Source organism: Bos grunniens, chromosome 2 (assembly GCF_055505025.1).
Source record: "Bos grunniens cultivar Pamir isolate PY7600 chromosome 2, Bosgru_T2T1.0, whole genome shotgun sequence".
Taxonomy (NCBI): Eukaryota; Metazoa; Chordata; class Mammalia; order Artiodactyla; family Bovidae; genus Bos; species Bos grunniens.
Genome location: NC_141166.1, coordinates 51,464,887 through 51,605,165, shown reverse-complemented (window position 1 = coordinate 51,605,165; position 140,279 = coordinate 51,464,887). Strand labels below are relative to the sequence as shown.

General features: G+C 38.8%; 1 protein-coding gene across 50 annotated transcripts; it reads left to right on the top strand.

Annotated features, from left to right (window-relative positions):
• Window positions 1-26,653: 26,653 nt before the first annotated feature.
• CCDC150 (coiled-coil domain containing 150) lies at window positions 26,654-118,591 on the top strand. 50 transcript variants are annotated; one of them, XM_086348148.1, is made up of 28 exons: window positions 27,417-27,559; window positions 36,702-36,865; window positions 37,249-37,401; window positions 39,283-39,503; window positions 39,620-39,798; window positions 42,161-42,229; window positions 46,947-47,063; window positions 48,391-48,520; window positions 51,307-51,350; window positions 53,046-53,138; window positions 55,312-55,419; window positions 59,378-59,502; window positions 59,750-59,927; window positions 60,491-60,559; window positions 71,174-71,287; window positions 78,731-78,814; window positions 92,441-92,548; window positions 101,170-101,298; window positions 102,334-102,503; window positions 104,022-104,115; window positions 104,905-105,074; window positions 106,415-106,541; window positions 110,626-110,820; window positions 111,260-111,328; window positions 111,419-111,580; window positions 112,314-112,400; window positions 117,817-117,936; window positions 118,221-118,591. In XM_086348148.1, the coding sequence occupies exons 3-28, from the start codon at window positions 37,307-37,309 to the stop codon at window positions 118,332-118,334; spliced, it is 3,171 nt and encodes a 1,056-aa protein (XP_086204274.1). In that variant the 5' UTR covers window positions 27,417-27,559; window positions 36,702-36,865; window positions 37,249-37,306; the 3' UTR covers window positions 118,335-118,591. The 50 variants fall into 50 exon arrangements, 40 of the variants coding, with proteins under 40 accessions (XP_086204186.1, XP_086204178.1, XP_086204320.1 ...); XM_086348159.1 differs by having other exon boundaries at window positions 27,532-27,643; XM_086348121.1 differs by lacking the exon at window positions 37,249-37,401 and adding an exon at window positions 33,056-33,121 and having other exon boundaries at window positions 27,543-27,643.
• The last annotated feature ends 21,688 nt before the right edge of the window (window positions 118,592-140,279 follow it).

The window sequence follows — 140,279 nt, the reverse complement described above, 5'->3', positions numbered from 1 at the left end:
AAATGGACTGGAATGGGTGAATTTAACTCAGATGACCATTATATCTACTACTGCGGGCAGGAATCCCTCAGAAGAAATGGAGTAGCCATCATGGTCAACAAAAGAGTCTGAAATGCAGTACTTGGATGCAATCTCAAAAACGACAGAATGATCTCTGTTCGTTTCCAAGGCAAACCATTCAATATCACAGTAATCCAAGTCTATGCCCCAACCAGTAATGCTGAAGAAGCTGAAGTTGAATGGTTCTATGAAGACCTACAAGACCTTTTAGAACTAACACCCAAAAAAGATGTCCTTTTCATTATAGGGGCAGGAATGCAAAAGTAGGAAGGCAAGAAACACCTGGAGTAACAGGCAAATTTGGCCTTGGAATACAGAATGAAGCAGGGCAAAGACTAATAGAGTTTTGCCAAGAAAATGCACTGGTCATAGCAAACACCCTCTTCCAACAACACAAGAGAAGACTCTACACATGGACATCACCAGATGGTCAACACTGAAATCAGATTAATTATATTCTTTGCAGCCAAAGATGGAGAAGCTCTATACAGTCAGCAAAAACAAGACCAGGAGCTGACTGTGGCTCAGATCATGAAATCCTTATTGCCAAATTCAGACTTAAATTGAAGAAAGTAGGGAAAACCACTAGACCATTCAGGTATGACCTAAATCAAATCCCTTATGATTATACAGTGGAAGTGAGAAATAGATTTAAGGGCCTAGATCTGATAGATAGAGTGCCTGATGAACTATGGAATGAGGTTCGTGACATTGTACAGGAGACAGGGATCAAGACCATCCCCATGGAAAAGAAATGCAAAAAAGCAAAATGGCTGTCTGAGGAGGCCTAACAAATAGCTGTGAAAAGAAGAGAAGTGAAAAGCAAAGGAGAAAAGGAAAGATATAGGCATCTGAATGCAGAGTTCCAAAGAATAGCAAAAAGAGATAAGAAAGCCTTCCTCAGTGATCAATGCAAAGAAATAGAGGAAAACAACAGAATGGGAAACACTAGAGATCTCTTCAAGAAAATCAGAGATACCAAGGGAACATTTCATGCAAAGATGGGCTCAATAAAGGACAGAAATGGTATGGACCTAACAGAAGCAGAAGATATTAAGAAGAGGTGGCAAGAATACACAGAAGAACTATACAAAAAAGATCTTCACGACCCAGATAATCACGAAGGTGTGATCACTCGCCTAGAGCCAGACATCCTGGAATGTGAAGTCAAGTGGGCCTTAGAAAGCATCACTACGAACAAAGCTAGTGGAGGTGATGGAATTCCAGTTGAGCTATTTCAAATCCTGAAAGATGATGCTGTGAAAGTGCTGCACTCAATATGCCAGCAAATGTGGAAAACTCAGCAGTGGCCACAGGACTGGAAAAGGTGAGTTTTCATTCAAATCCCAAAGAAAGGCAATGCCAAAGAATGCTCAAACTACTGCACAATTGCACTCATCTCACACGCTAGTAAAGTAATGCTCAAAATTCTCCAAGCCAGGCTTCAGCAATATGTGAACCGTGAACTTCCTGATGTTCAAGCTGGATTTAGAAAAGGCAGAGGAACCAGAGATCAAATTGCCAACATCCGCTGGATCATGGAAAAAGCAAGAGAGTTCCAGAAAAACATCTGTTTCTGCTTTATTGACTATGCCAAAGCCTTTGACTGTGTGGATCACAATAAACTGTGGAAAATTCTTCAAGAGATGGGAATACCAGACCACCTGATCTGCCTCTTGAGAAATCTGTATGCAGGTCAGGAAGCAACAGTTAGAACTGGACATGGAACAACAGACTGGTTCCAAATAGGAAAAGGAGTACGTCAAGGCTGTATATTGTCACCCTGCTTATTTAACTTATATGCAGAGTACATCATGAGAAACGCTGGACTGGAAGAAGCACAAGCTGGAATCAAGATTGCCAGGAGAAATATCAATAACCTCAGATATGCAGATGACGCCACCCTTATGGCAGAAAGTGAAGAGGAACTCAAAAGCCTCTTGATGAAAGTGAAAGAGGAGAGTGAAAAAGTTGGCTTAAAGCTCAACATTCAGAAAACAAAGATCATGGCATCTGGTCCCATCACTTCATGGGAAATATATGGGGAAACAGTGGAAACAGTGTCAGACTTTATTTTTCTGGGCTCCAAAATCACTGCAGATGGTGACTGCAGCCATGAAATTAAAAGACGCTTACTCCTTGGAAGGAAAGTTATGACCAACCTAGATAGCATATTCAAAAGCAGAGACATTACTTTGCCAACAAAGGTTCGTCTAGTCAAGGCTATGGTTTTTCCTGTGGTCATGTATGGATGTGAGAGTTGGACTGTGAAGAAGGCTGAGTGCCGAAGAATTGATGCTTTTGAACTGTGGTGTTGGAGAAGACTCTTGAGAGTCCCTTGAACTGCAAGGAGATCCAACCAGTCCATTCTGAAGGAGATCAGCCCTGGGTCTTCTTTGGAAAGAATGATGTTAAAGCTGAAACTCCAATACTTTGGCCACCTCATGCCAAGAGTTGACTCATTGGAAAAGACTCTGATGTTGGGAGGGATTGGGGGCAGGAGGAGAAGGGGCTGGCAGAGGATGAAATGACTGGATGGCATCACTGGCTCGATGGACATGAGTCTGAGTGAACTCCGGGAGTTGGTGATGGACAGGGAGGCCTGGTGTGCTGCAATTCATGGGGTCGCAAAGAGTCCGACACGACTGAGCGACTGAACTGAACTGAACTGAATATTAACTGAGCATCTGGTAATGTCGGTAAGTGAGTGTAGCCATGCTGATAGAAAAGAAGATGGATTGTGGTTTAGTTGGTAATCTCCATGGAAATTCAGATTTACGTATTGACATAATACATGCTGTAGCTGTGCTTGGTCTAGCTGGTACAATAACTAATTTTCATGGCCATTTGTTCCATTTGTCTGAACAGTATCACTTTCCCCTTTGGAGAATGTTACTTTTTTCATGTCTTCTAGTGAGACAGCCATTTCAGTAACCCTCCACATAGTTGGGGGGGGGGGGCGGTCTGCAGGTGACTCAGGCAGCACTCTTATCATTATGCCCTCTTCCATGTATAATTGGTTCAATAGTTGGACACTTGACCCAAGCCAGGCCAATTAAAATTCTTCTCTGAGATTGTTCTAAGGGGTAGTGGGAGAGAAAGAGAAAAAGGGAGGGAGGGAGTAGGGTTGTAGCCTTGATGACATAATTTAAGTCAGTGGATCCATTTTGTGGCTGAGATAACCGTATTCGTTTCCTATTGCTGCTGTAAAAAACTGCCACAAATTTAGTGGCTTAAAACAATATAATTTATTACCTTACAGTTCTGAAGTTCGGAAATCCAAAAATCAGTCTCACTGGACTAAAATCAATCTCACTGGAATAAGTCAGGACTTACTTCTTCTGGACACTTTAGAGGATAATCTGGTTTATTGCTTTTTCCAAATTCCAGAGGCCACCTGAATTCTTTGGCTCAAGGCCTTTTCCTCCATCTTCAAAGCTCTCTCCTTCTCTGGCCCCTGCTTCCATTATGTCATCTTCTTCTATAATTGTGACATTCCTGCCTTCTTCTTTCCCTTATAGAGAGCCCTGTGACTATACTGGGCCCAGATAATCCAGGAGAATCTCTCCATGACAAGATCTTCATCTTAATTTCTAAAGTTCCTATTTCCATGTAGGGTAACACATCCCCAAGTGCTGGGGATGAGGATGTGGACATCTTTGGGGAGTCATTAATCTTTCTACCATACTAGCTCCACCTCATGTGAAATGTCAGGCTGGATGAAGCACAAGCTAGAATCAAGATTGCCAGGAGAAATATCAATAACCTTCAGATATTCAGATGACACCACCTTTATGGCAGAAAGAGAAGAGGAACTAAAGAGGCTCTTAATGAAAGTAAAAGAGGAGCGTGAAAAAGCTGGTTTAAAACTCCACATTCAAAAAACAAAGATCATGACATCCAGTCCCATCACTTCATGGAAAATAGATGGGGAAACAATGGAAACAGTGACAGACTTTATTTTGGGGAGTTCCAAAATCACTGCAGATGGTGACCACAGCCATGGAATTAAAAGATGCTTGCTCCTTAGAAGAAAAGCTATGCCTAGCCTAGACAGCATATGAAAAATCAGAGGTATTACTTTGCCAACCAAAGTCTGTCTAATCAAAGCTATAGTTTTTCCAGTAGTCATATATGGATGTGAGAGTTGGAGTATAAAGAAAGCTGAGCACCAAAGAATTGATGCTTTTGAACTGTGGTGTTGGAGAAGACTCTTCAGAGTCCCTTGGACTGCAAGGAGATGCAACCAATCCATCCTAAAGGAAATCAGTCCTGAATATTCATTGGAAGGACTGATGCTGAAGCTGAAGTTCCAATACTTTGGCCGCCTGATACAAAGAACTGACTCATTGGAAAAGATCCTGATGCTAAGAAGGACTGAAGGTGGGAGGAGAAGGGGATGACAGAGGATAAGATGGTTGGATGGTATTACCGACTTGATGAACATGAGTTTGAGCAAGCTCTGGGAGTTGGTGATGGACAGGGAGGCCTGGCATGCTGCAGTCCATGGGGCTGCAAGGAGCTGGACACAACTGAGGGACTGAACTAAACTGAACTCCAACCCTGGACTTGTACAAAATTATTTTCCTCATCTCTTCCTTTTGTCAGTTGCAAATAAGACTCCTGGCCTCACTGACTGACCATACAACTCTCCATGTTAAATTTTACAGAATAGTTTGAGTCCACTTGGATTTCTCATTATCTGTAGACCTCTTTACTGAGGCCAATAATGACTCATCATAGGAATTCATTCAACTGATACATTCTAGTATAAATTCTCAAGATTTATGAGTATTGATGGTTTTGAGTAAATTAAACATGATATTGCCGCTTGTATATTCTGAATTCCAAGAAGTCTAAGATTTTAGAGCAAAATTATTATAAAATAGTGGTACTGTATATGGATTATTAAGTGCTAGGATGTGTTTATGCCCTAGAAATATCAATGCCCTAATTTTATGCAGAATCTAAAACTTTATATGTATAGAACAGTCTTTTGGACTCTGTGGGAGAAGGCGAGGGTGGGATGATTCGGGAAAATGGCATTGAAACATGTATAGTATCATACGTGAAATGAATCGCCAGACCAGGCTCGATGCATGATACAGGATGCTCAGGGCTGGTGCACTGGGACGACGCAGAGGGATGGTACGGGGAGGGAGGTAGGAGGGGAGTTCAGGATGGGGAACACGTGTACACCTGTGGCAGATTCATGTTGATGTATGGCAAAACCAATATAAATTGTAAAGTAATTAGCCTTCAATTAAAATAAATAAATTAAAAAAAACTTTATACAAATAAAAACCAGTATACGAACAGAAACTACTTGGGGACTTCAGGGAGAAGAATAACAGATAAACCATGGAGAGAACTAAAAACTTGAAGAATGGCCTGTACAGGGGTTAATTTTCCTTTTTTTCTTCTTTTTTATCTGCTGGAGTTGACCTAATGAAAACTCTAGTTGTGTGTAACTGTGCAGTGACATGGGCAACTATATCTGAGAGAAATACCATCTTTCTATCCAGAATATTGGGAAAAGAGGACCTCAAAAGTTGGAGAGAATGATGGAAATGTCCAAGAGGAGAGAGCTGAAGGAGAGCCTTTGTTCTGTGTATGAACCAACATAAATGACAGGCTTATTCTCAAGCTGTGCATACATGGAATAGATATAAAATACCACAGCAAAGCTTTCAAAAACTGAAATGACATTGGAACTGCTTCCCATTAAAACTGAGACAGAACTTAAAGTGTGAACCTAACTAGGTTGGTTTCTGTTAAAACAAAAAGTAATCAACATTCTCCAGAGGACTTTAAAAGGTACCAGAGTCTCACTAGGTATTATTCAAAGTGTCCAGAATATAATCCAAAATTACTCAATGTACAGAAAACTAGGAACATGTGACAATTTTTAAGGGAAAAGACAATCAACAGATGCAAAGCCTGAGCGAATCCAGATCAGGAGCAAACTTTTTTGTAAATAGGCAAATGGAAAGAATATTTTTGGTTGTATGGGCCATATGGTCTATGTCACAATGACTCGACTCTATCATTGTATTACAGAACATAAACAGTCACAGACAGTATGTAGATGAATAAGCATGGCTGTGTTCCAATAAATTTCCATTTTTGGAGAGTGAAATTTTAAATTCGTGAAATTTTCACATGACAAAATATTGGCCTTTTAAGTTCTTTTCCCAACCATTTAAAAGTTTAGTTTTGGCTAAAACCATAGCATGAAAAAAATTCTTTGCTCATGAGCCAAACAAACCCAGGCAGCTGGGTTAGGTTTACAGGTTTTAGCTTGCTAGCTCTTGATACAGATATTGAAATTATCAGACAAAGAGTCTAACATAGCTATTACACCAATACTCCATAAGGAAAAGGTAAATAATTGAAATGGATGAAAAGATAGAGATCCTCTCAACTGAGAAATACAAACAATAGTAATAATAAAAAAAATCAAATGGGATTTTTAAAACAGAAAATTACATATTTGAGATAAATGTTGAGAAACTCAGCAAATCCTCAAATATTATTAGCATATCTCTGCTCTACAAGAGACCTGGCAGGATAAAAATGTACTACATAATTATATGGGTGATTATGTGGAATAAAACACATCATTTCTGAAGCAGAATGAAGTTGTGTAGGGGCAGCAACTAAGACCTAAAACTTCTAGATGTTAGATACACTTTATTCTTATGTATACTGGGGAAGAGAATGGAAAATGAGTCATCAACTAAAAAATACCTGGAAGATAAAAACATTTTTGGCATTTTCTTTTAGTAATTTTTTCTTATCTTTCTTATCATTTTTTATTACAAAAGTAATACATATTTACAAAACATTTTTCTAACATTACAAAAGTACATAAAGTGTAATGTGCAAGGAATTTATCCCTTCTCTTGCAGTTTCAGTCCTGAAGTTTCAGTTTCTCTATCCATATTTCTATCTACTCAAGCTCTTTATTTCTTTCTGTATCTATTCAAGTTCTTTAATGTCCATATAAAATAAATACACGTATTCAAAGGTTTTTCTTTTAAGTAAAAATAACATTGTATGCATATCCTGCAATTTGTTCCTTTTATTTAAATGTATTGTATACATTTTCCATTTTCAGTTCAGTTCAGTTGCTCAGTCGTGTCTGACTCTTTGCGACCCCGTGAACTGCAGCATGCCAGGCTTCCCTGTCCATCACCAACTCCCAGAGTCCACCCAAACCTCTGTCCATTGAGTCGGTGATGCCATCCAACCATCTCATCCTCTGTCATCCCCTTCTCCTTCTGCCCTCAATCTTTCCCACCATCAGGGTCTTTTCAAATGAGTCTGCTCTTCGCATCAGGTGGTCAAAGTATTGGAGTTTCAGCACCAACATCAGTCCTTCCAGTGAACACCCATGACTGATCTCCTTTAGGATAGACTGGTTGGATCTCCTTGTAGTCCAAGGGACTCTCAAGAGTCTTCTCCAACACCGCAGTTCAAAAGCATCAATTCTTCAGCACTCAGCTTTCTTTATAGTCCAACTCTCACATACATACATGACCACCGGAAAAACCATAGCCTTGACTAGACGGACCTTTGTTGACAGAGTAATGTCTTGGCTTTTTAATATCAGGACATTCAAATTTACTCATTCTTATTGATGTCTGCTTAGCATGAATATACTGTACTTAGTTAACCACTGTCCTGTTAATGATTACTGTAGGGTAAATCGTGGATTTCAATTCTTCATTATCCTATAGTACGTCACACATCTTAACCATGGCTTCGTGGTGTGGTCTTGGTATGATTTCTTGTGTCTTGGCTTTAGGCTTGGCTTGGCTATGTTACTTGCTTTGACCATTAGGATATCATCAGGTATGACATAAGCAGAGACTTGAAATGTGCTTGTGTAATTGGGCTTCCCCTCTTGTTCTTCTGTCATGCCCAAGAAGAGCATGTCCCCAGCTAGTCACTCCTCGCCTTTTGCCTGGGACCCAGAAGGGGACACATGGAGCAGAGCTTTCCCAGACAATCTGTAAACATTGCAAGTGTGAAAATAAATGCTTGGCTTTATGACACTAAGGCTTCTCTGATGGCTTGGACAGTAAAGAATTCACCTGTAATGTAGGAGACACAAGTTTGATCCCTGGGTCATGAAGAGAATGGCTATCCACTCCAGTGTTCTTGCCTGGAGAATTCCATGGACAGAGAAGCCTGGTGGGGTACAGTCTATGGGGTTGCAAAGAGTCGGAAACAACCTAGTGACTAACACTTTCACTTTTGTGACACTGAGTTTCCGAATGGTTTTATTTGATGGTATTACTGTGGTGATAGCATTCTTATAGGATGGTTATTTAGGCTTATTCCAATTTTTATTATTTAAAAATTTACAATTAATATCTAGCACTTTACACATATCTCACAACTTTTAGCCAGATTCCCAGAAGTATAACTGCTAGGTCAAATAGTATTTTCGATGCTGAATAATTCTGATGGTGATAAATGTTAATAGTTGTTGAACATTTTCTACATTCCAGAATCCAAATTGGTCACATGTGTCAAAAACTGTAAAGGATCTTGGATTTTACCCTACTTTTAAGCTAGCAAGTTATCCTGCCACAATTTCATGGATGCTGGCAGACACACAAGACACCTGGGTAAGAGACAAAGGACTTTGTTACTCAGGACACAGTAAGCAGCATAAAGACCAGCAAATTTGCCTTAGTTCCCTTTTTCTCAAAGTACCAGAGGGGCCTTATTGCACCTGGGGTGGATTGTGTTACAGGAGGGGATCCCTGAGCTTAGGGAATCCAAGCCTTTTATAAAGGATGGTAAGCAAGCCTTCCCCTTGCTCTAGAGGCAGACCCTATGTCTTTTTTTACCCTAGAAAAATATTCTTGAAAAGATAGTTCAGAGAAAGGGCAGTCAGTGCTTTTCCTCACAAACCATATAGAAATGTGAGAGATCTATGGACAACTGTCTCCTGAAGGTATTATTAACTTACTTAACCCTCTCTACTTGACAAATATGGAAGCAAAAGCACAGAGAATCTAGTAACTTTCCCAAGATCATATAGCTAGAGAGTCAGGCATTAGAAAAAAAAAATCAGGTAAATTGGTTAATATTTCTAGGATAAAGATAGATTTATGGTTAAGAAAAACTTCAATATTGTAATTTAAGAATAAGGAATATATGAACTTAATTTCATTACCATATTAAATATCAGTCAGTTCAGTTGCTCAGTTGTGTCCAACTCTTTATGACCCCATGGACTGTAGCACGCCAAGCTTCCCTGTCCATCACCAACTCCAAGAGCTTGCTCAGACTCATGTTCATCGAGTCAGTGATGCCATCCAACCATCTTATCCTGTGTCATCCCCTTCTCCTCCTGCCTTCAATCTTTCCCAGTATCAGGGTCTTCTCCAGTGAGTCAGTTCTTCACATCAGGTGGTCAAAGTATTGGAGTTTCAGCTTCAGCATCAGTCCTTCCAATGAATATTCAGGACTGATTTCCTTCAGGATGGACTGGTTGGATCTCCTTGCAGTCCAAGGGACTCTCAAGAGTCTTCTCCAACATCACAGTTCAAAAGCATCAATTCTTCGGCTCTCAGCTTTCTTTATAGTCCAACTCTCACATCCATACATGACTACTGGAAAAACCGTAGCTTTGACTACATGGACCTTTGTTGGTAAAGTAATGTCTCTGCTTTTTAATATGCTGTCTAGGTTAGTCATAGCTTTTCTTCTAAGGAGCAAGCGTCTTTTAATTTCATGGCTGCAGTCACCATCTGTAGTGATTTTGGAGCCCCCCCACAAATGAAGTCTTTCACCATTTCAGTCTTTGACATATTAAGCTGTTGAGTTTATATAAGAAAAGCTATATCTTCATAGCACTCTATCTAGAGAGAGTGTTTCTCATGTACACTTATCTTAAGAAATCAGGATACTTTCCAGGAAGAGGGTAACAGGGTTAGAAAACGAAACCAGCCAAACTGTCAAAGGTTTCAAGAGATACTACAGACTTCAGAGCTAATACAGAAGCTTGATTTTATCATTAGAATGTTTGATCAAATTTATTACCTTTGTGGGTCTTCAGTATCAATCGTTATGGGAGAAACAAGGAAGAAAGGAGTGTGAATATGTATTTTTCTATTTGTTGAGTGGCAGAGGAGGAACTGTTTTGCTTTTTTATATAATCTTATTAAACATTTTATGAAGATTTAGCCTTTTACCATTTGATGATTGTTTTACCAAGATATCCAAGTAATACCTTTATATCTATTTGAATGTTTTTAGTAGAATGTATATATTTATATTTTGTAGGGATAATCATTATTGTAAGAAGGTACCATCTTTGTCCAAATAAAATTATGAGAGGTCTATAAAGAAATCACATAACTTTAGAAATAAAAGAAAAGATTCTGAGAAATAAGATCTGTAAGTTGGTTGTTTAGAATTCAATGTCTGGGTAAAACATTATTTTGATTTCCACTTTTTTCACCCACCTGAAATTTCCTATATTTTAGATGAGACACATTCCTGTTGTAATGTGATCTGTAACTTATTCCAGAGCTCTGTGTTTTGAAGGACTGAGTTAATTTTTGATTATTAAAAATAGAAGCATTCTTATTACTTACAGGAAACGTACCTGAATTCATTACTTACATTTAATTTATCAAATCAGATCTCTAAGAACCTTTTTTCATTCCATAAATACAAATATTATTCTATTCATATGATTTATTGATTCATGGAACTCAAGGATATACTGAATATACAATAACTCATCTAAATTTCAGAAACAACAGAACTAAGGTCCTGGTTGCAGTTGTAACATTTCACCCATGAAATTCTAAACAACAACTTTATAAATTTATTTTTCATCAGTTTTCCCATTATTATATAGTTTCTTTTGACCAAAAATTTTGTTGGAAAACTCCGTATACTGGAGATATACATCCAGAACTGTGTGTGAAGATGGAAATCCCCACAGTAATCATGGAGATGAGGCACAGGTTTTGAGGAAAAGGAACAGAGCTGAGGAAATTCCTCTGCAGGACCTCAATGATGTCCTCAAGATGTCTCTTTCTTTCCTCCTGCTTTTCCACAGCAAGTTGCAGTTCATTCTTTCTTCATATGTAAGATGCTTCAAATAAATAAAAAACACAGGCAAAGATAAATATAAATGATAAGATACAAATAATAAATAAGAACAATCCAACCAAGTCAAAGATGATTATATTTATATCACCAAACCTGGTGGCACAAGTGGTAAAGAAACCACCTGTCAATGAAGGAGACATAAGAGATATGGGTTCTATCCTCTGGTAGGGAAGATCTCCTGGAGGAGGGCATAGCAACCCACTCCAGTTTCCTTGCTTGGAGAATCCCATGCACAGAGGAGCCTGGAGGGCTACAGCCCACAGTGTCACAAAGTGTCGGACACAACTGAAGTGACTTAGCACACAGCCCACAAAGCTGCAGGTTAAGAATACAGAGCAAACTAATTAATCATTCATTTTTGATACATTTGCTGCAGACTTTTAGAGTTGGATGTATAATGATGACCCCATTTTCTCCAATGAAATTCAGGTAATTACCAATGCTTACTGATCAACTGATTCATTTATTTATTCAACAGCATATGTTGAGCTCTTATTATATGCCAGGAATTATGCCAGGTATTTAAAGAGATATATTTACTTTAGTTCTAATGGGTTATACACTTATGATCTAAAATAAAAATAAAACTAACAGGTATATACTGTAAAGTTTTATTCCCACAGAGGTTCTCAACTACCACTTTCCCCATATCTCATATCCTATAGGTAGGGTGATCATACACCCTGGTTTTTCTGCAACGTTTCCAGTTTGTGCATTCTGTCTTGATTTAGTTATTAATAGTGTCCCCCTTTACTCTTGAAAATGTTCTGGTTTAAATAATAAACATGAGAGGAAAAAATTGATAAATTTGAAAACAGAAAATCAATAGAGAAAATCAATGAAACCAAAAGCTAGCTCTTCATAAAAACAGTCAATAAAATTGATAAAACTCTAGCCATACTGACCAAGAAAACAAAGAGAGAAGATAAAAATGACCAATATTAGGAGTGAAAGAGGAACTATCATAACAGATCACCATAGAGAATAAAAGGATAATAAAGGAAGACTATAAAAACTCTGTGCCCATAAATCAACTACTTAGATAAAAGGGTTCAATCATTAAGAGACAAAAACTACTTAAACTCACTAAAAAAAAAAGAAAAGGAAAGAAAACCCACTGCAATACAAAAAAAAAAAAAAAAAAGTCCTCTAACTATCAAAGAAACTGAATTTGTAGTTAAAAACTTTTGAAAAGAAAACTCCAGGCCCAGATGTGCCACTGACAAGTTTCAAAAAACATTTAAGGAAGAAATAATATTAATATTCCAAACAATTGCTTTTAAAAAATGTATGAGAAAACACTTCTCATGCATTTTATGTGGCTAGGATTATCCTAATATCACAACCAAACACATTATAATACAATAAAAATAAGGCCAGTGTCCCCCCACAGACACAAAAATACTCAATAAATAAACTACTACCAAGAAGAAGTGGCACATATATACAATGGAATATTAGCCATAAAAAGAATAAAATAATGCCATTTGCAGCAACATGGGTGGATCTAGAGATTATCATACTAAGTAAAGAAAGTCAGACAAAGACAAATATCATATGCTATCATTTACATGTGAAAATTTTAAAAAATGATACAAATGAATTTATTTACAAAACAAAAGGAGACTCACAGACTTAGAAAATAACCTCATGAGTACCAAAGGTGAGAGGCACAAATTAGGAGGCTGGGATTAACATTTGTATGCTACTATATATAAAATATGTAATTAACAAGGACTTATTCTATAGCACAGAGAATTCTATTATTCTGCAACAACCTATATGGGAAAATAATCTGAGAAAGAACAGGTATATGTATATGCATAACTGAATCACTTTGCTATACACCTGAAACTGCTGCTGCTGCTGCTGCTAAGTCGCGTCAGTCGTGTCCGACTCTGAGCGACCCCATAGACAGCAGCCCACCAGGCTCCCTCGTCCCTGGGATTCTCCAGGCAAGAACACTGGAGTGGGTTGCCATTGCCTTCTCCAATGCAGGAAAGTGAAAAGTGAAAGTGAAGTCGCTCAGTCGTGCCCGACTCTTAGCGACCCCATGGACTGCAGCCTACCAGGCTCCTCCATCAATGGGATTTTCCAGGCAAGAGTACTGGAGTGGGGTGTCACTGCCTTCTCCCCTGAAACTAGCACAACATTATAAATCAATTATACTCCAAAATAAAATAAAAATTTAAAAATCTCTTAGCAAATCTAATCTGCTGCTGCTGCTAAGTCGTTTCAGTCGTGTCCGACTCTGTGCGACCCCATAGACGGCAGCCCATCAGGCTCCCCAGTCACTGGGATTCTCCAGGCAAGAACACTGGAGTGAGTTGCCATTTCCTTCTCCAGCAAATCTAATCTAGGCATACATAAAAAGGATAATACAGAATGACCAAGTTGGGCTTATCCTAGGAATTCAAGGTTGATTCAACTTTTGAAAAACCAATATAATTCACCAGAGTACCAGACTAAAGAAGGAAAAAATCATGATTATCTCAATAGCATTTGACATAATTAAACATCTCTTCAAAGTAAAAACCTCTCAACAAACTAGAAATGGAAGAAAAACTCCTTAACCTGATAAAGGACAACTACAAAGAAACCCAAAACTAATATTGAACATAATGGGAACAGGGCAAAGATAATCTCATTTTACTGCCCCTACTCAACATCACAGTGAATGTCCTAACCATTATAATAAGGTGAGAAAAATAATTTCAGATTATAAGGGGGGAAAGTACTCTATTTGCAGATGACAGGATTCTGTTTATGGAAAATTCCAAGAAATATGCTCCCAAAAGTCCCTAAAACTACTAAGTGAATTTAGCAAAGTCACAAGATAAGAGATCAAAATACAAAAATCAATTACATTTCTATAAATTGATTTATAATTTTAAAATACAATATTATTTATAATAGCACCAAAAATGAAAACATAGATATAAACATAACATACTATGTATAAGATCTACTTTCTGAAAATTATAAAATGCTGAGTAAGGAAATGGCAACCCACTCCAGTATTCCTACCCGGAGAATCCCCATGGACAGAAGTGCTTGGCAGGCTACAGTCCATGGGGTTGCAAAGAGTCGGACACAACTGAGCGACTAAGCACAAGCACAAATAAGACCTAAATAAGTAGAGAGATATATAATGTTCATGGATTGAACTCACTCAATCATTACATTCACTCACTCATTACACTCAATAATGTTAATACTAAATTCTCTCCAATTTGATATAAATATTCAGTGTATTCCCAGTCAAAATCTTAGCAGAACTTTCTATAGGTATCAACATGTTGATTTTTAAGTTTCTACAGAAAGGCAAAAGAATTAGAGTAGCCAAAATATTTGAAAAATTAGAACAAAGTTGGAGGACTACACTTCCTGATTTCAAGAAATACTATAAACCACACTGGTCAAAAACAGTGTAGCACTAGAAGAAAGGATGGATAATCTTTCCAAGCACAGTGTTAGAATAAGCAAAACAAAATACGTAAAACCCCAGAATCTATATCTCACACCTTGTTATTTTAAAGGTCTAAATAGATCATAGATCTAAAGGTAAAACATAGCATGACACAACTTCTAGAAGAAATAATAAGAAAAAAGTCTGCATGATCCAAAGTTAAGCAAGAAATTTTTCTGAATGACACTTAAAGCATAATCCATAACAGAAAAAAAAAAAAAAACCCTGATTAAGTTGAATTCTATTAAAAGTAAGAACTTTTGCTCTGCAAAACACCATTCAGAGAATGAAAAGAAAGCGGCAGACAAGGAGAAAATGTTGTCAAATCACATTTGATGTGTAGCTAAAAAAAAAATCATCAGAGAAAAAAATCCACTTCATTTTAATTTTTGTTTGTTTGTTTTATTTTGGGGGGGAAGCTTCCCAGGTGGCGCTAGTGGTAAAGAATCCACTTGCTAGTGCAAGAGACATAAGGAGACGTGAAAAACCCATTCCATTTTTTAAATGGGCAGTAGGTATAAACAGACTCATTATTATAAAAGATACATTCATGTCAAATAAGCATATGAAAATATGTTCAACATCCCTAGTCACTGAGGAGTTGTGAATTAAGCCCCAAAATATCACTAAACACCTACTAGAATGGTCAAAGGGGAGAAAAAAATTCTGATACTATCAAGCATGGATAAGGATGAGAAGCAACTGGGAATGCCATACACTGTGGATGCATATTTAAGATGGTGGAGCCACTATCAAAAGCAATTTGGCAGCTTCTCCCAAATGTAAACATATAGCTACTATATAATCCAGCAATCCCAATTTTATGTATTTATCCAAGAGAAATAAAACATTTATTTTTACACAAAAACTTCTATGCAAATATTTATAGCTGCTTTATTAACAACCCTCCTCCCGGCCAACTGGAAATAACTGAGATGGCCTTCAACCAGTGAATGAATCAGCAAACTGTAATATACACACTCAGTGGAACACTAGTCAGCTACAAAAATTAATTATTGATTCATGCAATAATATCCATGGATAAATCTTAAACGCATTTGCTAAATAAAATCCGTCAGATCCAAAAGGGTATGACTCCATTAATATGACATTTTGAAAAAGAAAATTTATGGATATGGAAAACATGTCAGTGGTTGCCAGAGGCTAGGAGGTGGGGGAAGGGATTCACTATAAAGGAGCAGCATGATAGAATTTTGAGGGTGAGGATATTTCTGTATACAACTGTGGTGAGAGAGAGAAGACTCTGTCAAAATTCTTTGAACTGTACACCACAAAGAGTACATTTTACCATATGTAAATTAAATAAAATAACATGGATTTGGATGGAACACAAGTTGGAATGCAGACTGGGACACATACATCTAACTATATTACAAATACATCAAATAGCCATCCTGAAGCAGGTGGAGAAGAAAGGGTTGACTCTGGAAAGTGGTATTTGGACTCGGTAGTATAAGGCTACCAAGGCTTTCCCTGGTGGCTTAGAGGTTAAAGTGTCTGCCCGCAATGCGGGAGACCCAAGTTCGATCCCTGGGTTGGGAAGATCCCCTGAAGAAGGAAATGGCAACCCACTCCAGTATTCTAACCTGGAGAATCCCATAGAGGGAAGAGCCTGGTAGGATACAGTCCACGGGGTTGCAAAGAGTCTGACACGACTGAGCTACTTCACTTTCACTTTCAGTATAAGGCTAAAGGCAAAAAGAACTGTGCCCAAGCAACATGCTCTAACTTTAAATATGTTTCTTATCTGGTTTGGATTTGCAATTTTAAAAACTGCTTTACATGTGTACTAGGGTTGAACAAACAAGTAGATAAATTGTAGAAAATGAGAGCCAGGTTTTTTACAGTCACAGAAAGAAGTTAAAACAAAGTGTCAAAAGTTATAATAAATTGTGGTGCTGGATTTGAGTGGCAATATCACTATGAACTCATGTTCTATTTATATATCCATGCAGTTATATACATGTAAAATATATATATGGGCTTCCCTGGTGGTTCAGTGGTAAAGAATGAAGGAGACTCAGGTTCGATCCCTGGGTTAGGAAGATGCCCTGGAGAAGGAAATGGCAATTCTTGCCTGGGAAATCCCATGGACAGAGGAGCCTGGAAGACTACAGTCCATGGGGTTGCAAAGAGTCAGACATGACTTAACAACTAAAGAATAACAACATATTACATACAGACACACACACACACATATATACACACAAGTAGACACAGAAATATAGATAGGTATGCAGATGACACCACCCTTATGGCAGAAAGTGAAGAGGAACTAGAAAGCCTCTTGATGAAAGTGAAAGAGGAGAATGAAAAAGCTGGCTTAAAGCTCAACATTCAAAAAATGAAGATCATGGCATCTGGTCCCATCACTTCATGGCAAATAGATGGGGAAACAGTGGAAACAATGTCAGACTTTATTTTTTTGGGCTCCAAAATCACTGCAGATGGTGATTGCTTCCATGAAATTAAAAGACGCTTACTCCTTGAAAGGAAAGTTATGACCAACCTAGATAGCATGTTCAAAAGCAGAGACATTACTTTGCCAACAAAGGTCCGTCTAGTCAAGGCTATGGTTTTTCCACTGGTCATGTATGGATGTGAGAGTTGGACTGTGAAGAAAGCTGAGTGCCGAAGAATTGATGCTTTTGAACTGTGGTGTTGGAGAAGACTCTTGAGAGTCCCTTGGACTGCAAGGAGATCCAACCAGTCCATTCTAAAGGAGATCAGTGTTCTTTGGAAGGAATGATGCTAAAGCTGAAACTCCAGTACTTTGGCCACCTCATGCCAAGAGTTGACTCATTGGAAAAGACTCTGATACTGGGAGGGATTGGGGGCGGGAGGAGAAGGGGACGACAGAGGATGAGATGGCTGGATGACATCACCGACTAGATGGACATGAGTTTGAGTGAACTCCAGGAGATGGTGATGGACAGGGAGGCCTGGTGTGCTGCAATTGATGGGGTCGCAAAGAGTCCGACATGACTGAGTGACTGAACTAACTGATTAATATATTCATGGGGTGGTATCTATACGTATATTATCTATTTCTACCTTTGGAGAGGAACTAGAGGCAGTGATAGCCAGCATTCAGATTTTAAATACAATTCTTTAATTTAAAAAAAGAAAGAAAGTAGGCTCCTTGCTGAAGTGATTGAATCCAGAGATGAGCCATGAAAATACAAGATGAGCCTGGAAATTTTGCAATGATAGACAGTAGAAAATTGCTTAGGAAGAAAAAAAGGAAAGACACAGAATCTCCTTAATGGTCTCTGAATGACCAAAGCTGGAACAATTTCAGCAATAAAAGAATGATTTAATTTAGTTTAGTTTAGTTTAGTTCAGTCGCTCAGTCGTGTCCAACTCTTTGCAACACCATGGACTGCAGCAGGCTTCCATGTCCATCACCAACTTCCGAAGCTTGCTCAAACTTGTGTCCATTGAGTCAGTGATGCCATCCAACCATCTCATCCTCTGTTGTTCCCTTCTCCTCCTGCCTTCAATCTTTCCCAGCATCAGGGTCTTTCCCAATGAGTCACTTCTTTGCATCAGGTGGCCAAAGTATTGGAGTTTCATCTTCAGCATCAGTCCTCAAATGAATATTCAGGATTGACTTCCTTTAGGACTGACGGGTGTGATCTCCTTGCCGTCCAAGGGACTCTCAAAAGTCTTCTTCCACATCACAGTCCAAAAGCACTCAGCTCACTCAACTCACAGTTCTTCAGCACTCAGCTTTCTTTATGGTCCAGCTCTCACATCCATGCATGACTACTGGAGAAACCAGAGCTTTGACTACATGGATTTTTGTCTGCAAAGTAATGTCTCTGCTTTTTCATATGCTGTCTAGGCTGGTCATAGCTTTTCTCCCAAGGAGCAAACATCTTTTAATTTCATGGCTGTGGTCACCATCTACAGTGATTTTGGAGCCCAAGAAAATAAAGTCTGTCATTGTTTCCCCTTCTACTTGCCCTGCAATGATGGGACTGGATGCCATGATCTTAGCTTTTTGAATGTTAAGTTTTAAGCCAGCTTTTTCACTCTCCTCTTTCACTTTCATCAAGAGGAGCTTTAGTTCCTCCTCACTTTCTACCATAAGCGTGGTGTCATCTGTGTATCTGAGGTTATTGATACTTCTCCCGGCAATCTTGATTCCCACTTATGCTTCATCCAGCCTGGGATTTTGCATGATGTACTCTGCATATAAGTTAAATAAGCAAGGTAACAATATTCAGCCTTGATGTACTCTGTTCCCATTTGGAGCCAGTCTGTTGTTCCATGTCCAGTTCTAACTGTTGCCTCTTGACTTGCATACAGATTTTTCAGGAGGCAGATAAGGTGTTCTGGTGTTCCCATCTCTTGAAGAATTTTCCACAGTTTGTTGTGATCCACACAGTCAAGGCTTTGGTGTAGTCAATTAAGGAGTATATGTTTTTCTTCAACTCTCTTGCTTTTTCGATGATTCAACGGATGTTGGCAATTTGATCTCTTGTTCCTCTGCCTTTTCTAAATCCATCTTGAACATCTGGAAGTTCATGGTACACATACTGTTGATGCCTGGCTTGGAGAATTTTGAGCATTACTTTGCTAGCGTGTGAAATGAGTGCAATTGTGCAGTAGCTTGAGCATTCTCTGGCATTGCCCTTCTTTGGGATTGGAATGAAAACTGACCTTTTCCAGTCCTGTGGCCACTGCTGAGTTTTCCAAATTTTCTGGCATATTGAGTGCAGCATTTTCACAGCATCATCTTTTAGGATTTGAAATAGCTCAACTGGAATCCCATCACCTTCACTAACTTTGTTTGTAATGATGCTTCCTAAGGCCCACTAGACTTTGCATTCCAGGATGTCTGGCTCTAGGTGAGTGATCACACCACTGTGGTTATCTGGATCATGAAGATCTTTTTTGTATAGTTCTTCTGTGTATTCTTGCCACCTCTTCTTAGTATTTTTTGCTTCTGTTTGGTCCATACCATTTCTGTCCTTTATTGTGCCTATGTTTGCATGAAATGTTCCCTTGGTATCTCTAATTTTTTTAAGAGATATCTAGTATTCCCATTCTATTGTTTTCCTCTATTTTTTTGCATTGATCACCTAGGAAGGCTTTCTTATCTCTCCTTGATATTCTTTGGAACTCTGCATTTAGATGCTTATATCTTTCCTGTTCTCCTTTACCTTTAACTTCTCGTCTTTTCTCAGCTATTGTAAGGCCTCCTCAGACAACCATTTTTCCTTTTTGCATTTTTTTTTTCCCTTTGGGATGGTCTTGATCAATGTCTCCTGTACAATGTCACTAACCTCCATCCATAGTTCTTCAGGCATTCTATCAGATCTAATCCCTTGAATCTATTTGTCACTTCCACTGTATAGTTGTAAGGGATTTGATTTAGGTCATACCTGAATGGTCTTGTGGTTTTCCCCACTTTTTTCAATTTAATTCTGAATTTGGCAATAAAGAGTTCATGATCTGACCCACAGTCAGCTCCTGGTCTTGTTTTTGCTGACTGCATAGAACTTCTCCATCTTTGACTGAAAAGAATAAAATCAGTCTGATTTTGGTATTGACTATCTAGTGATGTCCATGTGTAGAGTCTTCTCTTGTGTTGTTGGAAGAGGGTGTTTGCTATGACCAGTGAGTTCACTTGGCAAATCTCTGTTAGCCTTTTCCCTATGTGTAGAGTCTTCTCTTGTGTTGTTGGAAGAGGGTGTTTGCTATGACCAGTGAGTTCTCTTGGCAAAACTCTGTTAGCCTTTTCCCTGCTTCATTTTGTACTCCAAGCCCAAACTTGCCCGTTACTCCAGGTATCTTTTAACTTTCTACTTTTGCATTCCAGTCCCCTATGATGAAAAGGACATCTTATTTGGGTGCTAGTTCTAGAAGGTCTTGTAGGTCCTCATAGAAACATTTAACTTCAGCTTCTTCAGCATTACTGGTTGGGGCATAGACTTGGATTACTGTGATATTGAATGGTTTGCTTTGGGAACAAACAGAGATCACTCTGTCATTTTTGAGATTGTACCCAAATATTACATTTCAGATTCTCCTGTTGACTATGAGGGATACTTCATTTCTTCTAAGTGATTCTTGTCCACAGTAGTAGATATAATGGTCATCTGAATTAAATTTGGCCATTTGGGTCCATTTTAGTTCACTGATTCCTAAAATGTCGATGTTCACTCTTGCAATCTCCTGTTTGACCACTTCCAGTTTACCTTGATTCATGGATCTCACATTCCAGGTCCCTATGCAACATTGCTCTTTACAGCATTGGACTTTGTTTCCATAGCCAGTCACATCTGCAATTGGGCGTTGTTTTCGCTTTGGCTCTGCCTCTTCTTTCTGGAGTTATTTCTCCACTGATTTCCAGTAGCATATTGGGCACCTACTGACCTGGGGAGTTCATCTTTCAGTGTCCTATCTTTTTGCCTTTTCATAGTATTCATGGGGGAGAATATTGGATCCCACCAAAGAAAGATACTCCATGTCTGAGGACAAAGGAGAAACCCCAGCAAGACAGTAGGAGGGGCGAAATCATGTTTAGAATCAAATCCTATACGTATGAAAGATGCTTGGAGGGCTCAAACAAAACCTTGAGTGCACCAGGACCCAGAGACTGAGCCAGACCTGTGTTTGAGTCTCCTGCAGTGGCCTGCTACAGGGGCAGGGGCTCTGGGTGCAGCTGCCATTAACCTCACCATAGAGCCACCAAGCAGACGACCCATAAACTGCAGAACAATCATAGCAAAGAAATTCTTGCACTGTTAAGAAAGTTCTAGGACCCACAACAGATTTCCCAACCTGGGGATCTGGCAAAGGGACTGAGAATCCCTAGGGAATTTGACTTTGGAGGCCAGTGGCATTTGACTACAGAACTTACACAGGACTGGGGAAACAGACTCTTGGAAAACATGAACAAAACCTTGTGTGCACCAGGACCCAAGAGAAAGGAGCAGTGACCCCACAGGCCCAGACTTGCCTGTGAGTGTCCAAGAGTCTCCGGCAGAGGTGTAGGCTTGCAGTGGCCTGCTGCAGGGTCGGAGGCACTGAGTGTGGCCACTGTGTGCATGGGAACTTTTGAAGGAGGTAGCCATTATCTTCATTACCTCCACCATAGTTTGGTCTCAGGTCAAACAACAGGGAGGAACCAGAGCCCCGCCCATCAACAGAAAATTGGATTAAGGATTTACTGAGCATGGCCCCGCCCATCAGAACCATTTTCCCCCACAGGCAGTCCCTCCCATCAGGAAACTTCCACAAGCCTCTTATTCTTATCCATCAGAGGGCATACAGAATGAAAACCACAACCACAGAAAACTAATCAAACTGATCACATGGAACACAGCCTTGTCTAACTCAGTGAAACTATAAGCCATGCAGTATAGGGCCACCCAAGACGGATAGGTCACGGTGGAGAGTTCTGACAAAACGTGGTCCACTGGAGAAGGGAATGGCAAACCACTTCAGTATTCTTGCCTTGAGAACCCCATGAACAGTATGAAAAGGCAAAAAGTATGATAGTATTGAATTATAGGGTTTCCCAGGTGGCTCAGTGGTAAAGAATCTGCCTGCCAATATAGGAGATGCAAGAAATGTGGGTTCAATCCCTGAGTTGGGAAGATCACTGGAAGTAGGAAATGGCAACCCACTCCAGTATTCTTATTTGAAATATTCCATGGAGAGAGGAACCTGGCAAGCTGCAGTCAAAGGGGTCGTAAAGTGTCCAACATGACTGAGCATGGCATACATAAGCACCCCACCCCCACAGTACTGAATTATAACCCAAAGAATAAAATAAATATCCATAAGCTCATACTGATATAAATAACTGAATAAATAAATAAATGGCAGAAAACATAGAACTCTTCTCTACACAAGAATTCCAAATAAGAAATGAGGAAAGAGAAAGCTACCATTAAGACAGCATAAAAGCTAAATCAGTTCAATTCAGTGGGTGAAAGTTTGAGAAGAAACAGGACATTTGCATAGCCTCAAAGTATCTCTCCGCAAATCCTTATTAGTTACAGAGAGGAACACAGGAAGATTAGTGGAGAAATCTAACTGACTTCACCTTAAGAAAGTGATGAACAACAGTAATAAGACAGATGTATCATATATCTCCAAATATGAGGCATCAAGAAGTATACAGTATCACTTCTGTGGTATTCTTTCCAAACTGCATAACCTCAATCTAGCCATGAAAAATCATGACAAACCCAAACTGAGGGACATTTTACAAAATAACTGACCAAGTAGTCTTCAAGACCCCAAGGTCAGGAAAGGCAAAGATCAAGGAAAGAGACAGGACAAGTAAACACAGAATAGGATCCTGGATTATATCCTGACACAGAGAAAAAGACATTTGTGGGCAAACTCATGTTTGATGAAATCCAGATGAAGTTTGTTGTTTGGTTAATTGTATTGTACTGGTATTAATTTCTCAGTTTTGATCATTGTGCCATGATCACATAAGATATTAATAGTAGTGGAAGCTGGGTGAAGGGTATATAGGAGCTCTACATACTGTTTTTGCAACCCTTCTGTGAATCTAAAGTTACCTGATAATACAAATTTTGTAAAAATTATCTTGGTTGGGATGAAAAATTTTAGTCACTTTTATGGATTCCTTATGTATTCTCTCAGTACTTATTTACACATATATAAAATTTTTATCCCCTCTGTTATCCCATAACACCTTGTTTTTTTCACTGAATGTGTACCTTGGAGACTTTCCTTGTAAGTACATATATATTTTCTTTTCCAGTTTTTTTATTATCAATAAAATTTTAAACATAGAGAAAATGGGTAAACATATACCATCACCTCTATTTCCTCATTTTTTAATAAATGTGTGGTATCCCATTGTGTGGAGTTAACTCATGTATATCTCATCTCATAGTTAGATGTTGAAATCTCTGTCTTGATCTACTATTGTCAGAATGGAGTAGAAAATGAGTCAGAGATGGAATCAAATTGAAAAGCATGGGCTTTGAAACCAGATAGATCCAAGCCCAAATAACCATTCTGTCACTGTCTGTATGGCTCTAGGCAATCTTACTTCCTCAAATCTCAATTGCCTTATCAGTAAAATGGGAATATAACTACTACATCTTAAACTTACAGTTAGGATCATGTGAGGTAACATACATGTGAGCCTTACATATCCATGAGTTCCACATCAGCAGATTCAACCAACCTCAGATAAAAGGTTTTTTTGGGGAAAAAAAAATTCCTGTAAGTTACAAAAAGTAAAACTTGAATTTGCTGCAGAGAGCAACTATTTACATAACCTTTACACTATTTTAGGTATTACAAGTAATCTAGAGATGATTTAAAGTATAGGGAGGATGTGCATAGTTTATATGCAAATATTATTCTATTTAATATAAGGGACTTGAGCATCCTTGGATTTTGATATCCTGGGGGTGGGGGACTCCTGGGAACAATACCCTGCAGATGAGGAGGGATGACTGTATTTAAAACATCCAATTCAAAAGATATTCAATAGATCATACTGTTATTTTGATTCAATTGGAAAATTTCAGAAATAACTGGCAGCTGATTTAAGTCAACTTCAAAAACACCCATGTTTCTTCCGTCTGTTGATTATGTCATCCTATTAATACCAACGGAGAAGGCAATGGCACCCCACTCCAGTACTCTTGCCTGGAAAATCCCATGGATGGAGGAGCCTGGTAGGCTGCAGTCCATGGGGTCGCGAAGAGTCGGACATGACTGAGTGACTTCACTTTCACTTTTCACTTTCATGCATTGGAGAAGGAAATGGCAACCCACTCCAGTGTTCTTGCCTTGAGAATCCCAGGGACGGGGGAGCCTCGTGGGCTGTCATCTATGGGGTCGCACAGAGTCGGACACGACTAAAGTGACTTAGCAGCAGCATTAATACCAAGAGAACTCTTATTTTAGGAAATGTAAAACAGAGCTCCAGCAACATCCCCATAACCTTGACTTTATTCTTAAATTGGATCAACAACAATGTGAAAATCTACTTGACCCCACAATTTAGTTGCTAAAGCTAAGTGACAGAGACCTTGTAAGAAGCACTGCTACCCTAAATTAATTCAACTGCTACCCTAAATTAATTCAACTAACAGATTTATATATTCAACTCTGGGCTGATCCCCAGTTCATTAAAAAGTCAGAGAATCCTCCACATTTTAATCTCTATGGGTGAGTCATGTCTGACTCTTTGCAACCCTGTGGGCTGTAGCCCTCCAGGCTCCTCTATCCATGGGATTCTCCAGGCAAGAATACTGGAGTGGGTTGCCATATCCTCCTCCAGGGGATCTTACAGACCCAGAGAAAATCTTTTATGTCTCCTGCACTGGCAGGCGAGTTCTTCACCACTAGCGCCACCTGGGAAGCCCTTTAATCTTTAATAAACCTGAAGCCAATACTTCATCAGACTGACCACAGAAGGTGAAGAATCAGTTAGTGAATTTGCCATTCTCATCCCTCCATAGTACCACCAATATGTGAAAACTTTAATTTTGTGTATGTGTTTGCATTCTTTGTCCACAGAGTATATTTCCAACTCTAAGGGGAAGTGGTTGCAGATAACTTTGCTGCCTTTTGCATAATTGGAATGTGAAATCATTCCCAGGTGAGGAAAAAAGCAGATGCCTTTTCCTGGCCTACAAATAGAATATATAAACAGTCAGGAGAGTGTAGAAACATTCTGTCTGAAGTAGCATTAAAAATTTATTCATTAATTCATTCACTAAACAAGGATGTACCAAGCTTCTACTGTCTGTGAGGCACTGTGCTCACTGTTGAAAATTTAAAAATCAAAATGAGGAGAACAAAGGTCTTGCCCTTGAGTAACTTACAGCCCAATCCAGGGGAGGTAAGACACACGGACAATTATAACGCTGTGAAATAAATACTTTGGGAGGGAATAGAATGCTTTTACAAAAGAGGTAAATCTTTACATTTGCCTTGAGTTCACCAGAGTGAGGGCATGCCTGGCAGAGCAAGCAGACCCTGCAAGGGCAAAGACATGCCTGTAGGCTTGAATTCAAGGTTCCATTAGGGAATCAGGTGCATATGAGGCTTGTGGATGAGCCTGAAGCTTTTAGCAGTTTGGGCTTCATACTTTTCAATGGAAAACGACAAGTTTAAGTGGGAGCTATTAAATGCTTTTAAGCAAAAGACTAAGACAATCAGGTTACTTTCTCAAAAGATCATTTTTGTAATCATATGAAAGATGCTTTCGGAAGAATGATTGTAAACCCAGTTAGAACACTATTACAGTACTGTGATGAGAGAGAAAGTGGTCCTCATGGAATCCCTAGGATTTCCATGGCTGAAAAGACCTTACTTTTTGAATGAGGCCAACAAGTATGAAAATTATTGAGTTGGCCAAAAGATGTTACAAAATACCCAGATGAACCTTTTGGCTAACCCAGTATTTATCATTTGAAATCAAGAGGGAAATCAGGAAAAAAATCAATAGGTTTAGGCACTTGGAAAAAAAGTCTTTTAATATAATAAATTCTCAGGTGTCCAGAAACTGGTTCTCTTATCAGATGAACTAGTTTATTGAAGACTTCAGATTCTTTTCTCTAACTTTGTAATTGCTCAAGTTTTTATATGGTTTGCCAGATGGTAGTCAGAGGGAAATAAATTAAAAACACTAAATTTAAACAATTTGGCTCCCTCGCTACTGCTTAATATGGAGATTCAAGGAGAAGGTGAAAATTCTCATTACACTGAAATGTGCAGATTATCTGTGTTGTGCATACATATACCCCTTACCTCCACGCATAAATCAGAGGTCACTGCAAGAGAAAACGTAAGAGAAAATGACTCTGTATTGACGCTCTAAAATACTCTCCCGCTTTTCATATTAAAAGCTTTATATGGTCCCTTCACTTGAATAATACATGAGGTGCTCATCTCTTTCATCGGATGGGTTTACAGTTTGATGAATATGTCTTACAGCTGTGGTTTGATGGACATTCATCTCACGCGGGGCTCAGCTATCTAAGAACAGCGAGATCAGTTCAGCCAGCCACTCGCTAGGCAAATGAGGACTCATCTCGGATCCGACTGCATTCATTTGACGGCGAAAGTTATTCTCAGCTGTAACCCCAGGGAGACTAGAAGAATGGATTAATTGCCCTTGCGCTGGTAAAAGGTGTTCTGCCCAGCTACTTAAAGCAAAATCGCATTGTCTTTTCACTGTAGAAGACATTGTTAAGTTTGAATTCCCACTCTTAAAACTCAGAAACGACTGCAGTTTTATTCTCAACGCTCTCTCGTTGAGAAGTACCTACTAATCCGTACACAAGGCAAGAGATAAATTACGCTGAAGAGATCAAAGACAAGAGAGCGGATCCCCCCGGGGTTTTACTCTCGGTCTGGCCATCATGATCAAGGATGAAGAGAGACTTTGTTTTTTTCTTTATTAGGAAAAATGTTTGAGCTCGGTTTTACCATTTTTTTATACTCATTAAAAAAATCTTATTTTCCTATTCAGGAAAATTTGATACTTTCCGTCTTTCTAAAAACATTTTCTTTTCTTGGACTCTGGTCTGCTGTGGGGTGTCAAATGATCCAAAAGCACACGCTCACGGGAAGGAAAAGCTTAACTCTGAAAAGCTGGCGCCGTAGGACCTCCGGGAGCTGAGTGGGCGGAAACTACCTATCCCGGCGTGCCTGGCTCGCGAGCACAATGGAGCCCTGTCGTCATCCGGGTCACGGGGCTGTGCGTTCCGTGCGCGCCGCTGGATTCCGGCTTGGATCCCGCCCGGGGCGGAGGGCCCTGTAGGGCCGGGAAAACTGCGATTCCCGGCATGCCCTGCCATGGGTGCGCCTGCGTACGGGAGCTACCGCGCCGGGGAGCGGGTAGGTATAAAGTGGAGTCTTAGTTCCATGGAAACCAACCTGCCTGCTGCCGGACAGAGCCGCGGGCGGCAGAAGGACTGTTGGGTGAGGCTGCGGGGCCCTGGGAGGTGCGGGGTCCGCGGAGGCGAGTCGGTGGCTCAGATAAGGCCCCCGTCATCTCTCCTGCCGCCCTCTCTCCTCGCTGGCGGAGTTTAGTCTCGCCCTCTAGACCTCAGGACCCTGGGGTTTATGGCACTTCTGCACTGGATTCGGTTGAAAACCGTTTAGGAGCGAGGTTTGCATTGACCTGGCTCCAGCGAGGGAAGGATAGCCACCAGAGAGGGTCTGCCGATAAACCCCAGTACAACTTTTCTTTACATGTTAAGTTGGCGTTATAGGTTCCTGGGAAAACCATTTCGACGTTAATTATTTCTTAGTTTTGCCACCTGTTATCTTCCTTCGCTTGCTTGTTAGCTACTAATTATGTTGGAACAACTTAATTTTTTGCTGAACTATCCCCATTTGCTATCCTCTATATCCCATGTACTGTCCGGCTCTGGAGATAGAAGTGGTTAAGAATCTGACCTTAGGTGAAGCTCGAGTTAATCAGACTTGAAAGTCTCACTGTCATCTTGGAGCGCCCAGGGCTAGGTCTTTGAATCTTTTCTGTACTCTTGTTATCCATTCTCCACGGCTTTAAAAGCCATGTCTGTATTGACAACTTCAAAATGTATATTCCTATTCCACCTTTCTCTGCTGACTCCATATCTATAAGTTCAGTCATGTATTGGGCATCTTTCCTGTTTTAAATTTAACATTTCCAAAACAACTCTTGATCTTTACCCCGAAACTTGTTCTTCCTAATAGACTTTCATTGTCTCAATTAATGACAACACCCTCCTTTCAGTGCTTCCTTTCCCATCTAATCTATAAGCCAAACTTGTCTTGAAAATATGTCTGGACACTGACCTCTTCTTACTTCTTACTATTCCGTTGTTTAGCACCCTGGTCTAGCCCTTGGCATCTCCCCTGGATTATTGTAGTTGCTTTTCACTGGGTTTTCCTACTTCTGTTGTCTTTCTGCCATCTTTCTGTTGTCTTGGCTACCATCTAGGCAGAGTGATCCAGTTAAAAGTTAAGTTAGATCCCAGCACTTCTCCATTCTAAAACCTCCGAGTGCTCTGAGAATAAAGGCAGACTTTTACAATAGCCTCTAAGTCACTGTGTAACACAGTCCCTCTCACCTCATCTCCCAGTATTCTGTCCTTCACTTGGTCCTCCCCAGTCAAACTGACCTCCTGACTGTTGCAGACCCATCAGACATTCTGACTTAAGGTCTTTGCACTATATTCATTTTTTCTGGACTTTTCTGTCCCCAGATAGCCACATTCACTCCTGCACCTCCTTCACAGGTCTTTCCTTAAATAACATCTCAGCGAGGCTTTCTTTGACCACTTTGTTTAAAACGACAGTCTGTACCACAGCCTCCATCCCATCCTCTTTCCAACTTTTTCATCATCGTACTTACCACAAACAAACTAAACATTTTACTTACTTCTTCAAATGGAATATAAGTTCCAGGAGAGCAAGGAGTTTGTCTCTCTAGATCATTGCTGTATTCCTTGGTGTCAAAACAGTTTCTGGTTCGTGGTGGGCATTCAGGAAATGTTTGTTGAACATATGAGTTAATGAAGATAATATTACTGACCGAATTATTTTTTAGTGATTGTGATAAGCAACACTGCGTCCCTGGCCTGTTTTTGGAACCAACAGCATATAGTTGTAGTTATTGCCACGTATAAGAATGGAGCTCATGTCTGCAAAAGCAAATGTTGCCTTTTCAGAATCACCTGACTTACTAGATATTGCTTATGACGTTTGTCTTATTCAAGCCATGCTTTCAGTGAGGTAACCTGAGCTTTTTGAAAATACTTTCCCTAAACATAAGGACAGAACTGTATTAATTTGATAATGACATATTTATGAAAGTAATTGTGAATTAACTTTTTTTAAAAATAAAAGCTTATATCTTAGTATTTTTATTATTGTTGCTATCAGACTTTGCCGGGGTCCAGCCCTGGCTGATCCAGGGAGTTTGAAGCGGGGACGGCGTCGGCGAGGATCAGGATACAATAGCTTCAATTAGATATTAATTAGAGATGTAAAGAGTAATAGAATGAGGATAGCTCAGTAGGAAAATTCAGTGGAGAAAAGAGGCTGAATAGCTTGGTTTATGCGGGAAACCAATAAAACTTCAAGACAAGAAGCTTGCACTACTTACGTAGGCCGCAGGCGTCCTTCCGTTCTCCCGAAGGAGAGGAGACACTGAGGCCTCCCCGGTCGGATCTTAGAAGCCCAGGCATAATTAGTAAGCATGGCGGGTTCCGCGCTCCAGATGGAGACTCAGCCAGAGTGAGAGAGAGAGCGACATGGGGAGACCAGTATTTCGAGAATCTGATCCCAATTCTTTATTTTCCATGGTCTACTTTTATACACTGAGATGTTATGCAAAAGTCACGTGGGGTCAGCAGTCCTGACTTTTATCAAAGTCAAGTGCTTCATACAAATGTATACAGAGGTCTTAGGGGTGTTACATCATCTTCTGGCCAGGGGGCCTGCTGACAATTTATGACCCTCTCCTTGTGACAGCGGTCAGTCAACCAGGACACTTATTTCTCCAGGGGTGATTATTCTTAAAACAGACGCCACCCAAATAAAGTTACATTCCTATAGGGTGAGGGTGTAGTGAGTTTTAATTAAGGAAAGAATTTACTTAGCCTAAGGTCTAACGTGATTAATACCAAAGGTTAATACTTATTTCTTCTATATATTCATTAATGTGTGTAAGGGCAGGGAATGTGGAGCAACAAACATTGGCTCAACAAATGAAAAACCCTTCACCAATACAATTTCTAATCAGCCCACTATACTTATACTTATGGTTTTCTAACTTTTCTAAGGAACCTGTTTTTAGAAGGTTTAAAGCATCTCGTGCCTCTCAACGGTTGGGAGGCTGTGAGCAATCATATGTGGCCGGACAAGCCTGTCAGGCAGGCTAGAGAACCTTCAGAGGAGTTTGTAGGTTAAAACACTCTTATCATGCCCAGGAGTTTCTATTAACTGGAGCTCTAAGTTAACTCCTCCAAAAGAGGTGGTGGGGGACAGCCCCCCGTAAAGTCAGAGGTGTAGGTGAGAGCACAAAGTAGTAAAGTAGGCAGGCTCTGGTTATGGGGGTAGATGCTCGAGGATTTCCAGGGGGACTCCTGAGGCTCGATCCCACCTTTGCGTATGTCGAGCCTCCTTCCTCATGACCTTTGCCACGGGCGGAGTGCCTCCTGCCGGCTCCCCACAAGACTTCAGGACTTAGGATCAAGGCTGCATTCAATGATGTTTACTCCTTTTCAGAAATAGCATAGCACAGATATGTTCAAGCTATATAGTCTCTTTGTTAGAATATTAGCAATTAAAGCTCTTTTCTTGTAAGAGAAGTTATGGCTTCTATCCCCTTATGTTAAAGAGTTGAAAGTCTATTATAACTTAATAACTTATAGAATTGCAAGTCTACTGAATATAAGGTCATAAAGTTCTGGGCACTGGCCTCCAAGTAGCCTGTGGATTGTGTATGAGGGCATGGTATTTCTGTTGCCTTTGGTTGGACCCGCCCGATAAGGGAGGACAGGCAGGAGTAGGAGTATCTGCAGTGAAAGTGAGAGTCTCCCCTGACTCTAAACCTCAGCTCAGCAGATTCACTTGATCTCAAGTCCTTCCTTTACTCTTACTCTAATAGGCTCTCAGGGACTTCTTGGTGGATGTTAAGGCTGTCTTTGCTGTTACTACTGGGCCATCATTGCTGCTTTGTTTCTGAGGATTCTCCTGACTTTAACATTGTTTGTTTCTGCATGTGGAGAGGGGATGGGGAAGAAGAATTTTCAACTAACCCTGAAACCTGTTTGTAATAAATCCTCCAAGGGATAATTGGCTTGTTTAGTTTTTGAATCAACCTCTTAAATGACCTGAACCTCAGTGATAGAGAATATTTTGGGGACAATGCAGTATATTTCACAAAAAAACTAGATCCCCTGCACACCATCAGTTGGTGGCCCAGGCATCTTGATCTCTGCTTCATTAGGATGAGTTTTCTATAAACCTCCTGTCCCTCAGAGGCTGGGGGCCAAGTTTATTCTTCCTTTTTGTTTAAGAGTACTTTTTTCTCTCCAGAAGCCTGAGAAGCTCCAGGATAGTTCAGGTTCAGTTGGGTGTGAGCGATGATGCCAATCAAATTCTTACCTAAATGTATATAGACTTTTCTCTTTCCTAAGCAAATGAAGCAACTTGAGTTGTTTTTCATCTTGTTTTTTTGGCTGAATGCATGCACACCCTGTAAAGTAATGTAATGCATTACTTTAATGCGTTTTGTACATACTATGGCTACCTTGAGGAAATAGCAGCAAAACTATGACATTTCAATAATTACATGAAAAAATTTGAAGTAGAAATCTACATCCTACTAAAAATAGATGAGGAACTCGTAGTCTATTTTCTGTATTTTTTTTTTCCAAAAATGAACTTTTATATTTGTGTTAGTATTTCTGTCTGACTTCTTTTAATCAGACAATCCTTTTTATTATAACTAGCTCCCTTGGCATAACAAGTTGCCCCCAAAATTGCCCTTCCCTCCCACCTCAGGCACTGCTTGTCATTTCCTTTATCTCCTCCTCCTCCTCATTTCTCTACCAACTATTACCTGGGACTACTATGTATCCCAGGAATGCTATTGTTACAAGAAACAGGAAAGAATGACTAACGAAAGTTTATCTTTCTCACATAAGCAAAGTTCGGAGGTTACTAGTTTTAAATGTCCGGAGAAGGCAATGGCACCCCACTCCAGTACTCTTGCCTGGAAAATCCCATGGACGGAGGAGCCTGGTAGGCTGCAGTCCATGGGGTCGCTAAGAGTCAGACATGACTGAGCGACTTCACTTTCACTTTTTACTTTCATGCATTGGAGAAGGAAATGGCAACCCACTCCAGTATTCTTGCCTGGAGAATCCCAGGGACAGAGGAGCCTAATGGGCTGCCGTCTATGGGCCTGCACACAGTTGAACACGACTGAAGCGACTTAGCAGCAGCAGCAGTTTTAAATGTTAGGTTAATCTGAGCTACTGTGGCCTTTTCCATGTTCTAAGATGCAGGTGATCCCTGACTCTGTTTATATTTAACAGTGAGGCACTGCATGGCTGACTTTTCTAAGAGCCTTCAGAGCTCTGGGCATCACCCAGGAGGAGGAAAGGACTGGTGCCATCATTTCTGTTCTTTTTATCAGGAAAAAAACATCTTCCCAGAAGCTTCTTGAAAACTGCCTAAAGCCTCACTGGCCAGGATATGTCACATGGATGTGCCAGCTATAAGGGAGGGTGGAGATGTGAACTTTTCAACTTCTTTTGGAGAGAGAGGACAAAGGAGCCAGCTGTCTATCGCAAACCAGATTAAACACCCTTTTCTTACTTTTTCTCACAGCCCTTGGCCTGGTTTATTCTGTGTTGGCAGTAGCCAGACAGCAGGCGAAAGAACGTGGACTGAAGGGTAAATCCGTGTTGTGTTTTTCGTTGCTGCTCCTCCATTTTCTCCCCACCCACTACTATTGGTGGTTCCCCCAACCCTGGCCCTAGGTTCATGGCAGAAGAACCAGTCCTAGGGTTTGTCTTGTGGTTCTTCTATTACCTGAGGAACACTGTCCTTGCTCATGTGGTAACCTGAGCAGGAATCTCGAAATACGGCTTTTTCCCAGAAATGTAGATGAACTTCACTTCACATCCTTGTGTATCCAGAGACTCCACTGATACCTGCCTGTACTTTTGTCTTTCCCTTTAAGAATGCATTGAAAATATAAAAGCTTCTTTATGCCATATCCTTAAGCTGATTGTTAACAGAAAGTCTGTTAAAGAATTCAGAAAGGTTATGTGTGTAAGAAACGCATTATGTTTTATAGAGGAGCACAAAGGAGTGAAATCTTGATCAGAAGCATAAAATAAGACTAAAAAGAAAATTTGTACACTTTGACCTTCATCATTCCATTTCCCTTAGCCCCTGGCAACCACCATTCTATTCTGTTTCTATGAAATTGGATTTTTTTTTTTTTTTTTTTGGTTTGGTGTTTGGATTCCATATATGAGTGATATCACACACTTTTCTTTTCCTCTGTCCAGCTTAGTTCACTTAGCACATGCCCTCCAGATTCATCCTGCAAATGGCAGGATGGCCTCTCATGTAGCTGAATAACATTATAAATCACACCTTTATTCATCTACTGATGAATTGTTCCATATCTTGGCTGTTCTAAATACTGGTACAGTGAACATGGAAATGCAGATACCTCTTTAAGATACTAATTTTATTTCCTTCAGATATTTACCCAAGAGTAGGATTGCTGGATCTTCTGGTAGTTCATTTTTAATTTTTTGAGGAATCTCCATACCATTTTCCATTATGTCTGTACCAGTTTACATTCCCACCAACAGTGCATAAAATTCCCTTTTCTTCACATCTGTGCCAATGTTTGTTGTCTTTTGTTTTTTAAAAAATAGCCATTCTAACAGATGTGAGTTGACTCATTGGAAAAGACTCTGATGCTGGGAGGGATTGGGGGCAGGAGGAGAAGGGGACGACAGAGGATGAGTTGGCTGGATGGCATCACCGACTCGATGGATGTGAGTTTGAGTGAACTCCGGGAGATGGTGATGGACAGGGGGGCCTGGCGTGCTTTGATTCATGGGGTCGCAAGGAGTCAGACACGACTGAGCGACTGAACTGAACAGACGTGAGCTGCTATCTTGTGAGTTTGTTTCCCTGATGATTAGTGATGATGAGCATCATTTCATGTACCTGTTGGCCACCTGTAAACCTTCAATAGAAAAGTGTCTTTTCAGATCCTCTGCCCGTTTTTTAATTGGATTGTTTCTTGGCTACTCTGCTGTATGTGTTCTTTATATACTTTGGATATTAGCCTTTTAATATGGTTTGCAAATATTTTGTCCCATTCTGTAAGTTACCTTTTCAAATAAGAGGATCTAGTGTATAACATGGTGACTATAGTTAAAATGAGATTGTATACTTGACAGTTACTGTGAGAAGGTCTTTAAGCATTCTTGCCACAACAAAAAAGTTAGCTACATTAACTATACGAGGTTGTTAATTTTGTGGATGTAATTATTTTGATTTTGGTAAACATTCTGTAAAGTATATATCAAATCACATGTACACTTTATATATATTCAATTTCATATTTGTCAACTATGATTTGAGCAAATACCAGGAGATAATGAAGGACAGAGGAGCCTGGCATGCTGCAGTCCATGGGAGTCACAGAGTTGGATGTGAGTTAGCAACTAAACAATAACGTTCCTCAATAAAGTGTTTTCCTTTTATTTAAGTAAAAAGAAATAGAAAAGACTTTCTCTGAGACCTGTAGGGGAAAGATAGAAGGTAATTCCATGATGAAAAAATGTCTTCAATGGCTATAACAATATTACGTTGGCAAGAAGCTCAGCCTTTCCACAGTGCGCCCCCACCCCCGCCATGGTTCTTAAATCCTGCCATCAATTTTAAAACTTACTTAATTCCTTCATTGGTTCCGGGGGACCATCTTCAGTGACTTGAACCTGAGGTAGTCCCCACTTCCATTGCCTGGGAGGTAAGGAGAAGAGAGAGTATGTGATTACACACCAAGCTGGAGAGAAAGATGTGTTAATAATATCCCAAGTGGGGCCTTTGTGAGCACATTCTCATAGGTACAGTATTGCTAGTGATGGTTAAGGTTTACAGTTTGTTCAGTGTAGAAATGTCTGTACAGGATGGAGTTACAGGAAAATGTTCTTAAAGTTTCTACCACTGATCTTGTCATTGAACTTTGGAAATGTGATTCAGTGGTGAGAATGCTTTTAAGTTAATTCTGCTTCTGTAATTAATACCTGAACGAGTAGTGTCACTACTCCCAATTACTCTTGTGTGGTCTTGAGGGAGGAGTCTGGTAATTTGATGTCAGTAGCTTTAGAAGAGTCTTTGCTATGAAGTTAGTTTGCAAGTTATTTTTAAAAGTCACTGCTTCAAGGTATTTGATAAATCTATTTTATGGCAACTGCTCAGAGGTCCCGGAGAAGGCAATTACACCCCACTCCAGTGCTCATGCCTGGAAAATCCCATGGACGGAGGAGCCTGGTAGGCTGCAATCCATGGGGTCGCTAAGAGTCGGACACGACTGAGCGACTTCACTTTCACCTTTCACTTTCCTGCATTGGAGAAGGCAATGGCAACCCACTCCAGTGTTCTTGCCTGGAGAATCCCAGGGACGGGGGAGCCTGGTGGGCTGCCGTCTATGGGGTCGCACAGAGTTGGACACGACTGAAGCGACTTAGCAGCAGCAGCAGCTCAGAGGTCCAAGTACTGCAGAGTTGTTTTTATCAGAAAGTTTGGATGGCAACATGTTAAAATGAAAATGGCTGGTAATGAAAGAGGTAATAACTCCCTCAGCCAAGTTATAGATCCTAGTGTATGTCTAATAGTAGCACACAGGATAGATTGTGATCAGTAGCAAACTACCCAACAATCTGTGGCTTATAACAACGTAAGTTTATTGCTCACTCACACTATGCGTGGGCCACGGCTCTGCTCACGTCATCTTTACTCTGGGATCTAAGCCTATGGAGAAGGCCATATCTGGGATGTTGCTCATCTTACAGAGAAGGGAAAAGAAAGAGCTGATGACAAGTTGGCTCTTAAAGTTTCTGTGTGTGTCTGTTCAGTTGCTTTAGTCGTGTCTGACTCTTTGTAACTCCATGGACCATAGCTCGCCAGGCTCCTCTGTCTATGGGATTTTCTAGACAAGAGTACTAGAGTGGCTTGCCTGCCCTTCTCCAGGGATCTTCCTGACCCAGGGATCAAACCTTCATCTCCTGTGCATCTTCTGCATTGCAGGTGGATTCTTTATGGCTGAGCCACTTGGGGGAGCTCCTTAAAGCTTCTACCCACATTTCATTGACCAAAGCAGGATACATGGCCATTTCCAAGCTAAACAGGACAGGGATATACAATCCTCCACAGGAAGGGGCAGTTGCTATCTTGAACGATAATATAATCAACTACACTAATATTGTAACTTTATTCTCAGGTGCATATGGAAACTACAATGTCCAGACCAGTCCTCTCTCCAACCCGCATCAATGCTACAGCTTCTGAAACATTCACAGTACTTCAGCAAAGGATGAGAATAGTTGAAGAACAGACCAGTTCTCTGAGGGATGACCTAATAATGTTGGACTTTGGTGACAAAAGGTAGCAAATGAAAAATGAACCCTGTAGGTTGAGTTTTGCTTCACTGGTTATAATAAGGAGTCACAGTATGGATGGTTTGGCAGTTGAAATAAGCATTTAGAAAAGAATTGAGAAATAACCATTATGAATAGAATATTAATTAGAAAATATTTGCAAGATAAAGGGTTGTCCTCCTATAATAGAGCTACTACCACTTCTAAACAGGTATTCAAAGTGTGTTATATAAGTGTGTTATATTCAATACTTGATTAAAAACAAATGTAATTATTTACATAATTAGAAAAAAATTTGATACTTTTTGTAAAAATAGACTTTGAAATTAGTTAAGATGAACATCTCACTTGATTCATGCCATTGATATGATCTGTATTTTCTTTTTCCAGATTTATGATAAATTAAAAGAGAGGTTTTAAGTCTTAAAAAAGAAATTCACAGTTTAGAATGCTGCTGCTGCTAAGTCACTTCAGTCATGTCCGACTCTGTGCGACCCCACAGACGGCAGCCCACCAGGCTCCCCCGTCCCTGGGACTCTCCAGGCAAGAACACTGGAGTGGATTGCCCTTTCCTTTTCCAATGCATGAAAGTGAAAAGTGAAAGTGAAGTGGCTCAGTCGTGTCTGACTCTTTAGTGACCCCATGGACTGCAGCCTACCAGGCTCCTCCATCCATGGGATTTTCTAGGCAAGAGTACGAAGTACTCAAAAAAAGAACTGTGTTTTTCCTTTGTTCTATGGAAGAAGTTATTCCCATTAAAAGTTAGATTGTTAAAGGCCTGAAGAATATGGGTGCTTACACAGCCAATATTGAATTTACTGGTGTGATTTTCTTTAAAATTACATATATATATTTCCTGAATGTCTCTTATGAAGATCAAAAATTAGTATGATTGGTGTTACAGCACCTATAGAGTAAATAACTGTTGAGCAGTTAAAAGATTAAAATTGTACCAATGTTGAGTATGTTAGAACAAAATAGGAATTTTTATTATGTCTTTGTTTAAAAATTTTTCTAAGAAGGATGTGAGTATATTGCCTCCATGCTAACTAATTCTTAATTTTATGTTATAGAATTAGCATTTAGCATGTTTTATGTATCACTTGTTTTTACATACAAAGCAAGTTTATGAAAAATCCAGATTAAAACAACCATTAAAATGTCAGTAATTTTTACCTATCCCATACTGGTCTCATTCTCTTTACCTAGTTGTTGTCGTTTAGTTGCTAAGTCATGTCTGACTCTTTGTGACCCCATGAACTCTAGCCCACCAGGCTCCTCTGTCTATGGGATTTACCTAATAGTTCTCTCTGTAGTTAAGTTTGCAGAGGCTATCAGATACTTGTTAACTAAAGAACTTACTGTTTATTCTCAGTAGAAATGCAACATTGACTCAGTGGTTTCAGTTTCAATTCAGTCGCTCAGTCGTGTCCAACTCTTTATGACCCCGTGGACTGCAGCACACCAGGCCTCCCTGTCCATCAGTCCATCCATCACCAACTCCCAGAGCCTACTCAAACTCATGTCCACTGAGTCAGTGATGCCATCCAACCATCTCATCCTCTGTCGTCCCCTTCTCCTCCCACCTTCAATCTTTCCCAGCATCAGGGTCTTTTCAAATGAGTCAGCTCTTCGAATCAGGTGGCCAAAGTATTGGAGTTTCAGCTTCAACATGAGTCCTTCCAATGAACATTCAGGACTGATTTCCTTTAGGATGGACTGGTTGGATCTCCTTTCAGTCCAAGGGACTCTCAAGAGTCTTCTCCAACACCACAGTTCAAAAGCATCAATTCTTCCGTGCTCAGCTCTCTTTATAGTTTAACTCTCATGTCCGTATGTGACTACTGGGAAAACCATAGCCTTGACTAGATGGACCTTTGTTGGCAAAGTAATGTCTCTGCTTTTTAATATGCTGTCCAGGTTGGTCATAAGTTTTCTTCCAAGGAGCAAGCATCTTTTAATTTCATGGCTGCAGTTACCATCTGCAGTGATTTTGGAACACCAAAAAATAAAGTCTGTCACTGTTTCCATCATTTCCCCATCTATTTGCCATGAAGTGATGGGACCAGATGCTATGATCTTAGTTTTCTGAATGTTGAGTTTTAAGCCAACTTTTTCACTCTCCTCTTTCACTTTCATCAAGAGGCTCTTTAGTTCTCCTTCATTTTCTGCCATAAGGGTGGTGTCATTTGCACATCTGAGGTTATTGATACTTCTCCCGGCAATCTTGATTCCAGCTTGTGCTTCTTCCAGCCTAGTGTTTCTCATGATGTACTCTGCATATAAGTTAACTAAGCAGGGTGACAATATACAGCCTTGACATACTCCTTTTCCTATTTGGAACCAGTCTGTTGTGCCATGTCCAGTTCTAACTCAATGGTTGGGATTACTTTATAATATTGGTATATTGGCATCTTTGTCCAGGGGCCAGTTGGAAACTCCAGAATGTTTAGAACAACCTGTGAGCCAGAACACCACTAGACCTATCCAGAATGAGATAATTTGTTCAGGAAAAACAAATATTTTGTGGAAAAACTGTGAGTTCCTGGTCAATCGAATGTGCCGTCTGGAAAGTCTCATCCAGTCCTTGAAGATGAACATCTTCCGTCTGCAAACTGAAAAGGATTTGAACCCACAGAAAACAGGTACAGAGAGAAGAGAATCACCGGAAATTTGGTCCTTTGTGGGTGCTTGATGAGTTTGTGATTCTTTTCCTCACCTTCTTTAAGCTGCTTGATGACCCTTCTGTCCTGTCTGGTAGATTTTCTGAAGGAGAGACTGAATACAATACAGGAGGAGCATTCCAAGGACCTCAAGCTGTTGCAACTGGAAGTGATGAATTTGCGCCAGCAACTGCGAGATGTAAAAGAGGAGGAAGACAAAGCACAAGACGAGGTGCAGAGGTTGACTGCTACTCTGGAGATTGCCTCTGAGACAAAGGTTTGTGTCCAAAGTTCTGGATAACAAATTCACCATTATGTGTTAGCTGGAGGAGGCAACAGACCCAAAAAACTGACTTTTAAAAATAGGTGATGTTGATGTGAGGATTCTTGACATTTGAAATTTATCTCCATTGACAGTGTAAAGCATTGTGTGCTATTAGTAACTGAATATTTATAGAGCTTTTCTATGCGACTTTTGAAGACCCAGAGGTGTGAGGGAGTCTGAGTTCTTCAAAAGCTTATATGCTTCCTTGGAGAAGAAGGCACAGCAGGAAACTAAAGAGGAAAAATAAGGGTATAAGAAATACTAAAGGACAACATAGGACAAATGTAAGCCAGTATTGCCAGCTAAGTGTTTTATGTTCAGGTGGGTTTAAGAAGATGTACATGTCTTGTCTAGAACAGATTAGGCTAGGCTTCAAAGAAGAGACAGGACCTGAGCTGAACCTTTAGAAGGTAAAGCAGAGAGGTGTGGACATTTCAAAGAGCACTCACAGAGGCAGCAAAAAATAAAGACTAAGGAAAGAAATTTGTCTTCCCTCCATAGGCCAGGCAGTATAACAGAGATTGTTTTGTTTAAAACATGTTACTTTGCTTAATCTCTGCAAAACCTCCAGGTTAGGGTATTATTGTCCTTATGTTAGTGATAAGAGGACTGGGGCCCAGAGAGAGGTCACTTCTCTGAGATCACACTTCCCTGTATTATTCCTGTATCTCAGATTTGAACCTGCATCTTTCTGCTGGATGCAGTTAGGGGGAGAGGCATAGGCTAGCCTGACCAGAGTGTTTGTGTGCCTGACACACCAGTTTGTGTGAAGTAAGTTGGAAATCAGCTAGGGCTAACTTCATAAAGGATCTCAAAATCAAGAGTAATCAAGTAGTTGGGCTTGGTCTTTGGGGGAGTGACTAAGATTTTTGATAAGAAAGTGAAGTCATGTTCGACTCTTTGCGACCCCATGAACTGTAGCCTACCACACTCCTCTGTCCATGGGATTTTCCAGGCAAGAGTAATGGAGTGGGTTGCCATTTCCTTCTCCAGAGATAAGAAAGTGACATAATGAAAATAAGAAAACTAATCCAGAAATAGTATAGGACAGCAGTCCCCAACCTTTTTGGCACTAGGGAATGGTTTTCTGGAAGACAGTTTTTCCATGGGGATGGTTTCAGGATGATTCAAGCACATTGATTGTGCTACTGATCATCTGTATTTGCAGCTGCTCTCCAGTGTTAGCACCACTGCCTCAGCTCCACCTCAGATCATCAGGCATTAGGTTCTCCTAAGAAGCACGCAGCCTAGATCCCTCACATGTGCAGTTCATGGTAAGGTTCATGCTCCTGTGAGAATCTAATGCTGCCACTGATCTGACAGGACACAGAGCTCAGGCAGTAAGGTGAGTGATGGGGAGCAGCTATAGACACAGTGGAAGCTTCCCTCCCTTACCCAATGCTCACCTCCTGCTGTGCAGCCCAGTTTCTAACACCCCACAGGCCAGTACTGGTCCATGGCCCCAGGGGTTGGGGGTCCCTGGTATGGAGTATCAATTATAGGAGGAGAGACTGGAGACAGGAACACTGGTTAGGAATCCATTGCATTATTTGAGGCATAGGCCGTATTAGGTCTGAACTACAGTTGTGGCATTTTGAAAAGAAAGGTATGCTGGAATATGGTTTTGGGCAGGGGCTCAAGGTAGGGAAGAAGGCATAGATGACTCTGAGGTTTTACATCTTATGAAAGAATGAATAGTGAAAGCTGTGTTTTTCATCCTCAACTCCTAAGCATATCTGAGGCTAGAAGAAATGATGTTTGTTATTTTAGTCTCTTAAGTTGTATCCGACTTTTTGTGACCCCCATGGACTATATGCTGCCAGGCTCCTCTGTCTGTGGGATTTCCCAGACAAGAATGCTGGAGTGCATTACCATTTCCTTCCCCAGGGGATCTTCCTGACCCAGGGATCAAACCCATGTCTCCTGCCTTGGCAGGCGGATTCTTTACCTTTGAGCCACCAGGGAAGCCCTAGAAGAAATAGAGTACTTTAAAAAAAATAGGAATATATCCCATAAGAAAAATATCTAGCAGTTACCAGGTTTTCTTTCCTCTGATGATTGAATTTAACACAGGAGGTACCTGTGACTAATCATTTTTTAATGGTCTAAAAGGGAAAATGATAGAAGTCATGAATCAAAGTAATAAAATAACGTTAAATATCTCATTGTAATAATTTCTTTAGATTCATATTAAGAAGTATTTATAACTGTAGTCAGAATATCTTTTATAGATTTCCCTCAAAAGTCTAGATTTTATATACCTATGGACAGTTTTCCTATCAGATTTTAGAACCTTTTCTACTTCTGTTTTTAGAAGAATGCGGCTATTATTGAAGAGGAACTGAAGACCACAAAACGTAAAATGAACCTTAAAATTCAAGAGGTAAGGTAAAAAGGATGCTGAGGGGGTGGAGGGGGCATTGGAACTGTAGAGGGGGAAGTCAAGAAAGTGAATAGAGTGAGAAGAAACCACTGAAGAAGAAAATGTGACTATCAGGAAGATTTTTAAAATATGCTGCTTGAAGTTAGACCTGCGTTTATATGACATTAAGACTTCCTTTCACCTCAATAGTGCCATAAAAACTGAAATAAAAAATAAGTGCTCTCTGAGTCAGGAGGGAAACAGTAACCATGGAACTCATGCAGTTGCCCGTCCACTAGTTAGTGGACCCCTTCACACAAAGACCTTTTACATTAACTTAATGTTTAAAATAAAAAGCTTTTAATAAGTCTGCTCATCTAATTTTACCTTATAACTTTCAGCCTCTATTTAAGTAGATAACAGATTGGAATTATGAAGTAGGTGGCTACTAAAAGTTGTTGGACTAAAAATCTGCAGCTGAAAACAGTGGGAAGAGTCAGAATTACTAACTCAATACACCCTGACAGTGTCCTAAAAACCTCAGTATCCCCTGACAGAATAATTGACATTAGTCCAAATCAAAAGGATCAAATTATATTTAAAATATTCTGTTCTACAAAACAGAAATAGATATAGTATTTTAAAAATTATAAATTTTAGTGTGCTTAAGGTGGTAAGTGTAGCTATATCTGGAACATTCTCTTATGTGAAGTGCTTTATTTATCAGTAATTGCTGACAAAAGCGTTATTGTTCATTGCTGGAATATATTGTTTCACATTAAAAAAATACTTTGGATATTTTAATAGACTTTTTTGAGCTGTTTTAAGTTTTTAGAAAAATTGCACATAGGCAGAGTTCCCATATACCCTTTCTCCCCACCCCCAGAGTTTCTGTTATTATTAAACATTTTGTATTAGTCTGGTGCCTTTGATTTGTTATATTTGATTATGAACCAGAATTGATACATTATTACTAAGTCCACAGTTTAGATTGTTTCATTTTTTAATTTATTACAGTATACAAAAGAGTTTCACTTCACTGCCCTAAAAATACCCTCTGCTTTACACACTCATCACCACCACCCTCTTTTTCCCAAGCACCTGGCAGCTACCAATGTTTTCATTGTCTCTGTAGTTGGAATCATACAATATGTTGCCTTTTTGGACTGCCTTCTTTCACTTATTTAAGCATATGCATTTAAATTCTCCATGTCTTTTCATTGTTTAATAGATCATTTATTTTTATCACTGAAGAAAAATCAATTGTCTGGATGTACCAAAGTTTATCCCTTCACCTACTGAAGGATGTCTTGGTTCCTTCCAAGTTTAGCAATCATGAATTGCTATAAACATTCATGTGCAGGTCTTTTTTTTATTTTGGGACATGTTGTTAACTTGTTTGGATAAATACCTAGGAGCATGATTGATGGATCCTATGGTAAGCTTGTGTTTAGATGTCTAAAAAACTGCCAACCTGCCCTGCAATGACTGTACCATGTTGCGCTTCCACCCGCAGTGAAAGAGAGTTCCTACTGTCCCACATCCTCACCAGTGTTTTGAGTTTTTACCATTCTAATAGGTGTATGTATAGTAGTATTTTGTTTTAATTTTCAGTTCCCTGATAATGTGATTATTTAGCATCTTTTCATATGTTAATTTGCCATTTGTTTATCTTATTTGGTGAGGTATCTTAGACCATTTCCCCATTTACAGCTGGGCCTTTTTTTTTTTTAATCTTATTGTTGAGTCTTAGGACTTCCTTTTATATTTTGGATACCAGTCCTTTATCCATATGTGTTTTACAAATATTTTCTCCCAATCCATAGTTTGTCTTTTCTCTTAACAGTGTCTTTTGCAGAGCAGAAGCTTTTCATTTTAATAAAGTTCAACTTACCACTTTTTTCATGGATTATACTTTTGGTAATTATATCTAAAATATTGCCAAACCCATAGTCACCTAGATTTTTCTGCAGTATTATCTTAGAAGTTGTATAGCTTTGCATTTTACATTTAGGTTTTGAATTGCTAATTTTGTGAAAGGTGTAAGGTCTGTATCTAGATTCTTTATATGAGTTTGTGTATGTCCAGTGGATCCAACACCAATTTGTTGAAAAAACTATCCTTTCTCCATTGGATTGCCACTTAGTGTTGTTTTTTTTATTGGAAAAGTCTTAATTCTTGGTGCTGTGGTAAAATCTTGAATTTTCGTTGAACTTGTTGAGGACCTAAGAAGGACTGTATGAGTCAAACATGAATGTCTTGAGGGTATGTGGAGCAAGGAGGATGTATTCTGCTGGGGCTACCACACACTGCCACACATTAGACTTAAACAATGGAAGTTTTTGTCTCACTGTTCTGGAGGCAACAAGTCCAGGATGAAGATATCAGCAAGCTTGGTTTTTTCTTGAGTCCTTTCTCCTTGGCTTGCAGGTGGCTGCCTTTTTCTCTGTGTCCTCACATGGTCTTTTTTCTGTGCACACATCCCTGGTGTCTCTGTGTACAGATTTCCTCTTATAAGGACACCAGTCACGTTGGATTGGGCCCACCTCAGTGACCTCATTACTGAAATGACCCTTTAAAGGCTTTATCTCCATTTATGGTCATATTTTGAGATACTGGGGTTATGGCTTCAACATGTGAATTTTGGGGGGATACAGTTCAACCCATAACAGAGCTATACAAAGAATAGAGTAAATGCAGTATATATCCTTTCTAAGAGATAAATATATATATAAAATCTGATTCTGATAAACATGAAATAGATTAACTGATTGCCCTTAATAAAGCTTTAGGAATGAGTATCTCAGTAGTATAATTGTCAAATAAAGATTCCTTTTCTAAGGCACTTAAATTATATCTTGAGCAAATTATACTGTATAATTTGATGTAGAGCTTAGAAGAGTATATGATGCTTCTCTTAAATTATAAAGTGGTTGTAATCTGATACTAAAATAGAACCTGAAAAGTACAGCCAAAGGCAAAAACTATGACTCATTCTTAAATAAAACTAATATTTAACTGATCATTGGTTAAGGAAGGAATTTTGAAACTTGAAGGAACAGGATTATTAAAAGCTCAGTTGGTTTGACTATATAAAAATTAAAATCTTATACATGTAAAAAAACAAAACATAATGAAATTAGACAGTTAATATCGTACCTTTTAAAGAACTTTAAATGACTTTGAAAACCTCAAAATCAGTGGGCAAAGGATAAGAACAGTTCAGAAAATATGTGAAGAATTAATAACCATATTGGAAAATTTTAATCTCACTAGGAGCCAAAGAAATTAAAAAAGTATTAAGATATTGCCTTTTATTTATTAGATTAGCAAAGATTTAAGAATGTGATAATTTCTAGTGCTGATGGCATTTATCCAAATACTACTGATAAGAAAGTAAGATTGGAAGAATAATTACAAAATGTATGAAAAGTCTAAAATAGTGTTTATACTTTTAACCTAGTAATTACTTTTGTAGGATTTATCTCAAGGAAATAATGAGAAATTCAGTGAAAGGTTTATTCACAATCATGTTCAGCAGAGCAGTATGGAATAGCAAGACACTGGAAATGTCCAGATGTTCAGTATTAGGTGTATGTTAAGAAAATCATAGAACATTTCCAAAACAGTCTATCTTGTAACAGTTTCATATCAACATACTTTTCATCCTTTTCACTTTAAAAAACTTTAAAACTGTAAAATACACCATCCTTCAAGAAGACACTTATAAATTACATATGTACAATGTAGAAAAGAGTTATAAAATATACTCAAGTTGTCTTTACTGGGGTTTAAAAATAGAATTTCTTTCAATTTATTATCAGTTTATAAAAGGAATGCATGCATGCTCAGTTGCTTCAGTCACGTCTGACTCCTTGCGACCCCATGGACTGCAGCCCCCAGGCTCCTCTGTCCATGGAGATTCTCCAGGCAAGAATACTGGAGTGGGTTGCCATGCCCTCCTCCAGGGGGCTTCCCCACCCAGGAATTGAACCGGAGTCTCCTGTATTGACCACGAGTGCCACGTTCAGTTTCCATTTGAATTGGAAAGAAGGAAAAAAAAAACTTAACCTTCTTTGTATCTTTATCTGACTTATAGTCATTTATGGATAGAAATAAGATCAGTGTACCCAAATTCTTGAATGCTGTTTTTATCTGCTACTTAGCAACTACTTCATTATTTTTTCTGATCTTTAAATTCTAACACAAAAAAATCCAATACATAATTAAAACAGCTTTCAGAGAAATGGTTATAATATGGGATAAAAAAACACATACACATATATAGATGAAGAAATCAAATTATAGAAAAATAGAGTTAAAATACAGAAAATACATAAGACGTATTTGTGTTTTTCAAACTTCTGACATATTTTACACAGCAGCATACACAGACGTTTCATGAAGTGGTACTCACTACTTGCTGTGTGCTCCAGTATTTTCTTTGTGTTCTTTTTTGCCCACCTTTTCAAATGCTTCTTGCAACTTACAAATGAGTCTTGACTGCAGTTTGGAAAACAGACTTAAATAGTAGGAAGGTGAGGGTAACAAATTTGACCCTGCATTTCTTAGAAAGTTAACCATTAGGGAGAAACAAAAACATGTTTTTGGGCAGTCATAACTGTATGAAGAATGGAAGTGAGATGGTATGTCTATAAACTTTTCATGGTGACTTTGATCTTTGTTAAACTGCTGTGAAGTTCCCTTGGTCTCACCTAACTGCAGTGTTACTCTGTAGCTAAGGAGACAACTGTCCCAGGAGAAGCACCTACGGGAATCTCTTGAGAAATCTGGATCAGCCTTGCTACTGAGAATACAAGAAATGGAAGCAACAGTGGAGGTGGAACGGAAACAGGTAGTGAGATTTTCTCTCCTTGTTTATGTTGGGGAAGTGAAACCAAAAGGGAAAAGCCAGTGTTTTGGCTACAAACCTATAGTTTTGCTTATTTCCTCTAGATTTATTAAATTCTTTCCTTTAGTAATCCGCTATTAACACTCTTACTACAACTTAAAAAATTTTAGTCCAAAATAAGCACTCTGATGCCGTTCAGTCCAATACTCTTACTTTATGAATGGGGAAGCAAAGGACAAAGAAGTTATTATGTGTCAGGGTTTATAGAGGTGAACTCTTAGCTCCTGGGAGGGAATCATTCCCCTACCACATACTCTGTGTTCCAGGAATTGACTTTGGAAGGTATTGCCCTAGTCTCATATTATATGTACATGATGTAGATAGAAAAGAAGGATTAAACTGAGCTGACATTTGAAGCAAAGAATACCAGTAAGGAATGTGTTTACATGGCTGTTTTCAGTTCTCGTTATCTATTTTAGCATAATATTTTTGCCTCCAAAAGTTGTTATTTGAAGTACCTATATGTATGGCTCAAGATTGTAAAGAATCTGCCTGCAGTGCCAAAGACCCAGGTTTGATCCCTGGGTGAGAAAGATTCCTTGGAGAAGGGAATGGCCACCCACTCCAGTATTCTTGCCTGGAGAATTCCACAGACAGAGGAGCCTGGCAGGCTCCAGTCCATGGGATCGCAAAGAGTCAGACATGACTGAGTTTGTCACTCAAGTTCACTCACTCATATGTAATTTCAGTTCAGTTCAGTTCAGTTGCTCAGTCGTGTCTGACTCTCTGCGACCCCATGAATCGCAGCACACCAAGCCTCCATGTCCATCACCAACTCCAGGAGTTAATTTAGAAGATTCTAAATTACAAGCACCCAAGGCAATCAGTAGCTTCAAATCCTAATACCTATAATTAGATTATGTAATGTTTATTATTTTAAGCAGTACTGTCCCTAACAGTGGAATTATTTAAAGGATTCTACTTAAGGAATTTGCAAATGATCCGTTATTGCTATAATTTATACTGCCAATATAGAGGCCAGTAACCACATGTGGTTATTTACATTTAAATTAGTTTAAATAAAAGTAAAGGTTCCGTGCCTCACGCTGGCCACATCTCGAGCGCTCAGCAGTTGGTCCTGAGCTGGTGCCTGCTGTGTTGAGTGCACAGACGTCTCCTGGATGGCCCCACTGTAGGATGCTGTACTCTGCTGAGATCTTGAACATAAAAATCCTGCTTCTTCCTCCAGTAACGTTCAGAAAATCTGCTTTACACCTGTGCTGTAAGATAGCTTAAAAGGAGTTTTTTTTTTTTTTTTGCACAATTTCAGGTGCAAATTTTGCAGGAGAACTGCATTGCCCTACGCAGTTCTATTCAGACCACCCAGGAACTACTGGCACAGGAGCAGCAACAGAAAGGAGAGTTGGAGACCGCTTCCTCACAGCTCAAGTCTGACCTTGGTATGAAAATGGATGCTGGAAACTTCACTTTTGTTAGTTTGTTGAGATTTTGTGCACAAGCTTTCAAGATTGCAAATTCTTGTAGTGGCCAGTGATACTGGTATTCCCACAGAATGTAAAAAATTGCTGACTTTCTTTCTGTCCATGGCACTGAGGGGAAAAAACTAGAATTCGACCCTCTTAATTTTAAACTAATTATTTAGATTTTTACCAAGTTTATTTAATTGTTTGTGGACTTGGGACTGTTTGGGTTCTATGAATCTAGATTGAGTGCTAATAAGGGAATGAGGCCATTAATCCTTGCTGAGTTACTGATTCTAACCATTTATCATGTCAGACTCTCCATTCTTCAGATTATCAGTCTATTTTGGTTAACTTATATTTGTAGAAATGGATGGTTCTAATCTACCATAGACAGAGCTTAGATTAACTTGTTTAACGTTTGTTTTTTTTTAAAGAGTCCTTAAAGATGCAAAGGTAGAAAATGGAAGTGTCTGAACTTGATCCCAGGGTGCTTGGAGACATGTTTCTTCCAATCCAACATCCTTTATCAGACTGCTATTTGTTAATATATAATTATAAAGGCAGTTTTCAAATAGATCTCACTGTAGAAATCAGAGTTCCAGTGCAGTGCCTCACAAGTGACTAACACTTCATGGTTTAAATAGGGCTTTCACAAAAATTATCTCAGGTAATACACAAAACTACCTATACTTCCCAGAGTTACAGGATGAATAAATAGTGAAGTGAGACCTAAACTGGATCTTCTAACTCCAAACCCAGTGTTCTTGTTATTGTGGCTTCTACAGTGTGGCTGTAATGAGGGTGAGGAAAGAGAAATGAAATTAAAAAAAAAAATAGAGCAAAGAGTAATCCATTTAATGGTTTTACTTGCTGCTTTTAGCAGAAGGTACTCTTTTGCCATATAGTTGTCAAGTAGTGAATTATTCTGTGAAGTTCTCACTGATAATGCTCCAGAATAAGTTTCTGTCTTCCTATGATTGCATACTTAAAAAAACACAATTACATTTTATGATACTATGAGTATCCCATTTGAGCCTTACAGCAAACTTGTGAGAAAGATAAAATATACCTCATTCTACAGAAGAATAAAAGATGTATATTGAAGGACCCCCAATAAATAGAATAGCTGGGACTAAAATACAGATCTTTCTGTTATATTAGTTGTCCTTCTGATTAAGTGATTTTTAAAAAATGTTTCTTTCTTGATAGATTAATGCTTTCCTTTTGAATTTTTAAAGAATATATGAAAGACCATTAAAAACATTAAGATTAGAACAACAGTAATTCAAACTAACATAAAGAAAAAGAGACCTGTCTCAATACCAGCTATATGCTTCATATTGAATAATAGATGTTTTACATGCATGCAATTTTATTACTCAAAAATACAAATATTGATAGTTATTATAACTAGATTAGTAAAAGGAATGCCTTTAGATATTTGCTTCAATGGATTTTAAAATGTACCTTTTTATTATTAGCAATAAATATGTATATATATGTGTGTGTATATGTGTGTGCATGAATACACACACACTAAAGTGATTACATTGTTCTCCTAAATAGAATAAACTTTGATTCTTTCTTTGAGTAGTGGAATTTCCAAGATAGATCATATAGTTTACCTTTTTGATCCTTCACATACGTTAAATTAGACTTTATTTAAAATAAGTCTTGAACTCAATTTCAAGAAGTATACTTTTCCTGAGTATATCGTAAATGTGAATTTTTATGTGTTTTATAATTTTTCTGGCTTTAAATACTTAAGTGACAAAATTAATAGATCTTTATGAATTTTCTGTGAAGCCAAATATTAATCTCAGAAGAGTTTACGTATTTTGGCTACTAGTATATCAAGGGTCTTCCCTGGTGGCTCGGTGGTAAAGAATCTGACTGCTAATGCAGGAGACTCGGGTACCATCCCTGGGTCAGGAAGATCCCCTAGAGAAGGAAATGCCAAACTATTTGCCTATTTTTGTCTTTGGTTTTCTCTTCACTATATATACAGACTCTCTGAGTGGTTTCAAATCGCCGCCCCCCCCCACCCCCCACACACACACCTCAAATCATCCTCCTGAGTTCCAGATGGTATCTTACTGCCAACTAATCATCTATATTTAGATACCTTACAAATACCTCAAAACACATGATGAAAGCTTAAGTGTTGGAGTCATTATTACTCATTATATCTCCCAAACCTGCTGCTTGCCCTGAATTCTGTATTTCATTAGATCCACCATCCACTCCGCTGTCCAGGGCGGCACACTAGATAATTTTCTTGACTCATCTGTTGCCTTCACCTCACTGGTCAGTCACCAAGTCTTGACAATCTCTGCTTACTCTTCTACATTCCCATTGTCATTACTTTAGAGCAGCTTTCATTGTTTTACACTTTGGTTACTGCAACAGCTACTAAACTGATCTCCCTGTTTTTATGGAGTCTTCGTCAGAGTAATCTAACAAAACAGCTTTTGATCGTTTGCCTCGCCGGCTTGAAATCCCTCAGAAACTTGTCATTATCTGTTTATTGAGCAAAATGTGGCCTCATTTACCATTGCATGTGACTGTGGACTAGTTTTCCATGATTTAGTTTCAAGTCTATAAAAACATGATAGAAATACGGGCGTTCTGCTTATTTCTGCAAAATACAGACTAAAAATCTTTTTTAAAAAATGAAAATTTCTCAGGTGAAAAAATACCATGTGATCTCAATATAGTTGTAAGTTATTAACATCTTAGTTATGTGAACTTTTTGTCTTTAGTTTCTAGAGACGACATCATTTCCAAGTTGGTTGAAGAAAATAAGGTAAATTTAGAGCTTTAGAGTACAGAGGTTTTCTTTCATCTCTTCACTAAGTAATATTTCCTCATTCATGTTGGTTTATAGTCCTTCTGATTCTTCTAAAATCTTTATTAAAAGTTTCAGTGTATATGAGTTTATATCCAGAACTGTTATCAACTGGATATTATTAAATAAATTATTTCATGCAGATTATTAGAATTTGAAAAAAGGTAAATTGGCAAAAATAAGATGTATTTGCATTTTATACCTATTGTCAATGAACTGTAATGAAGTTTTTTTAATAATATGTAAGAAATATTAACTATTTTTGTTGATGGCTGCTCAGTATCATGAATGTATGTACTTAATACTGCTGAACTAAACAAACTTGATACGTAAATATTTTTAAGTGAACTGTACACTTAAAAATGGTAAAAATGAGTATAGTTCCCTGTGCTATGTATATAGTAGGTCATTTTTGATTGTTATTTTATGTTAATCCCAACCTCCTAATTTATCCCTCCCCACCCTTCCCCCCATAAGGGAAAATCTGAAAAAGAATGTGTATATTATTATATATATTCTTATTATATATGTATATATTGTATACATAATATATATACATTATATATACATATATTACTATATAATATGCATGTATATAATATAAACATAATATATATATTATGTATATATTATATATATTAACATTATATATATAATATATAGTATCAAATGTTATATATAGAATTATATATATAATTAACCATTTATAATTAACCATTAATATATAATATAGAATGTTAATATATACTAACATTTTTATATAACTGAATATATAACATTTATATATAACTGAATAAATATATAACATATATAACATTTATATATAACTGAATCACTAAAACTAACAATATTGTAAATCAACTATACTTCAATTTAAAAAAGACATTTTATTAAAAAGATTTTAAAAGTGGTTAAAATGATAAATTTTGTTATGTGTATTCTACTACAATAAAATATAAAAGATAGAAATAAATGTTACTACCTTTATATCTTAAAATATTTCTAAATCAGTCTCATGGTGTAGATGTTATATGATGTTTACTTGATGCTTCTTCTGGAAAACTAGAAAAGTGAAGGAAGAGGACTTAGACTTTGTTCATCCCCATTAGACTTAAGTACTGGTTAGGTAGACCATCCCACAACTCACATCCCTGTCACCCTCCCTCATCTGAAAGGGAACATTTTTTTCACAGAATGAAGGCACTTTCTTCTGCTCCACAGGTATTCCTTGATGAAAATATCTTCCCCTACTTACAATTTGAAAAGATCCTTGCATCTGTTTCTTTGAAATAATAAGATGTTACTGCTACTTGGAAGAAATGTATATGTAATTAACAAATATTTCATCTTAGTGTAGTTTTCTTGACATATGAATACTAGGTAAATACCAAGGTTTGTTTTCTTTAATTCAGATTTCTAAGCAAATTCTTTCTAATTGGAATCCCAGTATGAAAATATTTTTAATAAATATTTTTGATAACTTATAAATAGACATTTGGGAATTGAAGATACCAAAATCTTAAAAAAGTCCTTTTCTATGTGTATCATTAGAACTTGAACTGGTACTGGCCACAGTACAGAACGGGTATTTTGATAGAGGTGTATGTAATAACTCTTACACATAGAAAATGAGAAATTTTTTTTTCCCTATAGAATATACAGATGTCTTTCAATAAGGAACATGAAGGAAATGCATATTTGAGGTCTGAAATAGTATCTCTTCATGAAGCATCAGAAAAAGCACAGGTAAATCTTCCCATTTCTCTAATGTTTAGACGGTAATTTTGTTCAATTAAGTAACCAAGAATAATCCTGGTTACATAAATTCATACCATTGCCATCATCTAAAATTTTTATTTCCTTAAGATTTGTTTCATTTATGAAGCATCATCAGATTAACTCCAATTCCCATCTCTAAATTCCTGTGATACGTAGGTATCTGAGATACACTGTTATGTCATTCACTAGTCTATACTTTGTGTGCTAATTTACTCATTAAATATATACCTTTTATTTCCCCCGTTGAACTTCTAAGCAGTTCAGTGCCAAGGGCTATGTCTTATTCTTTCTTTGTGTCTTCTTTGTCAAAGCACAGTAAGAACCTAATAAATAATTGCTGATATTGGAGGTGTATGAAATCATTTAATGTGGAATGGTGGTCCCCAAATTCAGCTAATGTTTTGTGTATATGCATGTGTGTAGAGAGGAGTCACCACCTATACAGGAAACCGTGTTATTTCTCATAGGGCTCAATGAAATAGTGTTGATCAATTGAAAGAACTTTTTGTTAGTACAATTTGATGTTTCAGTGTTAGGATCATAGTGTTGCTATGCTCTTTATGATAAAGAAAATACAAAATGTGTCCTTTCGTAAAAGTGATAACAGTAACTACTAATGAGTTCAGTCACAAAGTCATCTCTGACTCTTTGTGACCCCATGGACTGCAGCACCCCAGGCTTCCCTGTCCTTCACTATCTCCTGTAAACTTGCTCAAACTCATGTCCGTTGAGTCAGTGATGCCATTCAACCATCTCATCCTCTGGCATCCCCTTTTTCTTCTGCCCTCAATCTTTCCCAGCATCAGGGTCGTTTCCAATGAGTGGGCTCTTTCCACCAGGTGGCCACAATATTGGAGCTTCAGCCTCAGCATCAGTCCTTCCAGTGACTATTCAGGGCTGGTTTCCTTTAGGATTGACTGGTTTGATCTTGCTGTCCAAGGGACTGTCAAGAGTCTTCTTCAGAACCACAGTTTAAAACCATCAATTCTTAGGTGCTTAGCCTTCTTTATGCTCCAGCTCTCTATTACTACTCTTACTATAAATGATGGTTAAGATTTACCCAACCCATACTGTACACTGTTACTAACAAATTGTAGTTCTCTCAATAGCACTACTACAGAAACTTTTTTCTCATTTTAAAGGTAAGAAAGGTGAAATACAGAGAGGTTTAATAATATAACTAATATGTGACACAGTTGGAATTTGAGCCCAGCAATCTAAGAGTTAAAGAATATTAGTTATTTCTTTTCAAAGAGCAACAGTTCTCCTCTGTCTCACCTCTCAAGTGTTCCTCAATGAATAGTTTGTATGTCTGGTTATAACTTTAAAATGTTCCTTAATGTATTTCTATCTACTTTGCTATACACACTACTTATGATGCTGTCCACATAGTCTTTCATCTAGCTGTCCTTTCTTGTTACTAATTTTTGAAGGTTTTTTCTATTAATTCTTCAGAGTTATTTGCCCAATCCTTAAAGAACTTGTATATTAAAACATAAGATCCTTACCAAATATAGTTTTCAAAAATAACTGAGAATTAAGATAGATATTTTCCATAGGAATACAAATTTAAAAATACCAAAAGGAAAAAGAATTATAAACCAACTACATGTTTAATAGATATGTTGCACAAAAGACTTCTGTTTCATTTTGGAAGATTAATCCTGTGAAATGGTACAGTCATCTGTATTTTGCTTTTTTGAATACTGTAATTGGTGATGAAGGAGCTTAGCTATTTTGTGTTATCAGCTAAACAGTTCTAAAAACTCATCATCCAATTTTGGGAATGGATTTGTATAGCATTGACCATGCATCTACATTGTAAATACCATTCTGTACATATCTTGCTCTGATTGACCAGCATGCAAAATGCAAAAGAACAAAAGATTGGTAAACTGCCAAATGCTTCAGTTGTTCTACCAAATCAACAAATTTGTCTTTTTAATTTAGAATTATTTAGGATGGTGATTCCAAATATTTGAAAGTATTTTATAATTAAATATCCATTGGGTTAAATAAAGTTCACATATATGGTGAAATAATACTATGAAATACTATGTAATTGTTAAAAATAATGATGTGTAAGTAAAAAGAATTATTTATTGGAGAGATCTGTGATTTCCTATATATGTTGTCTTAGATTTTGAATGACCAGCTGACCAGAAAGTGTTCAGAATTGAGCAGCATGCTTCAGACTGTTAAAATGGAAAATACCAGAATCATTGCTGACCACCAAGCCATTCTGCAGGTATTTATTTTTATTTTTTTCACAATAGTAAAAGATGCTTATTAGTTTCCGTAATCAATAGCCAGATAAAAAATGTAATAACAATTGCAAGCCATAATGGAAGCATGATTAACCTAACAATATAAAATAATTACATACAATTTGGGGGAGTCAAACAGAGTTATGTGCACATGTTTTCTTCCACCCAGTGTCCTTTGGTTAGTGCATTTAATCAATTTACATTGAAGGTAATTATCTATGTGTATGATCCTGTTACTATTTTCTCAATTGTTTGGGGCTTATTTTCTGTAGATCTTTTCCTTGTCTTGTGTTTCCTGCCTGGAGAAGTTCCTTTAGCATGTGTTGTAAAGCTAGCTTGGTAGCGCTGAATTCTCTTAACGTTTGCTTGTCTGGAAAGCTTTTGGTTTCTCCATCAAATCTGAGAGTCTTGCTGGGTGGAGTATCCTTGGTTGTACATTCTTCCTTTTCATGACTTTAAACATATTGTGGCATTCCTTTCTGGCTTGTAGGGTTCCTGTTGAGAAATCAGCTGATAATTTGATGGGTGTTCCCTTGTATGTTGTTTGTTGTTTTTCCCTTGTTATTTCTAATATTTTATCTTTGTCTTAAATTTTTGTCAGTTTGATTACTATGTGTCTTGGTATGTTCCTCCCTGTGTTTATCCTGATGGGGACTCTCTGTGCTTCCTGGACTTGATTGACTATTTCCTTTCACATGTTAGGAAAGATTTTAGCTGTTTTTGCTTCAAGTATTTTCTCATGTCTTTTCTCTCTCTGTTGGTGATAGAGAGCATTTAATGTTGTCCCAGAGGTCTCTTAGGCTGTCTTCCTTTTTTTTTTTTTTTTTCATTCTTTTTTCTATATTGTGTTCTGCAGCACTGATTTCCACCATTCTATCCTCCAAGTCATTTATCCATTCTTCTGCCTGTTATTCTGCTATTGATTCCGTCTAGTATGTTTTCATCTCTGTTTGTCTGTTCTTTAGTTCTTTTAGGTCTTTACTGAACATTTCTTGCATCTTCTCCATTGTTTTCCTGATATCCTAGATCATCATCACTATCATTGTTCTCAATTGTTTTTCTGGAAGGTTGCCTATCTCCATTTTATTTATTTGTTTTTTCTGCCATTTTATCTTGTCCCTTCATCTGGAACGGAACTTTCTGCTTTTCATCCTGATTAACTTTCTGTAATACGAATTTTGTTCTACCTGATGTGGGCTTGTGGTTCTTCTTGCTTCTTCAGTCTGCCCTCTGATGGAGGAGGCTAAGAGGCTTGTTAAGCTTTATGATAGGAGGGACTGCGTCTTGCTCTGGTGAGCAGGGCCATGCTCAGTTCAGTTCAGTCGCTCAGTCATATCCAACTCTTTGTGACCCCATGCAGCACACCAGGCGTCCCTGTCCATCACCAACTCCTGGAGCTTATTCAAACTCATGTCCATTGAGTTGGTGATGCCATCCAACCATCTCATCCTCTGTTGTCCCCTTCTCCTCCCACCTTCAATCTTTCCCGGCATCAGGGTCTTTTCAAATGAGTCTGCTCTTCACATCAGGTGGCCAAAGTAGTGAAGTTTCAGCATCAGGGCTTCCAATGAATATTCAGGACTGATTTCCTTTAAGATTGACTGGTTGGATCTCCTTGCAGTCCAAGGGACTCTCAAGAGTCTTCTCGAACACCACAGTTCAAAAGCATCAATTCTTTCGGTGCTCAGCTCTCTATATAGTCCAACTCTCACATCCATACATGACCACTGGAAAAAACATAGCTTTGACTAGATGGACCTTTGTCGGCAGTGTAATGTCTCTGCTTTTTACTATTGCTGCTTAGGTTGGTCATAACTTTCCTTCCAAGGAGCAAGCATCTTTTAATTTCATGGCTGCAGTCACCATCTGCAGTGATTTTGGAGCCCCCAAAAATAAACTCACTGTTTCCACATGAATTTGCGGTGAAGTCATGGGACCGAATGCCATGATCTTAGTCTTCTGAATGTTGAGTTTTAAGCCGTCTTTTTCCACTCTCCTCTTTCGCTTTCATCAAGAGGCTCTTTAGTTCTTCGCTTTCTGCCATAAGGGTGGTGTCTCTGAGGTTATTGACATTTCTCACGGCAATCTTGATTCCCACTTGTGCTTCATCCAGGCAAGCATTTCATGTGATATACTCTGCAGGGTGTATAAATAAGCAGGGTGACAGTATACAACCTTGACAAATTCCTTTCCCAGTTGGAACCAGTCTGTTGTTCTATGTCCAGTTCTAACTGTTGCTTCTTGACTTTCACACAGATTTCTCAGGAGGCAGGTCAGGTGGTCTGGTATTCCCATCTCTTTCAGAGTTTTCCACCATTTGTTGTGATCCACACAGTTAAAGGCTTTGGTGTAGTCAATAAAGGCAGAAGTAGATGTTTTTCTGGAACTCTCTTGCTTTTTCCATGATCCAGCGGTTGTTGGCAATTTGATCTCTGGTTCCTCTGCCTTTTCTAAAACCAGCTTGAACATCTGGAAGTTCACGGTTCATGTACTGTTGAAGCCTGGCTTGGAGGATTTTCAGCATTACTTTAGTAGCGTGTGAGATGAGTACAATTGTGTGGTAGTTTGAGCGTTCTTTGGCATTGCCTTTCTTTGGGATTGGAATGAAAACTGACCTTTTCCAGTCCTGTGGCCACTGCTGAGTTTTCCAAATTTGCTGGCATATTGAGTGCAGCCCTTTCACAGCATCATCTTTTAGGATTTGAAATAGCTCAACTGGAATTCCATTACTTGCACTAGCTTTGTTTGTAGTGATACTTCCTAAGACCCACTTGACTTTGCATTACAGGATTTCTGGATCTAGGTGAGTGATCACACCATCGTGGCTATCTAGGTCATGAAGATCCTTTTTGTATAGTTCTTCTGTGTATTTTTGCCACCTCTTCTTAGTATCTTCTGCTTCTGTTAGTTCCATACCATTTCTGTCCATAAAATTGTGCCCATGTTTGCATGAAATGTTCCCTTGGTGTCTCTAATTTTTTTAAAGAGATCTCTAGTCTAAGCGTATTTTGCATCTAACAGATACTCAATAAATATTTTTCATTATTTCAAACATTGTGTGTTTACCCCATGTAAGTATTGTTATGATACTAGATCTGGATAGAATTATGGTAGTGAACAAGACAAATCCCTACTTTCATGAAATTTACCACTTAGTAGACTGAATAATGTGACTTATATACATAACACTTTAATAAACATTTTAAAACCTTGGAATATGACACAAGTGAGATCCCGTTTTATCAAGTATGAAGGTGTGAGGATTTGCCTTGTAATCAATATTGTTCAAAACAATGTATTTTAAAGTATGTTTACAAAAGTAATTCTTAGCATGTACTATATTTACAAAAGCTTTATAAATTGTGGATAGAGGGAGTATGCATAAAAATGGTAAGCCAGAGAAAAATTAATTGTGCAAAACAGTTACAGACTTCTGCTCTCACAGTATCTGAGCACAGTTTCAGATACTGTCAAAAGAATTTAAACTGTGAAACATGATTGTCCTTGGAGAGTGGAATTATTTGGAAGAGGTGTGGAGGAGTTAGAGGTGGAAGAATTTTTTTACTTTATATACATTGATATTGTCTTACTTTTTAAAGTATAGTACCATGTTGAAATTTTAAATTACCAAAATATACCTAATATAGTTCTATATCTGAAAATTTGTTCATGTTAGGAGTCATAAAATTTTGCAGCAAGCTAGGTAAATGATGCACCTTGATTGTTGGCGAGAAGAGCTGTAAAGTGATAAAATTGTGGTCAAGTCAGGGTAGGGACAAAGAGAAAGCTGGACATTAAGATAAATTCTTTCAAAAAGAGGTTTTATTTATATAAATTAGATTTTACTTTTGTAAGTATCAGTAGCTTTGATTAGTTATTTAGAATAATATCCTATCAAGTAACTTCTGGCATCTCAGCTTTTAATATTACTTCTAACAGGAGGAGCAGAAAAGGATGACACAGACATTTCAAGAACAAAACTTACTGCTGGATGCAGCCCATGCCAGTATCACAAGTGAGCTACAGACTGTTCAGAATGAAAAAACACAACTCCAAGTGCATCTGTAAGTAAATTGTAGGCAACTTTTGCATTTTTTGCTTTTGCACTTGTATTTCATATCTTTAATGCAAAAGTTTTGATTCTGCATTTGCTGGGCCAGCCACAAAAATAAAGACACTGCTTTCACAGAACTAATTTTGTTAGAACATTTTGGTAATTGCTCTCAGGCAGGAGATACGTTCTGTAAGAACATTTAGTCATAAAGAAGAGCTCTCATTTAGCTTTCATATTTCCTTGTTCTCTTCCTGCAGGGACCATTTAATCCTTGAGCATAACCAATGTATCCAGAAAGCACAAGAGGCTGAGAAGAGGGCAACAGTCCAGAAAGAGCTGCTAGAATCCACTATTGCAAGATTGCGAGGTGACCTGGAAGCATCAACGCAAGAGAAGAAGTCTCTGCTAGAGGAGAAAGACAGACTTCAGAAAGAGGTGGGTGGAGGCAGGTTTGTTACCTCCTGGTTGTGGGCGGTGGTCTTGTTTTAAAATTGTATTTTAAGTGCAAAAGACAAGAAAAGAAATACAACCCAGATGGAGTTTGTCTGAGTTACCCATGAAAGAAGTCTTTGGGTGGGTAATCTATGTCTTTTAGCCATGTGAGTAGTCTGTGCCAAATAGTACCCTTACATAGCATTAGTGAAAGTTAACTAACCATTCACACATCCTCATGTTAGTTAAGGGGTCAGATTTTAAAAATCAGTTTTGCCCAGTGGGAGTGGGACAGTGTAGCAGAAACAGTGTAAGGGAAAACAGCCCTGTCTTCCTAGTTAGGAAGGAGCCAGCAGAGTCTGACATGCAGACGTGTCTTTCTAATTTCAGGGCTATTTGTGAAGTCTGCTCTGCCTCAGAGACTCCCTGAGTGGCCCCTTTTCTGAGAGGATGTGCTATCTCTGCAGTGTAGGTATTAACTCACATGCAGGGTGTGTCTGCTATAGTAGAGCCTGTCAACTGTTTTTAAAAGACTGGTTTCCTTTTTCCCCTCGCTTCTTGGGCAGGTTAATAAAACAGAGAAAGAAGTAGCAGAAGAAAAATGCAACTTGGAAAAAGAATTAGCTAAAAACAAGGTATTGCACGTTTTCTTTCTTTTTGTGTCATTATGTTTTATTTCCTTCTGTACTGCTGCCTGCTGTATCAGCTTATCTTAGTGAGGAGACAGGTTATATTGTTGAATAGCAAAATGTAGGGGGAGTAGAGAAGCTACGAAGCTGGATGCCCTCAGAGCACTTTAGTCACTTCAGCATAAGGCTGCTTCTGGGAAAGGTTTGCTTGTTGAGCATCTTGTGTTTGCCAGTGAGTCATCACTGCCTCTGACCCTAGTGTTCACCAAGCAGTTTAGCTAGGAAGACTCCCAAGACTGAGCTCATGGGCCTGTGGGAAGCAGAGGGATGATTGCTGACAGTGCTTTTCTTAAAAAATTAAATAAAGCTAATTTAGGCTTATTAGTTCTTGCAGTTTTGTGAGATACCTCTTTCTAGGTTCTATTAAGGTAGAATGGCCAGAGAAATGAATACAATCCTTATCGAAATAGAGCAAAAAAAAAGACCAAACAACTTTAAAACATTCCTATTTGCATTTCAGAATTTAAAGAGAGTAGGGATTATGTAGCGTTGTCATCTGGAGTATATCTGGAGCACCCGGGACTATTAGGCCGCCCTACTCAATAAAACTAGCAACAGGTGTCAGATACAGTCATCAAGCCTTGACTGTTCGGCTTCTGGCTCAACTAAATAGTATTCATGTTATCTACCATATATGTAAACTTTTTAAAAAACTAATTTTTATTTATCTTTGGCCATGCTGGGTCTTCGTTGCTGTGCAGGCTTTTCTCAAGTTGTGGTTGAGTGGAGGCTACTCTCTAGCTGGGTGCATGGGCTTCCATTGCAGTGGCTTCTCTTACTGCAGAGCACAGGCTCTGGGCACACAGGCTTTGGTAGGTATGGTTCCCGAGCTCTACAGCACAGGTTCAGTAGTTGTGGAACACGGGCTTAGTTGCTCTGCAGTATGTGGGATCTTCACATATTGGAGACTGAACCTGTGTCTCCCACATTGGCAGGTGGATTCTTGACCACTGAGCCACCAGGGAAGACCTATCTATGTGAACTTTTAGTTTAAGAACTACAGAGAGAAAAAAAGCTAAATTCTGTACTGGAGCTCCAAGACAGTTCACCAAGCTGGCAATACCTTCTGTGGTTTACTCACTCATGTCCAGTGATTCGAAAACAGTCCACCCAAAAGGTCTTTAAATAAAGCTGACTTCCAGTGGCTGGGATTTTGCTGGTGTCAATGTGGCCTCAGTATGCTTTTTAAAATTTGGAAAACTGGTGGATACTGTTAATTAATTAATACTTTTTGCTTTAAAATTCTAGTAAATATTTCATGGCTGTGATGAATGGCTATTTATGATTACAACATAACATTATTATTTTGTTTGTCTGATTTCATTTGTCTTAATGTAGACTAAGTATATGTTCATGGGGCTGAAAGATATTATACTTGCTTGTTTGCTGTTGTTCAGCCAGCAAGTTGTGTCCAACTCTTCACAACTCCATGGCCTGCAGCACGCCAGGCTTCCCTGTCTCTCACCATCTCCTGGAGATTGCCCAAGTTCATGTCCATTGAATCGGTGATGCCATCCAACCATCTCATCCTCTGTGGTCCTATTCTCCTTCTGCCTTCAATCTTTCCCAGTATTAGAGTATTTTCCAATGAGTCAGCTGTTGGCATCAGGTGGCCAAAGTATTAGAGCTTCAGCATCAGTCCTTCCAAAGAATATTCAGGGTTGATTTCCTTTAAGATTGACTGGTTTGATCTCCTTGATGTCCAAAGGGACTCTTCAAGAGTCTTTTCCAGCACCACGGTTCAAGCCAGCTTTTTCACTCTCCTCCTTCACCCTAATCAAGAGGCTCATTAGTTTTCCTTCACTTTCTGTCATTAGAGTGGTATCATCCACATATCTGAGGTTGTTGATATTTCTCCCAGCAACCTTGATTCCTGCTTGTAACTCATCCAGCCTGTCATAACTTATATATGATGTGCTCCGTATATAAGTTAAATAGACAGGGTGACAATAAATAGCTTTGTTGTATTCGTTTCTCAATCCTGAACAAGTCAGTTGTTCCATATAGGGTTCTAGCTATTGCTTCTTGGCCCAATTACAGGTTTCAGGTAAGAGGCCTGGCATGCTGCAATTCATGGGGTTGCAAAGAGTCGGACACAACTGAGCGACTGATCTGATCTGATCTGATAGGTCTTCATAGAACCATTCAACTTCAGCTTCTCCGCATTAGTGCTTGGGGCATCAACTGGGATTACTGTGATATTGAATGGCTTTCCTTGGAAATGCAGAGAGATCATTCTGTCATTTTTAAGATTGCACCCAAGTACTGCATTTTGGACTCTTTTGTTGACTATGAGAGCTACTCCATTTCTTCTAAGAAATTCTTGCCCACAGTAGTAGATATAATGGTCTTTGAATTAAATTCGCCATTCAGGTCCATTTTAGTTCACTGATTGCTAAAATGTTGATGTTCACTCTTGCTGTCTCCTGTTTGACCACTTCTACTTTACCTTGATTTGTGGACTTAACATTCTAGGTTCCTATGCAATATTGTTCTTCACAGCATCAGACTTGACTTCTGTCACTCATCACATCCACAGCTGGGCATTCTTTTCACTTTGTCTTCTTCTCTTCATTCTTTCTGGAGCTATTTTTCTCCAGTAGCATATTGGGCACCTACCAACCTGGGGAGTTCATCTTGCAGTGTCCTATCTTTTTCCCTTTTCATACTGTTCATGGGGTTCTCAAGGCAAGAATACTGAAGTGGTTTGCCATTCCCTTCTCCAGTGGACCACATTCTGTCAGACCTCTCCGCCATGACCTGTCTGTCTCGGGTGGCCCTCCACGTCATGGCTCGTAGTTTCTTTGAGTTAGACAAGGCTGTGATCCATGTGATCAGTTTGGTTCATTTCAGTTCAGTTTAGTTGCTCAGTTATGTCCAGCTCTTAGCAACCCCATGGACTGCAGCACGCCAGCCCTCCCTGTCCATCACCAACTCCCAGAGTCTACTCAAACACTTGTCCATTGAGTCAGTGATGCCATCCAACCATCTCATCCTCTGTCATCCCCTTCTCCACCTGCCCTCGATCTTTCCCAGAATCAGGGTCTTTCCAAATGAGTCAGCTCTTCGCATCAGGTGGCCAAAGTATTGGAGTTTCAGCTTCAGCATCAGTCCTTCCAATGAACACCCAGGACTGATCTCCTTTAGGATGGACTGTTTGGATCTCCTTGCAGTCCAAGGGACTCTCAAGAGTCTTCTCCAACACCACAGTTCAAAAGTATCAATTCTTTGGTGCTCAGCTTTCTTTACAGTCCATCTCTCATATCCATATATGACTATTGAAAAAACCATAGCCATGACTAGAAGGCCCTTGTGGGCAAAGTAATGTCTCTGCTTTTTAATATGCTGCGTAGGTTGGTCATAACTTTCCTTCCAAGGAGGAAGTGTCTTTTTAATTTCATGGCTGCAGTCACCATCTACCGTGATTTTGGAGCCCAGAAAAATAAAGTCTGTCACTGTTTTCATTGTTTCCCCATCCATTTGCCATGAAGTGATGGGGCTGGATGCCATGATCTTAGTTTACTGAATGTTGAGCTGTAAGCCAACTTTTTCACTCTCCTCTTTCACTTTCATCAAGAGGTTCTTTAGTTCTTCTTCACTTTCTGCCATGAGGGTGGTGTCATCTGCATATCTGAGGTTATTGATATTTCTCCTGGCAATCTTGATTCCAGCTTGTGCTTCATCCAGCCCAGCGATTCTCTTGATGTACTCTGCATATAAGTTAAGTAAGCAGGGTGATAATATACAGCTTTGACATACTCCTTTTCCTATTTGGAACCAGTCTGTTGTTCCATGTCCAGTTCTAACTGTTGCTTCCTGACCTGCATACAGATTTCTCAAGAGGCAGGTCAGGTGGTTTGATATATCCCCATCTCTTGAAGAATTTTCCAGTTTGTTGTAATCCACACAGTCAAAGGCATTGGCGTAGGCAAGAAAGCAGAAATAGATGTTTTTCTGGAACTCTCTTGCTTTTTTGATGATCCAACGGGTGTTGACAATTTGATCTCTGGTTCCTCTGCCTTTTCTAAAACCAGCTTGAACATCTGAAAGTTCACAGTCCACGTATTGCTGAAGCCTGGCTTGGAGAATTTTGAGCATTACTTTGTTAACGTGTGAGATGAGTGCAATTGTGCTGTAGTTTGAACATTCTTTGGCATTGCCTTTCTTTGGGATTGGAATGAAAACTGACCTTTTCCAGTCCCATGGCCACTGCTGAGTTTTCCGAAGTTGCTGGCATATTGAGTGCAGCACTCTCACAGCATCATCTTTTAGGATTTGAAATAGCTCAACTGGAATTCCATCACCTCCACTTGCTTTGTTCGTAGTGATGCTTCCTAAGACCCACTTGACTTTGCATTCCAGGATGTCTGGCTCTAGCTGAGTGATCACACCATCGTGATTATCTGGGTCATGAAGATGTTTTTTGTACAGTTCTTCTGTGTATTCTTGCCACCTCTTCTTAATGTCTTCTGCTTCTGTTAGGTCCATACCATTTCTGTCCTTTATTGAGCCCATGTTTGCATGAAATGTTCCCTTGGTATCTCTAATTTTCTTGAAGAGATCTCTAGTCTTTCCTTTTCTATTATTTTCTTCTATTTCTTTGTACTGATCACTGAGGAAAACTTTCTTACCTCCCCTTGCTATTCTTTGGAACTCTGCATTCAAATGGTATATGTTTACTCCTTTGCTTTTCACTTCTCTTCTTTTCTCAGCTTTTTATATGGCCTCCTCAGACAGCCATTTTGCTTTTTTGCATTTCTTTTTCTTGGGGATGGTCTTGCTCCCTGTCTACTGTATAATGTCACGAATCTCTGTCCATAGTTGATCAGGCACTCTGTCTATCAGATCTAGTCCCCTAAATCTGTTTCTCACTTCCACTGTATAATCATAAGGGATTTGATTTAGGTCATACCTGAATGGTCTAGTGGTTTTTCCCACTTCCTTCAATTTAAGTTTCATTAGTTTTCTGTGATTGTGGTTTTCATTCTATCTGCCCTCTGATGAATAAGGGTAAGAGGCTTATGGAAGCTTCTGGATTGGGGAGACTGACTGTGGGGGAAAGTGGATCTTGTTCTGGTGAGTGGGATCATGCTCAGTAAATCTTTAATCCAATTTTTTGTTGATGGATGTGGCTGTGTTCCCTCCCTGTTATTTGCCCTCAGGCAAAACTGGACCAGTGCCTCCACCAGAGACTCCTGGACCCTCACTGGCAAGTCTGGTTCAGTCTCCCACTGGCCACCAAAGTCAAATTTCCCAGGGGTTCTCAGTCCCTTTGCCGGATCCCCAGGTTGGGAAATCTGCTGTGGGTCCTAGAACTTTCTTAACAGTACAAGAATTTCCTTGGTGTAATTGTTCTGCATTTTGTGGGTCATCTGCTCAGCAGTTCTGTGGTGGAGCTAATGGCGACCTCCTCCAAGAGAGCTTATGCTACATGCTGCATTATACCAAATCCTCCTCAGACAACCACTTTGCCTTTTTGCATTTTTTTTCTTTGGGATGGTTTTGTTTGCTGCCTCCTGTACAATATTTCGGACCTCTGTCCATAGTTCTTCAGGTACTCCGTTTACTAGATCTAATCCTTTGAATGTATTCATCACCTCTGCTATATATTCATAAGAGATTTAAGTCATTCCTGGCTGGTCTACTGGTTTTCCCTGCTTTCTTTAGTTTAAGCCTGAATTTTGCAATGAGGAGCTGATCATCAGAGCCATAGTCAGCTCCAGGTCTTCTTTTTGCACACTGTATACAACTTCAACTCCATCTTTGGCTACAAAGAGTGTAATCAATCTGATTTTGGTATTGACTATTTGATGATGTCCATGTGTAAAGTGGTCTCTTTTGTTGAAAAAGGGTGCTTGCTATGGCCAGTACATTCTCTTGGCAGAATACTGTTAACTTTTGCCCTGCTTCCTTTTGTACTCCAAGGCCAAACTTGCCTGTTACTCCAGGTATATCTTGACTTCTTTTGTATTCCAGTCCCCATGATGAATCCCAAAGAAAGGCAATGCCAAAGAATGCTCAAACTACCGCACAGTTGTACTCATCTCACACACTAGCAAAGTAATGCTCAAAATTCTCCAAGCCTGGCTTTAACAGTACGTAAACCGTGAACTTCCAGATGTTCAAGCTGGATTTAGAAAAGGCAGAGGCACCAGAGATCAGATTGCCAACATTAGTTGGATCATCAAAAAAGCAAGAGAGTTCCAGAAAAACATCTACTTCTGCTTTACTAACTACACTAATGCCTTTGACTGTGTGGATCACAACAAACTGGAAAATTCTTCAAGAAATGGGAATACCAGACCACCTGATCTGCCTCCTGAGAAATCTGTGTGAAGGTCAAGAAGCAACAGTTAGTACTAAACATGGAACAACAGACTGGTTCCTAACCAGGAAAGGAATACTTCAAGGCTGTATATTGTCACCCTGCTTATATAACTTACATGCAGAGTGCATCATGCAAAATGCTAGGCTAGATGAAGCACAAGCTGGAATCAAGATTTCCAGTAGAATTATCAATAACTTCAGATATGCAGATGACACCACCCTTATGGCAGAAAGCAAGAACTAAAGAGCCTTTTGATAAAAGTGAAAGACGAGAGTGAAAAAGTTGGCTTACAGCTCAACATTCAGTAAACTAAGATCATGGCATCTGGTGCCATCACTTCATTGCAAAATCTATGAGGAAACAATGGAAACAGTGAGAACTTTATTTTGGGGGGCTCCAAAATCACTGTAGATGGTGACTGCAGCCATGAAATTAAAAGACAGTTGCTCCTTGGAAGAAAAGCTATGACCAACCTACGCAGCATATTAAAAAGCAGAGACATTACATTGCCCACAAAGGTCTGTCTAGTCAAGGCTATGGTTTTTCCAGTAGTCTTGTATGGATGTTAGAGATGGACTGTAAAGAAAGCTGAGTGCCGAATTATTGATGCTTTTGAACTGTGGTGTTGGAGAAGACTCTTGAGAGTCCCTTGGACTGCAAGGAGATCCACCCAGTCCATCCTGGAGGAAATCAGTCCTGAATATTCACTGGAAGGACTGATGTTGAAGCTGAAACTCCAATACTTTGGCCACCTGATGCGAAGAGCAGACTCATTTGAAAAGACCCTGATGCTGGGAAAGATTGAAGGCGGGAGGAGAAGGGGATGACAGAGGATGAGATGGTTGGATGGCATCACCGACTCAATGGACATGAGTTTGTGTAAACTCTGGGAGTTGGTGATGGGCATGGAGGCCTGGCGTGCTGCAGTCCATGGGGTCACAAAGAGACACGACTGAGCAACTGAACTAAACTGATATTCTTCATAGTGGCTATACCAATTTACATCACTACCAGTAGTGTAGGAGGGTCCCCTTTCCTCCACACTCTCTCCAGCCTTTATTGTTTGTAGACTTTGATGGTGGTCATTCTGACTGGTATGAGATGATATCTCATTTTTGATTTGCATTTCTCTAATTATTAGCCATGTTGAGCATTTTTTCATGTGCCCTTTAGCCATCTGAATGTGTTCTTGGAAGAAATGTCTGTTTAGGTTTTCTGCCCATTTTTTGATTAGATTGTTCTTTTGATATTGAGCCACGTGAGCTATTTGTAAATTTTGAGGACTAATCCCTTGTTAGTTGCATTGTTTGCAAATATTTTCTCCCATTCTCTGAGTTCTTTTCTTTCTGTTTATGGTTTCCTTTGCTATGCAAAAGGTTTTGAGTTTAATTAGGTCCCATTTGTCTATTTTTGTTTTTTTAATTTATTTTCATTGGAGGATAATTAGCTTCAATTACTCTAGACTTCCATGGTGGCTCAGACAGTAAAGTGTCTGCCTACAATGTGCAAGACCTGGGTTCAAACCCTGGATCCGGAAGATCTCCTGGAGAAGGAAATGGCAACCCACTCCAGTATTCTTGCCTGGAAAATCCCATGGACGGAGGAGCCTGGTAGGCTACAGTCCATGGGGTCGCAGAGAGTCGGACACGACTGAGCAACTTCACTTTCACTTTTCACTTTAATTCTATAAGATGGATTGAAAAAGATATTACTGCTATTTATGTCAAATAGTATTCTGCCTTTGTTTTTCTCTAAGAGTTTTCCAGTATCTGATCTTATATTTAGGTCTTTAAAAAAGGAAAAATATCTCATATCAATAACCTAACATCATATACAAAAATTAACTTTTAGTGAGTTAAATATGTTTGTACAGCTAAAGATATCCCTCTAAGCACCACTTTAACTGCATACCATACATTTTGTTTGTAATGTTTTCATTTTCATTTGTCTCAAAATATTCTTTAATTTCCTTTGTAATTTTTTCATTCCCAGTTGATTATTTAGAAATATGTTGTTGAAATTCCCATATGTGTGAATTTCCCAAATTTCCTTCTTTTATTGATTTAATTTTATTTCATTATGGTTGAAAAACATACTTTGTGTAATTTCAGTCCTTTCAAATTTATTGAGCTTTTTTATAGTTGTAACATGTTGGTATATCATAGAGAATGCATCATACACACTTGGGGAAAATGTGTATTCTGTTTTCTGGAGGAGTTCTAAAGATGTGTTAGGTTCAGTTGCTTTATAGAGTTGAAGTCATCAATTGTTTTTTCATTGATCTTCTAACTGTTCTATTATTGAAGTCTTTGTTACTGTTGAATTGTTGTTTCTCCTTTCAGTTCTGTCAATTTTTGCTTTATTGTTTTTGCTTCATTGGGGCTCTGTTAGACATGTGTTAATTAGAAATGTTATCTTCTTAATGGATTGGTCCCTTTTTAAATGTATAATGTCCTTTACCACACAGATTTTTGTTTTAACATCTACTTTGTCTAATGTTGGTATAGCCACACCATTTCTTTTCAGGTTACTGTTTACATTGTATATCTTTTTCCATCCTTTTATTTCCAACCCATCTGTGGCTTTGAATCTAAATTGTGTCTCTTACGAACAGCACATAGTTTTTTTTTTTTTTTTTTTAAATTCCTTCTGCCTAGCAGTGTTTTGTAGTTGGAGTGTTTAATCCATTTATATTTAACATAATTACCCATAAGGTAGGATTTACATCTGCCACTTTATTATTTTTTAATGTTTTATATGCTTTATTGTTCCTCTGTTTCTCCATTACTGCCTTCCTTTGTATTAAATACATATTTTTTGTGAACTGTTTTAATTCCCTTAATCTTTCTTTTAATGTGTATTTTTGATTTATAGGTAACAGAGTTACAAGCAAAAATAGCTGTGTGTTGTACTTACATGTTGCTACATTTGCTGGTACCCTTTATTTCTTTGTGTAGATTCCAGTTATCATCTAATGCCCTTTTATTTCATCTTGAAGAGCATACCTTAATATTTCTTGTAGGGTGATTTTTTATAGCCTCACAGTCCAGACCCCATTAAAGAATGGACACTGGTAAATTACCCCACGCAATTTAAATTGAGATAGAGAGAATTGAAATCTTAGCAATATTGAATCTTCTCATACAGGAACACAATATATCTCTCCATTTTATTTAGGTTTTTGACTTAGAATACTGACAAGTCAAAAACCTAAATAAAATGGAGAGATATATTGTGTTCCTGTATGAGAAGGTTCAATATTGCTAAGATTTCAATTCTGTATTCTGTCAGTGTTCTATAATTTTCAGCATGTCAAATATTGAATTTTTTTTTTTTTTTAGATTTTTACCTAAAAATTTCATGGATTTTGATAATGTTATAAATGGAACTTTTAAGAAATAGAAATTTTCCAATTTCTTTTCTAATATATAGAAATGCAACTGATTTGACCTTGTGACCTTCAACCTTACTAAAACTCTTATTCAGGTACCTTTTGTGTAGATTTTTTTGGAATATAGAAAATCATGTCTATTGTAAGTAGAAACAGTTTTATTTCTCCCCAGTTTCTATGCCTTTTATTACTTTTTCTTACCTAATTGCACCAACTAAGCCCTCCTGTTTGATGTTGAATAGAAATGGCAAGAGCAAATATCCTTGCCTTTTTCCTAGTCTTAGGGGAAAACATTCAGTCTTCCACCAATATTGGTATTAATTGTAGGTTTTTTATAGATATACTTTATCAGGTAGAGTTGATTCCCTTTTTGTTTCTGGGTTACTAGGTTTTTATCATAAATTCATATGAATTTTGTGAAATGCTTTTATCTGTTAAGATGGTTATATGATTTTTCTTCTACAGTCTATTGATGTGAATTATACTAATTAATTTTGAATGTTGAACATACTTTGTATTACCAGGATAAACTTCACTTAGTCCTGATCTGTTATCCTTTTATGTATTGCCGGATTCATTTTGCTAATATTTTTTGGAGGATTTATTTTTACATCTGTATCTATATGCTTGAGTTAATATTTAAATAAGTACCAAGCACCAGAAGGACTTCTGGTAAATGCACGCCATGCAGTTGGTTTAACCCACCTGCTAAAGACAGCTAGAAAAGCAGGGGAACGTGTTCATAAGATACCATTTATTTTATGGTTAAAAATGTCATTTTAAAAACAAGATAGTATTTTTGGATCTGCATAGATTTCTTTTCTCCCTTTGTTTTTCAAAGGTAGACATAAATGCATTAACCTGCAATGTGCAGACTCTAGAGGAAAAGAATAAACAACTGACAGATAAGATTGCTTCCCTAGAACTTGAGCACGCATCTTCTGATTACCATTGGGTGGGTATAAAAAGGTCAGTCTAAAGTAGGAATTAATGACTAAAGAGTTTTGTACAAATCAGAAATTAGGAGATGGGTTTCTTCATTTGTTTGTATTTTGATAATTATCACAAGTCCTGAATAACTAAGCAGGCCAAGTATGTCAGAGAGCCCTACAGTATTCAGGCAATAGAAGATTTAAGAGAACGAGAATTGAAAGCAGCTGTTAAACATCTGCCTACACAGATGATCTGTAATGATGAAAAGTACCAGTATTTCTAACATTTTAAAATACTTTCTTTTCCATAAATTGTGAGAAAGAAACTTGTATTTTTTTCCCCCTGACAGTTCTGTCTGTTGGGAAATTAGTAGTAAGTTAGGTTTCTTAAAGCTGTTTGACAAGGTCATTGCCTTACAAATAAATGAAAAAGAAAGTGAAAGTGAAGTCGCTCAGTTGTGTGACTCTTTGTGACCCCATGGACTGTAGCCCGCCAGGTTCCTCCATCCTTTGGACTCTCCAGGCAAGAATACTCGAGTAGGTTGCCACTTCCTTCTCCAGGGGATCTTCCCTACCCAGGGATTGAACCCAGGTCTCTCACGTTGCAGGCAGACCTTTACCATCTGAGCTACCAGGGAAGTCATTACAAATAAACATTTAAGTCTTACAGCATCGCCAGGTGAAGGAGACTTAAAGAGATTGTTCTGTTAAACAGCTGGTAAGTTTTCTGTGTGCTTTTGAATACTTCAGTTCAGTTCAGTCTCTCAGTCGTGTTCGACTCTTTGCGACCCTATGAATCGCAGCACACCAGGCCTCCCTGTCCATCACCAACTCCCGGAGTTCACCCAAACTCATGTGCATCATGTTGGTGATGCCATCCAGCCATCTCATCCTCTGTCGTCTCCTTCTCCTCCCGCCCCCAATCCCTCCCAGCATCAGAGTCTTTTCCAATGAGTCAACTGTTCACATGAGGTGGCCAAAGTATTGGAGTTTCAGCCTCAGCATCAGTCCTTCCAATGAACACCCAGGACTGTCTCCTTTAGGATGGACTAGTTGGATCTCCTTGCAGTCCAAAGAATTATCTATTTCTTCTATAGTATGGAATTCAGCTTTCAGAATTCCAAAGAAGGTGTGAAGTCTGTCTTAATCTGAGCTAAATTCTTTCAAGCTCTGTCATAAGCTGCTCATTACTTCAACTATGAAAAATTACAGAAACTAAATCTAAATCCTGTTAGTTTTCATGTCCCTGGAACCAGACTATTTGTGTTTCAATTTTGGCTGTGACCTTAGGTGTGATCCTTAACCTTTCTGAACCTGAGTTTCTTAATCTGTCAAAATGGGGATAATACTATTATTAGGAGGTTGTTGAGATTAAGTAAATTAATATATGTAAAGCATGTAGCACTTTGCTAACATTTATTGAATTCTTAGTATCTCAACTATCCCTAGAAAAAGCCTATTAAGTTCCTTTCGGAGCAACAGGGTGCATTAGCTCTAAATCCTGGTACTATCTCAGGCCAGCCCTCCCTCCCTCAAAATTAAAGATTCATCGTTGTCCTTTGCTAGTTGGCCAGACCTCAACTGGGCTTATCTACCCACCAGGTTTGTGTCTCTCTCAGTGTCCATGGTTCTTCCATGCCTGTACTGCCAGGGAGCAGACCTGTGGCCTTATCCTTTTAGTGACTTTGACAGGTCTTGCAGGTAACTTGGTCAGTGTTGATCCTTACCTGCTTACCACCTCTTGATTAAGGTCTCTCAGTAATTACCCATACCTCAATTCCAGCTTACATGTCTCTGCATAGAATGTTCTCTAACCAGGCCTTGTTGCAGTTGGCTATAATGAGTCTTGAGGAAAGAGGTAGAGATATTACAACTTTTTTTTTTTTAATCAGCAATATCATTAAACCATTGCCATTCATTGCTGGCAGTATATTTTTGTTCTTTAAAAATTAACATTTAATCCTCAATAAACTACCCTCTAGCATAACCTCTTATTTTTAGAAATGTGCATATGAGTTTGTGTCTTATATGCCACACCATAGATTTAAATTCAGACCCAGTTTTAACCCATGGCTTCATTTACTGTGTGACCTGGACAGGTTCTTAACCTCTGTGGCCTTCAGTGCCAAGGGGATCTTCCCTGTGGAACTCCCCTGAGGGTTCCCACAGCCTACTGTGCATACTCGTTAAAACAGTTACTGTTACTTCATAAACTAGAAACTGACCTGTTTCATGCCTCTGCTTTCATGCCCTTATAATGTAAGAATAGTTAACTTATTTCTGTACTCCCTTGCCTAGCATAGTGCCCATACATAGGTGTTGAAGTAACCTTGGTGGGGTAGAACACAAAGAGGGCCATGTGTATCATGCCAGGCTGTGAGACTCAAATGTGATATTGTGAGTAAAGTGCCAGTCACAGGGCCAACATACAGTATCCTTTTATAAATATCATGCTCATTTTTTTCCCTCACACTTCCTTATGTTAGGTTTATGTTTGCCATTTCAGCCTTTAGTGACAGCGTAATTTTTAAAAATTTTTATTGAAGTATAGTTGATTTATAATGTTAATTTCTGCCATACAGTAAAGTGATTCAGTTTTATATGTATTCTTTTTCATATTCTTTTCCAAATTATGGTTTATGACAGAATATTGAATATAGTTCCCTGTGCTATACAGTAGGACCTTGTTTATCCATCCTATATATAATAGTGTGCATCAGCGAACCCCAAACTCCCACTCCATCCCTCACACTCTCCCTACTCCCCTTTGACAACCACAAGTCCTATGAATGACGGTGTAATTTAAGTCCATTACCACAGGCCATCATGAAGGGAACCACATTGAGAAAAGATCCAAATGTGGGAAGTTTACTGTTTCTGGGTTCAAATTAAATGACTAGTCTCCCTACTTTTTGTTGGTATTTTAAACATACATTTTCAGATGGTAGCACCAGAAAGAAATAGACTTATTTCCATATACAACTAGGATTTTAATGACTTGAAATTAAACAATGTATTAAATATATTAGTTCTTAAAACTCGGATGACACTTAGTGTACACTTGTAAGGGTGACAGAATCGGTTCCATCTGCATGGGCCCATGTCATACTGGTTGTTAATAGAATAAAATTCTTACTTACCCATCTGCTGATAAAATAGCTTTGTTGTTGTTGTTCAGTCACTGAGTCATGTCTGTTTGTGACCCCATGAACTGCAGCACACCAGGCTTCCCTGTCCTTCACTGTCTCGCAAGAGTTTGCTCAACCTCATATCTGCTGAGTTGTTGATGCAACCAACTATCCCATTCTCTGTCACCCCTTTCCCCTCCTGCCCTCAGTCTTTCCCAGTATCAGGGTCTTTTCCAATGAGTCGGCTCTTCACATCAGGTGGCCAAAGTATTGGAGCTTTGGCTTCAGAATCAGTCCTTCCAATGAGTATTCAGGGCTGATTTCCCTTAGAATTGACTGGTTTGATCTCCTTGCTGTCCAAGGGACTCTCAAGAGTCTTCTCCAACACCACAGTTCAAAGGCATCACTTCTTTGGCATTCAGCCTTTTTTTATTGTCCAGCTCTCACATCCATACATGACTATTGGAAAAACCACAGCTGTAACTGTACAGACCTTTGTCGGCCAAGTGATTTCTCTTCTTTTTAATATGCTGTCTAGGTTGGTCATAGCTTTTCTTCCAAGGAGCAAGTGTCTTTTAATTTCATGGCTGCAGTCACCATCTGCAGTGATTTTGGAGCTCAAGGAAATAAAGTCAGTCACTGTTTTTATTGTTTCCCCATCTATTTGCCATGAAGTGAGGGGATCAGATACCATGATCTTAGTTTACTGAATGTTGAGTTTTAAGCCAACTTGCTCACTCTCCTCTTTCACTTTCATCAAGTGGCTGTTTAGTTCCTCTTTGCTTTCTGCCCTAAAGGTGGTGTTATCTGCATATCTGAGGTTATTGATATTTCTCCCGGCAGTCTTGATTCCAGCTTGTGCTTCATCCAGCCTGGCATTTAGCATGATGTACTCTGCGTATAAGTTAAATAAGCAGGGTGACAATATGCAGCCTTGACATACTCCTTTCCCAATTTTGAACCAGTCCGTTGTTCGTGTCCAGTTCTAACTGTTGCTTCTTGACCTGCATGTAGGTTTCTTAGGAGACAGGTGAGTTGGTCTGCTATTCTCATCTCTTTAAGAATTTTCCACAGTTTTTTGTGATCCATACAATTAAAGGCTTTAGCATAGTCAATGAAGTAGAAGTAGATGTTTTTCTGGAATTCTCTTGCTTTTTCTGTGATCTAATGAATATTAGCAATTCATTCTGGTTCCTTGTATATTGCTAAGATTATTTAAACAAAGGATAGTTTGAGTTTAGTTCAGTTCAGTCGTGTCCGACTCTTTGCGACCCATGAATCGCAGCATGCCAGGCGTCCCTGTCCATCACCAACTCCCGGAGTTCACTCAGACTCACGTGCATCGAGTCAGTGATGCCATCCAGCCATCTCATCCTCTGTCGTCCCCTTTTCCTCTTGCCCTCAATCCCTCCCAGCATCAGAGTCTTTTCCAATTGAGTTCAGCATTCCACAACTCAGAATCTGAGATATTCACTCATTTAAATGGTCTCTTTCTAATTTCTGGTGTCCCATCAATTTTCTAAAGTATAGGGCCTGTTTAAATGATAATTTAAATTACTGCCTTAACATCTACCTTACGTTAGCAAAAAAGGAGGACATTATTTCCAAAGTTTATTTAAAAGATTAATAGAATTATTTATGTCTTTGCCTAAAAAAGGAAATTTTATTGAGGAAAATGTTTCCATTATTTAAAAAATTTGTATAAGAGACCCAGACTGTCCAAGTTCTTTTTAAAAAATAAGTCTTCAACATTCCAAGAACACTGAGTATTTTTGAGTGTTCCTATGTGTAATAGCACAATTTTGGTTAAATCTAGCTCTTGATTTTTTATAAGCTTTATCTACACTTTGCAATACTTTGGGCACCTTGATTTATAGAACTTGGAACTGAATTTTAAATTTTAAATAGTTAAGCTTTTAATTCATTAGTGATATGGTATAGCTTTGTTTTTGTAGTGTTATCGGCCATCCTTGTAATATATTTTCTGCTGAAGACTTGATCAAAACATAGCCCCAAATGTTCATTTGTAGGATGATTTTACATTTTTTACATCGTAGTTTCTAAACTGTTGTGTTAAAGGAGGACTGTTTGTCTTTCATAGACAAAAAGAATTAAAGTTATGATAATATATCATTACTAGCCTCCTGTTTATTGCTAGCAGTCTACATTTCTGTTAGGTTACTTTGAAACCTATACTTAACTGGTCTTAATGCTTTTAAAAAAAATTGCCTTGGTGGGAGCAACGTACAGCGATTCAAAGTGAAACTTTAAAAAACTGAAAGTATGAATATGTATAAATAAGTATGAAATAAGTATCTGATGTGACAGATGCCTGGATGGCCATACTAGTTAGTAACCCACTGGTCTCTAATATTGGGTATACATTTTTGTATTGAATGTACATAATTTTATAGTAGAACTAGTCACTATAATTTTTCCGTCTTTTTTTTAAAGTCTAGAATGTCTAAAATGGCTTAATTCTTCTAGTCAAGGCAACTACCAAGAAGAAGACAATGCTTCAGACTAATGTGATCTCTTGTATGCTATCATGAAAATATTTGAACAGAGGAAAAAATGAGTTACATGTTATATAGTAATCTAGTTTGGAATGTGTTTTTACTTTTATTTGGAAAATATTCACAATATTTAAGATGAAATAAAGTGCACCACAGATTGGCTGTGTTGCAGACAATGAGGAACGTCTCTTGTGTAAATTAATATCCCAACATATACGTTTTTATCTTTAAAACTTGCCTAAAGTTGAATGTAAATTCTTTGGCTTTAAATGCTGAAAAGGAGCCTTGTTCTGTTATTCACAGATTAAGCAAATATAAGCCAGAAATAATGATTTTGTCAGCATAGGATATTTAGCAACATTAACAAGAGTTTGAACTCAAAATTAACTGCAAATGATCCATAGGGCAGCTAGTTGGCCTATGTGATTAAGAATTTGTGTTCTTAGTCACATTTGCTTTTGTGTGTATTATCCCTACCATGAACTTATAAAGATGATTTTGACTTAATGGCAAGTATTTTCTGTTATTAAGATACAACAGTGAAACGGATTGTGGAAGGTGAAAATTTCCATCTTCAATCACTAGTTGTGTTCCTCAGGTATACCAGTAAGGTCCAAAATTTAATCAAGAGAATCTATTTTATACTTATTTCTTCTGACAAGGAAAGGAAAAAGGCATATGAAAAAAATAACTGTCATTATTAAAGGTTGTTTTAATGATTAAATATGTAATTTCATGAAATATAGAGGCTTCAGTAATGTTTGTCCTAGATAACATTGTGTTGAGTACTTTGTCAAACAATGTTTCCAACAAGCATTTCTTTTGCTTTTTCAGTTTTTTTTTTTTTTCCTAACTGCCCTTTAACTATGGTAACTGAACTGTCTCCGGTTGTCCAAGTGGTTATGACCATTTTCTTAAGGAGCTACAGTTATCCCTCAGTATCCATGGAGGATTAGTTCCAGGACCCTCACAGATACCAAAATCTGTGGATACTGGAGTCTCTTATATAAAATGGTATATTTGCATATATTCTAGGTACATCCTTCCATATCCTTTAAATCATCTCTAGATTGCATATAATACCTAGCACAATGTAATGCTATTGTAAGGAGTTGTCAGTTGCCCATATGTGGCAAATTCAAGTTTTGCTTTTTGAACTAGCTGGAAATTATTTTTTTTTCCTAAATATTTTCCATCCACAGTTGGTTGAACTAGTGGGTATGGAACCCTATGGATACTGAGAGCTGACTGCATGTAATCCTCAAACTGCATATCTGTAACCACTAATAAAACCATCCACATCTGGCTTAGATTGCAACTACAAAGGGATAATTTATGTAACAAAAATAGAGTTAGGAAACAAAAGCAAATTCTGTGACTCTTCAGGCACTCATACTTCCAGTTAGAAGTTTCCCTATGTGTTGCTGGGCTTTCTGGGTAGCTCAAACAGTAAAGAATTTCTGCCTGCAATGTGGGAGACCTGGGTTTGATCCCTGGGTCAGGAAGATCCCCTGGAGAAGGACATGGCAACCCACTCCAGTATTCTTGTCTGGAGAATTCCACAGACAGAGGAACCTGGTGGACTGTAGTCCATGGGGCTGCAAAGAGTTGAACACAACTGAGTGACTAACACACACATATGTGTTGCATATTACACTATGATCAGCTGTCTAAAGAAGGACAAAGATGTAGCAGTAGCCAATAAATATGAATCCTGGATTCATTACTGTAGAAATAGTAAGGGTATAAATGCTAGTTTAAGAAGAAAAATAATTATTCATTCTATGTCTAGAGATACTGATACCTATGTTTGTTTTATTAGCTTGCCCAACAACAGGTGGAAAACGTCTTGGGAAAAATTACTGACAGTAAAAATAAACTGGCCTATGAAAAGGGAAAACTTCAGGTATGAGATTTCATTTTCTGATTTTTTTTTCTCATTTTCTAACGCCAATTATGAAGCTAAATATTGCTGGACTTTGAAGAGGACCTAGCTCAGTCATTTACCGGTTCTGTAATTTTGGACAAGTTTTTAAATCTCCATAAGCTTGGTCCCTTATTCACATCCAGCTGACCTCTATTTACACGCTTGTAATATAATGCTGAAACCTAAAAGTGTGATCCCAAGGTTCATTCTGTAACAGTATGAAACTTTATTATAATTATTGCATAGTCATTAGCTGCCAATGTAGAAAGCCTATGTTCTCTCTCTTTTTATTGAAGTTTTGTTGATTTCCAATATTATGTTAGCTTTGAGTATACAGCAGTGATTCAGTATTTTTATAGATAATACTCTAAAGTTATTATAAAATATTAGCAATATTTCCTGTGCTGAACAACAGATTCTTATAGCTTATTTTATCCATGATAGTTTGTACCTCTTAATCCCTCACCCCTGTCTTGCCCCTCCTACCATCCCTCTCCCCAGTGAAAACCACTAGTTTATTCTCTGTATTTAGTGGTCTGTCTCTGTTTTGTTATTTTCATTCCTTTGAATAAGTGCTAACATACAATTCTTTGTCTAACTTATTTCACTAAGTACAGTATCTTTCAAGTCCATCCATGTTATTGCAATGGCAAGATCTCGTTCTTTTTTATGACTAATATCCTGCTCTGTGTGTGTGTGTGTCTGTATGTATGCCGTATCTTGATGCAATTGTCTGTTGATCGGCCTTTAGGTTGCTTCCATATCTTGGCTATTGTAAATAGTGCTGCTATGAACACTGCCTGTGTCTTTTTGAATTAGTATTGTCTTTTTCTTAACATACATACTCTGGTGGAATTTCTAGATCATATGTTAGTTCTGCTTTTAGTTTTTTGAGGCACCACTATACCGTTTGCCATAGTAGCTACAACAATTTAACATTCCTACCAGCATTGCACTCAGGTTATCTTTTCTCCATATCCTTGTCAACATTTGCTATTTGTCGTCTTTTGATGTCACATTCTGACAGGTGTGAGGTTATACCTCATTGTGGTTTCGATTTGCATTTCCCTGATGATAAGCAGTGTTGAGCACCTTTTCATATGCCTGTTGGCCCTCAGTATGTCTTCACTGGGAAGATGTCTGTTCAGGTTTTCTGATCATTTAAAAAATTTGGTTGTTTGGGGTTTTTTTATATTGAATTGTATGAACTGTTTACATAGTTTGGATATTAACCACTTATCAGTCATAACATTTGAAAACATTTTCTCCTGTCCAGTAGGTTGTCTTTTGATTTTGTCAGTGGTTTTCTTTGCTGTGCTAAGGCTTTTAAGCTCAATTATGTGTCATTTGTATATTTTTGCTTTTGTTTCCTTTTCCTTAAGAGACAGATCCCAGGAAAGATTGCTGTAATATATGTCAAAGTGTGTTCTATATTTTCTTCTAGGAGTTTTATGGTTTCAAGTGTTACATTCAAGTCTAATCTATCTCAAGTTAATTTTTATAAATGGTATAAGTTAGTGGTCCAGTTTTCCAAGCACAGTTCAGTTCACTCAGTTGTGTCCAACTCTTTGCAACCCATGGACTCTCCGGATAAATCTGTCGGTTGATGCAAGAGGGGTGTTAAAAGTCCCATACTGTTATTGTATTGTTGTCATTTTCTCCCTTTATGGCTGTTAATATTTGCTTTATATATTTAAATGCTCCTATTTAGATGTACCTGTTTAGGTATATATATGTTGGTGAACATAAATCCAATTCTTCTGTGGATCCCTTTGTCATTATATAATGCTGTTTGTCTTTTGTTGCAGACTTTGTTTTAAAGTCTGCTTTATCTGATGTGCATACTGCTACTTACCTTTTTTTCCTCTTCCATTTACATGAACTATCTTTTCCGTCCTCTCACTTTGTGTGTGTGTCTCTGAGGTGAGTCTCTTGCAGACAGCATATAAATGGGTCTTGATTTTTATGCAGTCACCTACCCTATATATTTTGATTGGAGCATTTAATCCATTGATTTGATTGATAAGTGTGTACTTATTGCCATTTTGTTGCAATGCCTCTGATCAATAACGTTCAGGTAACAAAAGACGTACAATACATCTGTGGTCAATGATGCATTAAGTCTGCACTCCTCCCCACCCTCCTCAACAGCAGCCTTCACCCTAGTGTGGAGCTGCTTTGGGACAAGAGGAAAGAGCAGGAGCCTGTGGGCTGGGATGGTCCCCACATGTCAGTCAGAGTTTCAGTTTCAGCTCCTGCCCCACTACTTTTACACACACTGGTTATGGTTACCCTCACCCTGTTCAGGCACAGGGCTGGTTTTGATCCAGCTCCATCTCCCCCAGTTGCTCACTCTCCTTGACAGTGCCAGCCTTTGCCCTAGTGGGGAGCTGCTCCAGAGCAAGAGGGTCTGGAGCTGGTATCTGCTGTGGGCTCGGTCACCTGTTGGGGCCCCAGCCTAATTTCCATTGGTTTCCTCCACCTTGTTCCTAGGAGTAAGCATGCCTGTGTGTGCTCTTCAGGAGTGGGGTCTGTTCCTTACAACTCTCTGGTATGTCCCACTGATTTTCAAACCAGCTGATGGGACTCATCTTTCCAGGTGTTGGTCCCCAGAGCTGCGATTCCTAATATGTGGCATGAGCCCCCAAATCCCCAGGGAGGATCTCTGAACCTATGATATCGCTTTTTTTTCTGTGTCTCTACTAGGGACACAAATCCTGACCTGATCACGTCTCCCTACCAAACTGTGTTTGTCTTTCTTTACAGCCTTGGTTGTAGACATCTTTCTCCAGGTTCATTTGTTTTTAATGAGAGCTGCTCCACATATAGATGTATTTTTGATTTATTTGTAAGGGTAGATGAGCTCAGTGTTGTCCTACTCCACCGTCTTGGTTTTTATCACATATGTTTTCTTTTTTGCTGGATTTTTCTAACATTCCTAAAAAGAAATAATCCTGGAAATTAGGTCTCAAGGCAATGGACTTGACTTGAATGCATAAGATGATTCTTTAATTCCATGTTCTTTAATTTCATTGTTCTTTAATGTGGGTTTTGCCTCTGTAGTATCCACAGAGCAGGAAACTTGCCACTAATATAACTAAGTCTGCCTTAAACCAACTTTGGTAGAAACACTGAAGTCTGAATTAATGGTTCTTAGCTTCAGCTACACAGTAGACTCCTCTGGGGAATTTTAAAAACACCACATGCTGGGAAGTGTATGATGTCTACCATTTATTTTCAAATGAATCATTAAAAAAAAATTAGTTTTTTACATACATTGAAGAAGTGATAGATGGATATATGATGAGCAAGTATAAGAATGTAAATGGTTAAATTTGGATGGCAGGTGTTTAAACACTTTCAAAATAAAAGGGGAAAAATCCCCATGAAAAGGCTTGCACCCCAGAGCAATTAAATCAGAATCTCAAAGAGTACGTTATATAGGCTTTAATAATTTTTAAAACTCCCCAGTGATTCCAATGTGCGATAGTTGAGCACCACTGGACTGAATGCTATGAAGCAATGTCTGGTTACGCTTGGCAGCTATAGAGCTGATAGAATAAGTAATCTCATTAGAGGCTTGCCATGTACCTCAGCGTTAATCTTATCTATTCAAGGGACTTAGCCATCAGGTTAGCAGACATGATCCAGGACAGAAACAGCAGGAGAGCTGTTTGACCACTATTTGCATGCTTTTAATTAATATTTTCTGGAGGCAATGATACATTTAAGTATAATCTATACTTGTGAAATCTTGCACAAGTCTTAATTTTCTTGAGTTTTATCTTACCTATGAAGTGAGCTGGGGAAGCACACCTCTCTTAATTTCTTTCTCACTAGAAAAGACTGTGTAACAGGCTGGATATATAGATTATTACAGGCACAAAAGAACTTTCTCCTTTGTGAAACTAATGGTCTCATAGAAACTATGGCCCATAATATTGACCTTCTTTTAGCTTTCCCAGGAGAAATGAAGTATATTTTTATGTGTGTGAGAAAAATCACAAACACTCATAGGCAACTTGAAGCCAAATTTTTTCTGGGCGTGGAATACATTTTAAGGTTTGTTAGTGAGTCTGATGTTACTTTTCTAACATTTTAAACCTCAGTTACACTTTTGAGATTATCCTTATAATCTTAAGGAAAATAAATGCCTTTTTTCTGCCTGTATTCTTATAATAAGGGCCAAAGTGTTTTGATAGTCTTTGAAAGCTGAAACACTTTTGAAACTATTGATTCACTGGTGTTTTTATGTCAAGCTTTGTGTTGAAACACTGCAAAGATACTGATCTCATCAGCCCAAGGGAAAGTGCTCTTATATAGCCTATTGGTGGTGGTGGTGGTGTTGCTGTCATTACCCCTGAGCCACCAGGGAAGCCCATATAGCACATTACTCTTTTTAATTGAAATGTAGTTAATTTACAATCTTGTGTTAGTTTCTGGTGTGCAGCAAAGTGATTCAGTTATATGTTCTTTTTCATATTATTTTCCATTACACTTTATTACAAGATACTGAATATAGTTCCCTGTTCTGTACAGTGGGACCTTGTTGTTTATCTGTTTTATACACAATAGCTTGAATTCTCCAATCCCAAACTCCTAAGTTAGCTGCCTCCTTCACTCTCCCTTTTGGTAACCATAAGTTTTTTTTTTTTTTTTATGTTTTTATGCCTGTGAGTCTTGTTTCTGTTTTGTAAATAATGTCATTTATATCATATTTGGCTCAAATGGTAGAGAATCTGCCTGTAATGTGGGATACCTGGGTTCGATCCCTGAGTTGGGAAGATCCCCTGAGAAGGGGAAGGCTACCCACTCCAGTATTCTTGCCTGGATAATTCCATGGACAAAGGAGCCTGGCAGGCTATAGTCCATGGGTTCTCAAAGAGTCAAACACAACCGAGTGACTTTAACTTTCATATCATATTTCAGATTCCACATATAAATATCTATGTTATTTTTCTTTTTCTGTCTGACTTCACGTAGTTTGATAATCTCTAGGGTGATCCATGTTGCTACAAATGGCATTCTTTTGCTCTTTTTATGACTAATATTCCTCTCTGTGTGCGCATGTGTGTGTGTGTGTGTATGCATGCACCATATTCTTTATTCATCTGTTTATGGACATTTTGGTTGCTTTCATGTCTTGGCTATTGTAAATGATGCATTATTCTTGCCAGGTAATCTAAAGAAAGAGCTGCATACTAAACATAATCAAAATAGTCTGTTTTCTCTCAATTGGATTATAATTAATTAAAATATTATGTATCAACCATATTAGATAAGAGATTGCATTTTTAAACTAATAATATAGATACTGGGTTTCAGGTGTTAATGTAGACTGTCAGAAACTGCTGCCTCACACTCAAACTTGATTTGATATTTGGTGCTGTATACTGTTACATTATCTAAATATGTCCAAATGTATTTATCCTTTATGTTAATGTATGTTTAGGCAGTTTTCAATTGCTTACAAACAATGCTTGCATGATAAATTCTTATACATGTCTTTGTACTCACATCCAAAGAGTCTCTAACTATAATTCTTAGGAGAATTACTGGATTGTAGCAACCCACTCCAGTGTTCTTGCCTGGAGAATCCCAGGGGCAGGGGAGCCTGGTGGGCTGCCATCTATGGGGTCGCACAGAGTCGGACACGAATGAAGCGACTTAGCAGCAGCAGCAGCAGCCGCAGCCTGCCAATGTAGGAGACTTAAGAGACACCGGTTGGATCCCTGGGTCAGGAAGATCCCCTGGAGAAGGAAATGACAACGCCTTCCAGTATTCTTGCCTGGAGAATCCGGTGGACAGAGGAGCCTGGTGGGCTACAGTCCATAGGGTCACAAAGAGCCTGACACAACTGAAGTGATTTACCATGCATTCAGGGTGTACATAAATTGAATTTTACTAGACTCTCTCAAATTTCTCCTGAAAGTTTGGAAAGCAGTCTGTATAAGAGAATGTAGAATGACAGTGTTATGAATCTTATAAAGTAGATGAATCTCATAAAATAATACTACATGATGCTTTAAAAGTGAAAGTGTTAGTCACTCAGTGTTATGTGACTACACTTGTGTCTGACTCTTTGTGACCCCAGGCTGTAGGACTGTAGACTGCCAGGCTCCTCTGTCCATGGATGTTTAAGGATACATTTATAGTAAAATTATTTAAAAGGAATAGGAATGATAAACACCAAATTCAGGATAGTAGTAAACTCTAAAATGGCAGGAAGATATTTATTGGATTAGGCTACACAGAGGTATATTTGTATGTTTTATTCAAGTTGAGTGATGGATAGATGGGCTGTTACTATATAGGTCTGAAAGATTTCTATCACTTTTTTCCTTATCTTTAAATGTATGTCAGTTAGTGCTTTATGCTCACTCTAATCTACCCTCAATCTCATCACTCTTATACCAGCTGGATCCAAATATAATATTAGCTACTTGGCCCCTCATTATAGGCAGCTGCTTTTATGATCTTAGTTTAAGGATTATTTAAGAGTTTTGTTTTAGTAAATCTTATTAAGCTGTAACATACAGAAAAGTACACAAGGTACAGCTCATGAATTTTCACAAAGTAAAAGTATCCGTGTGACCAGCACTCAGAATAAGAAACAGAATGTTCCCAGAACTCATCTCATAACCTTTTTCAGTCACTGTCTCCCATGATGTTACTATCCATCATCTTGACGTCTATAGCCAGATTAGTTTTACCTGTTTTGAATTTTATATAATTGTTACAGAATATGCTTTTTGTGTCTTGTTTCTTTCACCCAGCATTGTAATTGAGAGATTCATCCATGTTGTCTGTTGTATTAATGCTTCTTTGGCTTGAATTGCTGCATGGAATTATATGAATATTATTAAGAGTTCTGTGCTGAAGTCATCACAGTTTTATGACTATATTATCATATTTAAAGTCAAAATACATAACTCTGGCAGTTCAGGTTGTTTCAGTTATGAAACTCAATCTAAACTATGAAGGTGCTAACATTATAGGCTTGTCCTACTTAATTTCTAATTTATTATATGTACTAAAAAAAAAAACCTAGGAAATTTCTTAATAGCATTCATTTAGAATGCTTGCACTAGAAAACACATAAAAATAAGTTTTTCTTTTCATCAATATCTTAGTTGTCTCACAGTTTCTTTTTTATTTTGGTCTGTCCTGTGCAGCATGTGGGTATAGTTCCCCGGCCAGGGATCGAACCTGCACCCCATGCACTGGAAGCATGGAGTCCTGACTGCTGCTATATTTTTATAGTTTTATATTTCAAAAAATATATAACGGGCAATAGTGGGGTAAGGAATTAAGTGGTACAGACTACTGTGCATAAAATATGCTACAAATATATATTGTATATCACATGAAATGTAGCCAGTATTTCATAATAACGGAATGGAGTATAATCTTCCAAAATTGTGAATCACTGTGTTGCACACTTGAAACTTACATAATATTGTAAATCAGCTGTACCTCAATTTTTAAAAATACATATCTCTATATTTAGATCATTTGAAATAATAGGAGGAAATGACCTTGACCTAAATACTGCTTTTCTGAGACTGCCTAATAACAAACACCCTCTTCCAACAACACAAGAGAAGACTCTATACATGGACATCACCAGATGGTCAACACCGAAATCAGATTAATTATATTCTTTGCAGCCAAAGATGGAGAAGCTCTATACAGTCAGCAAAAACAAGACCAGGAGCTGACTGTGGCTCAGACCATGAACTCCTTATTGCCAAATTCAGACTTAAATTGAAGAAAGTAGGGAAAACCACTAGACCATTCAGGTATGACCTAAATCAATCCCTTATGATTATACAGTGGAAGTGAGAAATAGATTTAAGGGTCTAGATGTGATAGATAGAGTGCCTGATGAACTATGGAATGAGGTTCGTGACATTGTACAGGAGACAGGGATCAAGACCATCCCCATGGAAAAGAAATGCAAAAAAGCAAAATGGCTGTCTGGGGAGGCCTTATAAACAGCTGTGAAAAGAGAAGTGAAAAGCAAAGGAGAAAAGGAAAGCTATAAACATCTGAATGCAGAGTTCCAAAGAATAGCAAGGAGAGATAAGAACGCCTTCTTTAGCGATCAATGCAAAGAAATAGAGGAAAACAACAGAATGGGAAAGACTAGAGATCTCTTCAAGGAAATCAGAGATACCAAAGGAACATTTCATGCAAAGATGGGCTCGATAAAGGACAGAAATGATATGGACCTAACAGAAGCAGAAGATATTAAGAAGAGGTGGCAAGAATACACAGAAGAACTGTACAAAAAGATCTTCACAACCCAGATAATCACGATGGTATGATCACTGACCTAAAGCCAGACATCCTGGAATGTGAAGTCAAGTGGGCCTTAGAAAGCATCACTACGAACAAAGCTAGTGGAGGTGATGGAATTCCAGTTGAGCTATTCCAAATCCTGAAAGACGATGCTGTGAGCAGTGGCCACAGAACTGGAAAAGGTCAGTTTTCATTCCAATCTCAAAGAAAGGCAATGCCAAAGAATGCTCAAACTACCGCACAATTGCACTCATCTCACACGCTAGTAAAGTAATGCTCAAAATTCTCCAAGCCAGGCTTCAGCAATATGTGAACTGTGAACTTCCTGATATTCAAGCTGGTTTTAGAAAAGGCAGAGGAACCAGAGATCAAATTGCCAACATCCGCTGGATCATGGAAAAAGCAAGAGAGTTCCAGAAAAACATTTATTTCTGCTTTATTGACTATGCCAAAGCCTTTGACTGTGTGGATCACAATCAACTGTGGAAAATTCTTCAAGAGATGGGAATACCAGACCACCTGATCTGCCTCTTGAGAAATCTGTATGCAGGTCAGGAAGCAACAGTTAGAACTGGACATGGAACAACAGACTGGTTCCAAATAGGAAAAGGAGTACGTCAAGGCTGTATTTTGTCACCGTTTATTTAACTTATATGCAGAGTACATCATGAGAAACGCTGGACTGGAAGAAACACAAGCTGGAATCAAGATTGCCAGGAGAAATATCAATAACCTCAGATATGCAGATGATACCACCCTTATGGCAGAAAGTGAAGAGGAACTAAAAAGCCTCTTGATGAAAGTGAAAGAGGAGAGTGAAAAAGTTGGCTTAAATCTCAACATTCAGAAAACAAAGATCATGGCATCTGGTCCCATCACTTCATGGGAAATAGATGGTGAAACAGTGGAAACAGTGTCAGACTATATTTTTCTGGGCTCCAAAATCATGGCAGATGGTGACTGCAGCCATGAAATTAAAAGACGCTTACTCCTTGGAAGGAAAGTTATGACCAACCTAGATAGCATATTCAAAAGCAGAGACATTACTTTACCAACAAAGGTTTGTCTAGTCAAGGCTATGGTTTTTCCTGTGGTCATATATGGATGTGAGAGTTGGACTGTGAAGAAGGCTGAGTGCCGAAGAATTGATGCTTTTGAACTGTGGTGTTGGAGAAGACTCTTGAGAGTCCCTTGGACTGCAAGGAGATCCAACCAGTCCATTCTAAAGGAGATCAGCCCTGGGATTTCTCTGGAAGGAATGATGCTGAAGCTGCAACTCCAGTACTTTGGCCCCCTCATGCGAAGAGTTGACTCTTTGGAAAAGACTCTGATGCTGGGAGGGATTGGTGGCAAGAGGAGAAGGGGACGACAGAGGATGAGATGGCTGGATGGCATCACTGACTTGATGGACGTGAGTCTGAGTGAACTCCGGGAGTTGGTGATGGACAGGGAGGCCTGGCGTGCTGCGATTCATGGGGTCGCAAAGAATCGGACACGACTGAGCGACTGATCTGATCTGATCTGAATAAGCTGGCTATGGAAGCTATTTTTCATGGATTTAATGACATAGAAACATCAGATCTCTGAGGTAGCAGGATTTATTTGCTTCTATGTTCTTCCCCATTTGAATGTCCTGAATTAAAAATCCTTTTGAAAAAGAGACCAACTGCAAAAACTAAAGTGGCTTACAGATGCAAATATGCCATCTAACAAGTTTCAGAGCATTTTATTGAGTACCTTGAGGCTGGAGGTAGGGTAATTACCTGAGAAAAATTACCCACAAAAAATAGTGTGTGTTTTGCTTGAAGAGAGGGAAATTTCAAATTCTTTGAGTGTTTATCAGTACTTTTCCACTGAGTTCTAAGATTAACAGCAGTTTGCTTATATTTAAAATGAGAATAATTGTTGCATCAAAACACACCTTTAGAGGCAGCCATTCTGATTCTGAACCTTAAGTGAAAACCACTTAATGGGGAGCCACACAACATGTTTTATGCTGTGTTGTTCAGTCACCAAGTCGTGTTCTACTCTTCATGATCCCATGGACTGCAGCATACCAGGCTGCACCATTTCCCAGAGTTTGCCCAAGTTCATGTCCATTGCATTGGTGATGCCATCCAACCATCTCATCCTGTCACCCTTTTCTCCTTCTGCCTTCAATCTTTCCCAGCATCAGGGTGTTTTCTAATTAGTTAGCAGTTCGCATCAGGTGGCCCAAAGTATTGAGCTTCAGCATTAGTCCTTCCAATTAATATTCAGGGTTAATGTCCTTTAGGATCAACTGGTTTGATCTCCTTGCTGTCCAAGGGCTGTCAGGAGTCTTCTCCATCATGACAGTTTGAAAGCATAAATTTTTTGGCATTCAGCGTTCTTTATGGTCCAAATCTCAGATCTGCACATGTCTTACTGGAAAAACCCAAGCTTTGACTATATGGACCTTTGTCAACAAAGTGATGTCTCTGCTTTTTAATACACTGTCTAGGTTTGTCATAGCTTTTCTTCCAGGGACCAGGCTTCTTTAATTTCATGGCTGCGGTCACTGTCTGCAGTGATTTTGGAGCCCAAGAAGAGAAAGTCTTTTCCCCTTCTAATTGCCATGAAGTGATGGGACTAGATGCTATGATCTTAAGTTTTTTTTTTTTAATATTTTAAACTGGCTTTTTCACTCTCATCCTTCACCCTCATCAAGAGACTCTTTAGTTCCTATTTGCTTTCTGCCATTAGGGTGGTATCATCCACATATCTGAGGTTGTTGATATTTCTCCCAACAATCTTGTTTCCAGTTTGTAACTCATCCAACCCAGCATTTCTCATAATGTGCTCTGGTATAAGTTAAATAAACAGGGTCACAGTAAACAGCCTTGTCATCCTCCTTTCTCAATCTTGAACCAGTCAGTTGTTCCATACAAGGTTCTGACTTTTGCTTATTGACCAGCATATAGGTTTCTCAGGAGACAGATAAGATGATCTGGTATTCCCATCTCTTTAAGAGTTTTCCACAGTTTGTTATGATCCACACAGTCAAAGACTTTAGCATTGTCAGTGAAACAGAGGTAGATGTTTTTCTGGAATTCCCTTGCTTTTTCTGTGATCCAGCAAATGTTGGCAATTTGATCTCTGGTTCCTCTGCCTTATCTGTATCCAGCTTGGACATCTGGAAGTTCTCAGTTCACACAATGCTGAATCCTAGCATGTAGGATTTTGAGCCATAACCTTACTAGCATGAGAGATGAGGGCGGTTGTCCGGTGTTTTGGACATTCTTCAGTACTGCCCTTCTTAGGAATTGGGACGAAGATTGACCTTTTCCAGTTCTGTGGCCACTGCTGGGTTTTCCAAACTTGCTAACATGTTGAGTGCAGCACTTTGATAGCATCATCTTAAAGCTCTGCTGGAATTTGATCACCTCCACTAGGTTTATAGGTTTTTTTCTGGGTTTGGGTGACTGACCACACCATTGTGGTTATCTGGGTCATTAAGATCTTTTTTGTTCAGTTCTCTGTATTCTTTCCATCTCTTCTTGATCTCTTCTGCTTTTATTAGGTCTTCACCATTTCTGTCCTTTATTGTGCCCATTTTTGGATGGAAATATTTCTTTGATATACCCAATTTTCTTGAAATCTTTACTATTTCCCCTTCTGTTGTTTTCCTCTTTTTCTTTGCATTGTTCATTGAAGAAGGCCTTCTGTCTCTGCTATTCTGTGGAACTCTGCATTCAGTTGGGTGTACCTTTCTCTTTCCCCCTTGCTTTTCATTTCTCTTCTTTCTTCAGCTATTTGTAAATCCTTCTCAGACAACCGCTTTGCCTTCTTGCTTTTCTTTTTCTCGAGGATGGTTTTGTTTGGTGCCTCTGTACAGTATTATGGGCCTCTGTCCATGGTTCTTCAGGCACTGTGTTTACTAGATCTGGCCCCTCGAATCTGTTTGTGTATTCATAGGGGACTTGACTTAAGTCATACCTGGGCTGGCCTAGTGTGTTTTCCCACTTTTAGTTTAGGCCTGAATTTTTCTATGAGACACTAATGATCTGAGCCACAGTCAGCTCCAGGTCTTGTTTATGGTGACTGTCTACAGTTTCTCCATCTTTGGCTACAAAGAATGAAATCACTCAGATTTCGGTATTGACCATTTGGTGATGTCCATGTGTAAAGTTGTTTTATACTGTACACTGTGGAAAAGAGAAACAGAAACAGGCAAAGATGAGAGAAAAGAGGATTCTGCTGATGAAACGAGAGATTTCCTGAGACAAAATGTGTTTTCGTGTAGCCTTTCCAAAAAAAGTTAATATTAGCACTCAAATTTTAACAGTTTCTAAACATAATCGGTAGCTACAACCAAGAGGAGTATGCCCTTCACAGGTGGGAAATAAAAGATTGCAAGAGAGGAAGAAATTTATTTAAAAATTCTGGATGAAACTTTTTCCGATTCAGAGATAAGCTTAGTAATGTTATTTGCATGAGAGGATTGGAAATAAGAGGAAGAAAACAGAGAAATACACAATTTGGAAATTTGTATGTAAATATTAATGACTCACTTCCCCAAATGGAGCTTCCAGGTGGCACTAATGGTAAAGCACCTGCCTGCCAATGCAGGAGGAGTAAGAAACTAAGACTCAGTCTTTGGATTGGAAAGATCCCCTTGGAGGAGAAAATGGCAACCCACTCCAGTATTCTTGCTTGTGGAGAATCCCATGGACAGAGGAGCCTGCTGGAGGTCCATAGGATCCCAAAGAGTTGGACAATACTGGAACAACTTAGCATGCACATTCCCCCAAATAATCATCATCTTTAAAGATATGAATAGTCAGCTTTATGAGTTCGTTTTCAAATATAATTAAGCCTATAAGAATTCTGTTAATTCAGCTTTTATAATTCTCTGTTGATAAAACACAAAACTCTGTCTCCTCCTTACATACTGACAATTCTAATTATTTGTACTCAGAAGGGTTTCAGAGTGCTAGATACCACAATTCCTTTAAAATAGAAATGAAAATGCATTGCCCACAAAGTCTCACTGTTATGTTCATGAACTGTGTTAATTTGGAGTTTCCATAAGTGCCGTAAACCAAATGAATTATATCAATACTTATATATGGCTACAGCCTACTTTTATTTGTTGAAGTATTTTAGTTGACATAGAATCATTGAAAAATGTAGGCTTGCTTTCTTAAGAATTTGCTGTGATTTTTTTCGCCAAAATTCTTGGCCTTTTTTTTAAAAAAAAAAAAACTTTTTTTAAGTGTATATATCTATCTGTTTCATCAGCAAGGCTTATTTTATTGCTCTTCTATTTTTTTCCTCTAGACAAAAGTTAAGCAGCTAGAAGAACAACTGCATTCTCTTACTGAAACCAGTTCACAGAATGATCATCTACGCAAGTTGAATAAGGCACTAGAAGGCAAATATGCTCAGGTGTGATTAATAGCTACAAAACAGATTGCTTTTATGTTTTGATTAGCTTTTAAGAAACAGGCCTTTCTCCCCACCTCAGCATACAAGCCCAGGAAGATGAATATTCTCTCACTGTACTCCATTTAACAAACATTTTTTAAAACACCCTCTATGTACAAAGTTCCACTTAATCCTAGAGGATTTCAGAAAGATGCCAGAATCAGGATTGGGACATTCAGCTTGCTTATGCTCTAACTGGAGGATTAGGAATGTACTCAGTAGATTTTATTATAGAAGATTATGGCTTTCGGAAACAAAATAGATTGTATTGGGAGCATCCTTAGGGAGCATTATTATGATGAAAGCATCACGAATCATGTTGTTCATAGAGGAAGTGGGTTTTTTTGATGTGAGCCTTAAAACTTTTGGCAGATGCAAGGAACAAGTATCTTTGATTTTTTAGTTATAGGCAAAGACAGAACTTGGTGCCAGCATGACCCACAGCAGCGCACTTGAAAGAGGTATTAGTAATGAAGGTGCTTGCTTGTCAACATGGTGGCTGTTGAGACTGAAAACCTGTCATAAGTCACAGAATACTTTTAACAGATGAAGAGAAAATTAGACAGATAAGGTATATAAAACCTTATATATGATGTGGGGAAAAGGCATTTGTTGTTGATGTTTGGAGTGCCCTCTTCCCCCAAAGGACAATTTGGCTTTATTTACCTTTAGTGAAGAAAACAATCCAGGATTATGTGTTAGTAAAAAAAAGTGATTCATTTCAGTGATTTACAGTTTACCACATTATCTGTTTAATTCTTAACACTCAGTGTTAGCATGTGTAATGTCTGTGTCTATAATGTTTGTGTATGTTATACCTCTGGTAACCAAGGAACTAGAATGTGTCTTCAGATGGAATGCTGCTAGCGTTCTAACCATCTGACTACACTGGTAAAGGGAGCTTCATTAGATAACGCTTTCTTTCTTCACTAGGACATACTTCATTCTGGTTATTTTTTTTATTCTGAAAGCAAAGGAACACATTCCTAAGTATATTTTCCATCACAGCTTTGTTTAGAACATTGTGCTGTTTCTCCCAGTAAACGGGGCATTCACTGAAAAATAATCCTAGGTTTAGTTGATTTGTTTTTCTCAATTGGTGATGCCTCCAAGAAGAAGGAAATCTCCAGAGAGGCCTGCTTCTTCGAAATTCCTTGAAAGCTATAGGCCTCCTGTAAACAGTGTCAAGGAACGAACTTCCTCGGTTGGTTTGCCCAGTGTTGTGCCAAACCCCACACGCCGTGTGACCTTTGCACCTGCCCTGACTTCTGTGAGGTCTTCTCAGGAGATTGGAGACTCTCGGATCTCTCTAAAGACTCTTTTGAATGCCATTAAAACCATGGAGGGAAGACTAGAAGGTAAAATAGACATTCTTGCCTCAAGACCATTAATAAATGATGAGTCACCAAATTTTCTTAATCGAGATTCGGTAAGTGAAGACTAGAAATCATAACGAAATTTGAGATTTATACAACAATGAAGAAAAGTAGTAACATCTAGAGAGATAAAGTTTAGAGATGTGCGTACTAACAAGGAAACAAGCTTCTTCACAAACAGGATAGACTAATGTAGATTGAAACCATCATTCTGGCTATCTCATACTTTTTCTTTTGGACACAGAAATGTCCAATTTGCCTTAACACTAACCATTGAGATTTTTTAAATCTAATTTTCTATTTCTTAAAAATGAGTATGTTAATAATCTTAACATTTACAGTAAAATGTCTGGATAAAGGCTGATTTTAAAGTAGAAGTACATAAATAGGAGCCCTAATATATTGGATGCTGGCATATATTTCCCCCAAAAAACTTACTAGAGCATCTATCTTTGTTTCCTATTTAAAAACAGAAAGTACTATAACTTGTCTTTAGAGTTAACTAATGTTTAGATACTTTTGTTAAGTACTTTAGCTAGCGGCCTTTTCATATTTATATAAACACTGGTAAAACTATAAAAACTATGTTCTTCCTAATGTATTTTTCCCATTCAATAGGTTTTAAAACGTCTAAGTTAGCATCTTTTATACTATGCTTGGATCCCTACAGAAAAAGTATTTTAATTGTTACACGTTAAAACTTATAGGGAAGTATAATGTTGAGGGAGATGTGGGGGAAAAGCATTCTTTGTTGATGTTTGGAGTGCCTTCTTCCCACAAAGGACAATTTGGCTTTATTTACCTTTATTTCTTGGGCTTCCCTGGTGGCTCAGATGGTAAAGAATCTGCCTGCAATGTAGGAGACCCAGATTCAATCCCTGAGTCTGATCCCTGGGTTGGGAAGTTCCGCTGGAGAAGGGAATGGCTATACCCAGTCCAGTATTCTTGCCTGGAGAATTCCATGGACAGAGGAGCCTGGCAGGCACAATTCATGGGGTTGCAACACAAAAATCAAACACAATTGAGTGACTAACACTTTCACTTTTTCACAGAGGAGCCTGGTGGCCTAGTCAATGGGGTCACAAAGAGTCGGACATGACTGAAGGGACTTAGCACACACACACACAATATATAAGATGTATTAAGATATATAAATATATATATCTTCAGATACATAAGATATATAAATATCTTCAGATATTTAAATACAGATATATGAATATCTCCGGAGAAGGCAATGGCACCCCGCTCCAGTACTCTTGCCTGGAAAATACCATGGATGGAGGAGCCTGGTAGGCTGCAGTCCATGGGGTTGCTAAGGGTCGGACACGACTGAGTGACTTCCCTTTCACTTTTCACTTTCATGACTTGGAGAAGGAAATGGCAACTCACTCCAGTGTTCTTGCCTGGAGAATCCCAGGGACCGGGGAGCCTGGTGGGCTGCCGTCTATGGGGTCACACACGGTCGGACACGACTGAAGTGACTTAGCAGCAGCATATGAATATCTTAATCATAACATATTTTAGGTTAAAACAAGATTCAGAAGAGTGTACAAAATATTTCACTATTTGTGTGCAAAAGGGTTGGGAGGATGAAGAATATATACATATGTGTTCACCTTTGCAAAGAGTATCTCTAAAATGAATTGTAATAAATTGGCAATGTTATTTTCAAGAAAGGGAACTGGGTGGCTGGGAGATTTTTCACCGTATCAAAAGGATAAAGCGAAAAATCTCTCAGCCAAAGCAAAAGTGGACAAAGGATGGTCTTTTCAGCAAGCAGTGCTGAAGCAATTGCATATCACATGCAAAAACAAAAAACAAAGTACCTTTGATCTGTACCTCTTACCGTATATAAAAATTATCTCAAAATGGGTAACAGCCTTAAAGATAAAACCTAAAACTAAAACTTTCAGAAGAAAACATTGGAAGAAAGCTTTGTAATCTTGAATTACACAAAGATTTCTTAGATTTGACATCAAAAGCATGATCCACAAAGGAAAAAAAAAAGAAATGACAGCTTATGCTCTTCAAAGACATTGTTAAGAAAATGAAATAAACTACAGGCTGGGAGAAGAAACAATTGCAAATCACATATGAGATGAAAGTGTTGTCTCCAGAATTTATTAAAATCACAAAACTCAGTAAGAAGGAAGGAGAAGGCAGTGACACCCCACTCCTTGCCTGGAAAATCTCATGGATGGAGAAGCCTGGTAGACTGCAGTCCATGGGGTCGCTAAGAGTCGGACACGACTGAGCGACTTCACTTTCACTTTTCACTTTCATGCATTGGAGAAGGAAATGGCAACCCACTCCAGTGTTCTTGCCTGGAGAATCCCAGGGACAGAGGAGCCTAATGGGCTGCCGTCTATGGGGTCACACAGAGTCAGACACGACTGAAGAGACTTAGCAGCAGCAGCAGCAACAGCAGTAAGAAGGAAGCAATTTGGGAAAAGAAGAGGCAAAGTACTTGAACATATATTTCACTAAAAAGATACATGGATATAAGTAAGAACTTGAAAAGATGTTAAACATCAGGCATTAGGGAAATGCAAATTAATACCGCGGTGAGATGCTGCCTCACACTATTGTGTGTTTGTGTTCAGTCATGTCCGACTCTTTATACCCCATGAACTACAGCCCTCTAGGCTTCTCTGCCCATGGAATTTTCCAGGCTAGAATGCTGCAGTGGGTTACCAGACAGTAAAGAATCTGCCTGTAATGTGAGAGACGCAGGTTTGATCCCTGGATTGAGAAGATCCCCTAAGAAGGAAATGGCGGTCCACTCCAGTATTCTTGCCTGGAGAATTCCATGGACAGAAGAGCCTGGTGAGGGTTACAGTCTATGGAGTCACAAAGAGTCAGACACAACTGAGTGACTAACACTTTCACTTTCACCTCCAGGGTATCTTCTGGACCCAGGGATCAATCCACATCTCTTGCGTCTCCTGCCTTAGCAGGCAGATTCTAATGCCACCTGGGAAGCCCACCACATACTATTAGAATGTTTAAAATTGAAAAACTGATCGTACCGAGTGTTAGTGAAGCTATGGAGGAGCTCTCATACATTGTTGAAGGGAGTGTAAAATCAACCATTTTGGAAAATAGTTTGGTAGCTTCTTTAAAAGTGAAACGGGACTTCCCTGGTGGTCCAGTGGCTGAGATTCTGCAGTCCTAATGCAGGGTTGCTGGGTTCCATCCCTGGTCAGGGAACTAGATCCTACATGCCGCAACTAAGACCTGGGGCAGCCAACTTTTTTTCAAATGAAACATATTACTACCATATGACCTATCTCTTCCACCCCTATGTATTTACCAAAGATGAATGAAAGTTTATATCTACAAACTGTATACAGCTGCTCAAAGCAGTTTTATTTGCAATACCTTAAAACTGTCACTTCATGGCAAATAGATGGGGAAACAGTGACAGGCTTTATTTTCTTGGGCTCCAGAATCACTACAGATGATGACTGCAGCCATAAAATTAAAAGATGCTTTCTCCTTGGAAGAACAGCTATGACAAACCTAGACAGCATATTAAAAAGCAGAGACATTACTACTTTGCTGACAAAGGTCCATATAGTCAAAGCTGTGTTTTTTCCAGTAGTCATGTACACATGTGAGAGCTAGACAATAAAAAAGGCTGAATGCCAAAGAATTGATGCCTTCGAACTGTGGTATTGGAGAAGACTCTTGAGAGTCCCTTGGACAGCAAGGAGATCAAACCAGTCAATCCTAAAGGTAATCAACCCTGAATGTTCATTAGAAGGACTGATGTTGAAGCTTCAATACTTTGGCCACCTGATGTGAAGAGCCAACTCATTGGAAAAGACCCTGATGTTGGGAAAGGTTGAAGGCAGGAGAAGGGAATGACAGAGGATGAGATGGTTGGATGGCATCACTGACTCAATGGACATGAGTTTGAGCAAGCTCCAGGAGATGGTGAAGGACAGGGAAGCCTGGCATACTGCAGTCCATAGGGTTGCAAAGAGTCGGACACTAGTGAGCGACTGAACAAAACAGAAAACTGGAACAACTCCAGTGTCTAGCAGAATACTGTTCAGCAACAGGAAGGAAGAACTATTGATACATGCAGAAGATTGAGTGAATCTTAACTGTGCTGAGTAAAACAAACCATTCCAAAATGAGTACAGTATGTCCTCTACATATGAACCTTCAAGTTGTGAACTTTCAAACTTGCATTCACGTGTCCAATCATGAAGGTTAGTTCTATTTGAGGCGGCACAGGATTCGAATGTAGACTGGTACTTGAAGTCTGCAGCAGCTGTTCAGAATACAGTCCAGTTCAGTTCAGTTGCTCAGTCATGTCCGACTCGGTGACCCCATGGACTGCAGCACGCCAGGCCTCCCTGTCCATCATTAACTCCTGGACTTTACACAGACTCATGTCCATGAGTTGGTGATGCCATCCAACCATCTCATCCTCTGTCATCCCCTTCTCCTCCCTCCTTCAGTCTTTCCCAGCATCAGGGTCTTTTCCAATGAGTCAGTTCTTCGCATCAGGTGGCCAAAGTATTGGAGTAGCAGCTTCAGCATCAGTCCTTCCAATGAATATTCAGGACTGATTTCCTTTAGGATGGACTGGTTGGATGTCCTTGCAATCCAAGGGACTCTCAAGAGTCTCCTCCAACACCACAGTTCAAAAGCATCAATTTTTTGGCACTCAGCTTTCTTTATAGTTCATCTCTCACATCCATACATGACTTCTGGAAAAGCTATAGCTTTGACTAGACGGACCTTTGTTGGCAAAGTAATGTCTCTGCTTTTTAATATGCTATCTAAGTTGGTCATAACTTTTCTTTCAAGGAGCAGCATTTTTTAATTTCATGGCTGTGCTACCAAAGAGTCCAGTGCTACCAAAGAGCTATACGACCTTGTAGCTCAGATGGTAAAGAATCTGCCTACAGTGCAAGAGACCTTGGTTGTATCCCTGGGTCAGTAAGATACTCGGGAGAAGGGAATGGCAACCCACTCCAGTATTCTTGCCTGAAGAATCCCATGAAAAGAGGAGCCTGCCAGGCTACAGTCCATGGGATCACAAAAAGTCAGATACGACTGAGTGACTAACACTACCCAGATGTCATTGGATCATTTTTTCAAGAGGGTAGCTGGAAATGAATCTAGCAAGTAACCAGAACCTGTGCCATCAGTGTCAGGCATGAGTGAAATTGCAGTTTGCCCTCTGTCTCCTCTTGCTGATGATCCTGCAACTCTTAACCATCTCCCACCTCCACTCCCTCTTCCAATCACTTCTCACCTGGTGCCAGTCAGCCCCTGTATGCCAGTTGTTGTACCGCTGTACTTTTCAAGGTACTGTACTTTAAGGTTAAAAGTATTTTTTGTTTGCTTGTTTTTTATGTATTGTCTGAAAAGTATTATAAACCTATTAAAGTACAGTACTACATAGCTGGTTGTGTTAGTTGGGTACCTAGACTAACAGTTAGACTTAAGAACAAATTTGAACTTATGAGCACGTTCTTAGAACAGAACTCATTTATATGTAGGGGATTTACTGTACATAAAATACTTCATTTATATAAAATTCTAGGAAATAAAAATGCCAGAAAATAGGTCAGTGGAGGCCTTGGGTGGACATGTAGGAACAGGGAGAGAGAGAACGGGTTGATTACTAAAAGGCATAGGAGAAGTTTGGAGATAATGGAAATTGTTCATTATTGTGATGATTTTAAGAGTTTATACATATTTCAAAATTGTACATGTTAAATGTACACAGCTTACTGTTTGTCAGCTATATCCCAGTATGGCTGCTTTTAAAAATGCTAATTTTTGTATAAGTAATTATTTTAAAGTATTTAAAATGACATTCTTGAAATGAGAAAAACAGTAAAGATGATAACAAGTTAGTGGTTGCCAAGGAACATGGAATGGATTTGGGGAGGACATGAACAAAAGAAACAGTACAAGAGAGCTCTTCGTGGCAGTGGAGCAGTTCTGCGTCTTGCCTGTGGTGGTCACCAGAATACGTGCGTGCCATCAGATTACACAGTTATATGCATGTGTGCATACACAGAGGAATGCAGGTTAAAAAATGGTGAAAACTGCAACTTTTGTAGTCCTGTTAATCTGATTAACAATCATGTAAGATTGTGAAGATGTAAAGATGTCATTATTAGAAGCAGGGTGAAGAGTGCATGGGGACTGTCAGTAATTTTGTAACATCCTGTGAGTCTATAATTATTTTAAGATAAAATCTTTTTTTTTTTTTTTAAAGAGTAGTATTTAAGATAGTATGATGATCTGAAATTATTGTATAGATACACTGAAAGTGTTTCAGGGATATAAAATTGTAATACTTTTAATTAGGATTAGAACACTATTTAGAACACTTTTATAACTATTTTCTTGACACTATTTGATACTTATTCATCTGCTTTTATTATGTATTTTGTTAATTTACATCATATTTTCAAATTCTGTGATAACCAGTTTTCTCCCCCAGTTTTCATCTTACCATCAGAGGTTTTTTTTGTGTTTTTTTTTTAGTATTTTAAAGCTTTTATTGGTATGTATGTAGTTTATTTATAGTGTTATGTTAGTTTCTGGTGTACAGCAAAGTGAATCAGTTATACATATATCCACTCTTTTCCCATTAGGTCATTACAGAGTATTGAGAAGAGTTCCTTGTGCCATATAATAGCCATCATAATCATAGTCTTATCTCCCATGTCCCTCATTCCAGGCTTTTCATATTGACATATATATTAGAGATTTGCACATGTTTATTAAATTTTTTTTTTCCTTTGTAGTTTTAAGGGGAAAAACAGCTACTAGAGCTAGTTTGTTTTTTTTTTTTTGCAATTATAGATAAGCATATTTAATTAAATAAGCATATTTAATTTAACATTTTAAGTTTGGCTTCTAAATTGCTGTGTCTTATTCTAACCAGAGCTTCCCTTATGGCTCAGATGGTAAAGAATCCACCTGCAATACAGTAGGTCTGAGTTTAATCCCTGGGTTGGGAAGATCCCCTAGAGAAGGAAATAGCTACCCACTCTAGTATTCTAGCCTGGAGAATCCCCATGGACACAGAAGCCTGGCAGGCTAACAGTCGGTGGGGTCGTAAAGAGTCAGACAAGACTGAGAGACTAAGCACAGGACATTCTAACTGCTGACTGATCATGCTTTGAGAAAGTCACTTATTATCATTTCTTTCTTTCTGCTAAGGTGAAATCCCTTCTTGAAAAGAATGAAGAGGAGCTTTCACAAGCAGTGAAGGGTCGTGATGCAGCCCTGAAAGAGAGTCAGAAGTTGAAAGGGGACCTTGAAACTCTGGAGGACAGAGAGAACAAGAAGGTAAGACATCAACCCCTTTGTGAACTGTGTAACTGACATGAAGCGCTTCTAAAATTTTTATGAGCCATATTCTTTCATTTCTTGTTACCTTTAGTTTAAAAAAAAACAGAGGATTGATCAGATGAGAATTTTCTTTTACAAAAGATAACTTTAGAAAAACTTTAAAATACTTCCCTTAAAAATAGATGATTTAACTCACAGTGTGTTTTTTTCTTTCTTTCTTAATCAAAAGTCTATTTTTTTTGTTGAAACACATCTGACCTTGGTAATAATAACCACCTACTTATGTCTTATTAATGTGATAAAACATTGTTATGATTCTATGTTAAATTACCAAATGCTTTCTGCTTAACAGTGTATGTTCTCGGTGGGAGGAGAGGTCACATCCCAGACTCCTTCCCCTCTGAAGAGGGCTGTGACTTACACCATTCTTCCGTGGCTCCCACTCTCCCTTATGTTCTTTTTTCCCTCAGATAATTCTGTTGGGCTTCGGAGGTGTTATCATCTTCTGAGCCCATGGTAAGATTAGCTGAGCAGGGCCTGTATGGGCCACCCTGGGACTACCTCGAGACCCAAGAAGTTGTCGGTCCTTATGTCTCTAGTTAATACTGATGTGTGTGCTAGGATATGATAATAGTCAGGAAGCACTGCAGAGTTTTTCATTGGAGCCATAGGATCTGGGGTTTAGTTTTCTTTTTCTCAAAGTCAGAATAACTTAATAAAATAAAAATAAAATATACTTTAAAGCAATTATCCTCCAATTAAAACATAGTAGAAGCATACCTCACACCTATCTGTGGGAAATTTCTGTGGAATTGTAAATGAATTTAAGAACAATTTTATATTCTCTTGTTTATTTAAATAAAACTGCTTTGATTACAAAAGAAAAAATATATATTTATATATACACACACACTTATTCCTCTTAGCATTGTACCAGACCTGGTTTCGATACTCTTCTAGCAGTCACAGGACTCCGCAGCAGAAGAATAACTAGACCGGATCAAAATATTGTCTTATTTCGTCTTCTGTTAGGTAGGAAACTTTCAGCGACAACTGGCAGAAGCCAAAGAAGACAACTGCAAAGTGACGATCATGTTGGAGAATGTGTTGGCTTCACACAGTAAGATGCAAGGTGCTCTGGAAAAAGTGCAAATAGAGCTTGGCCGGAGGGATTCAGAGATCGCAGGCCTCAAGAAAGAAAGGTACCAGAGATTATTTTTGTCTTTGTACTTGTATTTTTCTGCTGTGTTGTAGTAGGGAACAGTGTGTGATCAAGAAACAGTCACTTTATGTTACTTCCTTTGTGAAAAAAGTAGTAAAATGGTATTTAATTTTATTTTATTTTTAAACTTTACATAATTGTATTAGTTTTGCCAAATATCAAAATGAATCCACCACAGGTATACATGTGTTCCCCATCCTGAACCCTCCTCCCTCCTCCCTCCCCATACCATCCCTCTGGGTTGTCCCAGTGCACTGTCCCCAAGCATCCAGTATCGTGCATCGAACCTGGACTGGTGACTCGTTTGATACATGATATTTTACATGTTTCAATGCCATTCTCCCAAATCTTCCCACCCTCTCCCTCTCCCACAGAGTCCATAAGGCTGTTCTATACATCAGTGTCTCTTTTGCTGTCTCATACACAGGGTTATTGTTACCATCTTTCTAAATTCCATATATATGCGTTAGTATACTGTATTGGTGTTTTTCCTTCTGGCTTACTTCACTCTGTGTAATAGGCTCCAGTTTCGTCCACCTCATTAGAACTGATTCAAATGTATTTAAAGAATTAGCAAATTTGGGAGAATCTGGAATTATAAAAATGATATCCAAAAATTCACAGATTTTGTAGTGGTGTAAATGAATATGTATTCCAGCAATTCATGTGATAAATGCTGTCTTATCCTTGCTGTTTTCTACACCATTTAAATCTGCCCTTGGGTCTACAGAATAGTAATTGTCAGATTATTAAAGCCAGGCATCTACTTCATTTTGAATTAATTATCCATTTGTTAGTATACTATTTAATTATTTTAGAGGAATCATTGTGAGAACTGCTTTCAGCTGTAAGAAAACTCCTTTGAATGTTTCAAAAATTATATGCATATTTCCAGTTTAGGTTAATGAACAAATGGTTTGAGTTTAATAAGGCCTGTAAGTATAATGTATTACTGGTACATATTGCCTCTGTGTTATGGGAGAATTAATGACTTTTATATTCTTCATCATGCTAATTTTTTTTTTTTTATGTTATGAATCAGTGTTACCTCTGAACTTAAAGAAATCAAGGGGATGGTATTAAAAAACAGTTTACTGTTCACAGTACAATTCTAGGTAAAAAGCAGAAATCTCAAGAGTAAGCCAGTCCATCTAGAGGTGATACATTTTTGTGCCAGTGATATATATAGAGAGAGAGTATAAAATTACCAGCTTTTAACTTAGTCATTAACATGTCCTGATAGTTTGATATACCAAGAAGAATTGAATCATAGAGATGGGACAAATTTTCAATCCCCAGGAGAATTAGTCTCTTACTCTGATGCTGAGGCTGCAGATTTATCACCTGCCAGCTCTCATATTCTGAGCATCTGTAGCCCATAACCTAATGCCATTTCAGCTTCCTGGAAGAGTGCCCTGTATATCCCAGTGGTATCATTTCTAGATGGTTCTTTCCATTTCTAGAAAGTGGTCACTTTCTCTGTGCTCTCTATCTTTAGGGCCCTGAATCAACAGCGGGTACAGAAGCTGGAAGCAGAAGTGGACCAGTGGCAGGCCAGAATGCTTGTCGTCGATGCCCAGCACAACAGTGAGGTAGAAGCCAGGTTTTTATAGATGATAATGTTAGTGTTTTTTTTTTATTTTATTGGGATATCAGTGTTTTGGAAAAATGGAGTAAAATAATCAGGTAAATTTCCTTCCCATTCAAGTCTGAGTTTTGAACAGTACATATTCCCAAATGGGAAACTGGTCTATAATCTTGCAGTGAGTCATTTAGCAAACCAGGACCATAATTGTGCCTAATTCTTTTTGTCTTATATGGTCTACATTCTTTTCATATATTAATGCATAAGGGATTGCAAATGTTAAAGGGCTTAGAAAATAACGTAGCTTCAGTTAGAAGTAGGGTAGTCCTACTAAATAAGGAAATACATGCGTTCATAGGTGTATACGTATATAAATATGTATCTACACATATGCACACATGTAAAATACACAGGGATATTTCATATGAATAAGCTTTTTCTAGAGAAATATACAAGGAGCAGTTGCCAATTCTTATCTCTGTAGGCAATGAGGTTAAAGAATCAAAAAGGGGAATTTAACTAATTTAAAATTTTAGAAATTAGGATAAATAAGTTGGCTCTGTTTTCAAAAACTCTCTAGTGACCAGTGGAGCATACCCTTCCCATCACCTTCTAAGAGTCTGCTAAGCACTGTCTGTAATAAGTTCTCACATACATATCCCAGGCATCTGGAGTCTTTGTTTCTGGTTCCAAATAATTATTGTCTCAAAGTTTAAAGTGGGAATATTACAGTGTTATGTACTTCTAGTATCTTTTACAGTGGAACAACTAGATTAAAAACAATCTTCTCTTTCAGATGGAACCTCTACAAAAAGCTCTAGATGTAGCTAGAGAAGACAACAGGAAACTGGCTATGAGCCTGGAGCAAGCTCTCCAGACAAATAATCACCTACAAACAAAGCTTGATCATGTTCAAGAGAAATTGGAAAGCAAAGAACTTGAGCGACAGAATTTGGAAACCTTTAAGTAAGAGCAGTATAGTCACAGTGAAATTAGGGAAGAGCCTCTGGGAGAGTAAGTCTGGCTCATTCACATAAACCAGTTAAAGCTTTTTCCCTACTTTGAGCTGGTCCTCCTGCAGAACGACGTGAAGGTGACAGGCGTAGCTAAACACCAGAGGATGCTGGCTGGGATATGCTCCTCTTCAGCTCTTTCCTCATCCGGTGTTGATCTTCTGTACATGATCAGATCAGATCAGTCGCTCAGTCGTGTCCGACTCTTTGCGACTCCATGAATCACAGCACACCAGGCCTCCCTGTCCATCACCAACTCCTGGAGTTCACTGAGACTCACGTCCATTGAGTCAGTGATGCCATCCAGCCATCTCATCCTCTGTCATCCCCTTCTCCTCCTGCCCCCAATCCCTCCCAGCATCAGGGTCTTTTCCAATGAATCAACTCTTCACATGAGGTGGCCAGAGTACTGGAGTTTCAGCTTTAGCATCATTCCTTCCAAAGAAATCCCAGGGCTGATCTCCTTCAGAATGGACTGGTTGGATCTCCTTGCAGTCCAAGGGACTCTCAAGAGTCTTTTCCAACACCACAGTTCAAAAGCATCAATTCTTCGGCACTCAGCCTTCTTCACAGTCCAACTCTCACATCCATACATGACCACAGGAAATTTTAAACCAATTCAGGAGGGACACATACACATTTTTGCCAAACCTTTTCTATCAGAAGCTTATGTGTCCTTCAAAGGCATGATTTGGAAAAGGAACAACAGAAGCCTGAATGGAAATAACCCCTCCAGGAGTGGGATAATTCCATTTAAGCAGATACTCGACCATTAATTGTTTTCCATTTTGCCCTGAGATTAGTTAGCTCAAGTGCTTCTAATTCAAGTCAAGCCACTGGAGTTTTTTTCTTAAACTTTATCTAGGCAAATATGATTTAGATATTAATAACATCCCATGAAAATTTATGCCCAAAGGAAATATATTATGCCCATTTATCTTTATTCCTTTCAGGTAGTGAACATACTGATATTGCAGAGCGTATTTATATAAGCTAAAGCTAAGAGAGTATTTTTCATGTTTGTAATCTGTACAAATTGTATATTCTGGTGAAATGCTGCTGGCTCTGGACTATTCAGTATTGGTTAAAATAAGAATATGTGTTTTCACTCTTAAAGGTGGATCTCTTTATATTAATGACTTTGTCTTTTAAGGCCGTAGGTAAATGCTTATTTTTCTTTCTGTTAATGAGTTACAGATCAGTGATTTTACATGGTGACTGATCTGCTCAGTTGTAAATCATACCACCTAAGAGGTTTTCTAAAGGTGATTTAACATCTCTCTTCCAAAACAGAGAACGGATGAGTGAAGAATCCAAAATAGAAGCAGAATTGCATGCTGAACGCATAGATGCTCTAAGAAAGCAGTTTCAAATTGAGAGAGAAACTGCCAGGAAAGCAGCACAGCGGGAAGTAACTGAGGTATGGAGGCACGTGACAAAAGACACATAACGTCCGTCTCCAGATGGTTGCTAGCTAGAGGATTCCTGAGAATGGCTGCAGTTGCTCTTTAGCTCTTCTAATTCTCCTTTCACCAGCAAGTGAGATGCAGCTCTAAGCTGTTTGATATACAGTTATCTGCCCAGTGAAGGAATGCCTTGATGATAGTCTTCCCCTTGGAGAATAGTAACTTGAGTGGTAAAGAGAAAGGAGGAGACTGCCATCTGTTAGACAGATAGCAGTCACCTATCTCCTCAGTCCACTTCACTAGCATCCATCACGCACCTACCTTCTCCTGAGAGGCATATTTAAAAACAGTAGAAGACATGGTCTGTACTAAATGACCCCTTATTTGTCACCTCCCCTCTTACATGAGACAAGTAAGGAAGACGTCAGAAGACTCTCTGATATTTAGAAGCTATGTACAATTTTAAATGAATGCAGAGTAAGGGAAGGTTTGTTTTAGGCTGGCTGGGTGCTGGAAGAAGAGGGAAGCTTGACCACAGTACGGGACTGAGACTGGCAGAGTTTTCAGGGGTAGGACACACTATGTAGCAGGATAAGCAAATGAAAAATGAACAGGATATGTGAGCAAAGGAAAAGCATTTGCCTGTCTTGATTAAAGCAGAGACTAGGAAATTTCTGAGAAAGAAGGGCTAGTCGAGGAAACCAGCTGGTAGATGGTCTTAACTACCAGAATATTGGCTGGAAACTGTTAGGTAAAAGTAAAGCACTGTAGGTTTCTGAGAAGGATGTAAGCACAGTTTTAAGTAGGTTAGTCTGTTGGCAGTGGAAAGTAAATAATAATGAAGATAAACCGGAAACATGGAGGCTAATGGGAACTACAGCAGTTACTTCGGGCTTCAGATTAAAGAAAAGCGGTTCTGTTGAAAGTAGAGAATAAATTTAAAAAGCTATTTTTAATAGAAAAATCAAACATACACAAAATGTATCATAAGCAAAGGGGAGGGAGTAATTAAAATAATTCCAAGACTTAGCTGGAGTGGCTGGTCTGTATTTTGCCAGATTTAGTGCATTGCTTTGCAGTTTACAAGGAGCAGTCCCAAAAATCAGATTCAACTGTTTATATGGTACTTTGTAAATTGCAAAAGCACTGTATAAATATTATAATAAAAACAATTTCTGTGGGAAACAAAAATGGACACTGAAATTAAAGATACCTTTAATCAGAGGTAGTTGTTCAGAATACTTAGTTTAAACCCTTTTAACAGGAATCAGTGAAGATCGCAAACTTGTGCAGGAGACCAAAGAACAGTAGTATTAGTGCTGTCTTGAGCAGTTAGCCACAGAGGTGGCATCAGGGTGCACTGTTTAAGTGCCTCAGCTCTGCCTCTTAAAAGCAATGTGGTAATTTACTATCTGCGCAGACGACTGAACTTTTGAGTCTGTTTCCTTGATCATAAAATGGAACTTCTGAATGTTTCCTTGATCATAAAATGGAAATCATCACAACTACTTTCCAAGGTGGTTTAGAGGATTAAATTGGAAAATATATGAAAAGTAATTACTAAGATCATGGCATCTGGTCCAATCACTTCATGGGAAATAGATGGGGAAACAGTGGAAACAGTGTTAGACTTTATTTTTTGGGCTCCAGAATCACTGTAGATGGTGATTGCAGCCATGAAATTAAAAGACGCTTACTCCTTGGAAGGAAAGTTATGACCAACCTAGATAGCATATTCAAAAGCAGAGACGTTTCTTTGCCAACAAAGGTCCATCTAGTCAAGGCTATGGTTTTTCCAGTGGTCATGTATGGGTGTGAGAGTTGGACTGTGAAGAAAGCTGAGTGCCTAAGAATTAATGCTTTTGAACTGTGGTGTTGGAGAAGACTCTTGAGAGTCCCTTGGACTGCAAGGAGATCCAACCAGTCCATTCTGAAGGAGATCAGTCCTGGGTATTCTTTGGAAGGAATGATGCTAAAGCTGAAACTTCAGTACTTTGGCCACCTGATGCGAAGAGTTGACCCATTGGAAAAGACTCTGATGCTGGGAGGGATTGGGGGCAGGAGGAGAAGGGGACGACAGAGGATGAGATGGCTGGATGGCATCACTGACTCAATGGACGTGAGTCTCAGTGAACTCTGGGAGTTGGTGATGGACAGGGAGGCCTGGTGTGCTGCGATTCATGGGGTCGCAAAGAGTCAGACACAACTGAGCGACTGAACTGAACATAAGTGCAAAGTAAGTGATAATTTTTAAGGCTTACCCAGTTTTGACAAAGCTGTGATTGAGATAATGGTGGAATGTCTAACAGAAATTTGGTTGGGTGATAAAAGACAACACTGTAGTGTGAATTTAGGAGCTGAAGGAATGAGCTAGTATAAAGAGAAAAAGTAACATTATTTTGGTTCTTTCTTTGACATGTTAAACACTTCCCGGCCATAGAGAATACCACCTTCCTATCTTCTCCCTTCTCAGCTGCCTCTTCCTAAAAATCAAGTGGTACTTTTTAGGTGCTTCTTCCTAAAAATTCAAGGATCCAAGAGGAGGAGAGGAACTCTGTAAAATGATTTAAGTAATGTTAAAAGATAAATTGAGGCAAAGTAAAATTAAGAGTTTATTTGAACAAAAATCCTTTTGAATTGGACATTATGCCATTGATTGCAGTAGAAGGCACTCTGAGGAGTTGTACAAAATGGAAGACTCTTATAGGCAGAAGGGAGCAGGAACAAGAGAGTTAAACTAGGGAAAAAAGTAGATGGGTTATGGCAAACTTACTTCCTTTAGTGGATGGCAGGTGTCTACCAGGCAGATTACCCAACTAATGCTGATCAGATGATTCCTGATTGACTGGTTTGAGAGTCCATTTCTGGGAGAGCCAAAACTAATTAAGTTTGGTGACAGTAGGGCTTAGCATAGGTCATTTTGTTTTGGGCCTGTTGTATTGTTTTTTTAATTAATAATCACTGTTATTTTACCACCAGACAAGTTTCCTAAAATTTCTAAAAGCAGTAAGTACAAATTATTATGTAAAATAAATAAGCTATAAGGGTATATTATACAGCACATGGAATATAGCTGGAGTATAATCTAAAAAAATTATAACGAGTATAATCTATATTTTAATCACTCATATACCTAAAAATATTATAAATCAACTATACCTCAATAGAAAAGCAATAATATAAAAATATATTCCAATTAAAAATAAATGCATGCACCAATGGTCAGTAGCTGATAGGTATTTACATGTGTGCTTAGTCACTCAGTCATGTCTGACTCTTTGCTACCCCAGGGACTGCAGCCCACCAGGCTCCTCTGTCCATGGAGATTCTCCAGGCAAGAATACTGGAGTGGGTTGCCATGCCCTCCTCCAGGGGATCTTCCCAATCCAGGGATCAAATCCAGGTCTCCCACATTGCAGGCAGATTCTTTACCATCTGAGCCACCAGGGAAACCCAAGAATACTGGAGTGGGTAGCCTATCCCTTCTCCAGGTGATCTTCCAGACCCAGGGATCTTCCTGACCCAGGAATCAAACCAGGATCCTCCTGAATTGCAGGCAGATTCTTTAGCAGCTGAGCTACCAAGGAAGTCCATTACATAAACTACCATATAATTTATTTTCACTTCTCCAAACATGACATCACAAGTGACAGAGATGAGCTTAATCTTAAAAAAAAAAAGCTTTAAGGCATGGTAATGATCACTGAGCAATTAGTGTGTGTCAGGCTCTATATTCTTTTTCTACCTTGTTTTACTGTTACATGACTCCTATTAGGTAGCCTATTCACACAGTTCTCCAGCGATGCACCCAAGGCTTAAGGATGTTATCTGAAATTACTTGACTAGTGACTGGTGAAGTTGAGATTTAAAGTGTCTGATACAAAAGCCATGCTCTTAATATATGATGAACATATATTTATATTGTTTATGTGTTCTAAGAAAGATCGTGTTTTTTAGTGTTAAATCACTAGCCTTACTTAAACCTCCTTTTTAAAAGAATAGTCCAAGGAGAACAAAATATAGAGACACAGTTAAACATAACCTTCTCTTACTGAATGGAAGGTTAAAATGTTCTCATTTTCCCTTTGTGTCCCACAGATGAAGAAAGCCCTTGATGAAGCCAACTTCAGATCAGTGGAAGTGTCCCGGACCAACCGAGAGCTGCGGCAGAAACTTACAGAGCTGGAAAAGCTACTGAATAGCAGCAAGGAGAAAATAAAGAATCAAAGGGCCCAAATTAAGCTCCACTTGTCCGCCAAGGCGAATAACGCTCAGAACGTAGAGAGGATGAAGGTTGTCTGAGAAACCCTGTCTCCTCTGACCTCCTAGTATCGATGAGGACCCAGGCAGGCAGTGGTGTTGGAGGAAGATGGTCTCAGAGCTCTAACACTCCCCTGTGATCTCTGGGAATTATAGCTATACCTGGGATGTGGGCAGACTGCCTTGAAGGGGATGGGTACTCTCTTTTTTTCCAGCAAAGATACTGCTGTGTGAATGTTTGGCTGCTCATTAGCTGCCAGTGTCCCATCCTGGCTCCTAGCTGTCTCTCCCGCAGTGATTGTATAGGACTTGGCTCTGTTGGGGTCAGTGGGCTGGATGGAAGAAGAGCCCAGCAAGAACTGATAACTGGGTCTCATGTGGGATTCTTTCTGTCATCCTCCTATAGGCAAAAAAAAGCAAGCCTGTTTTTCCACTGATTATCTTTCTATGTTATTTCCACATTTACTTTCAGCAAATAGAAACAGAATTGAGGCAAATGGAGCTAATTAAGGATCAGTATCAGAAAAAAAACTACGAACAGGTAGATGATGTCCACACACTGTTTACCATTCGTGTAAAATCCCAAACTTGGGCAGGTTCGTCAACCGTCTTCCCTCTTTGTGCCCTACAGTCACTGAGTATCCAGAAATTTGTGTCTGAAATGACTAACCTGCAGAAGGAGATGCAGCTGTTGGCCAGGAGCCAGTATGACACCTCAGCACGGAATAAACAGCAAGAGCTGCGCCTTGAGGCCGAGCGGAAGCTGAGGCAGGAGCTGGAGAATCGGTGCCAGGTGAAAAGGCTTCCTAGGATTCCTCTCAGAGATGAGCAGCAAGTGCCATGTGCTGAGCCCAGCATTAGGGCATATTGCTTTTCTAGGCTCTAGAGAAGAAAACAGATTTCCAAGTTGTTCATCTTAGCTAAGACCTTAGAATCATATCTAGGAAGAAGCCTGTAGCTTTGAATATGGCACCTCATTGTCATTTTCAATGTAAAAAGAACAAACAAACTCATTTTTAAAGAAAAGCTAAGGCTCACATATGCAAAGTACTAGTTACTGAGTAAGACTTCTGAATTTCATAGTCTTTCAGGAACTTTAGACTCCTTGGTTCTTCCCAGAGCTCAGATCTATCTGTCTGTTGCCATTACAGGACTTTTGCCTGCTCCAACCTAATGAAAAGCATGTTTTATTCCTGAAAAGGGACTTAAGGAGAGCATCAAGCTCTTGCCTGCCAATAGAGATTGTCTGCTACAAATACTATTCCCTCAGTTCTAGAAAGAAATATTAATCACCTTTCCTCAGGAGAATCAGTAAATCAATATCTGTCATCATGTACAAATGTGTATACAGTCAGTTAAACTGAAAACAAGTTTTTAGCTTGTAGTCTGGTAGTACCTGGAATTAGAAAGTATCCCATCATACTTTCATAATTTGGTTTGTCTTGTAATTTATTACAATATTGAAGGTTTTTCTCCCATATATGGCACATTGGGAGTTTGTAAAAATCTTTGTATCACATGTTCAGGAATTGGAAGAAACTATCAGACACCTAAAGAAATGTAAAGAGGCGACAGAGAATAAGCTGAAAGAAGCCAGTGTGGAATCAGAGCAGGTGAGCCAGATACATGAACGACCCTGAAACACAAAAGTCTCTATAAAATCCTCCATTAACACAGTTCTCAGAGTGCAAAAGGCAAGAACCAATACCTTACTCACTATCGCCTCTAACATGTTATAAAGAGCAAATAGTTTTAGATTAAGATTCTGTGTCTTGATGAGATCATAGAATACTGAAATACTGATATTAACTTGATAGTCCAAGTCCCTACCACTAGATATAAGGGAAGACCAGCGTGTGTTTGAATTTTAGTGATTATTGTTTGACACGAAAGCAGACCTATTACTTTGCCAACAAAGGTCTGTCTAGTCTAGGCTATGGTTTTTCCAGTAGTCATGTATGGATGTGAAAGTTGGACTCTGAAGAAAGCTGAGTGTCAAAGAGTTTATGCTTTTGAACTGTGGTGTTGGAGAAGACTCTTGAGAGTCCCTTGGACTGCAAGGAGATCCAACCAGTCCATCCTAAAGGAGACTAGTCCTGGGTGTTCTTTGGAAGGAATGATGCTAAAGCTGAAATTCCAAACTTTGGCCACCTCATGCTAAGAGTTGACTCATTAGAAAAGACCCTGATGCTGGGAGGGATTGGGGGCAGGAGGAGAAGGGGACGACAGAGGATGAGATGGCTGGATGGCATCACCGACTCGATGCACATGAGTTTGGTTGAACTCTGGGAGTTGGTGATGGACAGGGAGGCCTCAGTTCAGTTCAGTTCAGTTCAGTCGCTCAGTCGTGTCTGACTCTTTGCGACCCCATGAATCATAGCACACCAAGCCTCCCTGTCCATCACCAAGTCCCGGAGTACACTCAGACTCAGGTCCATCGAGTCAGTGATGCCATCCATCCATCTCATCCTCTGTCGTCCCCTTCTCCTCCTGCCCCCAATCCCTCCCAGCATCAGAGTCTTTTCCAATGAGTCAACTCTTCGCATGAGGTGGCCAAAGTACTGGAGTTTCAGCTTTAGCATCATTCTTTCCAAAGAAATCCCAGGGCTGATCTCCTTCAGAATGGACTGGTTGGATCTCCTTGCAGTCCAAGGGACTCTCAAGAGTCTTCTCCAACACCACAGTTCAAAAGCATCAATTCTTCGGCGCTCAGCCTTCTGCACAGTCCAATTCTCACATCCATACATGACCACAGGAAAAACCATAGCCTTGACTAGATGGACCTTTGTTGGCAAAGAAATGTCTCTGCTTTTGAATATGCTATCTAGGTTAGTCATAACTTTCCTTCCAAGGAGTAAGCATCTTTTAATTTCATGGCTGCAGTCACCATCTGCTGTGATTTTGAAGCCCCCAAAAATAAAGTCTGACACTGTTTCCACTGTTTCCCCATCTATTTCCCATGAAGTTATGGGACCAGATGCCATGATCTTCGTTTTCTGAATGTTGAGCTTTAAGCCAACTTTTTCACTCTCCACTTTCACTTTCATCAAGAGGCTTTTGAGTTCCTCTTCACTTTCTGCCATAAGGGTGATGTCATCTGCATATCTGAGGTCACTGATATTTCTCCTGGCAATCTTGATTCCAGCTTGTGCTTCTTCCAGTCCAGCGTTTCTCATGATGTACTCTGCATATAAGTTAACTAAGCAGGGTGACAATATACAGCCTTGACGTACTCCTTTTCCTATTTCGAACCAGTCTGTTGTTCCATGGCCAGTTCTAACTATTGCTTCCTGACCTGCATATAGGTTTCTCAAGAGGCAGGTCAGGTGGTCTGGTATTCCCATCTCTTTCAGAATTTTCCACAGTTTATTGTGATCCACACAGTCAAAGGCTTTGGCATAGTCAATAAAGCAGAAATAGATGTTTTTCTGGAACTCTTTTGCTTTTTGCACGATCCAGCGGATGTTGGCAATTTGATCTCTGGTTCCTCTGCCTTTTCTAAAACCAGCTTGAACATCTGGAAGTTCACGGTTCACGTATTGCTGAAGCCTGGCTTGGAGAATTTTGAGCCATTACTTTACTAGCGTGTGAGATGAGTGCAGTTGTGCGGTAGTTTGAGCATTCTTTGGCATTGCCTTTCTTTGAGAATGGAATGAAAACTGATCTTTTCCAGTCCTGTGGCCACTGCTGAGTTTTCCAAATTTGCTCTCATATTGAGTGCGGCACTTTGACAGCATCATCTTTCAGGATTTGAAATAGCTCAACTGGAATTCCATCACCTCCACTAGCTTTGTTCGTAGTGATGCTTTCTAAGGCCCACTTGGCTTCACATTCCAGGATGTCTGGCTCTAGGTGAGTGATCACAACATTGTAATTATCTTGGTCGTGAAGATCTTTTTTGTACAGTTCTTCTGTGTATTCTTGCCACTTCTTCTTAATATCTTCTGCTTCTGTTAGGTCCATACCATTTCTGTCCTTTATCGAGCCCATCTTTGCATGAAATGTTCCCTTGGTATCTCTAATTTTCTTGAAGAGATCTCTAGTCTTTCCCATTCTGTTGTTTTCCTCTTTTTCTTTGCATTGATCACTGAGGAAGGCTTTCTTATCTCTCCTTGCTATTCTTTGGAACTCTGCATTCAGATGTTTATATCTTTCCTTTTCTCCTTTGCTTTTCGCTTCTCTTCTTTTCAGAACTATTTGTAAGGCCTCCTCAGACAGCCATTTTTCTTTTCTGCATTTTTTTCCATGGGGATGTTCTTGATCCCTGTCTCCTGTACAATGTCACGAACCTCCGTCCATAGTTCATCGGGCACTCTATCTATCAGATCTAGGCCCTTAAATCTGGCATGCTGCGATTCATGGGGTCGCAGAGTCGGACATGACTGAACTGAACTGAACTGAATAAAAGTAGAAACACTTTACCACCAATAACTAGAAATACAAAGTAGACCTTATTAATTTGTGAATTTGATTTCTCTTAAATAGGCCTTTTTGATGAAGATATTAACATTGTGTTAATTTCTGCAATGTAGCAGAGTGCTTCGGTTATACATATATTCTTTTTCATTGTGATTTATCACAGGATACTGACTTCAGTTCTCTGTGCTGTACAGTAGGACCCTGTTGTCTATCCATCCTATGTATACTAGTTTGTATCTGCTAATCCCAAACTCTGAATCCTTCCCTCCCCGACTTCCTTCCCCCTTGGTAACCACAAATTTGTTCTCTATGTCTGTGTGTCTGTTTCATAGATATGTTCATTTCTGTCGTATTTTAGATTCCATATATAAGTGCTGTCATATGGTGTTTTTCCTTTCTGACTTACTTCACTTGGTCTGATAATCTCTAGGTCCATCTGTGTTGCTGCCAGTGGCATTATTTCATTCTTTCTTACGGATGAGTAATACTCCATTGTGTATATGTACCATATCTTCTTTATCTCTTCGGCTATCGATGGACATTTGGGTTGTTTCCGTGTCTTGGCTCTCGTCATAGTGCTGCTGTGACCATCAGGGTGCATGTATCATTTGGAATTATAGTTTTGTCCAGGAGTGTGCCCAGGAGTAGATTGCTGGATCGTGTGGTAACTCTGACTTTGTCAGGAACCTGCATACTGTTTCCGTTGTGGCTGCGCCAGTGTGCGTTCCCATGAGCAGTGTAAGTGGGTCCCTTTTCTCCACACCCTCACCAGGATTTGTTATTTATAGACTTTTTAATGATGGCCATTCTGACCAATGTGACGTAGCATCTTGTAGTTTTGATTTGCATTTCTCTAATAATTAGCAGTATTGTGCATCTTTTCATGTGCCTACTGGCCATCTGTATGTCTTCTTTATAGAAATGTCTATTTACAAAACAAAAACCCACTTTTCAGCTGGGTATTTTGTTGATTTATAGGAGCTATTTGTAAAATCCTACATTTTTTAGAACTGGAAAAGATCTTCGAAATTATTAGTCTACTACGACCACCCCTCATTATCCAGATAAGGGAAGAGATTCTTTGGCTAAAGGTAGCACAGTGACATTGCTGCCAGCTTGTCCCTTTTGTAGCCATTAAATTACATGACAGTATGACTTTCAGAATGGTATATTAAATGGCTTATGGACTCCTGTTGTGAGTTTGCCAACTGTGACACTTACTAGCCTAAGTAAAGTACGCTTACATTGTTTAACTCATCAGTTACCACATCTGTAATAGGAAGTTGTTACCTACCACTGGTACTCTGATAGATGGCTCGGAGTAAGTTTGAATATACGTTAGCTCCCTTCTCATTCACCATACAAGAGGAGATATAATGTATGATGCCATTACAAGTATCATGCCCTCCACTTCGGATAGAGTGCTGGAGAAAAGTAGAGTTTCGTTTGGGTGGGAGAGGTGTCTGCCATCAGGATGCACAGACTGGAAAACACTTAGCTTTGTGGCTTTCTAAGAATTACTGACAAGGGGAGCTCTGTTTTCTTATCTCACACTTCTACCCACACTGTGCCCTGGTTAATAGGAGACATGTACATAATAGCACAGATTTGAGGACCTGTTACATGGCTGTGCTAGGTGATGGAGATTAGAGGGTGAACAAGCCAGATGAAGCCTCTGCTCTCAAATTTGCCTACTCTCTGAGAACTGAGTCAAAACATGAAAATGCTGTCCATGAAACATAATCAAGAGAGGGAAGTTAGTCATTTTACTTTTTATTCTAGAGGATATGTTGTAGAGCCATTTTGAAGCAGCCTTTATATAAAAGCCTGTTGGCTCCATGTTCAGAATATTAGAATATCCCAAATACTTAGTGGAGTGCCAGGCATATTTAGGCAGTCAGATATTTGTCAAGTAAATGAAACTAATTCCAGATCATCTTCAAAGGCAGACTATTAGAGGGACTGTTTTCAAGTCTGACAAAGATAATTTGGAAGTTTGTGCTTAGGGGCTAAAGTATAAAATATTTTGATAAAGGAAATAAAGAGTACAATTTACACTAAGCTACTCCAGTGTTCTTGCTGATTTATTCTATTACTTTCATAAAACACAGCAGAAAAAATCTAGTCTTTATAGTTTAGTGACTCTGGAGAAGTATTTAGTCTTAGAGAACAGAAGTCACATTCCGAATGTGGTTCACACCACCACGTTAATTTTCAGTGCCATCTGACACTTTCATGCCTACCTTAACTTGAGTCCTCTCTCACCTCACTTCACATCCAGAAAATATTAACAATATTTTATTAATGCAGGGCTGCATGCATTCTTTAACTCCACATTCAAAAATTATTCTCTCATCTATAGGAGGATGTGTACATGCAAATAGATTGCAAAGACCATGCAGTCAGAATGTGAGTCTTTAATATCTAGGTAAAAAGTCTCTCAAACTGGCTATAGTAAGAAAACTTTCACACTAATGTGAAACCCCCTTGCTAATTGTGGGGGGGAAATAAAGCTTTTACATTATACAGTGTAAAAAGAGTCAAACTAGCACACAAAAAAACTTACAACTGTTTCTTTATTGTAATTTTTAATAACATTTGCACATTCAGATAACAGCTAACCTGGAAGAAGCTCACCGCTGGTTTAAGTGCAGATTTGACGGTCTACAACTCGAGCTGACCAAAAACCGGTTGCAGAGGCTTCCCCGGGAAGACAGGTGGCGGGAAGAGGTAGAATATTTAACTGTCTTAAGCAATTCTGGATTTGTTCCTTCTCAGATTTCTAATTACACAAGTTCTCTCTTCATCCAGCTACTCGCTCCACTAATTTGTAGATTTCTTTACTGCTTAGAAAACCAGTGAACTGAATTTCTTTCTTAAAAGTTCTACTTCTCTCATGCTGTCTAGATTAGAACCACCTATATTTATGAAAAAAAAAATCTTCATAAAGACAAAATAGGTCCTCAGCTCTGCAGTTGTTTTGAACAGTTTGGGGTGTGTGTTCTTTCCAACAGGACCAAGATAAAAGGCACAACAGCGTGTCAAACCAGTCTGCTCTGCATCGATGGGAGAATAAACGGAATAGACTTGTGCCCAAGAAGTGCCACTCTGAACAAGAGAGAAAGTGATGTCCTTGACAGAGCAGCTTCTTCAACTTAGAACAGCTTCATCACCCTGATTGCCTGAGTCCAGCAACTAGGGCTGGCCTGTTTCAACAGTCATCAGAACATGAAGTCTTTGATGTGGGCTGAGGATTTTGGACCTAAAACATAAAAGTTTATCCTTTTATGAATTCTTCGATATCAATTCAGAACCATCCCATCTTTTTTGTCCCTTTCCCTATTTTCCACCCAATAAATTTATATTCATGTGTTTTATGATAGGAGATGTTGTTGCATGATACTTGGCTGTTTTTCCTAAGTAAATTTCATCAAAAAGCATTTAATGAGGTATGGATGGTATACTTTCAGTGAAATGTTCTAGTCTAACATCTAGTAGATAATCCCTGGAAATATAGTAACCTGGAAAAAGGTAAAAACTTTCCCACTGTCTAGTAAACATATATTTTTCTATGCGAGGTAATTACTAGCACACCTTTAATAAAACTGTGTTTATTTTTATATAAGATATCTCAGAGATTGTATTTGCAGCTTCCTTCGACATTTACAGAGTTACTGAATTCTGCTCCATGAGATTATGCCAAGCTCTCTCACCATACAGTAAGCAATAAATTCAGCTTTACCTTTTCATTTCAGATAGAGTAGTGGATTAATTAATCCAGACCTAAAATATGTAACTAGCTGGCATAATGCCTCGCTTTATTGATGTTCGAGTAATGATAGCTGCTGGCAATAAAATAAGAAATCATAATAAATCAAGTGACCAATTATGAAACTGGAGAGAATATCAAATATAAAACTCAGAGGTTGATGAGCCTACCACTCCATAGCTAATATAAAAAAACGCAGCTGAATTTACTCCTGGATTTGTTTTACTGTGGTAGGGAAGGGCTATGTTGGTCAAACAGAGTCCTCCCTGATCAGAGCCAGCCTCTGATCTTATATAGGATTTTAAGGAGGCATGGAGTTCAAGCACTGGAAGACTTTCAGAAGCTTAAATGGGTTGATATCGTCTGTAGAAGTGTAGTTACTTGGGTAAGACCATTGTTGATTAACTGATATTCAGAGGCAAGTTTATTGGAGTGTGTCCATTTCTGTATCTGACCCTCAAGTTGTCGAACTCCTCTGGTGTTTATCTCTTTGGATTCCATAAGTACAGGTCTTCCCTGGTGGCTCAGATGGAATCTGAGAATCTGCCTGCAATGCAGGAGACCCAGGTTCGATCCCTGAGTTGGGAAGATCCCTTGGAGAAGGGAATGGCTACCCACTCCATTATTCTTGCCAGAAGAATTCCATGGACAAAGGATCCTGGCAGGCCACAAGTCCATGGGGTCACAAAGAGTCAAACACTAGTCAATTTGACAGTACTGGGGAGTCAGAATCTTAAAACAGCCTAGGAGCCCCACAGAAAAATTAACCTTGGTCCTGGGATGGCACTGAAAACCATGGTCCTGAATTCTGCATAGGAAAAAGTCCCGATTACTGCACAAGAATGATCAGCCTTAATGGGTTGTAAATACATTGTCCCTGAGTGTTATGATTACTTGCCAAGAATACTAACATCCTCATCCAGAACAAGAGAGAAGAATTAGATTGGCGATCATTTCTAGTCAGGCTTATAGTTAAAACTGCCTATTTAGTGTGATGATTTTGTTAAAGTATTTCTGTGATATTTTTAAAGTGCTTCTGTAGTACCTGAAGAGTGTCTATTGTACATACGACCTTCTATTATGACCCTCTACTTTCATGTGAAAATAACCAAAAACCAGACAAAAATATGACACTGATTTTTAAGATGCTGAACATCATGCAACAAAGCCCTGTGATCCTTTGAGAGAAAAGGAACAAGTGAAGTGAGCTCTTCTGTTACCTCAGCTTATAGCCTAGAAGGTGAAATGAGGGTGGGTCCCTGAGTTAAAGAATGAGAACTCAGAGTCCAGGGAAGACACTGCCTGCCAGGGTTCCAGGACAGAGTATGAGATAGGAGAGAGCTGCAAGAGGGGAATCTCAGAGATGTCCTAAAGGCCCCCTTTGAGTATTCAACTGACTACTGGTCAGCACATGCCTGAGAGAGAATCTGTGTAAGGCTGGAGACAGGGCCACCCAAAAGGGCTATAAGTGATAATGCCCAGCACACACACACACAGTACTGGTTCCCACCAGACAGAATCAGACATCTTATGGTTTACAAGCTTTGGGTAGCATCTACAACAGGGTCTTGCCTCAGTAGTAGAGACTAGTGAGCCCTAGAGTCAACAGTGCTGTGCTCCTAACAACACCATGACCCCAAACGACCCACATCCAAGTAGCTGCATTTCAAAACAGAGCTTAAGAAAATTTAGAATACAAAAATATACACATCAAGCTAAAATCATGATTTCTGGCATCCAAAATTATCAGACATACAAAGAAGCAGGAAAATAGGACACATAAGGTGAAAATCAAATTGACCCCAAACTAATACAAACTACTTCAGTATTCTTGCCTTGAGAACCCCATGAGCAGTATGAAAAGGTCAGAAGATAGCCAATATGCTACTGAGAAGAGTGGAGAAATAGCTCCAGAAGGAATGAAGAGGCTGAGCCAAAGTGGAAACTGCCCAGTGTTGCAGATGTGTCTGGTGGTGAAAGTTTGATGCAGTAAAGAACAATATTGCATAGGAACCTGGAATGTTGGGTCCATGAATGGTCAATTGGAAGTGGTCAAACAGGAGATGGCAAGAGGGAACATCGATATTTTAGGAATCAGTGGACTGAGATGGACTCTTAATTGTTATGAAGCAAGGAGACTAAGCCATGGCTACTGCTGATTTTAGAGACAGGCAATGCCATGTTGTTAACACCCCCAAGAGCCCAGCCTAACCTTTCCATGTTAAACCTTTCCATGTTACTATGAAAAGAGAACTATGAAAATCCAGTAAGAGTTCATCTGAACTCTGTAATGAACTTTAGCCTATGAAGTCTTTTACCCTTGGGTATTCTGTGACTATAGCCAAAAGAAACTTGGCAATTTTTTGGTTAGCTTTATTGACCTGAGTTCAATCCCTGAGTTGGGAAGATCCCCGGAGCAGGGAATGGCTATCCATACCAGTATTCTTGCCTGAGGAATTCCATGGACCAAGGAGCCTGGCAAGCTACAGTCCATGGGGTTGCAGAGTCGGACACTACTGAGCGACTCTCACTGAGGTATAACTGACAAGTTGTAAGAAATTTAAAATACACATTGCAATAACTTGATAAACACTGTTCTCATCTAATTAACACATCCATCACCTCATACCTTTAAAAAATATCTGGTGACAGCATTTAATCTCTACTCCATTAGTAAATTTTAGTTATATAATACCCTATTATCAACCACAATCATCATGGTACACATTATTCATCTTATAACTGAAAGTTTGTACCCTTTTCCCAACTGCATCCTATTTTCCCCTACCTCCCAAAACCTGGAAATCACTTTTTCTAATCCCTGTTTCTGTGAGTTTGAACTTTTGGATTCCACGTGTTAAGTATCTTTGGTAATTTCTTGAGTCATTTCTTTAGTGTAGATATTCTAATGTCACATCAACTATGATCGTACTGCAGTATATTTTCTCTGGAAGTAGATCCTGCCTGTTAAATCTATAGGTGTCACAAAGAATAAAATAATATTTCTCCAAGAGTGATCCCAAAATATCAGATGTGAGTGGAGACTTAGAATTGTTATAAATTCCCATTTTCAAGAGTGGCTCTAGTAGACCAAATTAAGTTTATTTCTTCTCAAGCTTCTGTAATAACATTTTCAAATTCATCATCTTTTATCATGTCAGTCATTTTTACATTAAGACAAAATTCCTCTCTCACTCTCACTGCATTGCTCTCACTCTCACTCATTGCTGTTCTTTTTGCTTTTTACACAACTTCAACACTTTGGTCTGAAGATCTGATATTCCAAAGTGATGGAATTGTGAAGTGAAAGTGTTAGTCACTTAGTTGTGTCTGACTCTTTGTGACCCCATGGACTGTAGCCCCCAAGGCTCCTTTGTCCATGGAATTCTCCAAACAGGAAAACGAGTGGGTGGCCATTCCCTTCTCCAGGAGATCTTCCCGACCCTAGGATCGAAGCTGGGTCTCCTGCACTGCAGGCAGATTCTTTACCATCTGAGTCACCATTAAGTGTAGATAACACTAATACCTAAGAACGTTATATTATTCCACTTAGGAACCTAGAGGAAAGACGAGGAACTGTTGTGGAGATTCATGTCTCCCTCAGAACAGCCATGATTAGACAGATTTTGGATTGTCTTTCACGTTCTTAGCTAGTATTAGACAACTGTTATTTCAGTGCCCCTTTCACTTGCACTGTCTCCTGATTTCTTTATGTATAGGCTTCCAATTCTTAACAAAATTTTTGGTCTAGTTTTTACTCAGGGGTCAATTTTATCTAGAGACCTTGTTTACTTTACCTTGTTTACTTACTTTGTTTACTTTCTAATGCTCTCTAAAAACATCTGATGACATATTTTCTAAAAATAGTTTCACATTAATTTTTTTCTTACTATAACAAATTCCCTAGTTTATATTTGAGCCTATATTTCAGCCTATTAAAAAAGGGAATACAAAACCTCCTTTACTTCTGCCATGGGGCCTACCCCAAAATACTTCTGAAAATTCTCAACTGCACACAACTGGGATAGATCACATCCTGGGCCATAAATCTAGCCTTGGTAAATTTTAAAAAATTGAAATCATTCCAAGCATCTTTTCTGACCACAATGCAGTAAGATTAGATGTCAATTACAGGCAAAAAAAAAAAAAAAAAACTATTAAAAATTCCAGTATGTGGAGGCTAAATAACATGCTTCTGAATGACCAATAAATCAAAAAATCAAAATATGCATAGAAATGAATGAAAATGAAAACACAACCCAAAACCTATGGGACACTGTAAAAGCAGTGCTAAGGGGAATGTTCATAACAATACAGGCTTACCTCAAGAAACAAGAAAGAAGTCAAATAAATAACCTAACTCTACACCTAAAGCAACTAGAAAAGGAAGAAATAAAGAACCCCAGGATTAATAGAAGGAAAGAAATCTTATAAATTAGGGCAGAAATAAATGCAAAAGAAACAAAAGAGACCATAGCAAAAATCAACAAAGCTAAAAGCTGGTTCTTTGAGAAGATAAAATTAACAAACCATTAGCCAGACTCATCAGGAAACAAAGGGAGAAGAATCAAATCCACAAAATTAGAAATGAAAATGGAGAAATTACAACAGACAATACAGAAATACAAAGGATCATAAGAGACTACTACCAGCAACTATATGCCAATAAAATGGACAACTTGGAAGAAATGGACAAATTCTTAGAAAAGTGTAACTTTCTAAAACTGAACCAGGAAAAAATAGAAAATCTTAACAGACCCATCATAAGCATGGAAATCGAACTGTAATCAGAAATCTTCCAGCAAACAAAAGCCCAGGACCAGACGGCTTCACAGCTGAGTTCTACCAAAAATTTAGAGAAGAGCTAACAGGTGTTAGCTCCTACTCAAACTCTTCCAGAAAATTGCAGAGGAAGGTAAACTTCCAAACTCATTCTATGAGGCCACCATCACCCTAATACCAAAACCAAACAAAGATGCCACAAAAATAGAAAACAGGCCAATATCACTGATGAACATAGATGCAAAAATCCTTAACAAAATTCTAGCAAACAGAATCCAACAACATATTAAAAAGATCATACATCATGACCAACTGGGCTTTATCCCAGGGATGCAAGGACTCTTTAATATCTGCAAATCAATCAATATAATATATCACATTAACAAATTGAAAGATGAAAACCATATGATTATCTCAATAGATGCAGAGAAAGCCTTTGACAAAATTCAACATCCATTTATGAAAAAAACCCTCCAGAAAGCAGGAAGAGAAGGAACATACCTCAACATAATAAAAGCTATATATGACAAACCCACAGCAAACATTATCCTCAGTGGTGAAAAATTGAAAGCATTTCCCCTAAAGTCAGGAACAAGATGAGAGTGCCCACTCTCACCACTACTATTCAACATAGTTTTGGAAGTTTTAGCCACAGCAATCAGAGAAGAAAAAGAAATAAAAGGAATCCAGATTGGAAAAGAAGAAGTAAAACTTGCATTGTTTGCAGATGACATGATCCTCTACATAGAAAACCCTAAAGACTCCACCAGAAAATTATTAGAGCTAATCAATGAATACAGTAAAGTTGCAGGATATAAAATCAACAAACAGAAATCCCTTGCATTGCTATACACTAACAATGAGAAAACAGAGAAATTAAGGAAACAATTCCATTCACCATTGCAATGAAAAGAATAAAATACTTAGGAATATATCTACCTAAAGAAACAAAAGACCTACATATAGAAAACTAGAAAACACTGATGAAAGAAGTCAAAGAGGACACAAATAGATGGAGAAATATACCATGTTCATGGATTGGAAGAATCAATATAGTGAAAATGAGTATACTTCCCAAAGCAATCTATAAATTCAATGCAATCCCTATCAAGCTACCAACGGTATTTTTCACAGAACTAGAACAAATAATTTCACAATTTGTATGGAAATACAATAACAACCTTGAATAGCCAAAGCAATCTTGAGAAAGAAGAATGGAACTGGAGGAATCAACCTGCTTGTCTTCAGGCTATACTACAAAGCTACAGTCATCAAGACAGTATGGTACTGGCACAAAGACAGAAATATAGATCAATGGAACAAAATAGAAAGCCCAGAGATAAATCCACACGCCTATGGACACTTTATCTTTGACAAAGGAGGCAAGAATATACAATGGAGAAAGACAATCTCTTTAACAAATGGTACTTGGAAAACTGGCCAACCACTTGTAAAAGAATGAAACTAGAATACTTTTTAACACCATACACAAAAATAAACTCAAAATGGATTAAAGATCTAAACATAAGACCAGAAACTATAAAACTCCTAGAGGAGAACATAGGCAAAACACTCTCTAACATAAATCACAGCAGGATCCTCTTTGAACCACCTCCCAGAATTATGGAAATAAAAGCAAAAATAAGCAAATGGGACCTAATTAAACTTAAAAGCTTTTGCACAACGAAGGAAACTATAAGCAAGGTGAAAAGACAGCCTTCAGAATGGGAGAAAATAATAGCAAATGAAACAACTGACAAAGAATTAATCTCAATAATATACAAGTAACTCCTGCAACTCAATTCCAAAAAAATAAATGACCCAATCAAAAAATGGGCCAAAGAACTAAATATACATTTCTCCAAAGAAGACAGATAGATGGCTAACAAACACATGAAAAGATGCTCAACATCACTCATTATCAGAGAAATGCAAATCAAAACCACAATGAGGTACCATCTCATGCTGGTCAGAATGGCTGTTATCCAAAAGTCTACAAACAGTAAATGCTGGAGAGGGTGTGGAGAAAAGGGAACCCTCTTACACTATTGGTGGGAATGCAAACTAGTACAGCCACTATGGAGAACAGTGTGGAGATTCCTTAAAAAACTGGAAATAGAACTGCCATATGACCCAGCAGTCCCACTGCTGGGCATACACACTGAGGAAGCCGGAGTTGAAAGAGACACATGTACCCGAATGTTCATCGCAGAACTGTTTATAAGAGCCAGGACATGGAAGCAACCTAGATGTCCATCAGCAGATGAATGGATAAGAAAGCTGTGGTACATATACACAGTGGAATATTACTCAGCCATTAAAAAGAATACATTTGAATCAGTTCTAATGTAGATGAAACTGGAGCCTATTATACAGAGTGAAGTAAGTCAAAAAGAAAAACACCAGTACAGTATACTAATGAATATATATGGAATTTAGAAAGATGGTAATGATAACCCTATATGTGAGACAGCAAAAGAGACACAGATGTATAGAATAGTCTTTTGGACTCCATGGGAGAAGGTGAGGGTGGGATGATTTGAGAGAATAGCATTGAAACATGTATATTATCATATGTGAAACAGATCGCCAGTCCAAGTGTGATACATCAGACAGGGTGCTCAGGGCTGGTGCACTGGGATGGTCATGCTCCCAAGCCAGAGGGATGGAATGGGGGGGGAGGTGGGATGGGGGTTCAGGATGGGGAACACATGTAAACAGTGTATGGCAAAAAAATTACAATATTGTAAAGTAATTAGCCTCCAATTAAATAATCTTTTTTAAAAAGTTGACAATATTTGACTATGAAAAAAAAGAAAAAAAAAAACAAATTTAAGAAACTTGACTATTTGCTAATATTTGGCATCTCAAAAGCATTTATTCCAGGCTCTTATCTCTGGTGATCTCTCACCTCATTTACTAAGATGGCTCTAATTTTAGCACTTTCTCCAACTTGGATTGCTATGGGCAGTAGAGATTCTATAAACCATTTGCTAATCTAATCCATTTTCTAGATAGAAACAATGTACAATATATAGAAGGCTAAAACAGACTGTGGAATACTTCCTGGGGAATATTTTCTGGGGAATACCAACCCCAGAAAGAGCTGTTGATTAGAAACAGTGCTTCTCTTTTCTTGTATAGTTCAAATAGGAGATCTAGGGTTGAATCTCTTTGGAAGGACTAATCCCATGCCCACCCTCCACCCATCACTGTGACTTGAAAGATGAATTACATACTGACTGGTTAGGTCTCTGTGTGAGATGTGTCCATCTCTGAAACTGAGGGTGGTTCCCCAAAGGAAATCTAAGTGATATTCCCAGAAGAAAGGGGAAATGGAAGTGGACCAAATCAAAAGTTTGTAATACACCAAGGTCGCTGGTGAACTTCATGCATACTGCAGCCAGAGTCTGAGCAGGGAATCAGTCAGTTCAGTCGCTCAGTCATGTCTGACTCTGTGACCCCATGAATCGCAGCACACCAGGCCTCCCTGTCCATCACCAACTCCTGGAGTTTACCCAAACTCATGTCCATCGACTCGAGTCAGTGATGCAATCCAGCCATCTCATCCTCTGTTGTCCCTTTCTCCTCCTGTCCCCAATCCCTCCCAGCATCAGGGTCTTTTCCAGTGAGTCAACTCCTCACATGAGGTGGCCAAAGTATTGGAGCAGGGAATAGGATCCTCATACTGACACTCCTTTTCCTCCAGAGCATTGATATAAGACAGCCACAAGCAAGCTGTCAAGAGCTTCCTGATGCTTTTAAAACTGATTCATCAGTTACCTATGCATAATAAGGGCTTTTGGGTAACTAAAGACATGCAGCTGCTTAGCTATCTGCCTCCTACTATTTCCTTCACAAGCAATATGAAACAAGAAAAGTCACTTCTACACAAAACTATACTATATAACTCAAAGGCTGCTGCTGCTGCTGCTGCTACTAAGTCGCTTCAGTTGTGTCCAACTCTGCGCAACCCCATAGACAGCAGTCCACCAGGCTCCCCCGTCCCTGGGATTCTCCAGGGAAGAACACTGGAGTGGGTTGCCATTTCCTTCTTCAAGGCAATAATGTCAAAGGCAGATAATGTCAAATCTTAAAAATAAGTAAAGATGAGGGGGAAAAATTACCAAATTCCCGTGCATGCTCTCTCACACTTCTCCACACCTCCCTCATTAAAACACTCCGTGGCAGACAAAGGCAGACCAAAATAACTGCAGTGAAGACAGAAAAAGGAAACTAGAGACGGAGTCTAAGGCTGATGTGGAACTGCCACCACAAAGACTAAATGCACCCTAAATCTGGAAATACTAAAAAGTGTCCAGGCAAATGAGAGCATGAGCTATAGGAAAGGAACTTCAAAGTATACATGATTTAAAAGGGACAGGCATGATTCAAGGGGGCACTCATCAAAATGCATAGATTCTAGAGGAGTGAAAAAAAAAAGGCAAAAGGCAAAAGGAATCGTTAAGGAGAAAAGAGAAGGAAAAAAAAAAGGAAAATTTTGGCACCAGTAAGAAAAATGAGAAGTATAAATAACCATACATGTGAACAAGAGGAAAGTTGAGTCCATACAGAGCTACTGTAGAAGGTCAGGAAGTGAAACTCGCTGCATCGCAATTGAGGAAAATTTCCCTCAATAAACATTCATGAAGACATGAAAAGTGAATTTTCCAAGCAAACAGAAAAACTTTTGAGCATGCAAACCACTGTGAAACTAATTCAAAATCTAAAGTCAGAAATGGACAAAAATCAGAAGTGAAAGGAGAGTTGTTTAAACTCAGGAAAGAAATGAAATAAAAAGGCAAAAGTATCTCGGAAATGAGGAACAAGTTACAGGATACCCAAGAGAGAACAGATTCGGATGAAAATAAGTCATTGATGAAAGGCAGGAAAACAACCTAGAATATGAAAGTGGCATAAAGTAAAAAAAGTCAGAGAAAAATTAAATGGAATGGAAGATATGCAAAGAAGGAATAATATTCATGTTATTGGAGGCTCTGAGGAAGAAAAAACAGTAAAATAGAATATTTTAAACTACAGCCCAAGCACACTTACCAAAAATAGAAAAAAAAATGTATATCTGAATCTACATTATAAGAACTCTTCAGGTACCTGGGGAAAACTGATCAATTTTGATATAATAATAAAACTATCAGATATCAAAGACAAATGTTATTGAAGTCTATAGGCAAAAAGATCAAATAAACAGCAATAGAAACTGGCAACAGACATTTAAAAACTAACACACCAAGCAAGGTAACAGTTGAGCAGCATGATAAGCAGTATTCTAAGGCCGTGAGATTTCCTGCCCTCTGATACACACGCCCACACCATCGCTGGGACTGTGAAAATGGTGATTTTACTCATGATTAGATGATATGCTACAACTGACTGTAAGAAAAGAAGATTATCCTGGTCTAATCACATGAATCTTTTAAAAACTGGTTTCCCCACATGGTTATGAGGCAGGAGGTCCATGTCCCACCCTGCCACCCCCAAGATAAAGTGATTGGAGATTTGTCCCCTGTGGACCAATACCCTAAGACGAGAATGTCAGGACAGTTGAGAGAAGAGTCTGGGCTCTGCCCAGATAGAAGGTAAGAGACCACATGTTTCTCATTCTCAGAGTCAGGCAACCTCCCCGACTCTACATGCACAGAAAGCTCCTTGGAGGTCTACCGGGGAGTGAGGCTAACTGATGCCAAGCTACCCATCGGCCTTTTTGGTGGAATCCATCTTGGCTAAGGAGATGTGTGCATACACATGGAAGGATTCTGGGATATACCAAATATGGGCTCTGAACCAGATAAATAAAACTGACTGGCCAAAGGAAACCCAGAAGAAATTCAAACTACCACGAGGGTGAGACTCAGGGACTGTCTCTCTCCTCCTAATAAATATTTGCTTCACTACTTTCCATCTTTGTGTGAATTCTTTTTCTGCAAAGCTGAAGGGCCAGGGCCTGGTCACTGACCACTGAAAGGTCTAATGGCTAGGATTTAGTGCTCTCACTGCCACAACCTGACCACAATCTCTGGCTAGAAATCAAAATCCCGCTTCAAGCTACTGTAGGCTGAGGCCACCCAAGATGAGATCAGTTATAGAAGGGAAAGTCAGAGATTTGAAGCACAAGATTTCATGTGCCCTTGTTGGCTTGAAGATGGAGTAGGCACATGGCAAAATATATTTGTGGCCTGTAAGAGCTGAGAGCAGTCCCTGGCTGAAAGCCAGAGCGGAAACATTGACCTCAGTCCTAAAAGTGCAAAAAAGTAAAACAAACAAACAAGCCAAAACGCTGGATTCTGCCAACAACCAGGTTGAGCTTCAAAGAAAATTCTTCCCCAGACCTCCATAGAGGAACACAGCCCTGCTGACAGCTTGATTCAGCCTGTGAAACCCAGAGTGAGACTCTAGCCTCAGAGAAACTACGAGATAATAAGTGTCTTTATTATTTTAATGGTTTATCATAGCAGCAATAAAAATACAAGTAGCATTTTTTTTTTAAAACTCTGAGAATGTGTATAAGAAAAAAGAAAACTTAAAGAATATATGTGAACCAAGGATTTTATACCCAGCTACATTGTCCTTTAAATATCAAGACTAAGAAAATTAATTATAAAAATATAAAAACGTAGAGAATTGTGTACCTGTACCCAGCAGCCCTTCTTAAGGAATTTGCAAAAGCAGAGGTCAGCAAACTTTTTCTATAAAAGGCCTGATAGTAAATATTATGATTTTTAAGAGTCATCTATGGTTTCTGTCTGGAGAAGGCAATGGCACCCCACTGCAGTACTTTTGCCTGGAAAATCCCATGGATGGAGAAGCATGGTAGGCTGCAGTCCATGGGGTTGCTAGAGTCAGACACGACTAAGCGACTTCCCTTTCACTTTTCACTTTCATGCATTGGAGAAGAAAATGGCACCCCACTCCAGTGTTCTTGTCTGGAGAATCCCAGGGCCGGGGGAGCCTGTTGGGCTGCCATCTATGGGGTCACACAGAGTCAGACACGACTGAAGTGACTTAGCAGCAGCAGCAGCAGCAGCATGATTTCTGTCACACCTTATTCTTTTTCTGTGTGTGTGTGTACATGTTTTTAAAAATATAGAGTAAAATTCTTAATTCATAAGCCATACAAAAACAGGTTGTGAGTCAGATTTGGCCTGTGGGCTTTATCTGAACAATCTCTGTATTAAAGGATTAGCCTCATCCAACCAAGTGATAACTGGGGAAATTTCAGGAAAAAGACTGATTGGGGTGAACATTTAAAAACATAAATATACCAACATATGAAGCAAAAGACAGAATAAGAATGAAAAACTGATGTACAAATGTTACATATTATGACAAAGCAGAAATGCAACTACAAAAATGGTAAAAGGAAGAAGGAAATATAAAAACAGACTAATATTATTGCTATGTAGGCCATAGGAGGGCATTAAAGGAAAAACAAAAGCTTGATGAACCAGATAGCCAAAGGTTAAATAAAGAAACCAGAGTAAGAACTTTTTAAAAAGTATAAGTAAGGGAAGCTGTTTAAGACAATGATGTAGGAAGATTCTGAACTCACCTCCTCCCACAGACCCACAGAATATATAGCTAAATATGGGATAATTTCCTCTGAAAAAGATCTTGAAAACTAGCTGAGCATCTCCTTCATATGCAGAAAATGAGAAAAAGGCTACAGCAAAGCAGTAAGAGAGTCTGAGACCCAATTTCACCATAAACGCCATCCCTGCTTCCTGATGCTTCCTGATACTTTGGCCACCTGATGTGAAGAACTGACTCATTTGAAAAGACCCTGATTCTGGGAAAAATTGAAGGCCAGAGGAGAAGGGGATGACAGAGGAAGAATTGGTTGGATGGCATCACCAACTCGATGACATGAGTTTGAGTTAGCTCCCGGGAGTTGGTGATGGACAGGAAAGCCTGGCATGGTGCAGTCCATGGGATCACAGAGTCGGACATGACTGAGCGACTGAACTGAACTGAACTGCTTCCTGAGGAGCAAAGGGTTTATAGCCCAAAAAGGCATCCTAACTTTTAAGACTTGCACATGAAAGATGAGCCTCCAAGACTCCTGACTTTGAAATCCAACAGGGCTCATGTCCATGAGACCCGAAGAGCTGCAGCAATCTGAGAAATGGCTCTGAACTCATTTGTCATTGGAGCCCAGACCAGAAACAGCCATTTGAAAAGCACTCAGACTTCACAGGAAAGAAATCCCATTGCTAATCTTAGAGCATTCACCCGAGAGATGGGACATGCTGGAATACTCTCCAGGGATGGAGGGTGGTGGGCGCCCTTTTCACATTCTTCTGCCTTGGTAAACCCAGTGGGTGCCTTTTTTCTCACCCCTCAGTAAGTGTCATCGCTACCGTCCAACTGTGGAGCATCATCTTCACTAAAACTTTAACCTTGCTAAACCTAGTGGTGTCATCTTTTTTTCTCTACCCTAGATCTTTTCTCTTCTTATTAGGTGCCATCTTTGTGCCTTCTCTCTCTCTGCTGTGCTCCAGAGTGTCAGTGTCTCCCAGAGGGGAGAGTTTATATGCATCCGGTACCTGGTTTTAGTCACTGATGCCCTTGGGGTGCCCTTTGGAACATCGCTTGGCTTTGGAGGCCTAGAAGCTTGCATTCCCAGGTCCCAGAGGGCTATAACAGTCAGAGACAGCTTTTATCATCAGAGGGCACTGCAAAGGCAGTTAACTTAAACATATTCATGGTCTTTCTGAAAAAGAGGCCTATTTGCTCGTGCAGGAGCTCTGGCCTGAGCAGGAGGCTTCTGGTCTGGTATACTTCTAGGATGCACTCTTGAGGAAGGGAGCTAGTGGGCACAGTTCTGTGTCTCCCCCTGCCTCACTCCAGTTTGCTGATTATCTTCCAGAAAGCAGCTTATATACTTGTCTGGTGCCTTAATTTTTTCAGCTGCCACCAGGGAACACCTCTGCATTGCCCGGCTCAGGCGGCCATGGTGGCTTATACTCATGGGTCCTACAGAACAACAACCAGGAGAAAAACAGCTATGCTTAGAGCACAGCAAGAGGTAACAGACCCAGGAGCTCAGTCTTCCTGTGAAAGAGGCCTAAAAGCTTACTATCATTGACAGCAAGCACTGGGGGAGTCGGGGGTGGTGGGGTGCGGCTGGAAAAGCTTCTCATTAAAAACATACCAAGAGCTGATTATAAACCTTTCTGGAGACTGCAGAGGGCAGGCACTACCTTTGTACTCTCCCTCTGCACACTCCAAAATGCCAGTATATCTTGGAGAGGAGCCCTTACACATGCCCAGTGCCCCCGGTTTTTATCTCTGGTGCCTTGGTTTTTGTGGCTGCCATGGGGAACACCCCTTAATTACCTGGCTCTGGTAGCCACAGGGACTCACATTCCTGGGTTCCATGGAACTGTAACAATTGAAAGGATGATTCTTGGCAGACTGCTACTGCAGGGCACTCCACAAACAGAAGACTGAAACACACTCCTGGGCTTTCTGTGAAGCAGGTATTCACTTGTCCTGGCGCTTTGGCCCAGATTCAGGTATAGCATGTGTTTAGAACCATGTGGAGGTGCTCTCAAGGAATATAGGCAAGAGGACACCATCTATGCTCTCTTCCTCTGCCTCACTCCCTGAAAAGGAGCTAATACACTCCTCTGGAGCCTTGATATTTTCAACTGTTGCCCAGGGTACACCTCTAGATCACAGTTACAGAGGACTGTATATATCTGCATGCTTCAAAAGTTGCTGCTAAAAAGTCTGGCTTCCAAATCTGCCTGAATGTAGGTACTGACTGACATATGCCCCTTTGGAACAAGGACAGGTCTTGACACACACTCAACTACTGGGAATGATTAAAAATAAAATAGGCTGTGTGGACAGTCACAAAGGATGGAGAGACAGTGAAAAGTTGGGGATGGGCTGAACAATAAGGTTCATCTCTACACAAGGCCACTCCTTGAAGACTGAGTCAGTTCAGTTCAGTTGCTCAGTTGTGTCCGACTCTTTGAACCCCGTGAACCACAGCACGCCAGGCCTCCCTATCTATCACCAGCTCCCGGAGTCCACCCAAACCCATGTCCATTGAGTGGGTGATGCCATCCAACCAGCTCATCCTCTGTTGTCCCCTTCTCCTCCTGCCCTCAATCTTTCCCAGCATCAAGGTCTTTTCAAATGAGTCAGCTCTTCACATCAGGTGGTCAAAGTATTAGAGTTTCAGCTTCAGCATCAGTCCTTCCAATGAACACCCAGGACTGATCTCCTTTAGGATGGACTGGTTGTATCTCCTTGCAGTCCAAGGGACTCACAAGAGTCTTCTCCAACACCACAGTTCAAAAGCATCAACTCTTCAGTGCTCAGCTTTCTTTATAGTTCAACTCTCACATCCATACATGACCACTGGAAAAACCATAGCCTTGACTAGATGGACCTTTGTTGACAAAGTAATGTCTCTGCTTTTTAATATGCTGTCTAGGTTGGTCATAACTTTCCTTCCAAGGAGTAAGTGTCTTTTAATTTCATAGATGACCTTATTTGTAAGGCAGAAAGAGAGACACAGATGTAGAGAACAAACACATGGATACCAAAGGATGGTAAAGAGGGGGTAGGATGAATTAGGAGATTGGGATTGACATACATACCCTATTGATACTACGTATAAAATAGATAACTAATGAGAACCTACTGTATAGCTCAGTAAGCTCTATTCAATGTTCTGTGGGGACCTAAATGGGAAAGTGAAAGTGAAGTCACTCAGTCGTGTCTGACTCTCTGCAACCCCGCGGACTGCAGCCCACCAGGCTCCTCTGTCCATGGGACTCTCCAGGAAAGAATACTGGAGTGGGTTGCCATTTCCTTCTCCAGACCTAAATGGGAAGGAAACCCCAAAGACAGGGGATACATGTACAGCTGATTAATTTTGCTGTACAACAGAAATTAGCACATTGTATAGCAACTATATTCCAATAAAATTATTTTTTTAAAAAAACAGAAAAAGAAATGAAAAATATAAGAAACCACTGAGTAGAAAGAACACAGTTACTGAACTGAATAATATACTAGACGGGTTCAACAGCAGAACAGATGAAGCAGAAGAAAGGATCAGACAACTCAAAGGTTAGGCAGTGGAACTCATTCAATTAGAGCAGCAAAGAGAAAAAGAATGAAAAAAAATATGTAAGGGACTTAATGGACATGAAGCATATTAATATTCACATTAAAGGAGTCCCAGAAAGAGAAGAGAGAGAAAAAAAGACAGGAAACTTATTTTAATAATAGTGTCTGAAAATTTCCCTAAGCTGGGGAAAGAAATAGACATCCAGATGCAGGAAGTCTGAGTTCCAAAAGAGATGAGCCCAAAGAGAGCAATACAGAGTTACATTATAATTACAATTTCAAAAGTTAAAGACAATGAGAAAATCTTAAAAGCAAGAGAAAAATAAGTTATTACATATAAGGGAACCCTCCCATAAGATTACGAGCATATTTTTCCACAGAAACCTCACAGACTAAAAGATAGTGACACGATATATTCAAAGTGCTAAAAAAAAAGTCCTAACCAAGAATATTCTACATGGAAAAAGTTATTATTCAGAATTGAAGGAGAGATGGAGTTTTCCAAACAAGTAAAAGCAAAAGGAATCCATTACAGTGAATAATAATATAACTATTATCATAAATAACAGTCAAAATAACTACAATAATTAATAATATTACTATATAATTAATAATTATAATTATAACTATAATAATACTTATAATTATAAAATAATAGGATATTAACTTTAAGATTAATAATACATTAATAATTGTAATTAATAATATAATACTTAGTAATTAATAGTAAAATAACTATTATAGTAGTTTTAACTATAATAATAAATAGCTATAATAATTATATCAATTAGCATTACTTATAACAATTAATGGCTATAATTAATAACTATTAATAATTACAATAATTAATAAAGTATAAGATTTAATATGTGACATCAAAAATATCAAACTTTGGGGGTTCAAAATGTAGAACTTCAAAATATGTTCAAAAGTATTATCAACTTATTGACTGAGATAAGTTGTCATATTAAGCCTCATGGTAGCCACAGGTTAGAATCCTATAGGAGATATACAAAAGACAGTAAGAAAAGAATCTAAACATACCACTAAAGGAAGTAATCAAACCACAGAGATAAACAGAAGAAGAAAGAACAGAAAAAAGTACAAAACAGCTAGCAAATAATAAACAAAATGGCAATAACTACATCTCTATCAATAATTACTTTATATGTAGATGAACTAAATCCAAGAGACAAAGAGTAGTCAAATTGATTAAAAAAGAAAACAAACCAAGACCCATTTAGACAGCCTACAAGATACTCTACCTGTTAAAAACACAGACTGAACATGAAAGCCTGAAAAAAGAGATATACCATGCAATAGAAACCAAAAGAAAGTGGGGTTAGCTATGCTTATATATATCAGACAAAATACTATAGTATTTAAAACAAAGACTGTAATAAAAGAAAAGAAGGGCATAACTTAATAATAAAGGAGGATATACTAGTTATGTAGATATTTATGTTCCCAACATAGCAGTTTTCTAAGAATCTGCCTGCAATGCGGAAGGCTCAGATGCAATCCCTGGGTCGGGAAAATCCCCTGGAGAAGGGAATGGCTACCCACGCCAGTGTCCTTTCCTGGAGAATTCCATGGACAGAGGAGCCTGGTGTGTTGCAGTTCACAAGGTTTATATAGCAGCCAACCATATATATGTGTATGTGTATATATAATATATATATAGCAAATAATAGCAAATATTAAGACCAGAAAAGGAGAAATAGACAGCCATGTAATAATATCAGGGGACTACCATATTCCACTTAAATCAGTGGATAGATCATACAGACAGAAAATCAGTAAGAAAACACAGGCCTTAAATTACATACTAGATCAAATAAACTTAACAGATACATATAGAACATTCCATCCCAAAGCAGCAGAATACATTCTTCTCAAGTGCACTTGAAACTCTCTAGGATAGATATGTTAGGCCACAAAACAAGTCTTAATAAATTTAAGAAGACTGAAATCCTATCAAGCATCTTTCCCAACAGTGGTATAAAACTAGAAATTAATTAGGAGAAGAAAACTGGAAAACTCACATATGTGTGGAGAGTAACAACACACCAGTGAACAACCAATGGGTCAAAGAAGAAGTCATAAGAGAAATAATACCCGAGACAAGTGAAAATGGAAATAAAACATACCAAAATCTATGAAAAAGTGAAAGTATTAGTTGCTCAATCGTGTCTGATTCTTTGCAAACCCATGGACTGTAACCAGCCAGGCTCCTCTGTCCATGGAATTCTCCAGGCAAGAAAACTGGAGTGGGTAGCCATTCCCTTCTCCAGGGCATCTTCTGAACCCAGGAATCAAACCTGGAGCTCCTGCAATGTGGTCAGATTCTTTAACGTCAGAACCACCAGGGAAGCCCACCAAAACCTATGGGATAAAACCATAGTAGTTTTAAGAACGGAAACGGCAATGGCACCCCACTCCAGTACTCTTGCCTGGAAAATCCCATGGACGGAGGAGCCTGGTAGGCTGCAGTCCATGGGGTCACTAAGAGTTGAACACGACTGAGTGACTTCACTTTCACTTTTCACTTTTCACTTTCATGCGTTGGAGAAGGAAATGGCAACCCACTCCAGTGTTCTTGCCTGGAGAATCCCAGGGATGGTGGAGCCTGATGGGCTTCCATCTATGGGGTTGCACAGAGTCGAAAACGACTGAAGCGACTTAGCAGCAGCAGTTTTAAGAAGGAATTTTTAGCAATAAATGCCTACCTCAAGACATGAGAAAAATCACAAACAACCTAAAACTATACCTTGAGGAATTAGGAAAAGAAATATGTTAGTAGAAGTAAAGAAATAAAGAACAGAACAGAAATGAATTAAATAGACTAAAAAGACAATATAAAAGATTAATGAAACTAAGAAGTTGTTGTCAAAAAGATAAACTGACAAAACTTAAGTTAGACCCACCAAGAAAAAAGAGGATGCAGATAAATATTGAGGTGGCCAAAAAGCTCGTGCCAGTTTTTGAAACGAACTTTTTGGCCAAACCAATAAAATCAGAAATGACAGAAGAAATGTTACTACTGATACCACAGAAATACAGAAGATTGTAAGAGATTACTACGAAGAATTATACACCAACAAATTTGACAACTTATAAGAAATGCATAAATTCTTAGAAATATACAATCTTCAAGACTGAATTATGAAGAAATAGAAAATCGGAACATATTGAATAGTAATGAGGGGATTGATTGAACAAGTAATCAGTAATTGAAAACCTCGCAACAAAATAAGGTCCAGGATCAGATGGCTTCACTGGCGAATTCTATCAAACGTTTAAAGAAGAATTGAGCTTCCCTGGTAGCTCAGTGGTAAAGAATGCAGCTGCCAATGCAGGAGACATGGGTTTAGTCCTTGATCCAGGAAGATCCCACATGCCTCGGAGCAACTAAACCCATGCTCCACAACTATTGGGCCTGTGCTCTAGAGCCTGGGAACTGCAACTACTGAGCCCATATGTCACAACTACTGAAGCCTGAGTGCTCAGAGCCCTTGCTCGGCAACAAGAGAAGACACTGCAACGAGAAGCCTGCACACCACCGCTAGAAAGCAGCCTCGCTCACCACACCTAGCGAACAGTTCACAGCAACAAAGACCCAGCGCAGCCAAAAATAAATAAAAGAATGAATACTAATCCTTGTCAGCTCTCCCAAAAAATAAAAGGGGAAGGCATACTTCCAAAACTCATTTTATGAGGGCAGCATTACCCTGATACCAAAACAAGGACTGCTGCTGCTAAGTCGCTTCAGTTGTGTCTGACTCTGTGCGACCCCAGAGACGGCAGCCCACCATAAGAAAATTACAAGTCAAAATCTCTGATGAATAGAGATGCAAAAATTCTTTACAAAATAGTAACAAAGCAGTGATCAGAAAAAATTCATAGTACTAAACATTTTTATCAATAAAAATGAAAATCTGAAAACCAATGAATCAAGTTCCCAAAAATAACTGCTGAAAGAATAAAGTAAATCAAAAGAAAATACAAAGGGAATAATAAAGATTAAAGCAGAAAATGTGACAGAAAATTTTAAAAACAGACTTAAATAAATTAAAATATTGTTTTAAAAAATTAACAGGAAGAATGGAGATGGAGGGATCAACCTTCCTGACTTCAGACTATAAAGTTACAGTCATCAAGACAGTATGGTACTGGCACAAAAACAGAAATATAGACATATGGAACAAGATAAAAAGCCCAGAGATAAATCCAGGTACCTATGGGCACCTTATCTTTGATAAAGGAGGCAAGAATATACAGTGGGGCAAAGATAGCCTCTTCAATAAGAGTACCGGGAAAACTGGACAGTGATGTGTAAAAAAATAAAAATGAAATTAAAACACTTCCTAATACCATATACAAAGATAAACTCAAAATGGATTAAAGATCTAAACGTAAGACCAGAAACTATAAAACTCTCAGAGGAAAACATAGGCAGAACACTTGATGACATAAATCAAAGCAAGATCCTCGATGACCTACTTCCCAGAGTAATGGAAATAAAAACAAAAGTAAACAAGTGGGACCTGATTAAACTTAAAAGCTTTTACACAGCCAAGGACACTAAGCAAGGTGGAAAGACAACTCTCCAAATGGGAGAAAATAATAGCAAATGAAACAACTGGAAAAGGATTAATTTCCAAAATATACAGGCAGCTCATACAACTCAATACCAGAAAAACAAACAACACAACCAAAAAGTGAGAAAAAAACCTAAACAGACATTTCTCCAAAGAAGACATACAGATGGCTAACAAACACGTGAAAAGATGCTCAACATCACTCATTATTAGAGAAATGCAAATCAAAACTACAATGAGATACCACCTCACACCAGTCAGAATGGCCAACATGAAAAAGTCTACAACAATAAATGCTGAAGAGGGTGTGGAGAAAAGGGAACCCTCTTATACTGTTGGTGGGAATGTAAATCAGTATAACCACTATGAAGAACAGTATGGAGGTTACCTAAAAATCTAGGAATAAAACCACCATCTGACCCAACAATCCCACTACTGGACATATACCCTGAGAAAAATCATAATTTAAAAAGACATATGTACACCAATGTTCATTACAGCACTATTTACAATAGCTAGGACAAGGAAGCAACCTAGATGTCCATCAACAGATGAATGGATAAAGAAGTGTGGTACATATACGGTGGAATATTAGCCATAAAAAGGAACACAAATATCACATATCAACACGTATATATGGATTCTAGAAAGATGGTGCTGATGAACCTATTTGTAGAGCAGCAATGGAAATACAGATAGAGAACAGACTTATGGACATGGAGAGTGGTAGGTGGGGTAGTAAGGAGAGGATAAGATGAACGGAGAGAGTAGTAAAGAAATACATACACTAACATATGTAAAACAGATAGCCAGTG

What these genes read in the sequence shown, in the direction of transcription:
- CCDC150 (XM_086348036.1), top strand. Translation starts at nt 27,518, where the DNA reads ATGGGTGCGCCTGCGTACGGGAGCTACCGCGCCGGGGAGCGGGTAGGT. An exon ending in CACAGCGGGAAGTAACTGAG is followed by an intron (nt 106,542 to 110,625) that starts GTATGGAGGCAC and finishes TGTGTCCCACAG; the next exon opens with ATGAAGAAAGCCCTTGATGA. An exon ending in AGAAAAAAAACTACGAACAG is followed by an intron (nt 111,329 to 111,418) that starts GTAGATGATGTC and finishes TGTGCCCTACAG; the next exon opens with TCACTGAGTATCCAGAAATT.